This window comes from Nicotiana tomentosiformis, chromosome 12, assembly GCF_000390325.3.
Source record: "Nicotiana tomentosiformis chromosome 12, ASM39032v3, whole genome shotgun sequence".
Lineage (NCBI taxonomy): Eukaryota > Viridiplantae > Streptophyta > Magnoliopsida > Solanales > Solanaceae > Nicotiana > Nicotiana tomentosiformis.
The window spans coordinates 57,011,612-57,155,790 of NC_090823.1; the positions used below are offsets into that span (position 1 = coordinate 57,011,612).

Below are 144,179 nucleotides of genomic sequence, written 5' to 3' on the forward strand. Positions count from 1 at the left end.
GCTACACACACTCAGAAGCGTACGCTTTGAATATTGGCCAACCATTTCTTTCAGAGCGGAGGAATTCTATATAGAATGACTCCTGACTTGGGACTGTTGCAATTTGTCGATGCCATGGAGGCATCTAGGTTGCTCGAAGAGATACACACTGGAACCTGCGGACCTCACATGTACGGGTTCATCCTAGCCAAGAAGATATTAAGGGCGAGATATTTCTGGATGACTACGGAGACAGACTGCACCAAATATGTACAAAAGTGCTACCAAAGCCAGGTGCATGCTCATATCTTACGGGTGCCACCCAACGAACTCAATGCAACGAGTTCACCCTTGCCTTTCTCGGCCTGGGTCATGGATGTCATCGGACCAATTGAACCCACTGCTTCCAAAGGACACAAATTCATCTTGGTAGCCATAGAACAAGCACCAAAACTCTACAACATATAGGCCATAAATGAATGGATCTATGGAAGCCACCAACAACAATATCATGAAGATATTGAGGAAGATAGTGGACAACTACAAGCAATGGCATGAGAAGCTACCGTTTTCCCTGCTCGGGTACCGCACCATGATCCGCACATCTACTGGGTCAACCCCTATTTACTGGTCTATGGTACTGAAGCTGTCACACCTGCCGAAGTGGAGATTCCTTCCCTAAGGATCATACAGGACGCCGAACTCAGCTACGTGGAATGGACACAGAGCCAGTACGAGCAATTGGCTCTCATTGATGGTAAAAGGATGAATGCGGTATGTCATGGTCAACTCTAATAGAATAGAATGGCAAGGGCTTTCAACAAGAAGGTTAGACCGAGGCAATTCACACCGGGGCAATTGGTGTTGAAGCGGATCTTCCCGCATCAGGACGAAGCAAAAAGAAAATTCGCACCTAACTGGCAAGGCCCTTACATGGTTCACCGAGTACTGACATGATAAGCACTCATACTTGTAGATATAAACGGAGAAATATGGCCAAAATCTATCAACTCAGATGCCGTAAAGAGATATTACATTTGAGATTGTATTTGCACTTTCTTTTGATGTAACATGAACTACACTTGACCTAATTCCCGCTTAAGAGGGGATACCTAGGCAGCCCTGTGGGTTCGGTCACATCATAATAAAATCTTCATTCCCCTCTACGGTCAGGAACCAGGGCAAGATTCGAGTTTTCATCAACCTTATTATGTCAAGGATCTCCAAGAAGTGTATCGCCGGAAGTATACATTAAACTGGGGCATAATTTTGATGGGATCATCAAAATTCCGAGTTAAGAAGGTTGCAATGTCTAATGTCTCAAAGCATGTCACGGTCCATGATTCGACCGAACTGTTTACTTTTATTCATTATTTTTTAAAGCAATTGCATTACTTACAAATGATATACCATAAATGCATATTTTTGAAAAAAATGCAATTTTTGTAGTAGCCAGATGTTACCCAGGGTGACTCAAACAAGGAGTCAAGACAGGAGCAAAGGCGAAATGAGGAGTCGAGAGCACGAACCGACCTTTTCCCCAAAAACTCACGAAATGAGGAATAAATGCATACTTTTATTCATTATTTTTTAATGGACATAACAATCATGTCCTCAACAAACATATGTACAATAATACTACTATCCTCACGCCGACAGAAGTCGTCGAGCATAAACGCGTGAAGCTAAGGACCACTTTTTTCTCTCATATTTAATCGTTGTTTTTCCTGCATAGGGCTAAGTACTGCCTTCATTACTGCATAAGGCCAAACACTGCCTTTCTTTGCATGAGACTAAGCACTGTCTCCATTACATTACATGAGGCTAAGCACTTCCTCCATTATTGCATAAGGTTAAGAATTGTTTTCCTCTGCATAGGGCTAAACACTACCCTTAGTACATCGCATCAGACTAAGCAATGTCTCTATTACATTACATGAGGCTAAGCACTACCTCCATTATTACATAAGGCTAAATGCTGCCTTTCTTTGCATTAGACTAAGCATTGTCTCCATTACATTCCATGAGGCTAAGCACTGCCTCAACTATTGCATAAGGCTAAACACTGCCTTCCTCTACATAGGGCTAAGCACTTCCCTCATTACATTGCATGAGACTAAGTGTTGTCTCCATCATTTGCATAAGGCCAAGCATTGCCTTGTCTCGTTCTCGCATATGACTAAGCATTGCCTGTTTCATTTATCAAGCAATCAATATCAATGCATCCGCGCATTGAAAGGCATCATCCTTATAGCCCGAAGACATCATGCCATGGCCGGAGGATCTTTCAAAATGGCATATTATTATTTAAAGGTGTCATCATAAAGGGGCACCATCCTCATGGCCCGAGGACACCATTTCATGGCCTGGGAATCTTTTATCAAACGCTTCATGGCCCAGGACGTCATGGTCTAAGGACATCATTTTCATTCTCTGAAAGACAACTCTCATGGTCTGAAGGGAATTTTCACTCTCAAGATCAACCGCCCTCACTCACCCGACCCTCTTAAATTAACCACAACCCTAAAACCCTACCCATTTCTCTGAGACCGCCGCCTTAAAAACCTCTCATCCTCTCCTTCTCTCTGAGAAAAACCCTAGCCGCCTCACTCAAATCCCAGTCCTAATCCGATATCACATGGAAAATCTTCCATGTTTCCTTTTCTTTTTTTCACACACGGAGATTCTTATCATCTCTTCAGTGTTACAGTGTTTGGTACTCAGTTATTTATGGAAGTTAAATCAGTGGGTGTTTGTTCGACTCTGATTCTGTATTATCTTCATGTTCGTGACTAGATACATTCACTATCAGGCTATATGGGTCCGATTCAGTGAGATCTTTGACTATTTTTTGTTCTCCTTCTTGAACTAGGGTTTGCCCGATTTTTCTCCTAAATTCATTCTAAATCGATTTTCCATGCTGTTCTTTCCTTATTTGTGTTTGAATGATTGTGTTTCCTTGTTTGTTCATTCAATTGTGCTACAATAAAACCCCCTTTCCTGTTTCCCCTAACAGAGCTTAATCACTATTATTCTCTCACTCTCACTCTCACTCGTTTGGGGCTATTCTGAAATTTGAGCTCTTGGCCGGCTAAAAGACAAGGCCACCAGAATCTTCTATATCTACCTTCCTAGTGCGAGCACTGCTTGGGGCTCGTTCGAAGCTCCTGTGAACTCTTACGCACTAGGGTTTGTAGTTTTTCCTATTGCCCTTACTTTGCTACTGCAACATGGTGATTCTCCTCTATTTGTTATTAAATCTGCAAATTGGTAAGTGTTCAAACCCTCGCAATTATGTTTCTTACCTTTCCTTTAATCAAATCAATGCCAGAGAATACATCGAAAGCTAATTAGCGCGTAAGCAGCCTCTGTTTGTGTTCATGCTTCTGAACATCTGTGTTATGTGGACTTTTCTAAGCCAATATGATACAGTGTCGACCTTGCTTTGAATTTCTTTTGCAATCCTTCATCAGAACTTGTATAAGTTTGCATATGTTTATTTAGTGTAGTAAATTTGGAAGAATTTTGGGCTGTTATGCTTGTTTGAGGCTATCATGTTTATATATGCTTAAATTCCTATATAGACCGTTTAGTATTGAACCTTTTCTAATGCCTCACCTTGAACACTTGCATAGAAACTCCTATGGAAATAATGCCTGCCCAGAATTTGCTTTAATGAGTCTCTTTGTGCTGAATCCTTTATGTGTAATCTACTATTTCCCTACAAATTGATCCCTGACTATCCCATGTTACAACACTGTCTTAATATCTAGCGAAACATGTTTCTCTGCTATTTGTAACTCTGATGATTGTATTCCTCGACCTATTAATCCTGCACTCTTTAGCATTACCTAAGACTTCTAGGATAAATTTCAACGTTTAGCTTCTTCTCTTATGTATGGTCGACTCACATGAGTCATGATGTCTGCATGTCCTGTTAGCCTAGAGTTGATATGTTCTTTTACCTCCCATGAGTTCTTTAGAATCTTTGTGCTATAATCACTGCTCATCATGTTAAATTTCATGTTCAACTAAGTGATATATTTTCCAAATTGTGCCACTAGTATTTTGTTATGCTATTTGTAACCACATTCTAATTAGACTCTCGTGTTAGAACCCTCATGTGAAAATTGTACTCCACTTGCTTCTTGTCTATGATTCTGCTAGACTGCCATCTGAAGTTCTTAACGTTGGTTCTGAATCATGCTTTATTTTGAAACTCTATTTGGAGTGGTTTGCTAGCTCATGGTATTCAATCTTGTCACTTTAAACATTGTTATGGAAATACAAATATGAACTTGCCTCATATATGCCTTGTGTGCCTTCTAATTTAATGTAATCGTGTCTATGTGCCTTTGGCTTATAGCTGCTGATAGTTATAGTCTTCAGAATTAAGTGTGTGGATCTCAAGGGTTGTTTAATCGACCCAGTATGTAGTTTGTCCCTTGTATGGTTGGTTTGGCATCCAATTGGGTAAGTTAGGCATTCATTTGGGCCTCGCTTGTTGGGCCATACGTGTTGTTGGACTTAACTACTAGATTTAGGTGCATTTTAATCATCCTTATAAGCCTGGGAGTAGGGTCTATTGGGTATGCGAAGTTTAAGGCTAGTGAAGGCCTAGAAAGCATCATTGGGTTACTTTACTTTGTATTAGACCTGCAGCTGTTCTATTTGGAGTCTGTAACTGTCTATTTGGGCTTGTAATAACGAATGATGGGGAAAATTAGTAAAAAGGGGGTCGGGGTACTCTAATTCTTGCATGAATGAGTAGAAAACTTGTCTATAGGGTTTAAATGCTTTATTTGCTATCTGGTTTGACGTGATCTATTTTTATACACTAATAGAAAGCATGCCTATAGGAACCTAAGCACTTTACTTGCTCAACATGTCCTATTCCTGTACACTGTTAGAAGACATGCCTATAAGAATCTAAGTGTTTCACTTGTTCACATGCTCCATTTTCACACGCTATTAGATAGCATGTCTATAGGATTTAAAAATCATTGGTTATTTGCTCAACTTGCTCTATTGATATGTGATTGTTAGATATCATGCCTATAGGATCGTGCTAAGTAGTTAAAACTTGTTTCCATTGATATTTTCTCCAGCCAAGTGACTCATCTAAATATCATGTCTATAGGACCTTAATTGATTAACTTAACTATCGTTGTTGCTATTCTTATCACACTGCCCGTTTAGAAAACATGCCTATAGGGATGAATGAAACGAATTCATGTTCAAATACCAATTGTTTAGAGAACATGCTTATAGGATATTGCTACTCGCTTAGAGAGCATGCCTAAGGGATCAAAGACGAATAATTCTGAGTTTTCCATGGTTTCACTGCCCAAGCACAAATCACTTAGAGATCATGCCTATAGGCTTTTGTATCACGCCCCAACCACGGGAAGCGCGACCGGCGCTCAACCGAGTGAACCTGGCCGAGCAAGCCTGTTAGATACTTTCTACCCAATTCACCCATGATTAAGACAAGATGTGATTTCATTACTTATATAGTAGGAAGCTCATTCATACAATCCTAAATCTTTTCATTAGTCATTGCGCCTTTAAGTCTCAAAATACATATTTCTTATAGTTTGAGTGGAACAAGTGATCAAACACAATATAACTTGTTTAGCATTCCCAACACCCATATACAACCCACATAGTATCTACGGAGCCTCTAAAGATACAAAAGAGAGTAAAGATGGTATCGGTAACAAGGCCCCGGCTATACCTCAAAATGTGACCACAATATAAACAAATGGTGCAATACTTGACCCTGGAATGAAGTGGGGCTCACCGAGTCTACTGAGAAGAGGATGCAGCACTATCTGTGATCAACACTGTCTGTTATGTAACCACCTGCATCCATTTAAAGATGCAGTGCCCCCGGCAAAAGGGACGTTAGTAATGTCGAATAGCACTAGTATGTAAAGCTAAACACCAACTCAATAGAATAAATAATAATATAAGAGGAACAGTCAAAAATTCGATAAGGGCTTCAAATAATATTGAAACAACAATGTTAAGGATCATATACATTTTCAAGTCAATTTCCATATTATTAGGTTGGGTGAACTTTAGTACCGATATTCCAAAATTTACAATACCTCTGTATTCTTACACGATGTCCGATCTCGGCCCGATCGGCTAGGCCATCTCATTTGAGACATTACCACAATTTCATTATAATTTCCAGCACATTACCACCATGTGTGCGGCATGTCGTCCGATCACGGCTCGATCGGCTTGGCCATCTCATTTGAGACATCAACCATTTTCATAATTTCATCCACAATACAATCGTGTTCTTACACGGAGTTCGATCTCGGCCCGATAAGCTAGGCCATCTCATTTGAGACATTACCTTTTTCAGTCAATCATCTCACATCGTACTCCTTTCATATACTTTAAGTGCATTGGCACTAGTGATCACAATTACAAAGTCATTCTTGGCACTTGGCCGTATTTCATAGTTCCGGTCCCCTTTTCCACATTCAAATATCGTTATCATTATAAACATCAATAGGGCTTCCCATGCGAGACATTAATTCACATATGAGCAATTTGGGAAATCTTAGGCACATAGAGGCCGCACCCAAAGGCTCCATCCAACATGGATATGTATAGCAGTAGAGGTCTCCCAGACTCTGGTGGGACCAACACGAGGGCGGCTTGGACAAGTACTCCTTGATTTTGTCAAAAGCCTTTTGGCATTCTTCGGCAACTCGTCGCAATATCTTTCCTCAATATTTTGAAGATCGGCTCACATATTACCGTTGACTGTGTTATAAAATGGCTGATATAATTGAGGCAGCCCAGAAAACTCATCACGTCTTTCTTGCTCTTTGGCGGTGGCTGGTCCTAAATAGCTTTGATCTTTGGCGGGTCTATCTCAATGCCGTGATGACTGACGATGAAACCTAACAACTTTCCAGCAGGGACTTCAAAAGCACATTTTGCAGGATTCAACTTTAGATTATACTTTCGTAGCCGGTCGAAAAACTTTCTCAAGTCTATTATGTGATCCGAACTCCTCTTAGACTTGATAATGATGTCATCCTCGTATACCTCTATTTATTTTTGTATCATATCGTGAAAAAGAGTAGTCATGGCCCTCATGCAGGTCACCCCAGCGTTCTTTAAACCAAACGACATCATTTTGTAGCAGTATATTCCCTATGGCGTGATGAAGGCTATCTTTTCGGCATCCTCTTCGTCCATTCAAATTTGGTGATATCCTGCGAAGCAATCCACAAAGGATTGGAGTTCATGCTTGGTACAGTTGTAGATCAGTATGTGTATGGTGGGCAATGGAAAATCATCCTTAGGACTTTCTCTATTCAGATCTCGATAGTCAATGCACACCCTAACTTTCCCATCCTTCTTTAGAACCGGTACAATGTTGGCTAACCAAGTTGGGTACTCGACCACCCGAAGGATCTTGGCTTTGATTTTCTTGGTAACCTCTTCTTTTATCTTTAAACTCATATCTGGCTTGAATTTCCTGAGCTTCTACTTTACCGGCGAACACATAGAGTTGGTAGGTAGCTTGTGAGCCACTATGAATGTGCTTAACCCGGTCATGTCTTCGTAGGACCATGCAAAAATATGCTCATATTCCTTTAGAATTATGATGTAATCTTCCTTCTCTGATGGTGATAGATGAATGCTAATGTGAGTTTATTTGACTGTTTCAGAATCCCCTAAGTTAACTACCTCAGTTTCTTCCAGATTGGATTTTAGTTTGTTCTCAAAATTCTACTTCTTTGACAATTTTCTCAGGTATTACATCATCTTCCCATTCTTTCGAATCACTTTCCTTATGTTGCGTTGTCTCATTATATGTCACAGTCATAGGTTCATCAGGATATGTAATAATTATGCTGAAAAAGAATGTAGAAAGATAACGATATAAATAAATGAAAAGTAATGATGCATTAATTAAAACTTAAAATTGTCAAACAAGTACGACTCGATGTCTCGAGTAATTATTTCAAAACAAAACACCAAAAATGTCATAAATTCAAAAAACAATTTTAAAATGAATCATGCTAGTTTTGCCAAGGCTACCCAGGTGCTCGGCGAGCCCAGGATGGTGCAACAGTCCAGTTCCTAAGAACAAATCCAACTCCCACCGTCTGAATGGTAAGTTCTTCCTCCTCCTCCTCCTCATCCGAATAGGACTTCTGATGACTCTGAGCGGTTTTCAACCGCTCCTTTATGATCTTAACTTTTTCCATAGCTTGATGTACAAGGTCTGGCCCTATTAACTCTGCTTCCCTAATCTCGAACCATCCAATGGGAGATCTATATCTCCTACCATACAATGCATCAAATAGTGCCATCTGAATACTTGCACGAAAGCTGTTGTTATAAGCAAACTCTATGAGTGGCAAATGATCATCCCAGCTTCCCCTGAAATCAAGAACGCAAGCACGCAACATGTCCTCAAGCGTCTGAATAGTCCATTCTGCTTGCTCGCCGGTCTGTGGATGGAATGTTGTACTAAGATTCACCTGAGTACCCAAACCTTACTGAAATTTCTTCCAAAAATTGGCCGTGAACTGAGCCCCTCGATCGGAAATGATAGAAACTGGAGTACCATGTAGCCTGACTATTTCCTTGATATACAACTAGGCATATTGTTCTGCTGTGTCGGTAGATTTAACTGGCAAGAAATGAGCTGATTTCGTGAGCCGATCCACAATCACCCAAATTGAGTCAAACTTGCGCAAAGTGCAAGGTAATCCTACTACAAAGTCCATATTAATCATTTCCCACTTCCACATTGGAATTTCTATGTTTTGTGCCAACCCACCAGGCCGTTGATGTTCGACCTTCACTTGCTGACAATTCGGACACCTTGCCACAAAGTCCGCCACATTCCTTTTCATGTCAGTCCAGCAATAGACTTCCTTGAGGTCATGATACATCTTTGTAGAACCTGGATGCACTGAATACCTAGAAGCGTGAGCTTCAGTCATGATTCTTTCCCGGAGACCATCTACATTCGGAACACATAGTCGCCCTTGGTACCTTAGTGTACCATCATCCATGCCAAGAGCAAAAGCCGTAGTCTTATGTTTTTAAATCCCCTCCTTCAATTGCACCAAAGATGGATCGTTGTATTGCTTCTCTTTAACTTCCACAACAAGCGATGATTCGGCCCTATTTTGCACAATTACCCTTCCTTCACTAGAGCCCGCAAGACTAACTCCCAAACTAGCCAATCGATGGACTTCCTTGACCAATGGCCTTTGATATACCTCCAAGTGTGCTAAACTACCCATAGATTTCCGGCTAAGAGCATCCGCCAGAATATTGACTTTCCCCGGGTGATATAGAATATAGATGTCGTAATCCTTGAGTAACTCAAGCCATCTTCTCTGCCTCAGATTCAGCTCCTTTTGTTTGAAAATATATTGAAGACTCTTGTGGTCCGTGAATACATCCACTTGGACCCCATACAAATAGTGACGCCAAAGTTTTAATGCAAAAACCACCGCCGCAAGTTCTAAATCATGTGTTGGATAATTATTTTCATGATTCTTGAGTTGCCTAGAAGCATATGCTATAAGTTTGCCGTGTTGCATTAACACACACCCAAGCCCAATTCTTGAAGCATCACAATATACCACAAATTCATATGTACCCTCTGGCAAGGTCAACACCGGCGCTGTAGTCAATCTAAATTATAACTCCTGGAAGCTCCTTTCACAAGCATCAGACCATTAGAACTTAACTGCTTTCTGAGTCAATTTAGTCAACGGAGAGGCAAGAGTAGAGAACCCCTCCACAAACTTCCTATAATACCCTGCTAAGCCCAAGAAACTACGAATCTCGGCTGGCGTTATAGGTCTAGGCCAATTCTTTACTGCTTAAATCTTTTGAGGATCAACCTTAATTCTTTCTCTAGAGACAACATGACCCAAGAATGTGAAAGATTCGGGCCAAAATTCACACTTTGAAAATTTTGCATACAATTGGTGTTGATGAAGAGTCTGCAACACTGCCCTGAGATGATCGGCATGGTCCTCCCGACCTCATGAATACACAAGAATATCATCAATGAACACTATCACAAAGGAGTCAAGGAAAGGCTTGAAACCCCGATTCATAAGATCCATGAAAGCCGCTGGGGCATTTGTTAGCCCAAAAGACATCACCAGAAATTCAAAATGCCCATACTGGGTCCTAAAAGCTGTTTTCGGAATATCCTGCTCCCTGATCTTTAGTTGGTGATACCTGTATCGTAAATCAATTTTGGAGAAGTATCTAGCACACTGCAACTGCTCAAACAAATCATCTATTCTTGGTAGTGGGTATTTGTTTTTGATTGTGACATTGTTGAGCTGCCGGTAGTCAATACACATCCTCAGTGATCCATCTTTATTCCTCACAAAGAGAACCGGTGAGCCCCATGGTGACACACTCGGTTGGATGAAACCCTTTTCTAACAAATCCTTCGATTGTTCCTTTAGTTCCTTCAATTCTGCTGGTGCCATTCTGTAGGGAAGAATAGAGATAGGTTGCGTGCCTGGCATCACATCAACCCCAAAATCAATCTCCCTGTCTGGCGGAATCCCAGAGAGCTCATTAGGAAAGAGCTCTGGAAATTTATTCACAACTGGCGCTGACTCGAGTGTAGGTGCCTCAGCGTTGGTGTCCGTAACCCAGACCAAATGATAGATACATCCCTTGTTAATCATCTTCGTGGCCTTAAGGTAAGAAATAAACCTACCCTTCAGCACCACATTATCCCCCTTCCACTCAACAATTGGCTCATTAGGAAATTGAAACCTCGCAGTTCTAGTTCGGCAGTCGAGCTTAGCAAAACATGAATAAAGCCAATCTATTCCCATAATTATATCAAAATCAACCATCCCCAATTCAATGAGATTGTCCACGGTGTCCCGACCACGCACCGTGACAACACAACCCCTATAAACTCATACGACCATAATAGACTCGCCAACCAGAGTAGATACAGAGAACAGATCAGGAAGCTGTTCCGGTTCTATCTCAAATTCCATAGCAACATAAGGGGTAACATAGGACAAGGAGGAATCGCAATCAATAAGAGCATATACATCATGAGTTTGGACAGTCAATATACCTGTGATGACATCTGGAAAAGCCTCTACACTCTGGCGACCACTCATAGCATAAAAACGGCCGGGTCCTCTTGAACTCTGTGCACCACACCTAGCTGCACCATACCCTTCTGGTGTTGGAGTGCCTCGTGCTGGACGGGGTACTGAAGATGTAGCAGCTGCAGAACTGGATGGTTGTGTTGTGCCCCTGCCCGCACCCTAGTTGGATGAACGGCAGTCCCTCTGAATATGACCCCTCAATCTGCACCCGTAACATATAGGTAAGTCCATGTAGCAGATCCCCAAGTGCATCTTCCTACACCTGGGGCATGGGAGCTTCCGCTGCTGCGGGAATCTCCCTCCTGATCGGCCATGATGGTGGGGTCCCCTGCTGCCCTAATTGGGCCTGAAGTGACTCCCATACTGCTGATTGTGCCCCATTGGTAGTGCACTGGCTGAAGACTGAGCATAAGATTGGGATGGCCCTGATGACCCTCCCCTGAAAGCTGATCTTCCTTCACCAAATGACTCCCCAAAGTTGCCTGCGGACCGGGCCTTGCTGGTACCCTCTCGCTCCCTTTTGTTCTTCAACTTGTGTTCTCTGTAGCTTGAGAAAATGCTACCATCTTCCCATAGTTCATATCTGAATTCAAGGCAGCAATAGCGGCCTCATTGATTACCAAGGGGCTAAGGCCCTGCACAAACTGGTGCACTCTAGCCTCCATAGTAGGCAACATGTGAATAGCATATTTTGACAGGCGCACGAACTCCATGTGATACTCCCACACACTCCTACTCCCTTGCTTAAGATTCTCAAACTCTACGGCACGGGCTACCCTAGTCTTGGCAGGCAAGAAATGGTCTATAAAGGCATTCACAAACCCATTCCATCTCGCTGGAGGGCTCCCCTCCTCCCGAGAGTCCTCCCACAACTCAAACCAAGAATATGCCACCTCTTTCAGGCGGTAGGCGGCAAACTCCACTCCCTCCATCTCAATAGCGCGCATAACTCAGAGAGTCTTATGCATCTCATCAATGAAGTCCTGTGGGTCCTCCTCAGGATTAGCACCCGACACTAGAGGATCCAACTGGAGAAACCTATTCACCCTGGAACCACTAGAATCCCCTTGTTAGCTAGACGAAGTGGGTGCAACATTTGATCTATGGGCTTGAGAAGCCACTATCTGTGTTAGCATCTGAATAGCTCCCCTAAGATCCCCATCAGAAATACCAGAATCGGAAGCTGGGGCTGGAGGTGGAATCAGAATATCGGTTGGAGGAACCGATGTACCCTCAGTAGGTGCAGGAACTGGTATGGCCTGAACAGGTGTAGTTAAATCAGGTAGTGTAGCAGTCAGGGGATTATCCTCACCCCTCAGGTATTCACCCGCCTCTCCAAGTAAAGGGCCAACTGCCACTCCCAAGGCGGCATTGGCTCATTTGCCAGTTCTTCCTCTCTTCTTAAGTACCATATACTGGAAGTTAAAGGAATGTACGAGATAGAAGAGGAACAGTTGCACAATTAGTTTCATCGCACGATCCAGAATATCAAAGAAGGGTATTATTCCTAAATTTTCAAGTAGCCTCCAACTTATAGATGTGGTCGACAACACACTGATAAGAAGGACTCTACTAGACACTGCTCCGAGACATCTTAGGACACTTTAAAACCTTAGGCTCTGATACCAAGTTTGTCACACCCCAACCTCGACAAGTGCGACAAGTGTGACAGCGCTCAACCGAGTAAACCCGGCCGAGCAAGCATGTTAGATACTTTCTACCCAATTCACCCATGATCAAGACAAGACGTGATTTCATTACTTATATAGTAGGAAGCTCATTCATACAATCCTAAATCGTTTCATTAGTCATTGCGCCTGTAAGTCTCAAAATACAGATTTCTTATAATTCAAGTGGAACAAGTGATCAAACACAACATAACTTGTTTAGCATTCCCAACACCCATATACAACCCACATAGTGTCTACGGAGCCTCTAAAGATACAAAAGAGAGTAAAGATGGTGCCGGCAACAAGGCCCCGGCTATACCTCAAAATGTGATCACAAAATAAACAAAAGGTGCAATACTTGACCCCGGAATGAAGTGGGGCTCACCGAGTCCACTGAGAAGAGGATGCAGCACTATCTGTGATCAATATTGTCTGCTATGTAACCACCTGCATCCATTTAAAGATGCAACGCCCCCGGCAAAAGGAACGTTAGTAATGTCGACTAGCACTAGTATGTAAAGCTAAACAACAACTCAATAGAATAAATAATAATACAAGAGGAACTGTCAAGAATTCGATAAGGGCTTCAAATCATATAGAAACAACAATGTTAAGTATCATATACATTTTCAAGTCAATTTTCATATTATTAGGTTGGGTGACCTTTAGTACCGATATTCCACAATTTACAATGCCTCTGTATTCTTACATGGAGTCCGATCTCAGCCCGATCGGCTAGGCCATCACATTTGAGACATTACCACAATTTCATTATAATTTCCATCACACTACCACCATGTGTGCGGCATGGCATCCGATCACGGCCCGATCGGCTAGGCCATCTCATTTGAGACATCAACCATTTTCACAATTTCATCCATAATACTACCGTGTTCTTACAAGGAGTCCAATATCGGCCCGATCGACTAGGACATCTCATTTGAGACATTACCTTTTCAGTCAAGCATCTCACATCGTACTCCTTTCATACACTTTAAGTTCATTGGCACTAGTCATCACAATTACAAAGTCATTCTTGGCACTTTTCCGTATGTCATAGTTCCGGTCCCCTTTTCCACATTCAAATATCATTATCATTATCAACATCAATAGGGCTTCCCATGCGAGGCATTAATCCACATATGAGCAATTTGGGAAATCTTAGGCACATAGAGGCCTTTCATACAATTTGGCATAACAACCTTTATTTCGGTCTTGACATGAAGTTTTAACATTCCTAACACATATTCCACAATTTGAACATATTCTCAAATGGCAAGATGACATGATAAAGCATTTATAATAAATATTGAACAAACATCCTTCAACACAACCACATTAGGGAAAGCCAATTCAATAATGATCAAGGACTTACTCCAATTACATGAACAACGTGGGATTCGATTCTAAGAAGAAGGGGGTTTGTACAACATACCTCAATTGAGCTTCTCAATATCTAAAATGACCTGGAATTCTTAGCAACTTCAATCTATTTTAGAAATATAACAAGTTGGACCAAAATTAGGAAGATGAACATGGTTTTAGCTCATTTGAGTATTTTATCAAACACTGGGTGTACATTAAGGTTCTAAGGCTCTTTTGTGGAAGATTCCATCATTTCCCAACCCACTCTCTACCATTTTTAGCTCACAATCTTCCCACATACTTTAAGTATACATGCATACAAGACAACAACCCCCACACCCAATCATTGCCTCTCTAATTACCCTATTTTTACAAAATTTCGAAATTGAGAGCTAGGACATAGATTATTACCTTTAGGGTGAAGACTTCCTTTGTTAATCCTCAATTATTGAGCAAGAATTGATGGGTAATGGTTAAAGATTGCTCCCTCACTCTAAGAACTCTCCCTCTCACTCTAAAATATCATAAATGTGCTCAAAATGGTCTATGGGGGGTGTGTTTTAACGAAATTTGGTCGGGTTTGAAAACCCCAAAAATGAAGCTCCGGAACGGGTTCTGTGGTCACATATGCGACCGCATAATGGTTATGTGGTCCGCAAAATGACCGCAAAACTGGGTGCCAAAACTAGAAAAAAACTAACCTGGTCTGCAGTCACTATGCGGCCCGCAGAACCTCCCTCCAAAAATTTCCAATGCGGTATATGCGACAAGAATGCGGCCCGTGAAGCGGTTATGCGGCCGCATAATGGCCGCAAAATTGGGCATCAAAAATGCCCCAGAAATCTGCCCCACTCTGCGACCAGTCTGCGGTCCGCAGAGGGGTTATGCAGCCGCAGAATGGCCGCAAAAATGCCTACTTCTGCCCAACATTTTCCTTCAACTCCCTAGCGCATTGTTCAATCTAAAAAGTTCAAACAATATAACCTATACGCCTACTTTGGCATTACGGAAACCGGATTTTTAGGAAACCTTTTATGGGGCCTTACATTTTAATAATGAGTATAATCTGCAGCTTCGATAATTGGACTAGAAGTACTGTCTACGAGATTTTATTAAGTCCTTCAATCACATAGAAACCATGTCTATAGGTTCGAACAACTTTAATGCTTTCCAATTCCAAAACTGCCTATGACCCTTTATTGCATAATCTGGAACCTTGTTAGCATAAAATATGTGACTGTTTTATGTGCATTTGTGCTTATGTGTGGAGGCTAACTTGAGCCTTCAATTGCTATTATGGGTCATCCTACATGTTTTGAATGTGCACCTAGTTTTATCATTTTGAGCACCTTAAGTAAAGTCTAGAACCACCCAAGTAGTAGGTCCAAAGCCTCCTGGACCATAGGCATGGGACGGGTAATGCACGCTTAGGACGCAGTTTAAAATTGAACTAGAGCGCTTTAAGTAAACAACTTTAAGATAGTAATTGGGTAGCAGGAGATGATAGTTTCTGCCCGCTGAATAATATGAGCAACCCCTACTTAAGGGAGTTGCGAAGTATTATTTATGTTGCAGGGGTGATCCTTTAGGCTAAAAAACTTAGCCCCCCCCCCCCCCCAAATACGCTTACTACTTGCACCTTGGTTTGTTCGGACTTAGAACAAATTAGGTTGTACCTTGTATTCTCGAAGGACTTGTACCAAATCATTTATTAATGTATAGTCAATTTCCTTCATATGTGCACTCTTCTTTATATTTGTTTTCCATCGTAGTTAGATATTTAGATTCCCTATCTTTCTTTAATTTACATGATCACATAGGACAATTATAATCCAAATAATCCCACGTAGCGTAAAATTCGGTCGGGAACCACATTTGTGGACCTCGAAGACTGCCTAACCCCTTGTCTGTGAGGTAATTTGAGCCCTTATCTGATCTTTGATGACACAGACTAGTTAAAACAGAGTTATTTACAAATAGGTGCCCTAACGCACCTTAAAATTATTTGGTGGCGACTCTCCTTTTAATATCCATTTTAAAGAGTTATTACATTTGCCTCGCTTTTTGACTGTCTCCGATTCCACATGTCTCTCTATTATTCGATTAATTAATACAAATCAATTTTACCCTATACATCGGTATCAGCCATGCACCGACGATTTGTGATGTTGCAGATGGGCTACGAGGGGGCCATGGATGCTCGATCATTGTCTTAATGTGTTGTCTAGATTGAGGATGGGGATGTATTGATAGATCTTTTAGTTGTTAACATGTGGGGTACAACAGGTTCTGGTATCTGGTTGATATTGTACGAGCTTATGAAGGTTGGTATTGTGGATCATTGAATGTTAGGTCCTATGGCTTCGGGCTAAGTGGGGGAGTCTGCTATCGACGATCAGATTGCATGGTCATGTGTCATATCAGTTTTGGTCTGAGGTATATATGTGGTATTGAAGGGTTCCCCGAAATTGTATATGGCAAAATCTAAGACTTACATGGGATAGTGCTGAGATTGTGGAATATCAGAGAGGTTAGAGAAACAACTTCAGATTCACAGAAGGTCTCTTCAGAGTGGGTATCTTGATTACGGCATTATTGGGTGCTTCAAAGGAAACCCAATGGTTTATGGGCTTTCGAACGACGTGGTTCGTACTAAGATCTCTTGCGGTGAGCTTTGGTTTAGGATCATAGAGGACCGGTAAGGAGAAGTGTTAACTTGAAGGCAAGTCGAGGAGGATTCGAAGAAATGGGTCAACTTGGTGATGTTGGGTCAGGATAGTAATAAAGGTAATTAGTTCCTTTTGTGTGGTGATGCATTATCGAAATTTTGTTGCAATACTCTTGGGTTGGACGGCTTGCGTGACTTGTTTGAGTTGGGGAAATTCAGTTCGGATGGCTTGGTTATGTGAGGATAGGTTTCGAAGAGTTCTTGATAGTGTCGACCACTACTTCAGCCGGATGTCTGCTGCTGTCGTAAGGAACAAGTTGCGTGTTATGATCTTTTCTCATGTATAGGGACATGAGTTCTATATAGCAGGGATGATTTCAGATGCTTAGAAGGATTCTAGAATTATTTGATACCACCTGAGGAGGGTGCGCACATCAGAAGGCGCACTGTGTTTCGACTTGCGGATCCATGACTGGTTATCAACCACTGATGTTCAGATTTTGCTATGTGGCATGAAGGAATTATGGAAGCATTTCTCGTGGACTGATCGTGTAAATTAATGTGTGAGTCATTTGAATAATGTAGTAGGGATCGAATATGGAGATTATGGAATTCTAAGGATATGAAGACTAAGAAGATTCACAGAGGCAGCTTATTCCATGGTTGTGGATTGTGAAGGTATGCTAAGAGGTTAGCTCCTAGGGTGTTGAATGGTTGATTGTGCCTTGGTTATGGTCTTCTTGTTTGTGGTATATATATAGTGATATCCATTTTTCCAAGGTCCTAATCATATCCCATCAACTTATTTTAGATTTTAACATCAAAATCATGTGAATCGAAGTAGAAATTTATGAAACTTTATCATGTTTTTGAAAAATAAGAAATTGAGTTTTGAGAGTTGATTTGGACTCGGATTTTGAAACTAATCACATATATAAACTCGTAGGGTCATAGGTAGATGGAATCTACCATTGGACCTAGGTTTTAACCGGGCGAGCCCCGGGTTGACCTTATGGGAAAAGTGTAAAAATCTTAACTTTATCTATTGCAATTGAATTCCCTAGCATTGTTTGATGTTATTGAGTCAATTTTGGTTAGATTAGAGCTGTGTGGAGGTGGATTATAAGGGAAAAGCTATTTTCGATTATTGAATTGGCCCAATTGAGGTAAGTGTCTTGCCTAACATCGTGTGGGGGAACTACCCCTTAGGATTGGTATTGTTTGATTCAATTGTGCTAAGTGAAATCCGTGTACGCAAGGTGACGAGTGGGTATACAGGTTGTACATAGTATTTGACCGGTTTAGGCTACTTAGACTATTTTCATTCTTTAATTGAAATGCCATATTATGTTCTAGATTCACATAGTTAAATCATCCTTAATTGTGTTAGACTATCCTTAAATGCTTTAGTTGAATTATTTAGTAATTGCCCTATATCTTACACGCTAAATTGCTCCGATGCTTTAGTTGAACCTGTTGCCCCTTTATTGTCACATGTTATCTCTTCATTGTTGAATTAATTGTTCATGTTGCCCTTTTATTTGTTGACTTCCGTTATTTGATACTCATTGTTGAAGATGGTTTACTTTATTGTGAGTTAGTCTTTTCTAATATTGTGGTTACACGTTGTTTTTCCCATTGTTGAGTTATTTGATGTTGAGGTTGTGGAAGTTGTTAATACATTTAGGCAATGGTGGTTATTGTTGAAACATCTATCCTATTGAACATTTTCCATCCATTATTGTTGTTGATATTCTCGTATACGTTGTGTTGGAGACATGGGCTATTGTTGTGGAAATATTGCTATTGTTGTTGTTGGCAAGTTGTGATATATGGGCACTTGTGGTGCGATGTTGTTATTGTGATATGATGTTGATGTTCATGCGGCGGTATAAGGCTTGGGTTGATGTGCGGCAGTATAAGGTGAGACTTATGTGCGTGTTGCTCGTAGGGGAACTACGTGAAGCCACGCGGTATAAGGTGGGCTAAAGTGCATGTAGCTATTTCGGGAAAACTATTTTCAAAATCTATTTTCATATGTAAGGCTCACGCGGCAGCATAAGGAAGGATTGTGATTGAAATTGAGAAATGTGAATACGAGGCAGTACCTCGGTTGTTATTCTTGATTATACGAGGCAGTACCTCGGTTTGATTTCATTATACATGAGGCGGTACCCCGTTGTGCTTCTTGCAGTTATTTCATGTTGCAAAGTGTCGTGGAAGGAATATTTCTTGTTTCTCTATTCGTTATCATTTTAGTAGTTGTAGTTCGTACATGATCTTTGTATCACTTTAGTTGTTTATTTCATGCTATTTCTACTGTTGATTTTCCCAGTTTTAGATCATGTTAGTATCTTGTTCCGTATTAGTTGCTTTCTTACTTCCCATTTATATCTGTATTTCATTTTATACTGTCTATTTCATATCCCAGTAGGTGTCTAGGCCTGGCCTCGTCACTACTCTACTAAGGTTAGGCTTGATACTCGCTGGGTACCGTTGTGGTGTACTCATACTATGCTTCTGCACATATGTTTTGTGCAGATCCAGGTATATCTGCTCGTGCCGGTAGATAGAGATTATTGGTAGCTACTTTCACTAGAGACTTCAAGATATGCCTGCTCGGCATCCGCAGGCCTCAGAGTCACCTTCCCTTATTTTCATTATTGTTGTGTTTCCTTTTCGGGCAGTGATGTAGTAGCACTCTAGTAGCATTCTATAGAGCTTATGACTCAGTTCTACCGGTTTTAGGGTGTGAAATTGTGGGATCCTATTTATATACGGTTTTTATCTATTATTTAGACGTTTTCAGTATCTTGCACTTATATATCTATTTAGTAGTTACTATTTGTTAGGCTTACCCATTCGTAGAGACTAGGTGCCATCACGACATCCTTCGGAGGGAATTTGGGGTCGTGACAAGTTGGTATCAGAGCTCTAGGTTCATAGGTGTTACGAATCATAGCAGGTTTAGTAGAGTCTTGCAGATCGGTACGGAGACGTCTGTACTTATCTTCGAGAGGCTATGGAACTGTTAGGAAAACTTTACTTCTTTGAATCCTTATCGTGCTAATTGGTTTATTTCAAAAACTAAATCTTTGACTTTTTATTCTATCACAGATTGTGAGGACATGCACCGTGGAATCCGACGATCAGACACCCGTGCCCCCTGCTAGAGCCACGAGAGGCCGAGGATGGCCACGAGGTGCAGCCAGAGCACCTGCCCGAGCTGCGACAGAGGAGCCACTAGTAGCTTCAATCCAAGGTCAGACACCTGAGGCACCTATTTCCACCCCAGCACTTCAGGAGACCCTAGCACAATTCATGAGCATGTTCAGCACCTTAGTTCACGTAGGGTTGATCCCACTTGACCCAGCCACATCTCAAGCGGTGGGAAGAGCACAAACTCCCGCTGCCCGTACCCCAGAGTGGCGGGTCCAAGTTAATCAGGTCCCACAGGTCATACCAGTACAGCCTGTTGCTCCTGTTCAGCCCGTAGTTGGGCATCAACATCTGAGGAGGAGCAGCTTAGGCTCGAGAGGTTCAAGAAGTACCACCCTCCTACTTTAAGTGGTTTGGCTTCAGAGGACGCACATGGTTTCCTTGAGGAGTGTCATCGTTTTCTCCACACTATGGGCATTGTGGAGATGAGTGGGGTTGCCTTTACTACGTTCCAACTTAAGGGAGTGGCATATCAGCGGTGGTGGGCGTACGAGGTGGGTAGCCCAGCCAAGGTAGCTTCACTCATATGGAATCGGTTTTTAGAGTTCTTCTTGAGAGGATTTGATAATCAGACCCTTCGGGATGCTTGGCGCATGGAGTTTGAGCGGCTGCGCCAGGGTACAATATCAGTGTCAGAGTATGTTGTCCGATTCAGTTATTTGTCCAGGCATGCACCAGCCTTGGTTGCCATAGTCAGGGAACGAGTTCGTCGATTTATCGAGGGACTCAACTAGAGTATTAGATACAGCATGGCAAGGGAGTTGGAGTCAGACACTCCGTATCAGCAGGTGGTTGAGATTGCACGGAGGTTGGAGGGTATACGAGACCGTGATAGATAGGATAGGGAGACCAAGAGGCCTCGAGGCATAGGGGGTTTAGTGGTGGTCACACTGCAACTTCAGCCCGTCATAATAGGGGCTATATGATCTGCCCAGTTCATTCCGCACTTCCAGTTGCTACTGGTGCTCCGATTGTATCGAGGTCCCAGGTTGCACACTTTGCTTAGCCACTTTCTAGTACACCTCCTCTACGGGGGTGCCTTCAGCGGTCAGTCCAGCTGACCAGGCCTGAGCCAGTCCCAGCCGCCGCATCCTCCGAGAGCTTGTTTTGAGTGTGGTGATACCCACCATGTGGTCAGAGATTGCCCCAGACTCAGTAAGGGTGCACCTTCCCAAGCTACTCAAGCTTCATGGATTCAGTCGGGTCCGCAGACTTCTCAGGCCATGATTGCTGCCCCAATTGCCACTCCACCTACTCAGCTAGCTAGAGGTGGAGGTCGTGCAGGTAGAGGTCGCCCTAGAGGGGGAGGCCTGGCCAGATATTATGCTTTTCCTGCTAGCACAGAGGCAGTTGCTTCAGACTCAGTCATTACAGGTATTGTTCCTGGTATGTCATAGAGATGTATCAGTCTTATTTGATCTGGGCTCCACTTATTCCTATGTATCATCTTATTATACTCCATATTTGGGTATATCCTGTGATTCCTTGAGTTCTCCCATTTATGTGTCTATACTTGTGGGAGATTCTATTATCGTGGATCATATGTACCGGTCGTGTCTAGTTGTTATTGGTGGTTTTGAGACCAGAGTTGATCTGTTTCTACTTAGTATGGTAGACTTTGATGTTATCTTGGGCATGGACTGGTTGCCGCCCCATCATGCTATTCTTGATTGTCACGCCAAGATTGTGACGTTGGCTATGACAGGTTTACCATGGTTAGAGTGGAGGGGTGCGTTAGATTATGTTCCTAGCAGGGCTATATCATTTCTAAAGGCTCGCCTGATGGTTGAGAAAGGGTGTAATGCTTATCTAGCCTTTGTGCAGGATGTTAGTACTGATACTCCTACCGTTGAGTCAGTTTCGGTAGTGAGGTACTTTCCAGATATATTCCGAGCGAATCTTCCGGGCATGCCGCTTGACAGGGATATCGATTTTGGCATTGACTTATTGCCGGGCACTCATCCCATTAATATTCCACCATATCGTATGGCCCCAGCAGAGCTGAAGGAGTTAAAGGAGCAGTTACAGGAGTTGCTTGATAAGGGATTCATTCATCCTAGTGTGTCGCAGTGGGGTACTCCGGTCTTGTTTGTGAAGAAGAAGGATGGTTCTATGTGCGTGTGTATTGATTATCGTTAGTTGAACAAGGTTACAGTGAAGAACAGGTATCCATTGCCATGCATTGATGACCTATTTGATCAGCTGTAGGGTGCCAGAGTGCTCTCCAAAATTGATTTGTGGTCAGGTTATCATCAGTTGAAGATTCGGGATTCGTATATTCCGAAGACTGCCTTTAGGACTCGGTATGGTCATTACGAGTTCCTCGTGATGTCTTTCGGGCTGACCAACACCCCAGCAACATTTATGTTCCTGATGAACAGTGTATTCCATCCTTATCTTGATTCATTCGTCATTGTGTTTATTGACGACATCTCGGTGTACTCCCGCAATCGGGAATATCATGAGCAGCATTTGAGGATTGTGCTCCAAAACTTGAGAGAGAAGAATTTATATGCAAAGTTCTCAAAGTGTGAATTATGGCTTGATTCGGAGGCGTTTTTGGGTCATGTGGTGTCGACTGAGGGGATCAAGGTAGATCTGAAGAAGATTAAAGCAGTGCAGAGTTGGAATAGACCGTCTTCAACTACTGAGATCAGGAGTTTTCTTGGTTTGGTCAGGTATTACCGTCGATTCATAAAGGGTTTCTCATCTATTCCTGCACCTATGACCAGATTGACCCAGAAGGGTGCTCCGTTCAGGTGGACTGAGGAGTGTGAGGAGAGCTTTCAAAAGCTCTAGACTGCTTTGACCATAGCCCCAGTATTTGTGTTTCCTATGGGCTCGGGGTCTTATATTGTGTATTGTGATACGTCACATGTTGGCCTTGGCGCGGTGTTGATGCAAGACGGTAGGATGATTGCCTACGCGTCTCGACAGTTGATGACTCATGAGAAGAACTATCCAGTCCATGATTTGGAGTTGTCATCCATTGTTCATACATTGAAGATCTGGCGGCATTATGTTTATGGTGTTCCTTGTCTTTGCCGACCACTGGATTCTACAGCATCTGTTCAAATAGAAGGATCTTAACTTACGGCAGCGGAGATGGCTAGAGTTGCTTAACGACTATGATATCACCATTCTATATCATCCCGGAAAGGCCAATATGGTGGCTGATGCCTTGAGTCGAAAGGCGGAGAGTTTGGGTAGTCTAGCATATCTACCAATAGCAGAGAGGCCATTAGCATTGGAGGTTCAGGCCTTAGCCAGCTAGTTTGTTAGATTGGATGTTTTGGAGCCGAGTCGAGTTTTGGCTTGTGTGGTTTCTCGGTCTTTTCTATATGATCGCATCAGAGAGCGTCAGTATGACGACCCCCATCAGCTTGTCCTCAAGGACACGATTCAGCACGGCGATGATAAAGAGGTCACTATTGGGGATGACGGTGTGTTACGGATGGTTTTCGTGAGTTGATTCTCTAGGAGACTCACAGTTCACGATACTCAATTCATCCGGGTGCCGCCAAGATGTATCAGGACTTGAGGTAGCTTTATTGGTGGAGGAGAATGAAGAAGGACATAGTGGAGTATGTAGCTCGGTGCCTAAACTGTCAACAAGTGAAGTATGAGCATCAGCAGCCAGGTGGATTGCTTCAGAGGCTAGAGATTCTAGAGTGGAAATGGGAGAGGGTTACTATGGATTTTGTTGTTGGGCTCCCACGGACTAAGAGGAAGTTCGATGTAGTTTGGGTGATTGTGGATAGGTTGACCAAGTTGGCTCATTTCATTCCAATGGTGCCTACTTATTCTTCAGAGCAGCTGGCTCGGGTTTATATTCGCGAGATTATCAAACTTCATGGCATGCTGGTATCTATCATCTGTGACCAGGGTACGCAGTTTACATCACAATTCTGGAGGGTCGTACAGTGTGAATTAGGCATGCAGGTTGAGTTGAGTACAATATTTCACCCTCAGATGGACGGACGGTCTGAGCGCACTATTCAGATATTGGAGGATATGCTTCGTATGTGTGTGATGGAGTTTGGGGGTTCTTGGGATCAGTTCTTGCCGCTTGCGGAGTTTGCCTACAACAACAGCTACAGGTCAAGCATTCTGATGGCTCCATATGAGGCCTTGTATGGGAGACGGTGTCGGTCTCCGGTGGGTTAGTTTGAGCCGGGCGAGGCTAGGCTATAGGGTACAGACTTGGTTCAGGATGTTTTGGAAAAAGTTAAATTGATTCAAGATCGGCTTCGCACATCCCAATCTAGACAGAAGAGCTATGCGGATTAGAGGGTTCGCGACATTGCATTCATGGTTGGGGAGCGGGTCTTGCTCTGGGTTTCACCCATGAAGGGTGTTATGAGGTTCAGAAAGAAAGGCAAGCTGAGCCCTAGGTATATCGGACCTTTTGAGATTCTTGAGAGGATTGGTGAGGTGGCCTACAAGCTTGCACTGCCACCTAGTCTAGCTGCAGTTCATCTAGTATTCCATGTTTCTATGCTCCGAAAGTATCACGGTGATCCGTCTCATGTGTTAGACTTCAGTTCGGTCTAGTTAGACAAGGATTTGTCTTATATTGAGGAGCCGGTGGCCATCTTGGACAGGCAGGTCCGGAAGTTGAGGTCAAAGGATATCACTTCAGTGAAGGTTTAATGGAGGGTTCATCCGGTCGAGGATGCAACTTGGAAGACCGAGCAAGACATGCGGAGTAGTTATCCTGATCTCTTTACCACTTTGGATATGTCCGTATGCACGTTCGAGGACAAACGTTTGTTCTAATAGAGGGAGAATGTAACGACCCGATCGCTCATTTTGTGTAATTCCGCCCCGTTACCCCTTTTATTGCTTTGCATATGTGATTTTATGCTTTTATGACTTGCGAGGTTGATTAGTTTCGTTCTAGGAGGCTTTCGGGCTGATTTGGACCATTGATTCTAGACATAGAAGCTTTATTTTGAAAATATTCACCCAAACTTTGACTTTTGCAAAAACGGCCCCAGAACTGTGTTTTTATGACTCCGATAGCTTCGTATCATGATTTCAGACTTGGGAATATGTCTGAACCTGATTTTGGAAGTCCGTAGGTTGATTTGTGTTGATTTGCCGGACTTTGGCAATTTTAAGTTGAAACTTTTGACCATAGGTTGACTTTTAGCTATTGAGCTTGGAAATTGATTTTGGGACTTGTAATAGGTCCGTTATGGCATTTAGAACTTGTCTACAAAATTTTCCGTCATTCGGAGTTGAATTGATAGGAATCAGGCGCGTAGTTGTAATTTTAGAAGTTCTTGAAATTTTCTTTGAAAATCATGCGTTTAAGAGTCCAATTCGTAGTTTTAGTTTTTATTTTTATGTTTTGATCACGCGAGCGAGTTTGTATGATATTTTTAGACTTGTGTGAATGTTTTGTTTGGAGTCCCGAGGGCTTGGGTGAGTTTCGGACGCTTAGCGGAATGTTGATAGGATTGAAGTTTGCTGGATTTTTTTCTGCAGGCCTCTAATCTCGCATTTGAGAGATTTTGGTTCGCATTTGCGAAGTCAGGCCAAGCCTACTGTGTTTGCATTTGCGAACCCATTGTTCGCATTTGCAACAAAGGCTGGGAAGGGTCAGTTCGCATTTGCGATCCATTTTGTCTCCAAAGTTCGTAATTGAGAAATGTTCATCGCAATTGCGATGATAGTAGAGATGGGAAGGTCTTCGCATTTGCGAGTGATTCTTCTCATTTATGGGGTTCGAAATTACGAACCCCAAGTCACAAATGCAACATCAGCGACTGGACAAATAGCTGAGGGACGGGATTTTTGAGTTCATTCTCTCATTTTTGAACCTACACTCGGTAGGAGACGACTTGGAGAGCGTATTTTTACCTACAAACCTTGGGTAAGTGATCCTAATCTATTTCTAATCATATTCCATTAACTTATCTTATATTTTAACATCAAAATCATGTGAATCGAAGTAGAAATTTATGTAACTTTGTCAAGTTTTTGAAAAATAAGAAATTGAGTTTTGAGAGTCGATTTGGACTCGGATTTTGAAACTAATCACATATATGAACTCGTGGGGATCATGGGTAGACGGAATCTACCATTGGACCCGGGTTTTGACCGGACGAGCCCCGGGTTGACTTTTGTTGACTTTTTGGAAAAAGTGTAATAACCTTAACTTTATCTATTGCAATTGAATTCCCTAGCATTGTTTGATGTTATTAAGTCTATTTTGGTTAGATTTGAGTCGTGGAGAGACGGATATTAAGGGAAAAGCTATTTTCGAGTATTGAATTGGCCCAATTGAGGTAAGTTTCTTGCCTAACATCGTGCGGGGGAACTACCCCTTAGGTTTGGTATTGTTTGATTCAATTGTGCTAAGTGAAATCCGTGTATGCAAGGTGACGAGTAGGTACATGGATTGTACGTAGTACTTGACCGGTTTAGGCTACTTAGACTATTTCTATGCTTTAATTGAAATGCCATATTATGTTCTAGATTCTCATAGTTAAATCATCCTTAATTGTGTTAGACTATCCTTAAATACTTTAGTTGAATTTTTTACTAATTGCCCTACATCTTACTTGCTAAATTGCTCCCATGCTTTAGTTGAACCTGTTGCCCCTTTATTGTCAAATGTTATCTCTTCATTGTTAATTATCGTTGTTGAATTAATTGTTCATGGTTCCCTTTTATTTGTTGACTTTCGTTATTTGATACTCATGGTTGAAGATTGTTGCCTTTATTGTGAGTTAGTCTTATCTAATATTGTGGTTACACGTTGTTTTTCCCATTGTTGAGTTATTTGATGTTGAGGTTGTGGAAGTTGTTAATACATTTAGGCAATGTTGGTTATTGTTCAAGCATCTATCCTATTGAGCATTTTCCATCCATTATTGTTGTTGATATTCTCGTATACGTTGTGTTGGAGCCATGGGCTATTGTTGTGGAAATATTGCTATTGTTGTTGTTGGCAAGTTGTGATATGTGGGCACTTGTGGTGCGATGTTGTTATTGTGATATGATGTTGATGCGCATGCGGCGGTATAAGGCTTGGGTTGATGTATGTGCGGCGGTATAAGGTGAGACTTATGTGCGTGTTGCTCGTAGGGGAACTACATGAAGCCACGCGGTATAAGGTGGGCTAAAGTGCATATAGCTATTTCGGGAAAACTATTTTCAAAATCTATTTTCATATGTAAGGCTCACGCGGCAGCATAAGGAAGGATTGTGATTGAAATTGAGAAATGTGAATACGAGGCAGTACCTCGGTTGTTATTCTTGATTATACGAGGCAGTACCTCGGTTTGATTTCATTATACACGAGGCGGTACCCCGTTGTGCTTCTTGCAGTTATTTCATGTTGCAAAGTGTCGTGGAAGGAATATTTCTTGTTTCTCTATTCGTTATCATTTTAGTAGTTTTAGTTCGTACATGATCTTTGTATCACTTTAGTTGTTTCTTTCATGCTATTTCTACTATTGATTTTCCCAGTTTTAGATCATGTTAGTATCTTGTTCCGTATTAGTTGCTTTCTTACTTCCCATTTATATCTGTATTTCATTTTATACTGTCTATTTCATATCCCAGTAGGTGTCTTGGCCTGGCCTCGTCATTACTCTACTAAGGTTAGGATTGATACTCGCTGGGTACCGTTGTGGTATACTCATACTATACTTCTGCACATATGTTTTGTGCAGATCCAGGTACATCTGCTCGTGCCGGTAGATAGAGATTATTGGTAGCTACTTTCACCAGAGACTTCAAGATATGCCTGCTCGGCATCCGCAGGCCTCAGAGTCACCTTACCTTATTTTCATTATTGTTGTGTTTCCTTTTCGGGCAGTGATGTAGTAGCACTCTAGTAGCATTCTATAGAGCTTATGACTCAGTTCCACCGGTTTTGGGGTGTGAAATTGTAGGATCCTATTTATATACGGTTTTAATCTATTATTTAGACGTTTTCAGTATCTTGCACTTATATATCTATTTAGTAGTTACTATTTGTTAGGCTTACCCATTCGTAGAGACTAGGTGCCATCACGATATCCTTCGGAGGGAATTTGGGGTCGTGACAAGTTGGTATCAGAGCTCTAGGTTCATAGGTGTTACGAATCATAAGCAGGTTTAGTAGAGTCTTGCAGATCGGTATGGAGACGTCCGTACTTATCTTCGAGAGGCTACGGAACTGTTAGGAAAACTTCACTTCTTTGAATCCTTATCGTGCTAATTGGTTGATTTCAAAAACTAAATCTTTGACTTTCTATTCTATCACAGATTGTGAGGACATGCACCGTGGGATCCGACGATTAGACACCCGCGCCCCCTGCTAGAGACGCGAGAGGCCGAGGATGGGCACGAGGTGCAGCTAGAGCACCTGCCCGAGCTGCGACAGAGGAGCCACTAGTAGCTTCAATCCAGAGTCAGACACCTGAGGCACCTATTTCCACCCCAGCACTTCAGGAGACCCTAGCACAATTTATGAGCATGTTCAGCACCTTAGTTCACACAGGGTTGATCCCACTTGACCCAGCCACATCTCAAGCGGCGGGAAGAGCACAAAATCCTGTGGCCCGTACCCCAGAGCAGCGGGTCCAGGTTAATCAGGTCCCACAGGTCATACCAGTACAGCCTGTTGCTCCTGTTCATCCCATAGTTGGGCATCAACATCTGAGGAGGAGCAGCTTAGGCTCGAGAGGTTCAAGAAGTACCACCCTCCTACTTTAAGTAGTTTGGCTTCAGAGGACGCACATGGTTTCCTTGAGGGCCACAGCGGGCACCCGGTACCTTACTCAACTAAGTAACAACGTATCGTATCTTTTCGTATCATACTATTATAGGTAAATGTACCAGAAAGGCTGTCATGAGATGACTAGAATAAAGCATGAGGGAATACTCAATATAGGGTGACCCAATTTGATATACTGACTTATACATATGATGTACGGGCCTATAAGGCCGGCATGATCCTTAATATACTCAAAACATAGGCCGACAAGGCCATAAAAGTATCCGTACATATGACATCTATCTGCAAGTCTCTAAGAGTCCATAAATATCATAAAGATCGGGACAGTGCCCCGCCATACTAATCTATACATGTCCAAATCATACTGACCAAATAAGCAACTCCGGAGTAAATGGAGTGCACCAACATCTTCCGCTGAGCTGATATCCTACTTGGAGGACCCTCAACCTGTCTATCGGGACCTGCGGGCATGAAACATAGCATCCCCAGGCAAAAGGGATGTCAGTACAAATAATGTACCGAGTATGTAAGAAATGAAAATCAGTAAACAATAGACATGAGAGAAACATGGAGTAAAAAACTCAACATGTAAGTCTGAATAACTCTGTGAATCATTAATATTTACAATGCCGTGCATATGCATATAAATGTCATACCATGCATAGGTATATGCGTGCATAACATCATCAAGCCTCTGAGGGCATCCCATCATATCATCTCGGCCACTGTGGGCAAAATCATCAATGTATACCAACTGATCAGGTGGTGGTGCGTATATAACACCGTAACCTTTTCCCATATCCCATATACATATGATATACATGTATATAATTCTATCTGATAATGGGTCAATGTACATGTATAAATAAATGAAATGCATAAGAAGTACGTTTGTAAGATCTTTCGGTATGTCATAAAATCAATATGCCTTCGATTAATATCATGAAATAAACTTTATCAACTTAACGTATTTTCTGAGACCCATGAACAGATGATAGAATAATAGAACACATAGGGAATCAAGAACATAGGCACTTTTAGTACTTCTATGAATAGAGTCATTTATGAAAGTTGTGCATTTGCTCGTTTCATTTGTATCGTATGGATCATGCCAAAAGGAAATAAGGGGTAGCCTTAATATACCTAAGCCGATTCTCTTGACAATCCTTCCAACACCCGTCAAACGCGACAAAACATGTAACGACGGATCGATTGGACCGTACTTCCTTAGAATCGCAAGTCCTACGATGCTATAGTATTAAGTCGTCTCATAGGTATTTGATTGAAGCAATTTACATTGCCATAGCATATCCGTATGATATCTTTCTTAAATAAATTAGAAAGGTTCCTTATCATAGTGGTGTGGGCCCCACTTGATAAGGCTTACTTAGCCAAGCAATTTCCTTAATTATGCCACCTATCCTTTAGCCAAAAGAGTCACAATTTGGGCTTTGAGCCCTTCCTCACTTGCTGCCACGTTAAGGTTCAAGAGCTTATCCAAAAGATCTTAATTAATTATCCACCAATTTCTTAATTTACTTGTTAATCTCCCACTAACCAATAATTAACCAATTACCCACATAATTAGGAATTATCTCAAATTAGTTAAAATACTACTCTCTTTTAACACACTTTATACATCATACTGTCATGGTCATGTGGTACCTTGTATGGAACTAGTCCATAAATACTGGGTATTATAGCCTGGACCTTATTTTATCTCAAAATGTTAAATTTCAACGAAACTCATTTTCTTCGATTCGCTTACCCTCTTACCTTCATAAATTTACTTATCACTTGTTTGAAATAGCATAATACTTATAATCTCAAAACAATCACATTCTCGATCTTACGTCGATTAACTTATGATGAAATTTTAACGTATGAAAATACGGGATGTAACATCTCGTTTCCGAGCTTTCATCAATTTACTTATGGCGTACTTTCACATACGAAAACATGGGGTGTAACATCATTCCCCCCTTTGGAACATTCATCCTCAAATGTTGACTGATGCACTTATCATTTTCATAACCTACATCTTCCGAATACTTTAGTACTCTTCTTGCCATCTAGGCAACTGTTCTGTGAATAAATCCAAAGACCAGGGCATTCCCCCCTTTAGGCCTCTTTCTCAAACTATGACTTGTGGTCGGAATTCTTCCAATCTCTCAACTGTTGCTACCTTCTATCATGCAGTCTGTACGACTTTGTCCTTGTATGTGCGCCTATGCGACTCTTCTCTCATTTTTTCATCCAGCTTTTAGCTAATCTCTAGGCCTCACTTTGTGAACATATGCATAATTATAACAAGATGTCCCTCTGGGCGTCATTAGCTTTACTACATATAAATAGGCCATACTATGCCATAACTCTTACTTCGGTTTACTGTTACTAAGCTCTGCTACCAAACTCCAGGTTACTCTCGTTGCTTATCCCATATGTATAAATCTAAGTCCTTTAATGCTTTCTCATTACTGTTTGCCTTAAGAATGACGGCCTAATCTTATCTAATACTTTGTAACTTTTATCTATCCATTGTTGATTCACCTCAATGTTGATCTACAATCTACCACTAATAACTTGAAACCTCTTGCATAATCACTAGGGCTCACGTTGCATCGAGGAACATTTGAAGTGATTTTCCTGATCCACCTGGGGGTGATACCATACTTCCATAACCGTATTTCATAGCATCCCAATGTGATTCACCTTATGTGGGTATTTTAATCTTGTACAATTCATGAAATCCCCCTTTTTTTTTCTTCAAATCATTACTCAATCGAAGGCCCAAACATCATCCTTTATCTATCACAATTACACCCTTATTCTACTACCAGAGCAGTATTCCATCTCTTCTAAATGCTATTAGTCTTAGACTCCTTTGAGTTCATTCAGGCTATACTGAGCTTTCTATAACTTAGAGAAACCATTAGCTCTCTTGTTTTCATGGGCTTAATCTTGAGGACTTATCCATTCTCGTCACCTTCTCACTCGCCATTTCTTATCCTTACTCGTGTCTTCCTAAAACCTTGTCACTCTACCATACTTTGGCTTGCGAGCTACACATATCCATTTATACTACTTGCAACCTTCCTTCAACTTGCTTGCACCATAGATTTCCTTATGTTATTCTGGAATATCAAGCGAGACATTATATCATCTCTAACTCTTCTTTACTCTCTTAACTAGACCTCTCGGTACCTAGAAACCATAGGCTAGAGATATGTCACTGACGATGCCGCTATCATTCCTGGATACTGAATCCCAGTGCTTCTAGCCTTCTACCTGAAGTATGGACTATTCACAACCTTCTGCACCTGAGTATCTCGTACGTTGTTCATTTTTACCTTACTTACCTTAAAATATCGCATCACATCTTCTATCTATTTCATGACCTCCCTTCCACATAGGTATAATTCACATCCATGACTTGAAGCTCTATTATAATACTTGCTCCTCTAGTGCATACACAATCCGGTGGAAGCTTTATACTGACTTCTTATGAGGTTGGTACTCTTCTAACTGGCTTTATCATAGAGTTGTTATAGAATATGGTTGTTGTACTATCTCTCTTGTACCTCTGATACTAAGAGTGATTCTGCAATATTTTCAATCACGATTTCTATAATTTTCTGGGTCCAATAATCAGACTCCTGATTTACTTAGTTAATATAACTCTTTAGTTTCCTCTTCCCTCTGATCAACCTTTATGTAGGCTTAAGCTATCTTCCGATCTGCGGCTCATGGTATTAGTTATTACTTTAGCCTTTTATTGGCGCTATGGAATATCCATGATACAATCTTCTAACAATTCAATCCTTTGTCTATGACCTAGACTCAATTCTTTCTTCTAACTTATACCGGAGTCTTCTACGGCTGTATGATTGTCAACATATATGCTGCATGGATAATACTCCGAAATCTTAAGTGCATTCATAATGTAACTAACTCTGGATCATTGATCAAATAATTCCTTTCGTTCCTTCTCAACTTTCTATAAATGTAAGCAATTACTTTTCCTGGTCATTTTGCCCCTTGTTGCACGAATACTTGGCTTATCTTAGTGCCCACACATATTGGAATTCCATACAACCCATATGATCTTGAATATCACCTTTCGATTTTCTTCTTCTTCCCGTTCATTAGCCACGATAGCTGCCACTTTCTTATGGAGTGCATACATTGTTGTTGTGAGACTGTTGTTACAAGACCATTTCCTCTTTAGGTCACTATGCTTAGGTTGAAGCCTTCTTCCTTATTTCCTTAGCTAGTCTTTCATTGTAGTACTTAGGGAAGACCTTCTGACTCTTGTAAAGCTACGAGTTTATTGCATTGTATACTCAATGAAATTTTTGATGTCCTTCCTCGCCTATAATTATCCCTAGTTACTTGCTCTTGTGCTCGTAGGGTTGCTTCTGAACTGAAATTTTTGACTGTATCATGTTGTCTAGCCATAACTAGGCTCTTCCTGAATCAACTACTAACTACTCATTGGCCCATTCTCATATCAATATTCCGCGTAATCTTTCTTGGGTTATTTCCTTTGTCTTAACTTACGTCTCGCATTGGCTCCTTATCTATCAATAATATCTCGGGCAGGAACCCTTACTTTCTCTCCTTGACGTCCTATTTGCATAATGTTCTAGAATCGTAGCATATCTGTAGGATTTGAATAAGTGCAATCTCATCCCTTTCTTATTTTTATCGCATTCTTCTTTTATCATTCCATAGTTACTAGAACCACTTAACTCTGACTTAATGCCACATCACTTCATATTCCCCCCTTTAGGGGAGTACTAAGATTTAGTACTACGATGTTCTACGTATAGATGTTTTACCTCTTCATCTTTGTCATCTTTTCACATCATCGATGACCCTTACTTGCCTTGCGGAAATCCTTATGTACCAAGGATAACAAAATTCCTTACTCACGAGGGTGACACCTAGTGTAACTCGCACACACAGTCCCTTAAGCTTAACTTTGCTCACATTGCTTGCTTTAGGGAAGCATCTTCCTGAATGACCTTTAAAGGTTATTCTTTTGTCGCCCATTCTATTATTGCCGGAACGCAATCTCTTAAATTCTCATAATGTCGACTATTATCAAATCACTCAATCCCTAATTCATGTTTAGTTTACCTTGTTCACCAGCCCATACTGATTTGTATTACTCTGGGGTCTAACTTTTCCTTCTGGTAATCACGCTAGAGTCACGAACCTATTTCTCAAAATGAGGATATGACTTTATGGCCTATATTCTTTTGTTGTCTCAAGGCCTGTCACCTCTCTTTGTTTCCTTCACTTGACTATAGACTCTGTAATACTGTCATTTGTTTTTATCTACCATTGTCATCCATGTATCACATCTTACTCTTAATGCTTTATTAACTCTCTTCTTATTTCCCTGCTAACAATTCTGTCTATCACTTTATTTTGAAAACTTCAACAAGATATTCTTTTGCTTTTAGCTCCCCTTGCTCCATCCACTGGCTCTTCAGTTTACCTAACGTTCTCTCTCTACTAGGTACGGGAGTCATACTAAGATAATATTTATCCTTTCCAGGCTTCCAGTGCCTATCTTTGTAGTACTCATATCTAGTTGTACTATTTTAGAGTGCACCATCAGGGTGTCTCACAAGGAGATCTATCTACACATTATCCTTCGGAAATGCCAACTAACGCAAATAATCCATCCACTATTTTGGGTTACTCTAATCCCAGCGGATACTGATATCCCATCTTTCTCTTAAACCATATATGTTAGCTCCCATAGAGCATAACTGAGATGGGTGTGGCCGATTGTACATACATTTGTTATTGTTGAAGGTAACTCAAAAGACTTATATTTCTCTACCTGAATTGTAAATACTGATAATCTTCATTAACTGGGCGCCCCGTACCCTTCTTCACCTTGCTTCCTTTACTTGTTGAAACTTGTATCTACCTTCTAAATCTCTCATTTCTTTTCACCATATGGGTGGATAGATATTCTTTCCTTAAGGCTCCTTATCAAGAAGCTTACACGTCTTAGTACACACATGTTCTGCTGAAGACCTTACATTTACTCATCATAAGCATTATGCAAATTCGAGTTCCTCTGACTCAACTCTTCCACATCCACATTCAATCTTTTACCAATTGTCTTTCTGGATGTAGGTATCATTATATTATGAATAAAATAGAGTTTAAGAGTTTGAATTCTTATAACTGAGCTCTACCACACGATCTAGAGTAAGAAGAAAGAGTGACAATCCTAAATTCCCTGTATCCTCCTTCTTATAAGTGTGGTGCACAACACACCCATAAATAAGACTCTACTAGACACGACTTGTAAACTCCCTAGGACGAAACTGCTCTGATACCACTTTTGTCACGACCCAAACCGAAGGGCCGTGACGGACACCCGGTACCTTACTCAACCGAGTACCAACGTAACGTATATTTTCGTATCATAATATTATAGGTAAATGAACCAGAAAGGTTGTCATGAGATGAATAGAATAAAGCATGAGGGAATACTCAATATAGGGTGACCCAACTTGATATACCGACTTATACATATGACGTACGGGCCTATAAGGCCGGCATGATCCTTAATATACTCAAAACATAGGCCGACAAGGCCATACAAGTATCCGTATACATGACATCTGTCTACAAGCCTCTAAGAGTACATAAATATCATAAAGGTCGGGATAGTGCCCCGCCATACTAATCTATACATGTCCAAATCATACTGACCAAATAAGCAACTCCGGAGTAAATGGAGTGCACCAACATCTTCCGCTGAGCTGATATCCTACTTGGAGGACCCTCAACCTGTCTATCGGGACCTGCGGGCATGAAACATAGCATCCCCAGGCAAAAGGGATGTCAGTACAAATAATGTACCGAGTATGTAAGAAATGAAAATCAGTAAACAATAGACATGAGAGAAACATGGAGTAAAAGACTCAACATGTAAGTCTGAATAACTCTGTGAATGATTAATATTTACAATGCCATGCATATGCGTATAAATGTCATATCATGCATAGGTTTATGCGTACATAACATCATCAAGCCGCTGAGGGTATCCCATCATATCATCTCGGCCACTGTGGGCAAAATTATCAACGTATACTAGTTGATCAGGTGGTGGTACGTATATAACACCGTAACCTTTTCCCATATCCCATATACATATGATATACGTGTATATAACGCTATCTGGTCATGGGTCAATGTACATGTATAAATGAATGAAATGCATAAGAAGTACGTTTGTAAGATCTTTCGCTATATCATAAAATCAATATGCCTTCGATGAATATCATGAAATAAACTTTATCAACTTACGTATTTTCTGAGACACATGAACAGATGATAGAATAATAGAACACATGGGGAATCAAGAACATAGGCACTTCTAGTACTTTTATGAATAGTGTCATTTATGAAAGTTATGCATTTGCGCGTTTCATTTGTATCGTATGGATCATGCCAAAAGGAAAGAAGGGATAGCCTTAACATACCTGAGCCGATTCTCTTGACAATCCTTCCAACACCCGTCAAACGCGATAAAACATATAACGGCAGATCGAAGTAGGGAAAATCCGTATGATATTCTTAAGAAAGATTGCACCGTACTTCCTTAGAATCGCAAGTCCCACGGTGCTATAGTATTAAGTCATCTCGTAGGAATTTTGTTGAAGCAATTTACGTTTCCATAGCAGATCCGTATGATATCTTTCTTAAATGAATTAGAAAGGTTCCTTATCATAGTGGCGTGGGCCCCACTTGATAAGGCTTACTTAGCCAAGCAATTTCCCTAATTATGCCACCTATCCTTTAGACAAAAGAGTCACAATTTGGGCTTTTAGCTCTTCCTCACTTGCTGCCACGTTAAGGTTCAAGAGCTTATCCAAAAGATCTTAATTAATTATCCACCAATTTCTTAATTGACTTGTTAATCTTTCACTAACCAATAATTAACTAATTACCCACATAATTAGGAATTATCTCAAATTACTTAAAATACTACTCACTTTTAACACACTTTATACATCATACTATCATGGTCATGTAGTACCTTGCACAGAATTAGTCCATAAATACAGGGTATTATAGCTTGGACCGTATTTTATCTCAAAATGTCAAACTTCGACGAAACTCATTTTCTTCTATTAGCTTACCCTCTCACCTTCATGAATTTACTTATCACTTGTTTAAAATAGCATAATACTTATAATCTCAAAATAATCTCATTCTCGAGCTTACGTCGATTAACTTACGATGAAACTTTAACGTACGAAAATGCGGGATGTAAAATATCATTTCCGAGCTTTCATCAATTTACTTATGACGTACTGTTACGTACGAAAACATGGGGTATAACACTTTCACTGGAGACTTCAAGGTATGCTTGCTCGGCGTCCGCAGGCCTTGGAGTCACCTTTCCTTATTTTCATTACTGTTGTATTTCCTTTTTGGACAGTGATGTAGTAGCATTCTATAGAGCTTATGACTCAGTTCCACCAGTTTTGGGGTGTGAAATTGTGGGATCCTATTTACATACGGTTTTTATCTATTATTTAGACGCTTTCAATATCTTGCACTTATATATCTGTTTAGTGGTTACTATTTGTTAGGCTTACCTAGTCGTAGGTACTAGGTGCCATCACAACATCCTTCGGAGGGAATTTGGGATCGTGATAGTCCCGCATCACAGCGGGGTTTTTGTGGGATATGATCCTTTGTGCTCATTTAGTGTGTTTTGTTTCTCCTTTGTGAGATGGGTTCATAGCATTGCGCTTCATGGCGGTATTTATTGAACCACGAGGCGGTTCTCTCATTTGATTCTCTTTCCATTATTTGGGTACATTCGAGTTGTTGCTTGTTTGGTGCACGAATTACATGGTATGTGGATCTAAATAGGATCGATGTGCCATGTTGGTAGAACCGTTTGTACTATATGGTGTGAGGTTATTTGACCTGGAATGAGTGTTATCGAACTTGATTTTAGTATGTTGGAAGGATAGTGTCACTAGTTGGCTTAGATATTTGGCTATGGTTCTTGTCAGGCAAGAGAGCTCCACGACTCGTTGATCTGATGAGTGGTTATGAGTTTATGCATGTTTCCTTCATCATTGGCAGTATACGAAGGTCTAGAATAAGGTTTTATCTGATATGAGGTTTGTTACCGGTACCAGGCTTGTCATTGAGCAGCTATTATGGTCGAAAGCTACTACTCTGAGTATCTTAGGTATGTGGTATATCATGTGATTACATTGTGGGTTACGGGTATGGCTTGATTTGGTTTTTTCAGACTTATACAGTGTATAGATGTGAGAATCGGCTCTTCTAATGGATTTCGGATATTGGAAATTTGACTCTAAGGTTATGGGCTAAGGTTGAAGTAAAGATCTTCAGCTAGGTTGTGTTGTCAGACTTATATGGATTGGGGTGATGTGGGATCACCAATTGGTATGTGCACGAGGAGGTTATACGGTGATTTGATGGCTTTGGAATGACTCTTGGCACGTTCGAGGATGAACGTATGCTTATGTGGGGGAGAATGTAACGACCCGACCGGTCGTTTTGAGCTTTAGCATTCTATTCGGTGGTTTGAGAATTTGAGTAGCTTGATATTATGTGTTATGACTTGCGTGTATGGTTGGTTTCAGTTTTCGAGTGGTTTGGGATTGATTTAGAAGAATGATTCTTGTTTTAGAAGTTTTAAGTTGGAAGAGTTAACCAAGGTTTGACTTTTTGGAAAACAGACTCAAAATCGTATTTTGATTGTTCCGATAGGTTCGTATGATAATTTTGGACTTGTATGTATATTCGTATTTTGTTTCGGAGGTTCCTAGAAGAATTCGATACTATTTGTCGAAAGTTGGCAATTTGAAAAACTTAAGAGTACATAAGTTTGACCAAGAGTTGACTTTGATGTTATTGGACTCCAATTGGTTTTTCAAGACCTTGGAAAGGTCTATATAGTTGAATTGAACTTGTGTGCAAAGTTTGAAAGTAATCCGAAGTGTTTAAGTGTGATTCGGACATTCTTTTGAAAGAATGAATATTTAACAACTTTAGAGAAATTCTATTCGATTTGAGTCTCGATTCTTTGTTGTGATATTCTCGTGGATGTTTTTGAGGCTTTTGATAAATTTGGATAATGTATTTGTACTTGTTGGTATGATTGGATGGGGTCCCGAAGGGCTCGGGTGTATTTTGGATCATTGGTTGAGAAACTAGTTAAGGATTTGAAGTTTGACCGTGGTCAATATCGGATCAAGATGGCCTCTTTTCAGTATTTTGAGTGCGCGAGCAGGTTCGTAGCGTATTTTATGATTGAAATGCATATAGGGTTTATGTCTCGGAGGTTCCAAATGAGTTTTGGGTGCTAAAATAAAGAATTTCATATTGTTGGTTTTTTTCTGGTGTAGGTAATTACGAAAATACCATTTATGTCCCTAAAATTTTTAGATTTCTTTTAAAACTTCAAAACATCATATCTCCCTCATTTTAAGGCCAAATTCGGTGATTCAATAGGCTATCTTGGGTGTAATCTCGTAAGGATCATGTTGGGCTTATCAAACATGAGTTTTGAGATCATCTATGACCTGATTCGAGTTGGGACAACTGCTGCATTTTTTTTCTTGTTTCGAAATTTAGTTACTTTTTCTCACAAGGTTTTGGAGCTCGGTTTTGGACGATTTTGGAGGGAATTTTTACTACTTGGAATGGGGTAAGTACTTTTGGCTCTACTTTTTATTATTCATGATTTCAACATCGATTTTAGTGTTCGATTAATGATTTGAATTGGAGAAATTAGGAATTTGAGTAAAAACTTTCTTAAAACACAAAAATGATGATTTGAAGGTTAATTTGATGTCGGAATTGGATAATTTTGGTGTGGTTGGACTCGTATCGGAACGGGTGTTCGAATATTTTGAGTTTTGTCGAGTTTCGAGGTACAAGCTCGGGGTTGACTTTTTGGTTTTCACTAAAGATCAAAACTTTATTATCTGGACTATGGCTTTTATTTATGATATTAAGTTATTCTGGCTAGATTTGAGCCGTCCGGAGGTTGTTTCACACGGGAAGGTCTTTTTAGAGTATTGATTTAGTTTTTTTGAGGTAAGTATCTTGCCTAACTTTGTGTGAGGGAACTACCCCGTAGGATTTGGTTTAATTGCACTATTTGGTTTATGTGAAAGACGTGTACATGAGGTGACGAGTGTGTACATGGCCTTATATATGGGAATTGACCGGATTAGACTCTTAGGCTTCTTAACTGCATTTAATTGAATTTCTCATTATATGTTCTACATTCCTTTGTTATATTTATTTTTACATGCTTTAATTGAAATTGTTAGCACATGTTTTATCGTCACGTTACCTCTTTCATTATTAAATTATTATTATTTGAAGTTGCTATTACATGATATCCCTTTGTTTCCATGTTATTCTCATGTATTTAGACGTAGTTACTAGTTCGTGCCATCTCTTTCATTGTTAGCTTATGTCATACACTAGAAATTCAAAGTTATCATTTCATGAAAATACCTTCATTATTTAGTTTATTCTTAAGCTATTAATTGAAGTTGAAGTTATTGAAAGCCATTAACCTATTTTAGTTGAAGTTGTTGTTTAATAGTATTGTTCATTGTTGAGTTATTTTCCCCGTTACATTTTGTTGCTATTGAGAGTCTTGCAAACATCGTGGTTGAGCTGTGGGATATGTATTGTGGTGATATTGGTATTGTTGTTTTGGAAAGGTTGGGGCCTATGGGCACTTGTGGTAAGCGTTGATATGTCGTATTGTTGTAATGTTAGCACATGTGAATTTGTTGTGTGGATTGATTGTTGTTATGCGGAACATAAGGGTGGCATCTCATTGTTGTTGATTATGCAGAGTGATACGGGTGGCCATTGTGTTATGTCTGGGCGAGTGGTACGAATGGCTATTGTGTTTATTATCTGGACGGAGCGATAAGGATGGCTATTAAGCGGAGTGATACAAGTGGCTATTGTGATTTATTGTCTGGGCGGAGCGATAAAGGTGACTATTGTGCAGAGTGATACGGGTGGCTATTGTGATTTATTATCTGGGTGGAGCGATAAGGGTGGCTATTATGATGTTGTTAATACGGAGAGATAAAGGTGGCTATGTCAGGGATGATATGTATCGGCCTGGGGGCATATTGTTGATGATATTCATGTGATGGTGTGGTTGTTTCTTGTGTGTGTCGTGCTCCTTACGTGACTTGTTGTGTTGTTTCCAATGAGCTACTTGATATCTTTGATATTACTTGTTGACTTGGATTGTAATAGTACACTTGCACATGCATACACCATAGCATGCCACTTATACCAGTTTAGGAGTATGAAACTTGACATTCTTTGATCTCGAATATGTATTCTTGTATATCTGCTTTCATTGTGATGTTGAGCATGTGACCATGACGGGCAGATTGTGATAGTGAGCTTGTGACCATGCCGGACAGATTGAGGTATTGGCACGTGAGTCATCTGTGCGGTTGTGATTTATAATGTGGGTACGAGGTGCCACGAGCATATGATTGGTGATTTGGGACTAATGGCTTGTGATTATGAGGTGAGGTATCTCGGAGTAATTTTGTTATGAGGCTTGTGTTAGAACGGCTTGATTATTTGGTTATCATTTATTTTCCTTTTTTGGTTTCACTGGTACTTTAACGGTGTACTGATTACTTCACTATTTATATCACATGTTTATTCCTTGTTGCTAATTACTGCTTCTTATTTCCATTATTAGCTTTATACTTATATACTGTACAAGTTTTACGACTAGTAGGTGTCTTGACTTGTACCTCATCACTATTCCACTGAGGTTAGTCTTGATACTTACTGGGTACCGACCGTGGTGTACTCATACTACACTTCTGCATATTTTTGTGCAGATCCATGTATTAGAGATAACAGACTCAGGCATAGTTAGCTTCTTGATCGCGAGGATTCAAGGTAGAGCTGCTTGGTCATCGCAGTCCCTTGGAGTCCTTTTCTTTTGATTGTACTGTCAAATCTCTATTCGAACAGTATTATATTTTGAGTTATGTTATGTATTCAGTAGAATTCGTGATTCTGTATTACCTAGTCTTGGGAGGTTGTTGTGATTATTGCCGCGTAGGCGTGTTTCACCTTTATTTCGGTATTTATATTAAACTCTCCTATAAATATCATTGTTAAACTGGCTTAACTATTGTAAGTAATCGGCTTACCTAGTCTTAGAGACTAGGTGCCATCACGACTCCTAAGGTGGAATTTTGGGTCGTGACACTGGCGGGCATAAGAAGAGGAGGATTGATGTATCATCTCCTTCATTTGGGCAGTTTACTGAGACTATCACTGGGCCCGATGGTTCTTCCACAACTGCAGCAGGGCCATATGACCCCATTGCACCACTTCCTTTTGGACCTCCCACTATGCATCACCTTTCCAGTCAAATCTATGGTGTCGATGCACACATTCACCGACTTGTAGCTAGCCCTCTTTCTGGTCCATCCGAGGAGGGCACTTCTACTGGGACTGGTGAGAAGCTATCTTTGGGTGATGTTGTTAAGGATCAAAAAGCAATCAAAAGAGGATTGGAAGAAATGAGTCAAAGGCAAGAAAGGATTGAGAGGCAACTACTGAAGTTCAAGGAGCATGAGAAAAAGAAAAGTGAATTCCTGTCCAAAATGATGCACAAGCTGAGTTCATTTTGTGGCTCACATGAATCAGAGGACGGGGATGAGGAGGATTTGGAGCTAAAATTTCCCACCACCTCTAGCTCCGAGTGATATCGCTTCCAGGGAGCACCTCTCACCATTTTATCTTGTTTTGTTTAGTTGCATTACGGACAGTGCAACACTTTAGGTTGGGGGTGACTTATTTATATGTAATGATGTATGTGGAGTAGGACTATTTTGTAAACTTGTGTAGACTGGTTAACGTTTGTATTTTATTAGTGATATTTTGTAGTTTATTTATAGCATGTTAGCAATAGTTTTTATTTTCTTATTTTGTTACTTTCTTTACTTGTAGTAGTATTAATTAAACTCCTTAGTTTTTCTTTATGCGCGGTTCGTTTCCAAGGAAATAATTTATGTCGAACCAAGTAACTTTTCTCTATGATGGATGGCGTGACAACTTTCTGAAGGGATTAGTCTTGTTTAGTTTTCTCTTTTTAGGTAATTTTTTAGTTAGGTGTAGTAGTGAATTAATTGGTTATTGGTGTGATCTTTTTGCCCATAAACCAACGTGTGGTTTGTTTGGTACCAACATGATTTAAATTTGGCATATGAATTCTTGATCTTTAAAATAAAAAATAATTGAAGTGATAATCCTGGTTGTGACTTTTATGTTCTATTTTTGGCTCTTTGATTCATTAAATAGTCTTTTAGGCTATATGTGATTTTCTTTGAGTTCATTAGTTTTAAATGAATTTTGGATTTATATTTCACTCGAGTTTGCATTTGTCATGTGTGGTGAGATTTGTTGCGAGTTCTTTTGTATTATTTGTAGTCTAGAACTTGCCCGGAATGTGCTTCAAGGTAAAATCATAAACTAACTTGGTTTTAAAAATGATGTTAGGCCTTCCTTGGACCATTCTTGTGCCTTAAATTTCTTACCCTTGCATATTTTTCCTAGTCAACTCCTTTTGAGCCTTTAAACCTTTTCTTTGGCAACCATATTATAAGCTTAAATCCTTCGTTCTTTATTGATCTATCTTTTGGCATCCCACCTCCCTAAGTACTTTGAAAGTGTAAACATAGGCAAAAAACCTAAGTTTAGGGGTGAGGGTTGGAAAAGTTGTGATGTGAAAGTTGCTAAAAATTGTAAGGTTAAAAAGACAAAAAAAAAATATAGTGGAACCTTCCTTGATTTTTGAAGGAAAAAAACGAGTAAGAAAGAAGAAAAGGGAAGGAAAAATAAGGAGTTCTGAATAAAGGGAAGGTTAGGTGGTGGAATGAAAAGTGAAGAAAAGATGAAAAAGTTCTTGAAGGAAGTGTGCTTTAATTATTTTAAATTGTAGTGCTTAGGGAGGTTATGAGTCACTCTTCCCCAACTTGTGTCTTACCTTAACCAAAAACCTACATTACAACCCTTTAAGTCCTACTTGATTTCGAATCAAGTGTGTCTAGATTAGTGGAGAGATACATGAAGGGCAAGCCTATGACACTACTTATGTGCATTTGAATATCTTTGTGTGTATGTGTGTGTGTGTGTATGTGTGTATGTGTGTGTGTGTGTGTGTGTGTGTGTGTGTGTGAGAGAGAGAGAGAGAGAGAGAGAGAGAGAGAGAGAGAGAGAGAGAGAGCTAATTCTTTCCATTTGATATCGCATTTGTGTTTTAAATTGCAATTTATAAGTTGGGATTCTCTCTTAAGTTTGAGGGCACATGAAATTTTGGGCTGTGAATTTAATCCAATCTCCAATTGGAAGGTATGAACAAAAGAAAATTATTTGTGATAATGAGGCAAATTTTGAAGCTTTAGTTTCATGACTTGGCTGCTACTTTGATCTACGTGATGTTTGAGCACTTGAATTGAAATAAAATTTGTGAAAAGTTAGTGATTCATATGCTTTGGATGAATTGTTGGTACCAACCGACGTCACTAGATTGTGTTTAATTTGAACCATTTTGACTTGAAATGATGTTTGGTATGCCATTGAGCTTAATTGTTAATTTTATTGAAGGATGTTCTTAGTTGTTGAATTGCTTGAGGACAAGCAATAGTTTAAGTTTAGGGGTTTGATAAGTTGGTATTTTACCAACTTATCTCTTCTTGACACTTAGGCTTTTGTATGATTTTATTGAGAAACTAAGGCATTTGATGAGGTTTATTGGCATATTTCAGGTATCAAGTGATTTAGAGAAGATACAGAAGAAAACAATTCAAAGTGTGTTAAAAAAAAAAAGATTAACTGCTTCCAGTGAATGCTTTTCGCGATCGCGGAGAGAACAATGCTATCGTGGATGTTCAGAAGTTAAGCCATCACGAACGCGGTGGAAGTCATGCGAACGCAAAGAAGTAAAGCTGGTCAGCCATTGGTCAAACGTTCTACGCGAATGCATCTCTTGTTCAGCGATCGCGGTTCTTATTTCGCGATCGCATAGTTCATTAACTGGGAAGAATTCGGACAGAATGGGCATTTTACGTTTTTTACTCCCAAACCATTTAATACATGACCTAGCTGATTGAAAACATATCTTCGTGTTATTTTCAGTCTCTTTACTAAGTGAAACAAGTCTTGGAGTTAGGGTTCTTGCACACAAACTTGGGTCTTGAAGATTTGAAACTTTTGGTTGAGATTGTGTTACCCATTTTTACTCATTTCTTCATTTCCTTTCTTTGTATTGAATATCTAAGTGTGTAGTATTTATTCAAACTAAGGGTGGTAAGTGGGCCGGTCCAGGCCCGGGACCACGGGTCAAACGGGCCAAACGGGCTAAACGGGCCAGGACCGTTTGGCCCGGTTTTAGTGGGCCTGGGCCGGTCTCGTGGGCCGGTCCTATGATTTGGGCCCGTCAGGCCCGGGGCCGTTTAGCCCGTCAGGGACCGGCCCGGTCCCTTAGCGGGCCGAACGGTCCCAACGGCTATTTTTTTTAAAAAAAAAAAAAAAATTAAAAATATAACCGTTGGGCTGTAAAAAATAGCCGTTGGCTATTTATAAAATAGTCATTTAATAACCTCCCCCTCCCCCCCAAACTTTGTTTTAATCCCAAACTTTTTATAATTATACTTTTTTCCTATTTTCAACTATAAGTACCCCATCATTCTTTCATTTTTCCTTACAAAATAGCCATATTTTTTAATGATATAATAAAATTATAAGGCATATCTCTTTACAATATTTTTGTCTTTAGACTTAGATATTATTTTTACAATATATATACACATCTTATATATATACTATATATATATTTAATATATATACTATACTATATATACATCTTATATATAGTATATAAGATGTATATATAGCTTATCGAATATAGCTTATATATATATATATATATATATATATATATATATATATATATCTTATATATATATACTATATATATATATTTAATATATATACTATACTATATATACATCTTATATATAGTATATAAGATGTATATATAGCTTATCGAATATAGCTTATATATATATATATATATATATATATATATATATATACTATATATACATTTAATATATATACTATACTATATATATACATCTTATATACTATATATAAGATGTATATATAACTTATCGAATATAGCTTATATATATATATATACTATACTATATATACATTTATATATATATATATATATATATATATACTATATATACATCTTATATATATACTATACTATATATACATCTTATATACTATATATAAGATGTATATATATATCTTATCGAATATAGCTTATATATATATATATACTATATATACATTTAATATATATACTATACTATATATACATTTAATATATATACTATACTATATATACATCTTATATACTATATATATTCGAATATCTATACATCTTAGATATTTATTTTAACATCCTTGTCTCTAATATCTATTTATTTATTTATTTTTAAAAATATTGGGCCCACTTAGCCCGTTTAGCCCACGGCCCGGGACCAAACGGTCTCGGTCCCGGGCCGGTCCTTAGAAAAAGTCTGTTTAGGCCCGGGACCGTTTGGACCGGCCCACTTGACCCACTTGGCCCGTTTAGGCCCGGGACCGGCCCACTTGCCAGCCCTAATTCCAACACTTGAATGTTATTTATGGAAATATTCATTATTAAAGTGTTGATTAAATCACTTGTTGTGCTTATGTATTGAATGTTGTTCGATTCGGACAATATTTTTATTTTTATTCAGCGCTCGTGTCTAATCACTAATTCCGCTTCTGTTTCTCCAGAATCGATTACCATGTTTGCCCAAACGAACTTATACTTTTATAAAAGAGAAAATATATAGTCAACCATATATAGTCGATTGATGTTCATCAAAATATTGTTTCAAACTCTAGTTTTTAATTCATTCTTGCAGAGAGAAAAAGGCGCGAATCATCATACTGGAATACGGTTTTAAATTATGTACACAGTATAAAATAATTTAAAATTATCAATACAATCTAATATATTATAATAACTTTAGTTATTATTTATTTTAAGTTACCAACTAAATAAAGTTATTTACACGTACACTTTAAATGACCTAATGATATAAATATATTTTAAATCGTCGGTTAATAGAACTTAGATGTTGCTTATGATTTACGTACGATGACTATTTTCAGACTATTACTCCCTCCGTTTCAATTTAGATGAGGTATTTTGACTCGGCACGGAGTTTAAGAAAAAAAAAAAGACTTTTGAAACTTGGTGATCTTAAAAGCTTAAAGGATAAAAGTTTTGTGGGGCCATGACATTTGTGTGGTTCTAAAAATTTCTCATTAAGGGCAAAATGGGTAAAATGAAGAGTTTAAAGTTGAATTATTTCCAAATATAGAACTATGTCATTTATTTTGAAACAGACTAAAAAGGAATGTACCTCATCTAATTTGAAACGGAGGGAGTATCAGTTAGTGGCGGGTCAATCTAATTGTGGCCAACTGCCAAAACTTAAAAGAGGCCCTAGATTTCTTAGTAAAAATTTTATATATTTTATTTGATGTTTATTCTTATAGCTTCCTAAAATGTAAGGATTTTAATTATATTTGGGTAATTAATTTTTTTTACTTAACAATATGGTCAGTACGTACAAATCTTATGAGATATTGTTAGTCTTAAGTTAAATCTTATTGATTTTAGTTTACAACTTTTGTCAACTGAGTAGGGAACTATTAGAAAAAAAAAATTGAATAATTCTATAAGCAGTAGGAACATTTGAAAAAATATAATTAAGGCTTCGCATATGCAAATTAGAGTGTCATCTTTTATTTGTACAACTTTTAATATTACTTTCAATTTCAAAAATTGATAAAACCGTTAATTTTATAGATCATTATGATTTAAAAGATATTCAAGGTTAATACCTTTGTTTGTCAAATCTTCTCCAAGGGCAAAATGCTTTCTCCCCCAAAGTACTCTTTTTAAGAATAAGTTGATGTGTTTGACCAAGCTTTTAGGAGAAACAGACTATGAGACATCATATTTTCTCATCTAATCATTTAATAATCTAGTTAGCTTGAGCTTGAATATATTTAAAATGACATTCAAAGAATTGAAAAAAATCTTACAACGCCAAAGTTATAAGCAAGAATGATTTAAGTTCAAATGCATTAGACAAAATTAAGATAGGAAGTAACTATAAATTTAATTGCTTACTATTTTCAACCATAATTACATTAAATATTTTTGAATAGTACATAGTATAAACTCTGAAAATATGGACGTAGTAGTTGATTAAAATTAACAACATATGATTGCAAAAAATTATTTTTCACTAAAAATAAATATATAATTTTTTATATTATATATATGATTAATCTTGGGGCTTTAATTTGTTGGGGCCTAAAGCCACCGCTTTGATGGCTTTAGGGTTAAGCAGGCCCTCAATTTCAGTCAAAGTCAATGAAATCTAGACAAACCTAAATACATTCCCCTCTCTCCTCCTCCCCAAAGAAAATAAATACTCCCTCCGTTCACTTTTATTTGGCATGTTTTGACTTTTCACGCCCCTTAAAAAATAATAAATGAAGTGTATAATTTATTAATTGATACATATTTTATTGGATTTGAGAAAATAATTTGAAATGAGTAATAAATACTGTGGGTATAACAGGAAACCAAATTTGTCATTCTCTTGATATGCATAAAGTGACAAGTAAAAATAAAAATATATTTTTAGTATACATGTCAAATAAAAGTGAACAATAAAAATATATTTTTAGTATACATGACAAGTAAAAATGAACGGAGAAAGTAGTAACGAGGTAGAAGAATAAAAGCAACACGTTGGTGGAATGAATATAGTCCACAAATTTGGACTAACAACAGTTAGTAAGTTGCAACTTTCCCCATACATTGAATTCCTGGTAATTTTCCAGTTCACATTAGCTTCGTTATATTGAAAAACAAAAAGAAGAAGTTCCAAAAGAATATTTTAATACCATTGGGGTTGGTGGCTTCTTAGATAGTTTGACTGACTAATATTAATCTATGCTTCTAGAGATTTTCTTTCTTTAATTTCCTTAATCGATAATGGTGTTTTATCAGTTTCAACTTTCTCTCATAGGGCGGCTCCTTCGATTTTCTAGAAATGGTAATTTTAGAAAGAATTTAGATGAAATAACTTCAATCTTAAGATTGCTCGTACTAAGCAAACAATCGAACCAAGACAAAGAACAAGAAGTGAGCAGACAGTCAATAACAAGAAAATTTGACAACTTTTAACGAAATACTCAAAAAACATAATTTACTTTCGTATCAACACAAACGTCTAAATGGTGGGTCTAAAGTAATTTTTTGAGCTCCAGATTTTAGTTTTCTCTGTTAGAGATACTTTGGTTTTTAGACTTCTTTAAATTACTAATTTTGAACAGTATTAAACACTTTTGCTCCATTACTCAACCTCTTATTCTATAAAAAAATTTGCTTTATGTTTTTCTATATACTCCATGTATTAAAATTTTAGTTACTACTTTCATGCTAAATATCTTATTTCGTTGATGTACCATATTTTCAATGCAGCCTATAAATCATCTACGAGTTTTGCATTTAAACATTTAAATTCAGAGTTGCTATTCCACAGTTAAGTTCTAGACTTCTTGAATTTTCATTACTCCCATTCTTTTTCTTTTTTTGGCTAAACTTTATAGAACGTCACATTTTAGACTTAAAATAGTCTCTCGAGCACATGTGCTTTGACCGGGAAAAAGTTAAAGGACTAGAGATGGTTGGTAACTTTTGATCGGAAAAGATGTCATAAACTTTTGTACTCATGCATGCTCCCATCATACACGTGAATAATATACACTATCGTACAAGATTTATACTCAAAAGAAGAATAGTTCAACATAATTCTTTACAATTAGATTAGAATGAATAATACCTGACAAAAAATTATATTTTATTTTCAGATCTTCTCTGTGCAAAAATAAAAATCTCTTGGGAAATTTAATATATAATCAAAAAAAGAATATAATGGGCCATAAAACCAATTAACCCTGAAAAGGGAATGGTTCAACGCCCTTCATCACAGAACATGTGTATTGTCATGGGCGGCTTTTCAACCATGCCTAATGACCCCTTGGACGCGCCCCGTGGCGTCCTGGCCAGCCTCCCAACGCCCGTCGTCACGGTCGGCCCCGTGGTCTCGGCAGCTCCAAGTGACAAGCGCGCATGTGCCTCTGTCGCCCCACCGATAGCCATCGCCAGCGCCCAGCCATAGGCAGATGCCAACAGCGCCGCGCGCATAGACAATGCCGCGCGCGCAGACCCTAATGCTAAAGACAAAATTGCTGCCAACGGACTTGTTGCTGCTTTGTAGAAGACTAAGTCCTTTTCATTGTAAATATAGAGTAGTTTTGCTGCATTTTCTTTAAGTGTGATTTTTCAGCTTTTATAGATCTAGTCATGTAACTTTGGTTTTTTTTTTTTAACCATTATTAAGGGGGACCAAGCAATCAAAACTTTCAAGCAAGCAAATAATTCTCTGTACTGATGTCTCTCCCCCCCCGACACCGTCTTGTTTTCTGTAATAGCTTTCATTCAATGCAATCAAGCTTTCTTTCATTCTCAATTCTCTTTTCTGCTCTCTTTCAATTGCTCACGATATTGGTTTTTCCATACGGCACTGACAATCTAGTCTAGCATACGGAGGGAACCTCAGTTGGCGGACAGCAACCGTACTGACATTGGTTGCTTAGCCTTATGTTGCCCTTCCAAGGAACTTCAGGAAGGCGCCGCGTAACAGTTGGTATCAGAGCCTAGGCTCGACATCGGACGAGGGATTACATTGTAATTACCACCATTTCTGACCATGGTGAATTATGGGGATCGCATCGCGACCCTTGAGGGAACAATTAACGCATTATGGCCCATCATGGAAATGGTGCCCGATCTAAAGACCAGCCTAGTGCAAAGGTTGGACGACCTGGACCGCAGACTCATCCAGGCCGAAGTTGACATAGAAAACATCAGTCGCGACTCTGAAGGAGACCGGCAAACAGCAGCCACAGAGGCAGCTGAAATTTTTGGTAAATTTGAGGTCCTCCAATAGGAGCGTGCCGAGGATTTAGCCAACAGGGAACAAGAGGCAGACAGGGTGACTGCCATGCAACAAACTATAGACAACTTGACAGGCCAGCTCAATGTTGTCAATGCTGCTTTACAAGGCCTACTTCGAGGTGGCGGAAACCAATTTGGGGGTGGTGTGAACCTCGCCCCTATGGCCCAAAAGCTGAAAATTCCTGAGTCAAAGCCATACAGTGGAGCTCGGAATGCCAAAAAAGTAGAAAATTTCATTTTCAACATCGAGCAATACTTCGATGCCGTGGGAGGCCTAGAAGAAGCTAAGAAGGTAGCAATTGCTGCCATGTATCTTCAGGGTGATGCCAAACTCTGGTGGCGGGTGAAGTACGAAGCCATCAAGGCTGGTGAAGATGCCCTCGAGACATGGGCGGAACTGAAGGCAGCCATACGCCTACAGTTCTTCCCCGAAAATGTTGAGTACAATGCCAGGAGAAAGTTGCGGGAGCTCCGCCAGACCAAATCAGTGCGAGATTACGTGCGGGAATTCTCCGCGCTCATGCTGAACATCCGTGACATGGGGGACAAAGACAAACTCTTCACCTTCCTGGAAGGGTTGAAACCTTATGCCCGGATGGAGTTGCAGAGACAAAGGGTAGACACGTTGCCTAAGGCAATCCAAGCAGCAGAGTGCCTTGGGGATTACCAAGTGGAAGCCCGGAAGGATAGGCCTCAACAGCCTGTCCGAGGAGGATACAAAGGGGGCCAACCAAACACTGGTGGCCCTAGCAGAAGTGGAGGAGACCGGAGTGCACCCAAATCCAAGGCTCCCTCTTCCGGCAGTACTAGTGCTGCATCTAACAACAATGATCGGGGGAGGAAGCCCCCCTCAGGATGTCGTCATTGCAGCGGACCACATTGGAATAATGAATGCCCACATGCACAGATGAACGCCCATCAAGCTTTTGAGGATGGGACGGATGATGACGCCGATGATGCGGACCAGACCGAGCCAGTAGGTGCATTCAATGCAATTGTTGGCTCCATTTCTGAGCCCTCATCAGGAACCAGTGCCGGTATCCGCAAGAAGAAGGACCCCTGTCCAATTGTTAGGAAAGGAAATAAGAAGGCAAATTTGAGGACTCCTCCTTATCAAGAGAGGACCTTAATGTTCTTTGACATGAAGGTAAATGGCAGGCCCATTCGGGCAATGATAGACACGGGTGCCACCCACAACTACTTAGCCTCGACTCAGGTGGAGCGTCTTGGACTAGTTGTAGGAAAGGGCAAAGGTCGTGTGAAGGCTATCAACTCACCACCTCAACCAGTGGGTGGAATAGCCAAAGAAGTACCAGTGAAGCTTGGCCCTTATGAAGGAAAGTTCAACCTGCGCGTAGTGATCATAGATGACTTTGAGTTAATAGTGGGGTTGGAATTCCTGAGACAGACCAATACCATGCCCGCACCATATGCAGACATGCTACTGATGATGGGGGCAAATGGGGCCAAGCCCTGCATTATTCCGTGCATTCCCATGAAGATGGCAGCCGAGAACATCTCGGCCTTGCAGTTGAAGAAGGGGGTAAAAAGACATGAACCCATGTTCCTGGCTACCCTCTGCATGGAAGATATAGAACGCTCCTCGGGTCCCATTCCTGCACCCGTGAAGGAGTTGCTTCTGGAATTTGAAGACATCATGCCACAAGATATGCCAAAGCGCCTTCCGCCTAGGCGAACTGTGGACCATGAGATTGAGTTGGTGCCGGGTGTGAAGCCACCTGCTCGGGCGCTGTACAGAATGTCACAACCCGAACTCTCCGAGCTTCGGAGACAATTGACGGAAATGCTAGACACAGGGATCATTGTGCCCTCCAAGTCCCCATACGGGTCCCCTGTGCTATTCCAAAAGAAACATGATGGTAGTTTATGACTCTGTGTGGATTACCGGGCTCTAAACAAAATCACCGTGAAAAACAAGTATCCTATTCCGCTAATGGCAGACTTGTTTGATAGACTGGGTGGTGCGACGGTATTCACCAAAATAGACCTGAGGACAGGTTATTGGCAAGTTCGGATTGCAGATGGTGATGAGCACAAGATGACCTGTGTGACAAGATATGGGTCGTACGACTTCCTGGTTATGCCCTTTGGCTTGACTAACGCGCCAGCCACATTTTGCACCCTGATGAACCAAGTCTTCCGAGAATACATTGATGAATTCGTCGTGGTTTATTTGGATGACATTGTGGTATATAGCCAGACACTGGAAGAACACCTGGAGCATTTGCGGAAGGTCCTAGCCCGATTGCGGGAGCACGAATTATATGCGAAGCTTTCCAAGTGCTCCTTTGCTCAGAAACAAATTGACTTCCTCGGACATGTCATCGAGGAAGGGAGGATCAAGATGGACCAGCAGAAGATTCAGGCCATTACAGAATGGCCGCCTCCTAAGGATATACATGCCTTGAGGTCGTTCCTTGGTCTATGCAACTTCTATCGGCATTTTGTGAAAAGTTACTCCCTCATTGCAGTGCCGCTGACAGAACTTCTCAAGAAGGCCACCCCGTGGGATTGGGGCCCCAAGCGGGCAGAGGCCTTCGACGCATTGAAGATGGCTATGTCTAGTAGCCCAGTCTTGGCCCTCCCTGACTTGGCCAAGCCATTCGAAGTGCAAACGGATGCCTCCGACTATGCACTTGGTGGAGTATTGCTACAAGAAGGGCATCCCGTAGCGTACGAGAGCCGGAAACTGAAGGATGCAGAGCGGCGCTATGCCGCCCATGAGAAAGAATTATTGGCTGTCGTTCATTGCTTACGCCTTTGGAGGCATTATCTACTGGGAGCCCCATTCGTGGTCAAGACAGCCATTTCATGACCCAGCCAAAGCTGAATGGTCGACAGGCTAGGTGGCAGGAACTCCTAGCGGAATTTCACTTCAACCTGGAGTACCGAAGTGGAAAGACCAATCATGTTGCTGATGCACTCAGTCGGAGGGCTGATCTAGCATCGATGTGTGTACTCGCCGCCCTAAAGGGAAGCGAAGTAACCACCACCATAAAAGACCAGATACAGGATCTACTCATCAAGGATCCTGCTGCACAATATTTGGTTGATTTGGTAGGACAGGGCAAGACTCGCCAGTTCTACACCGAAGATGGTTTCCTAAAGGTGAAAGAGAACCGACTTTATGTTCCTAAAGGAGGAGATCTGCGACGGGCTCTTCTTGCAGAATGCCATGATACTTTGTGGGCCTGTCATCCCGGCGAGGAACGCACCATGGCATTACTTCGCCGTGCATATTATTGGCCTCAAATGGTCGATGACGTCGCTCAGTATGTGAAGACTTGTCTAGTATGCCAGAAAGATAAGTCAGACCGCTTGACGCAGGCAGGGCTCTTGGAACCACTAGCTGTACCAAAAAGACCTTGGGAAAGCGTTTCCCTGGACTTCATCACCGGATTGCCCAAGGTCGGAGATCTCACAACTATCTTGGTTGTGGTGGATCGGTTTTCCAAGTATGCTACCTTTATAGCAGCCCCACAATATATATCAGCAGAAGATACAGCTCGACTATTCTTCTCTCATGTCGTCAAATATTGGGGCTTACCTAAAGACATTGTTAGTGATCGCGACTCACGCTTTACTAGCAATTTTTGGACCCAACTCTTTAAGTGCCTCGGGTCAAAATTGAGTCATAGCTCAAGTTTTCATCCGCAATCTGATGGCCAGACAGAGCGATTCAATGGCATGCTAGAGGAATATCTCCGGCACTTTGTGACCGGATCGCAGAAGAATTGGGTGAAGCTTCTGGATGCTGCTCAACTGTGTTTCAATTCACAAAAGAGCTCAAGTACCAACAAAAGCGCTTTTGAAATTATTACCGGACAGCAACCGCTACTCCCACACACAGTGAACACACTAAATATGTCAAAATCTCCTCGGGCTGCTAGCTTCTCAAAAGAATGGAAGCAAAATTTGGAGATAGTGCGGAGCTATCTTGTCAAAGCCCAAAAGCGGATGAAGAGGCATGCTGATCAGAATCGCCGCTTTGTTGAATACCAGGTGGGAGACAAAGTGATGGTCAAAATCCCAAAGCGATACTTGTTTGCAGGGGTCCATGACCCTCGCCTATTGCAAAAATATATTGGACCCTTGTCCATTGAAAGGCGCATTGGGAAAGTTGCATACCGGGTGGATACCCTAGCTTGGTGGAAAATCTATCCTGTTTTCCATGTCAGTCTCCCGAAACCTTTTCGGGAAGATATGGAGGATCCTTCACGAAGCCAACTCACAATACCAAGTATTCGAGGCCCCAATTCAACCGGGAAAAGGCGTGCTGAAGCTATTCTTGATGATCGAGTGATTCACGCCTCAAGAAAAGATCACCAGGAGTTCTTGGTGAAATGGCAGGGATGTGATGCAGAGGAGAATACTTGGGAGAGGGGAACAAACCTCAAAGCCTACAAGAGCCTGATTGATGATTACCTTGCAAGGAAGGCGCCGAGGACGTCGCCAACTCAGGTGGGGGAGAATGTCATGGGCGGCTTTCCAACCATGCCCCATGACCCCTTGGACGCGCCCCGTGGCGTCCTGGCCAGCCTCCCAACGCCCGTCGCCACGGTCGGCCCCGTGGTCTCGGTAGCTCCAAGTGACAAGCGCGCATGTGCCTCTGTCGCCCCACCGATAGCTATCGCCAGCGCCCAGCCACAGGCAGATGCCAACAGCGCCACGCGCATAGACAATGCCGCGCGCGCAGACCCTGATGCTAAAGACAAAGTTGCTGCCAACGGACTTGTTGCTGCTTTGTAGAAGACTAAGTCCTTTTCATTGTAAATATAGAGTAGTTTTGCTGCATTTTCTTTAAGTGTGATTTTCCAGCTTTCATAGATCTAGTCATGTAACTTCGGTTTATTTTTTTTAAGCATTATTAAGGGGGACCAAGCAATCAAAACTTTCAAGCAAGCAAACAATTCTCTGTACTGGTGTCTCTCCCCCCCCCCGACACCGTCTTATTTTCTGTAATAGCTTTCATTCAATGCAATCAAGTATTCTTTCATTCTCAATTCTCTTTTCTGCTCTCTTTCAATTGCTCACGATATTGGTTTTCCCGTACGGCACTGACAATCTAGTCTAGCGTACGGAGGGAACCTCAGTTGGCGGACAGCAACCGTACTGACATCGGTTGCTTAGCCTTACGTCGCCCTTCCAAGAAACCTCAGGAAGGTGTCGCGTAACAGTATACATGCATGTATATATACATGCAACAAACATGCCAATTGTTTGAAGAATCTAAATGTAATAATCACCTCTTAAGCTTTAAAGATGGGAGCCACATTCATCGTTTGAGTGACCAAATAGAGAGCGTGCACTAGATTATACTTTCACACTTTATATTTCAAAATAAAATACTGTACTTTTGATCATAAATATCGATTACCGTAAGAGAGGAAAAATTTTGTAAATTATTACTCCATGTACTTCAATTTAGATGACGCACTTTCCTTATTATAATATGACTAGAAAAAATAACACATTTCTACAATTGGAAATAATTCAACTTTAAACTCTTCATTTTATCCATTTACCCTTAATGAGAAGTTTTTACAATCACACAAATGTTATGGCCCTATAAAGTTTTTAAGACCACAAGTTTCAAAAATCTTTTTTTTTCTTAAACTCCGTGACGAATCAAACTACCTCATCTAAATTGAAACAGAGAGAGTAAATATTTTGATAATCGCTACTTGGAAATTTTATTAACATATATAAAACGTTAAAAGAGAAATTTAAGTAAAGATCAGGATCAAAAAGGCAAAGACAAAAAGTAATGAATAACTTTAGGGTAGCTCCCGCTATCAGCGTGATACTTTGAATGTTCTACCTTCCTCTATCGTATAGAGATTATGCTAAAAGAATGAAATGGTATTAATTTCATTTTACACTAAAGATGACATTATTACGTGTCGTTTATGACATTAAAAAATACAATAAGATAAAATATGCTGAACCTAGCTAGCCGCCACACTAGTCCAAACTCTTTAATGATAAATTCGCCTTCAAAACAACGTACACCGCAGTTTCATTCCTCACAACTTCCTCCCTTAATTTATCACACAGTTCATTTACCTTGATGGAGAATTATCAACATATTTTTCCAAATTATTCTTCTTCGTCGTCTGATCAGTTGTCACTAATGAATATGATGAACAACAAATCTCATGCAAAAGAAGCTGAATTAACCCAAGACAATAAGAAATCGAGCGGGTTTTTGGGGCTAATGGCAAGCATGGAAGCTCCAAGCTCCAGTGGTGTTACTGATCACACAAATAGCATTCCGTATAACTCTAATGATCAGAACGAGATGAAATCGGGTAAGAAGAATAAAGGTGAGAAGAGGAATAAAAAACCGAGATATGCTTTTCAAACAAGGAGTCAAGTGGATATTCTGGATGATGGTTATAGATGGAGGAAATATGGACAGAAGGCTGTCAAGAACAACAGATTCCCAAGGTCAGTTTTTATCTACTAGTAACTTTTTGTTACTTACTTACTCTCTAGTCTACTACATAGTAATACTTTACCGACAAAAGAAGGTGGGGATTGTTTACCCTTAAAATTAGATAGCAATTAAACTTATAATATGGTTCTAAGAACTCATGATTTCACCTAATACCAATTGATAAATATGAGGATGAGTAAAAGAAATTAACAATAAAGTAAAGCAAACCAGCGTTAGAATGAAACTTAGCCCTTGAGTTTGGACACCCTTGGTTGATGCAAGAACTATGAAAGTATAACAAGCTGAATAACAATGGTAAAAACAATAAAGAGAATTATATTACTTTTTGTGTCTGTCAAAGCGTGCTCTACAAATGATTAGAACCCCCTTTATATAGTAGAGGAGTTCCACTTATGGTACAATTCTAATTACAAAAAGAAACCCCATGATTAGCTAATTAACCGTTTCTGATTTGATCCGTTCCGAGATTTACGCCATGATCCTCGACCAGTCACCGAGATTTACGCCATGATCCTCGGCCATCAACAGATTTCTTATCTTTCTGTTATTATGCTATCTTCGATCTTGTTCGATGTCTGTCTCATTTAGTTTCGATCGCTACTAGCTTCGATCTCGACAGGTACCTCGGTTCTGAGCTCGGTACCTTATCCTCGTGATATGGCCTATTCTGTTATGAGATCGTCCTTCGATGCAAACTTCCGGTCTCTGTCAAATAGTAAAATCAGGTAGGCCTGGTTTTAATTACCGTATATAGATAGTCCCCTCATTTTTTAGAGTGTAATGACAAGAAACGAATTGAGCCTTCGATTTTCTATCTCGACCTATCATGAAGTCATCCTTGTGACGTAAGCGACGGAAGTGACTAAAACGTCCCGTCTGTACAGTTACCAAGGCATTAAATGTGCGTCAGTCGATGGTTGGCCACCGCCAATATTGAACCGTCATTGTGAAATTTATAAATAGTCCCTCTCTCCACCATTTCGAACTTTTACTTTCAGATTTCTAATCTCCAAAGCTTTTTATACCTTCTAACTTCTTCATCTGCAAATCTACGATTTTCACTGCTACCATCTTCCCAAAACACTAAATCTTATCATCTCCATCTATTTTTAACTTCAAATCTATACAAAAATGGCAAAAACATCAAAAATTGTTCCTCAAATGGAAAACGCTTCTTCATCGCGGCCGGCCGGTGACAAAACACCGGTGGAGCCACGACCTGAAGAGTGTGTTCCTGGGGGGGGGGGGTGTTCTCACTTCTGACTTCAAGACCGAAAAAGCCTCGTCGATTCCTGGTCGATGTGAGCCAGTTTCGAGGTATATATGCTTGATAACCGAAGGGTACCTTAGGCATGTAAAAGAAAGACTGCAACTGGAAGGGCAAAGAAGTGGTGATCCCGACCCCGAAAGAAGACATTACCACCCATGTGGAAGGGTTTTTAAGTGTTTACACTTACCCTTTCACGCTGGGCCCCCTCGACCCCGTCGTCATTGATTTTTGTCGTCAGTATCAAATAACCCTAGGCCAAATCCATCCTTCTTTTTGGCGAATTATCATTCTGCTCCGATTCTTCGTGAGCAAAGTCGAGGGGATGCCTTTCACCCTCGACCACCTCATCAGGTTATACAACCCCCGCTTCTATCGAGGCGGGTTAATAAAACTCCAACGTCGGGCCACCAAAGTGCTATTCTCGAGCATAGACGAGGACAAGGACCGAGGCTGGATGGGCCGGTTCGTTTGAGTGAGGACTTTTGACCTAATCCCGACCGAGAAGATGCCATTTCCTGAGAAATGGAATATGAAGCGTAATTATAATCCCACTGTTAGTTCTTATTTATTGTTTTGCCCATTTGCTTCTTCTCATCGATATCCCGTTCCGTGATGTAGCGGTCGCTTGGATGCCCGGTGTAATTCCTAACCTCAAGGGCTGGGTTCGGGACCTAGCTTCGACCTCTTCGTATGCTGAGCGCTCATGGCGTGATTTATCAAAGGGCCGATGGGAGGACAAAACTCATGGTAAGCCCCTTTTCCATGTATTTGATGGTTTTGTTCAGGCATTTCTTACTTAATTTCTTTTCATATAGGCCTTGGCAAAGTTGTTGTTATGAGGCCCCTATCTGGTGAGGAGGAGACTTCGATCCCGGCACCGAAATCGGCAAAGGACAAAAAGAGGAAAAAGACCTCACCCTTTGAGGATCCAGAACCTAAGAATCCTGACCGAAGAGTCTGTTCGGCATCTAAGGGAGGAGGAGGAAGAAGAGGAAGAAGAAGACGACTCCAGGCTGGTGGCCCGAGCAGGAATGAGCACCGAGGCCCCAAAGGCCACTGAATCGATGAAGGCTGCAGAGACTTCATCTCGAGATAAGGGGGTCTCGGGAAAAGACTTGGGCGAAGTCCCCAAGTCATCGAGGATCGAAGATGCTTCCCACCACACCGAGCCAACGATGGGTACAGTTGTCGAGGCCCTTCGAGATAAGGAGAACGCCCCAAGTGATCCACTTGGGGTAATAGAAATTGGAGGCTTGCCGCTGCTCCCCTCATTTTCTGAGGAGATGATTCAAGAGGCTCGGGCCTTGAAGACCCTCTCCATCGAAGGAGCCCACGGAAGGGAGGATCCTTTCCGTGATTACTTTACTGGGGTCAAAGATACTACCGTCTTGAGTGATTTGGAAGTCTCGAGGAAGGACTCGGGGGAGGAATCGATCCTTTTCAACGAAGCACAGCAAGCTCTGAATCGGGTATGCCTTAGCTCCCCTTGTTGGTATTATCTTTGTGTTCGTTTTTCTCTTTTTGTCTAACTTTTTTTTTTGCGTAGGCCTCAGCGCTTCACCGAGAAGCATTTTATCGGTCTCGAGCCGACCTGAGTCGGTACGAGGCCGACATTCAAAGGCTTACCTAGGAGAGGAATGCCCTCAATCTTCTCGGAAAGCAAAAAGAAGAACAGATCAAGGACCTCCGAGCCGAATTGGCCACGTCTCACAAAGATCAGACCGACCTGATCGAGCAGGTAATAAAAATTTTAAAAGCTCATGGGCTCGATTCGCGAACGGTGGCTAATATTTCGATCTCACAGCTGCAGCAGAAGATCGAGAGGATCGAGCAGTTCCGCGAGGAGGTAGATACAATAAAGGCATAGTCCTTGGGGTGGAAAGAAGGTATGGACCGCTTTGCTGTAGAAAAAGAGACTGCTCGAGCCCAATTATCATCGGTCGAAAGTCAGCTTCAAGGTATGAAGGAGAAGAGCTTGAATCAAGCAAGGAAAATAGAGGAGCTCGAGGCTCGGTTGGCTTCTGAACTTGCCAAGGCCAAATCTGAAGCCGAAAAGGCAAAGGCCGAGGCAGATGCGATCGTGGTCATCTACCGGGCTGATGCTGAAGCCGCTTAAGTCCAAGCGAGAGAGGCAGCCGAGACTGCTCAAACTTGAGCATATTGGATTTCTGAACTTGCCAGATGCCAATCTCGGAGGGAAAGCCTCGAGGAAATCCACGCTCGATGTTTCGATCTTACTAACGAGATAGTAAAGGCTGGAGAGAATGAAGCCGAAGCTGGAGCGCTGGCCACTTCCAATGATGATGATGGCAGCAAGAGTGGGTCCGAGAATGGGGAGGACCTCGATGAAGAAGAAGCTGCCCCCGGAGAAGATCAGGAACCTTAGGATTTTTCACTTTTGGTCTTTTGTATAGGATCCTAATCGGACCTTGTAAATATTCTCATATATATAAAGATCTCTTTCCTTTCCGACTTGTCTTTATTTCATTTATGCCTTGTGAAAATTTTGTTTTATTTATGCCTTGTGAAAATTTTGTTTTATTTATGCCTTATGAAAATTTTGTTCATAAGTTAGAGGCTTAGGCAATTTGATCGAAGCCAAGCTAGTATAGTTTTTATAATCGAGTGAGTACTTGCTCGAACTCGGATCAGGGTGACCCTTAGGTTTTAATTGAGTGAGGATGATTTCTCAAAAATAAACTAGCCCTTTAGGCTCTTGAATTAGGCCGATACGACCATAGCAAAAAGAATGGCTTTCTCCCCCTTTTTCGGCTTGAAAAGTTTATTGTTTAATCATATAAATTTTGTTGTGCCTTAGCACAAAATAAAGGATTTGCTCGAGAGTTCGAACGGTTTCGTACCCATTAGGATTTTCAAGGGTCGATATTATCAAGACCCTTTGTTTCATAATGCCTTAGCATAAAATAAAGAATTTGTTCGAGAGTTCGAACGACTTTATACCCATTAGGGTTTTTGAGGGTCGATATTATCGAGACACTTAGAAATGTAGCCGATGGTATCTTTTTTAACCGGTTTGTGAAAATATTAGAAGGTATGTTTAATAACAAAAATCGGACGTCTCCGAACCGTGTTAATTTGGCCATAGCCTTTAACTTGGGATTTGCCTTTTGGGCTTGTTCCCCTGTTATACTTCGAACTTGTTCGAAGTATCAGTCCCCGAGTGGGGTGGCTGTGGCCTATAAAATCGAGGATTGCCTTTTTAAGGTCTTACGATTTCGAGGTTTAGTAATTCGATCATGTCGATGTTTTGGACGGCAGTCCCCAAGTATTGGGTAAATTGTTTGAACTTCAGTTGTGCTCAGCCCTTAAGCTAGTTTCCACAATAGATCATAAATATGAAATTTTAAAGTATAAATTTTTCTAAGGCATGGAACATCTGGTAAAGAAAAATACTTCTTTCATTAGATTATACATGCGTACATGTTTTGCCATTAGGGTTTGAGTAATCTACATGGACTGGTTCATTTGATCGTTTGGTCCTCTACAAAATTTACCTATCGAGACCTTGTCGGCACGAAGTATTTTCCTTGTAACTATCCGAGGGTAATGCCCCCCCAGTATTCGAGGTTGATTGTAAAGGAGCCTCGGATATTGTCGAATTTCTCTAAGTTAGCACGAAAAATGGTTGCCTCGTTAAAAACCTCGCCAGAAAAACCCAATTGGGACAAAAATCGGTCTAAGGGAAAAAGAGTACAACGCGTGCTTTCAGACCTAAGGACTCCGCGTTTGAATAATCCTTGATGTCTTTGATTAAACACCTGCAAATGGTTAGTATAAAATATAAATGAAAATGGAGAAGGCCGTACCTTAGCAGTAATATCGTTTGAGGAGTGATATGTTCCAATTGTTTGGTAATTGTTCGTCGTTTACCATGCCAAGTTTGTAGGATCCTTTTCCGATGATATCGAGGACCTGGTATGGTCCCTCCCAGTTCGGGCCAAGTTTTCCTTTGTTTGGGTCTCGAGTATTGAGGGTGACCTTCCTCAGAACCAAGTCCTCGATTTTGAAGTGTCAAAGATTGGCTCTTCGATTGTAGTACTTTTCGATCTGTTGTTTCTGTGCGGCAATTCGAACAAGGGCAGCTTCCTATTTTTCATCTAGAAATTCGAGGCTTGTATTCATAGCCTCGTGATTTGACTCTTCCGTTATATATCGAAACCTGACGTTGGGTTCCTCGACTTCAACCGGGATCAGAGCTTCAGCTCCATATACTAAAGAAAATGGTGTTGCCCCCGTACTGGATTTTGACGTCGTTCGATACGCCCAAAGGACTTCGGGCAATATTTCTCTCCATTTTCCCTTAGTGTCGCTCTATCTTTTCTTTAGATTTTGAATGATGGTTTTGTTTGTTGATTCGGCCTGTCCGTTCCCACTAGGATGATACGGCGTCAATAGGATCCTCTTTATTTTGTGATCTTCGAGAAATTTTGTTTTTTTGCTGCCGACAAATTGCTTTCCATTGTCGCATACGATCTCGGCAGGCATCCCGAATCGGCATATAATGTGATCCCAGATGAAGTCTATGACTTCTTTCTCTCTAATTTTCTCGAAAGCCTGTGCTTCAACTGGCTTAGAGAAATAGTCAGTCATAAACAAAATAAATTTAGCTTTACCTGGGGCCGATGGAAGAGGGCCGACAATATCCATTCCCCACTTTATGAATGGCCATAGGGATAAGACTGAGTGGAGTTGTTCTCTGGGCTGATGAATCATCGGCGCATACCTTTGACATTTGTCACACTTTCGAACAAACGCTTTTGTATCCTTTTCCATATCGGCCCAATAGTATCATAATCTGATGAATTTGTGAACTAATGATTCGACACCAGAATGATTTCCGCATGTGCCCTCATGGATTTCTCGTAGAACGTAGTCGGTATCTCCTGGTCTCAAACATATCGCCAATAGTCCATCGAACATCCTTCTATATAGTATTCCATCTTCGGCCAATGTGAATCGTGCAGCCTTCGTACGTAGAGTCCTTGATTTTTTAGGATCCGATGGAAGCTTCCCGTTCTTTAGGTACTCGATATATTTGTTCCTCCAATCCCAGGTCAGACTTGTGGAGTTGATTTCGGCGTGATCTTCTTCGATTACTGACCTTGAAAGTTGTACGACAGTCTCCGAGTTAATCTCGCCGTCTTCGACTGATGACCCCAAATTTGCAAGGGCATCGACCTCGCTATTTTGTTCTCGAGGTACATGTTATAAGGTCCATTTGTTAAACCGATGTAGAGTCACCTGTAATTTGTCCAAGTACCTCTGCATTCGATCTTCTAGGACCTCGAAAGTTCTGTTGACTTGATTTACCATGAGCAGGGAGTCACATTTGGCTTCGATAACTTCTGCTCCCAAACCTTTAGCTAGCTCAAGACCTGCAATCATGGCCTCATACTCGACCTCATTGTTAGTTAACTTGGAAGCTCTGATAGATTGTCTAATTGTATTACCCGTGTGTGGCTTCAAAACGATGCCTAGCCTAGACCCCTTCACCTTCGAAGTGCCGTCTGTGAAGAGGGTCCACACCCCTGATGATGTACTTGATTTTAATAACAGTTCCTTTTCGACCTCAGGTACGAGGGCGGGCGTAAAGTCGGCCACGAAGTCTGCTAAGATTTGAGTCCGCTAAGATTTGAGACTTGATGGCCGTTTGGGGTCGATACTCGATATCGTACCCACTGATCTCTATGGCCTATTTGGCCAATCGGCCCGAAAGTTCGGGTTTATGCAAAATATTGCGAAGGGGATAAGTAGTCACCACACAGATCGGGTGACACTGAAAATATGGTTTTAATTTCCTAGAAGCGCTTATTAAGGCAAATGCTAATTTTTCTAAGTGTGGGTACTGGATCTCGACCTCACCTAGAGTTCGACTAACATAATAAACAGGAAATTTCGTACCTTGCTCTTCTCGAACTAGGACCCCATTTACCGTAATTTTCGAGACTGCTAAGTACAAGTATAGTTGCTCGTCCGCTTTCGGAGTATGAAGCAGTGTCGGGCTTGAAAGGTACCGCTTAAGTTCTTCCAATGCTTGGTGGCATTCCGGGGTCCATGCAAAAATTTTGTTCTTTTTGAGCAGTGAGAAGAACCGGTGACTTCTATCTGAAGACCTCGAGATGAATCGGCCTAGGGCGGCTATGCGCCCTGTTAATCTTTGTACGACCTTAATATTATCCATGACTATGATGTCTTCGATCGCCTTGATCTTATCGGGGTTGATTTCGATACCCCAATTTGATATTATAAGGCTGAGGAACATGCCCGAGCCGACCCCGAATGCACATTTCTCCGGGTTGAATTTCATGTTGTATTTCCTTAGTATATCGAAGGTCTCATGAAAATGTGTCAAATGGTCCTCTGCTTGCAGGGACTTAACTAGCATATCGTCAATATAAACTTCCATTGACTTACCTATTTGTTCTTCGAACATTCAATTTACTAAGCGTTGATAGGTGGCACCAACATTTTTTTAGTCCAAACGGCATTACATTATAACAATAGGTGTCGTACTTAGTGATGAACGAAGTCTTTTCCTGATCCTCCGGGTTCATTTGTATTTGATTGTACCTGGAGTAGGCATCGAGGAAATTAAGGATCTCGTAGCCGGCCATGGCATCGATCATGCGATCGATATTCGGCAGAGGAAAAGAGTCTTTAGGACATGCTTTGTTTAAATCTTTATAGTCTACGCACATCCTAAGTTTATTTCCCTTTTTAGGGACTGCGACTACGTTTGCTAACCATTCGGGATATTTTACCTCCCGAATGTACCCTATTTTGAGAAGTTTGGTTACCTCGTCCTTGATGAATGCATGTTTTACCTTGGACTGGAGTCTTCTCTTTTATTTTACCGGGCGGAACTTTGGGTCCAAGCTTAGTCGATGTGTAGCAATTTCCGGCGGGATCCCTGTCATATCTAAATGGGACCAAGCAAAACAATCCATATTATCGATAAGAAATTTAATGAGTTTTTCCCTGAGCTCGGGGGTTAACCCCGTACCCAGGTATACCTTTCGATCGGGTAGATGCTCGATCAGTATGACTTGCTCCAGCTCCTCGACCGTTGATTTAGTGGCGTCAGAATCTTCGGGGATTATGAAGGATCAAGGGATCCAATAATTACCGTCCTCGTCCATTCCCTACTTCTCCGATTGAGTCGAGGCTGGTAGTTGTGGTTGTTATTTAGCTCCATGTTTTCCTTTGGACTCCGATCCTTTTGTTGACGTAAATGTCGATACCGGTATCACTTCGTCGATCGCGAACATCTCTTTGGCAGCATGTTATTCCCCATACACCATTTTTACTCCATCCGGTGCTGGGAACTTCAGCATTTGGTGAAGGGTTGAGGGGACCGCCCTCATATTATGAATCCAGGGTCTTCCGAGTAGTGCGTTGTATCTCATATCGCCTTCGATCACATGGAACTTTATTTTCTGAATAATTCTGGCTACATTTACTGGTAGGATGATTTCACCTTTAGTTGTTTCACTTGCCATGTTAAAGCCATTGAGAATTCGAGTTGCGGGTATGATCTGATCTTGTAGGCCGAGCTGCTCTACGACCCTCGATCGAATAATATTGGCCAAACTTCCCGGATCAATTAAAACACATTTAACCTGAATTTTATTCATAAGGATAGAGATTACCAAAGCGTCATTGTGGGGTTGTGAAATCCCTTCTGCTTCCTCATCATTGAATGATAAAGCGCCTTCTGGCACATAGTCTCGAGTTCGTTTTTCTCTGGTGATTGACACTTTAGTGTGTTTGAACACGGGCCCTTGTGGAATATCAACCCCACCAACGATCATGTGAATCACATGTTATGGTTCTTCCTGCTCGCTCTTCCTATTTGCGTCTCTGTCTCTGAAATGGTTTTTAGCGCGGTCGCTCAAGTTTTCTCGAAGGTCACCCTCGTTGAATAGACGGGCCACCTCCTCCCTTAGTTGTCTGCAGTCTTCAGTTTTATGACCATGTGTACCATGGTATTTGCATATTTGATTGGGGTTCCTTTGGGATGGATCGGTTTGTAGGGGTCTGGGCCATCTAGTATCTTTGATTCTCCCAATAGCTCACACAATACCTGATGTATCGATGCTTAAGTTGTATTCTGACAATTGTGGCACTTCTGTGGGATTTGCATGTTTATCGAAGCCACTTTTGCTCATGAGCACTCGAGAGATCTGTCTTCGATCATTCCTTCGATCATTTTGGATGGGATTGCGTCCTGGGCCACTGTTTCTACGATCTGCGTTGTATGGTAGATACCGATCTCTGCTCGACCGGGGTTCTCTGTCGATATCCCCTTGAGTACTGCCAACTGGCCTGTTTGGATAAGCGGAATCGGAAGGGGTCCCAAATTGATCATCCTCGACCTTGATCTTCGACTGGTACCGATTATGTACATCGGCCCAGGTTACCGCTGGATATTCAATTAAATTCTACTTTAGTTGTCGTGATGCCACCAAACTTCGTTCGTTCAAACCTTGAGTAAAGGCCTGAACAGCCCAATCGTCTGTGACATGGTGGTAGTTCCATGCGTTCCATCTGAAACCGAGATACGAATTCTCTCAACATTTTGTTGTCTTTTTGTTTCACCTTGAAGAAGTCCGATTTTCTAGTCGCGACCTTTATTGCTCCGGCATGTGCCTTTACGAAGGAGTCTGCAAGCATGGCGAAAGAATCGATGGAATTAGGCGGCAAATTATGGTACTATATCATTGCTCCTTTTGACAAGGTTTCTCCAAATTTCTTCAGTAGAACAGATTCAATCTCATCGTCTTCTAAGTCATTTCCCTTTATTGCACATGTATAAGAAGTGACATGCTCATTAGGGTCAGTGGTCCCGTTGTACTTAGGAATTTCTGGCACTCGAAATTTCTTCAGAATGGGTTTTGGTGCTGCACTCGAAGGGAAAGGCTTCTGTACAAATTTCTTTGAATCTATACCTTTTAAAATCGGTGGCGCCCCCGGTATTTGGTCAACGCGGGAGTTATATGTCTATACTTTCTTGTTATTTGCCTCGATTTTCTTTTCTCCTGATTCAATTCATTTAGTGAGCTCCTCAAACATTTTCATAATGGTGGGGTCAGTCCCCGAATTCCAACATTCGTTGGAATTCGACCTTTCCGGCACAGGCTCGGTCCTTTGAACAACTTCTGGTTCGATCCTACTCGGTGTTCGGTGTTGATTTTGTAGTTGTGCTATAGCGGCCTGTTGAGCCTGTAACATTTTGAATATCAATTGAAGGCTAACTCCACCATCTTCTCCGCCCTGTATATCTCGACCACTTGATCGAACTTCCCTGTGTATACTACTTTCGGGCTCAACGCCCAAATTTGCATTTAGGGCGACATGTGAACTGACATCGACGGGATTTGCAATTGGTGCTCCCTCGAGGTCGGCCTGAGGCACCTCGATTCCTGGGGCGGCTATGTTGTCGTTTTCCCCGTGAAGTCCAAGGCTGTTGTCACCATGTGTAGGTGCTGCTTGTGAGTTTGACATGTTTGTCCTGAAAATAAAGATTCTTACGAGAACAAGTGTAAAGTAGTGTATGTTATTGAAATTAGTATAAGCAATCACTATTATCCTTAGCCCCACGGTGGGCGCCAAACTGTTTACCCTTAAAATTGAATAATAATTAAACTTATAATATGGTTCTAAGGACACATGATTTCACCTAATACTAATTGATAAATTTGAGAATGAGTAATAAAAATTATTAATAAAGTAAAGTAAACCAGTGTTAGAATGAAACTCAGCCCTTGAGTTTGGACACCCTTTAACTGGTTGATGCAAGAACTATGAAGTATAACAAGCTGAATAACAATGGTGAGAACAATAAAGAGAATTATATTGCTTTTTGTGTCTGTCAAAACGTGCCCTACAAATGATTAGAACCCCGCTTTATATAGTAGAGAAGTTTCACTTATGGTACAATTCTAATTATAGAAAGAAACCTCATGATTGGCTAATTAACCGTTTCTGATTTGATCCGTTTCGAGATTTACGCCATGATCCTCGACCAGTTACCGAGATTTATGCCATGATCCTCGGCCAGCCACGGATATTTTGCCTTTCTGTTATTATGCTATCTTCGATCTTGTTCGATGTCTGTCTCATTTGGTTTCGATCACTACTAGCCTCGATCTCGACAGGTACCTCGGTTCTGAGCTCGGTACCTTATCCTCGTGATATGGCCTATTCCGTTACGAGACCGTCCTTCGATGCAAACTCCCGGTCTCGGTCAAACAGTAAAATCGGATGGGCCTGGTTTTAACCGTATTCAGGGATCAAAAGGTAACAAAGTATTTTCAACTAGGAAGGGAAATTTATCTTTTTGTTAAGCATTTAGGCGTATTTCTCAAGTCAATTTCCATACACCTAAAAATTTTCACAGCAACCTAGTCAAGATTAATTAAAATTAGTTTTATGATATTCACAAAAAAATGTTGTGACCCGACTCAAATAGACCTATACATTAAGGTTTAGAAGTGCTCTTTGTTTGCTGATTGGTTTCTACTTTTTAACAATAACTATTGCACCACTATAATTGTGGAGCTTCACATGCCTAGGAAAATTACTTATTTTACGTTAAATAGTGGATAAATTAAAAATCAAAACGTGCAAAGTAACTCAATTAGCCCTTTGATCACAAATAAGAGATTGACGTTTAAGGATTGATCCGGAAGCACCGAGGTTTGGTAGGACTAGTTGAACCCAAATTTAACTATTGGTATACATTTCAATGAGTATTATATTGTGATCAAAAGTATGGATACTGAAAGTTTTGGTGTGGAAACATGAAAAATGAAATGATAAGAAATTCTAGGAAATGTAATAAATTGGACTCTCTCACTTAACCATGATACAGCTGGGAGTCAATTCATATTTAACTACTACTACGAAACTGATCTGACTAGGTCGATCATAGATAAAGTAACATCCATGAGTAATGTCCTACTGATATCCTTCAGATAAGATACAGTAATTCAAACAATAAAAGGGAGCAGCACATAAGTCTAAAGAGAAGGAAAAAAAAAAGAGAAAAAAGCAAAAAGTTCACTAATTTAAATCGATAATTTGCTATTATTTCCCCAGGAGTACCAATTTCAACTACCTAAGGACTTAGATATGGGAAAAGTAAGGTGGAACTAATTAATCCAAATTCTGCTAAGTGTCAAGATGGCAGCTTCTTTCAAGCAGTGGAAAGAATACGAACTCGTTATAGCTGTCAAAGAGAGAGAAAAACCATTTGAGTCAGAGGTTGACCAAGATTTGAGCATGACGGGGCATCATTGTAAGCATGCCAATTACTAGTGATAAAATTTGACGTGTAACTCTATAAAAACATAATGAGTATGATAATTTATCAACAAAATATAAACTTTAAATTCTCTTTTTGGCTTTAAAACTCTTTGCAGAAAGCAAAAGTTTGATATCAAATTATTTTGCTATGTTAATATTTTCAAAAGAAAAAAAATTACTCAAAGAAAATTAAAATTTACTCAAATAAACTTACTGTTTCAACTGAAGAAGAGTCTCAAACTTAGTAGTCATTGCCAATTCGGACGGTCGGAGTCGAGCTCGAGCAAACGCTGAATAAAGTTAAAACAATAGTTTAAAAAGTTTTTTTTATTTTCTATTTTTGAGCAGGAGGATTTTACTTTTGTTTGAAAAAGATAGGTGAGAGTCAGAAGGATTACTTTTGTTTTTGAGCTTTAAAAGGGTTAAAACTATAGGTTGACTATTGTGCACAAGTATTAAAGAATTAAAAAAATAAAATACCTTAAAAACCTTCTAAATTTGGCACGTATTATTGATTACATTCTTGAACTATCCGCGTTATTAATTACCCCCTATACTTGGTTATTCAATAGCTATTACCCCCTTAGACGATCTCATCCTAGAAAAGTGGCATGCACTCACCTGCCACGTGGATTTTCCTGTCCATGTGGTATTTTTTGAAAAATAAAATATTTTTTATACCTTTTCAAGTGTGTTACTTTTTTCGATAATCCTTTTCTAATAATATTTATAATGAAACTTGGTTAGAACTACATTATTTAGGCTAATTATTTTTTATTTGGCTAAAAATAATAAAGTCGTAGTTATTGTTTTTGAATTAAACCTGAAAGTAAAGATTTATACAATTGAATTAAATAGTCAAGGCATCTAAAAAGATATAAAAATACATAGTTTGATTTTTATTATTTTGACTGTAATTTTTTATATAGCTCTAAATTATGGAGCTCTAAAAATATTATTTTTTTACAAATATTACCAGAAAAAGTAAAAATACACAGTTGAAATAAATAGTCATTGCATCAAAAAAAGAAATAAAAAGAGTGTACAATTGCAAGTTTATTATTTTCGCTATACCTTTTTTATTTGGTAAAAAATAATGGAGTTGTAGCCATTTTTTTTACTGATTTGACTCAAAAATATACATACAAAATTAAAACAAATAGATATTATATCTAAAGAAAACAAATAACAGAAAATACACAACTAGTACTCTATTATTTTTGCTAAAAATATTTTATTTGGCTAAAATGATGGAGTTCCAAGCAAACTTTTACAAATTTGGCCCCCAAAAAAAAATATGCAGTTGGAACAAATAGACATTATATCTATAGAAGAAATTAAAAAGAATAAAAGTTAGAGTAAAGTCCATATTATATGTTAAGATGAAGCAAGAAGAAATACATAGTTGTAACAAATAAATCATTATATATGACTATATGCAATTAAAAGTTAAAAAATAACCTACTTATAAGATGATTTTTTAATTTTTCTTCACTCCCACGCGCATAAAAGAGAGTGCACTCACACTCTTTGCTGCATTAGCGTCCAGGGAGGTAATGACTCTCCAATGTACATACAAATACATATAAAATATATTTACAGTATTTTTTCCGAGGCTAATGGGTACCCATGACCCCCTAACCCTAAAGTAGGTACGCCTCTGATTTGAGTGAATGGAACTTGATTATTTAAATATTTATATCCTTCTTTTCTACTTATTTATCCGTTATTTACTATATCGAGGATTAATTAAACGGCCTTCAGAAAGAACATAAAATAATTTATTTTTTTTACGTTTAAGCATGTTGATAAAATATCAATAAATTTAATAATGGGAAACTAATAAAAGAGAAATCATTTTGAGAGAAATATTAGCCTAATATCAATTTATTCGGTTCTCCGGAATCGAAATAGAAACAAAAACAAAAACCATTTTGTCATAGTGAGAATACCAGTTTCAATTCGAAGAGAATGTACGGAAATTCCTTCTTTAAATTATCTCTAATTATTGCTTGTGCTGCTTATCTCAGAAGCTACTACCGATGCACGCATCAAGGATGTAACGTGAAGAAACAAGTACAAAGGCTGTCAAAGGATGAAGGAGTAGTAGTAACTACTTATGAAGGCATGCATTCACATCCCATTGAGAAGTCCACAGATAACTTTGAGCACATTTTGACTCAGATGCAGATCTATGCTTCCTTTTGAAACGTCCATCACTTCAATGCCTAAGGTATGACAGTCAATTAGTCACTTGTAAAATAGTACTACAGTATATAATGCTTTTTGAACCTAGATGATATCTTTAGAAATAAAACGCAACTTCATTAGGGAATTTAATTTCATCATTGTAGAACTAAAAATAATGTTGCTATTTTTTGTTTTACGCAATTTGCACTGAATTCGGCTCACTTTGTATTTGCCGGAGGAAGTCTAACTCTTTTCTTTTAGAATTAACAAATCATTGCATGTGGGAGAAAGATACGTGCTAGTGTTGATGTGTTTTTCCTCTTTAGTTATGTCCTAAGTTGTTTTACTCAATTTTATCTGTTTGTTTGAGCCCCTACCTTACAGTTTGATTCAAAAATACCATAATTTGGATGGAATAATATGTGGCACCTCGGGATTTTTTTTTTTTCACTGCTGAAGAAAGATCATAAAGTTGGAGACGCAATCAGATGTCATGGCACCTAGGGATTAAAGTGACCTATCCTAAATTTTATTTACTCGGATCCATGCTAACCGACCCATGAACCGACCCACTTACCCCCACGTAAAATGCCCCACCAACAAATTAAACCCTGATAAAGGTTGAAAAGTGCGTCACTACAAGAAAGAAGGCATTTGATTTGCCATAAATCAAATGTTGTTGCTAAAAGTAGTTTTGGCAACAACAAAAATGTTGTTGCACGCAGTATTCGCAACAAGCAACAAAAATTATTGTTGCCTTAAAGTATATTTTATTGGTAACAAGTCATGTAAATGTGGCTTATGACTTATGAGAACATTTAACAACAAAAATTATTGTTGCAAAAAATTAGCATATTTACCAACAATATTTGTTGTGGTGAAAAAAATGGCGGAAAAGTTAGTTATTGATCTTGACACACCACTTTTTTCATCTTAACCCTCTTTAAAATGGATAAAAAGTAATTTTTAAAGCTCAAAAGGATTCGGTGTGCCATGTCACCATTTTTTTAAAAAAATAATTTTTCTTCAAAACACATTTGACTCTAAAACTGACTGCACTAGAGATTCTGAGTAAGGGAGTTCATTTGACTCGGGGAGAAGGTGTTAGGCATTCCCCGAGTCCCGTGAAGGTCACGGTTACATATTTGATCTAATTGGCTTTAAAGATTACTCAAACTGAGGCAAAAACGCACGAAAGAAAAATAAACACACAAAAGGCTCGAGGTTGTTCCCACCTAAATAAAAGAAAAATAAAACAAGAGGAAAGTACTAAAAGTCTATACTATGCTCATCCAAGATGTCCGTCACGGCCTCCAATTACATTCACTACGGGGCAAACCCCAAATAAAAATATATACAAAATTTGCAGGGCATTCCCCTGAAATAAACTAAAGGGGATGACCTCTCACCTCGAATGAAGTAAAGACAATACCTAAATTTTGCCTACCCTAGTGTTGACAGCCTAAGTATGCTCCTAACGTTAAGAAAACAATGAAAGCAAAACAATTAAACATTCACGGTCTGATTTTTCATATTTAACATCACCCCACGGCCCAATTCAAGCAATTTTCACTCTTTGTTCCTAATTTTCTCTTGTTTGCAATTTCTCGGAAACCATCAAGCACACAGAATCAGTCCATCATATAACTAAATAATAAGTAACAAAAGAAATGACTAAAGCAAGATAAAGGCCCATCTGTGACTATTAATTGTATTACTCTAACACTTAAATTAACTTACTATAGAGAAAACTAATTGAACACAGTGATGATTGAAAACGTAACACCTAAAGGAGGACATTGACTTTTAAATACTCCAAAATGAGGGAAAAGAGAAAGAAAAATAATAAAAACGAAAAACTAAACAGTAAGAATGCAAAGACTAAAGGAGTTTTTCAAACCATCTCAATAACTAACTAAAAAAAATCCAAAAATCTAAAGGAAAGACTACTGCCAATATGAACCAAAAGTACATCTACAAGATTAAATCCTCTTTCCATAAAGTGACGACCAAAAAAGAACTTCAAATCATGTTGGAAATAACCTACTGATATACTACTAAAAAGGAAGAATGCCAACAAAAGAAATTAAACTTTCAAAATATACTACTACAAAGTAGTATAAGAACTGTAAAATAATATATGCATATAAGAATAGAAATTCTAATACCTTTGGTTTAAGAGCTTTCAAGACTACCGTAATTTAACAACTAATCACATCTGAGCACTTATCTTGCTCTTAGATCATTCAACGTATAAGCAAGCACATAAGTAAGAACAGAGAAGAGAGGGACCTTTAAGTAGCTTTCCTCAATATATTTTCTGTTCGGAAGCAGCAATTACAGGAAAATCCAACGTCGAAACTAGAACATCAACCAGAATAATCAACAGGAATCCATGGACCAATCTCGAACGGAAACTCCAAATCGGACACCCACTTCAGCTTGACTCCATTTTCAAAACCAAATTTCCGAAATTGAAATGAAGAAACAGAAGTATATTTTTTTGTATTTTTTTTTTCTGATTTTGAAATCTAAATAAACAGATAGATCGGAAAGGAAAATTGAAGAAGATGGAATTTCTCAAAACCCTAGAACCCTTTCTTCTTTTTTTATCCAAATATTTTCTCCCCACAAATCCCCTAAAAATCCTAAAATGAACCCTTTATATAGGGAACCTAGAAGCTTCCATACTTTTCCCCCAAGAAAATCCAAAAACAAACTCCCTAAAAAATCTGAAATTCTGGAAATCACTCTCTAGAACCAATTCGGGACAGATGGAATGCGAGGATTGATTGTAAATCAATCAACGGTCTCCATTTATCCGAATTTGATCCTCAAAATCAAAGAAACGCGTGAGAGAAGGGATGGAATATTCTTGTGTCAGAGTTTGTTAGGGTTTGGGTGACGTGGAGAATGAGAGGGGGACCATGGGCGAGTGGGTTCGGGTGAACTCGTCCGAGTTTGGGCGGGATTGGGTGATAGACGGCGGTGAAAGGGGGAATAGATGGGGTGGTGCGGCTGGTTTGTTGTTATTTAGGGTTAGGGCTTCGTTATAATGAGCCTTTTATATGGGGTGTGGGAATTGATTGTGGCCATTGGATTAAATCCAATCAGTGGCTAGGATTAAATGAAGGGTCTGATGGGTTAATGGGTTTTGGGGCAGGTTGGCTGCCTGGCGGGTCGCGGATTTGGGCTGGAGAGAATTGTGGAATTTTGGCTATAGAGCTCAAGTGTTTTGGGCTGAAGATGGACTATTTTCGACTAAGAACCAAGAAAATGTCTAAAATTGACTTGCTTTTTCCTAAAAAATAAAATACTACTATTACTAATTCATGCTAATTAAATAAGATATTTCTAATTGCAAAATTCTAACAAACTATATATTAAGGTAACAGATATTATAATATAAGAATATTTTTTGGTATTTTTATATAAAAACATACTAAAAGTAGTGATAGAGAAAATATGTTAAACCTTAAGAAAACTAAAACAATAATAATGATACTAAATTATATAAAATAACATAAAGATGAAATTATTTTTATATTTTCGAAATTTTAGTTTTTTAAAGCTAAAATTAAAAATAGACTAAAATCCTATCAAAATAAAATAAGTAAATATTTTCAAATACTAATTTCTAAAAATCGTGCGGGTCAAAATTTACGTGCTTACAGCTGTCCCTCTTTGCTCTGAAACTCGAAGAGTTTTTGAGCAAAGAATTAAGTAAGCAATGTAATTGAATTCTGAACCAACACTTATTCAAAAGAAAATAAAGATGGATAAAAGAGTGTAACCGAGCCCTGGTATCTAAGCTGCCTATATATCCTTGGCTATAAAGGAATTAAGTCACGTGTAGTTCAGAAGAAGGAAAGATAGAGAAGGATATCGAGGTGGAGAGTCAAGTGAAGTGCCGTCGAGGTTCCGGTCCGCGGTTCCTGTCATTACATCTAAAATAAAATAAGAATTACAAAAAAACTATAAAATCCTATCTACTCTTCTATCTTTAATCTTCTTTTGGTCTTGTTGTGCATCTCGAAATATTGACTCGCATTCTTAAGGCGAGCTTTTGCTACTTCCAACTTGAATTGACCCTATTCTTTAGGGGGGCTCCTGATGCTTCTGACTTGAACTTGGAAATTGAAGATTGACCCTATTCTTCAGGCGGACTCCTTCTGTTTGGACTTGTAATAAACTTGAACTTGAAGTAGACTTGAGCTTGAAACCAATTTATAAACTGAATACCCTCATTCTCCAGGTGGGAGCCTGACTACTGACTTGAACCTTGAAACTTGAAATAAACTCTGAAATAAATGCCCTCGTTCTCCAAGTGGGCGCGTGCTACTAATGCTAAAACTCAAAATAAACTCTAAAATGAATTCCCTCGTTCTCCAAGTGGGCGCATGCTACTAACTTGAAATCAACTTTGAAATGAATTCTCTCATTCTCCAGGTGAGTACCTGCGATGATAACAAAACAGACAAAACAAAGAAAACTTTCTGCCCCAGTTTGTACCAGGAACATTTGTGGGTGTTAGTTAGATCCTATTATCCAGGAGGGTCCTGAAAATCTAAAACTAAATTCCCATTACCCAGGAGGGTCCTGAAAAGCTAAAACTAAATCCCACTATCCAGGAGGTCCTGAAAATTTGAAAACTAAAGCCAATGAATCCAGGAGGGTCCTGAAAACTTAAAACTAAATCCCATTATCCAGGAGGGTCCTGAAACTTAAAACTAAATTCTATTATCCAGGAGGGTCCTGAAAACTTAAAACTAAATCTCATTATCCAGGAGGGTCCTGAAAACCTAAAACTAAATCCCTTTATCCAAGGGGGTTCTGAAAACTTAAAACTAAATCCCATTATCCAGAAGGGTCCTGAAGAGTCAAAAATGAACTTACCTGAAACATGCTTTCCTCATGGAGAATCCCTGCAGAACGAACTAAATTTCTTGCCCTTGTTTGAAACAAAGAAAATCTTGTTAGTTTGAAACCATGGTGGTTAGTTTGTGGCGTCGTTGCTGAAGGTGTCTGCTTCTGCCACTGTCATGCTTCATTCTGATCAGTTGCTTCGGGCTAACAAGGAATTGTTTGACTTTCTGATCGAACCTCGACAACAAAAACCTCTAAATGACCCGAATCTCCTACATTCACTTGTTGCATTGTGTTTTCATTCTGACAGTTATCGAGCCTTTGTATTTTCTCAAAATTCAAGAAATACTTGATTACCTGAACTTTAGTTATCATCACATTGCTCCTTCTGAATCCTGTCACTTGCAATGTGCTTGGCCGAACTTTGCTTTGTGCAATTAAAAAGCTGGTAGTAGGCTTTGAAATCCTTTCTTGCTTGTTTAACAAAGACTAACTTCAAAGAGAATTAGAAAAATAGAACCAAAAGAACAAAGCGAAGTGACTTTGAGAATTAGGAATAAAAAAGGAAAATTTCAAATAGAGATGACTATTTGAAAAAGAGTGGAAAAGAGACTTATCTGAGTGAAGCAGCTGGCTCCAATGACCATGACATGTATTTCAGATTGATCAGCCTGATTCGTCCAACCAATCACACTTTCAGTTCGTGTCATGTCTTCATACTTCAAAACCGGGCCTCATGATCTAACTTCTCTGTAAAGTCCATGATCCTCATTCGACTTGTAGTGCTCTGAAGAGTTTTCACCCATCAAGCCTCTCTCATTTGTTCATATCTCAACTCATCATTGCCTTACAGTGCCCATGAGGGTTTTCACTAATAAGACTCTCTCATTTTAATTTTTCTCTCGACTCACCATCGCCTTACGGTGCCCGTGAGAGTTTTCACCAATAAGACTCTCTCATTTTATTCATTTTTCCTTGTGCCTATGAACAAAGTGTTACCCATGATGTAAATCATACCTGTATCTCGCTTGACTTAGCATCCTTAAAGATTGGTCGGAAGGTCTTTCTTTGGACCGTATTGTAGGCTTTTGGACAGGGTTAGAAAGAAAGGGTGGCATGAAGGCTTGAAACAACTTAAGACGAAAGGGTTCAAAATTACAACTTTTGGAATCAGATCTTTAGCAAAACTAAAACTTCTGCCCTAGTTTCTTTAAGTCTGGAGAATTTTGGATTTTTATTTTGGTGGGATCGAACCTCAGAGTAAGGATGCATACGTATCCTTAAAAGGAATCAGGTCGAACATAGTTCCAACTACAATTCATTTTGTTTTGTTCTTTTATTTTTCTTTTCTTTTTCTTTTTCTTCTTTTTTCTTTTTTTTTCTTTTTTCCTTTTCTTTTCTTTTCTAACTCTACTTCTGATTCCAAAAGAGGGGTATGAAAGAAAACAAACAAGGCTTAAAAGGGGTAACAAAGGATAAAAGTATTTGGATAGCAGAATAAAATGCCTTTGTCATTCCAACTTTGAACATGCCAAATACAAAAATGCAAATGAAGATAAGCAAAAAAATCATACATAATATCTCTTGACTGCATCAGAATTGATAGCAATATCTACACATCTGCCTTCTATGTCTGCTAAATACAAAGCACCATTGGGCAACACTCTTTTCACAATGAATGGCCTCTGCCAGTTTGGGGCGAACTTGCCTTTATCTTCAGTCTGATGTGGAAGGATGCGCTTCAATACTAGCTGGCCCACTTCAAATTTTCGGGGACATACCTTCTTGTTGTATGCTCTTGTCATTCTCTTCTGATACAATTGACCATGACACACCACTACCAATCTTTTCTCATCAATCAAACTCAGCTGCTCTAGCCAGTTTTGACCCACTCAACATTATCAATTTTAGCTTCTGCAACGATCCGAAGGGATGGAATCTCAACTTCCGCAGGTATGATTGCCTCAGTTCCATATACCAGCAAATAAGGAGTTGCACCTACTGAAGTGCGAAAAGTAGTGCAATAACCCAATGAAGAAAAAGGCAACTTTTCATGCTATTGCCTAGAACCTTGCACCATCTTACGAAGTATCTTCTTTATGTTCTTGTTAGTAGCTTCAACAGCTCCATTTTCCTTAGGATGATACGGAGTGGAGTTTCGATGCATAATCTTGAACTGTTGGCATACCTCTTTCATCAAATGACTAGTGAGATTAGCAGCATTGTCTATGATGATTACCTTGGGATTCTGAACCAGCAAATGATGTTTGAATGAACAAAATCTACCAATGCCTTCTTGGTCACAGGCTTAAAAGTTACAGCTTCGACCCACTTGGTAAAGTAATCAATGGACACCAGAATAAACTTATGCCCGTTCGATGCTACTGGCTTAATTGGTCCAATGACATCCATGCTCCAAGCAACAAAGGGCCAAGGTGCAGACATTGTGTGTAACTCAGATGGCGGAGAATGAATCAAATCACTGTGCACCTGGCATGATGACACTTGTGAACAAAGCTGATGCAATATCATTCCAAGGTGAGCCAATAATAACCTACTCGAAGTATCTTCTTTGCCAAGACATACCCATTCATATGTAGCCTGCAAACTCTGGAGTGAACTTCAGTCATGATAGTTGAAGCTTCTTTAGCATCTACGCACCTCAGTAGTCCTAGGCCTGGAGTCCTCTTGTACAAGATTCCCCCACTTAAGAAAAATCCACTAGCCAGACGTCGAAGGGATCTCTTTTGGTGACATGTGGCATGTACCGGATATACCCCGGACTTGATGTATTCCTTGATATCATGAAACCAAGGTTCACCATCAAGTTCCTCTTCAACCACATTGCAGTAAGCATGCTGATCACGAACTTGGATATGCAAAGGGTCAACGTAAGTCTTATCTGGATGGTGCAACATAGACGCCAGAGTAGCCAATGCATCATCAATCTCATTATAAACCTTGGGAATATGCCTGAATTCCACTGAGCTGAATCGCTGACAAAGATTATGCAAACACTGCCGATATGGTATGAGCTTCAGGTCCCGAGTTTCCCATTCTCCCTGAATCTGGTGAACCAACAAATCTGAATCTCTCAGAACCAGTATTTCTTGGAGTCCCATGTCTATAGATAACCTCAAACCCAGAATGCATGCTTCGTACTCAGCAATGTTGTTGGTGCAATAAAAATGAAGCTGGACTGTTACAGGGTAGCGTTGCCCTGTTTAAAAAATGAGTACAACTCCTATTCCGACACCTTTCATGTTAGCAGCTCCATCAAAGAAAAATTTCCAACCTGGCTTCTCATTAAGATCAACCTCATCAACATATAACACTTCTTCATCTGGAAAATAAGTCTTCAGTGGCTCATATTCTTCATCCACCGGATTCTCGGCCAAGTGGTCAGCCAAGGCTTGGGATTTCATTGCGGTCCTGGTCACATATATAATATCAAACTCTGTGAGTAAAATCTCTCACTTCGCAAGTCTTCCTGTGGGCATAGGCTTCTGAAAGATATACTTTAGAGGATCCATGCGAGAAATGAGGTAAGTAGTGTAGGACGATAGATAATGCTTCAACATTTGTGCCACCCAAGTTAGGGCGCAACATGTCCTTTCAAGAAGAGTATACTTAACCTCATAAAGAGTGAACTTCTTGCTGAGATAATAAATTGCTTGCTCTTTCTTGCCCGTGATGTCGTACCGACCCAATACGTAACCACAAGAATTATCCAGGACTGTCAAATACAATATTAAAGGTCTCCTAGGCTCTGGTGGGACCAACACAGGTGGGTTCGATAGGTACCTCTTGATCTTATCAAATGCTTCTTGACACTCGTCAGTCCACTTGACCGCACATTCTTCTTCAGCAACTTAAAGATAGGCTCACAGGTCATCGTGAGTTGAGCAATAAACCTGCTGATGTAATTTAACCTTCCGAGCAAGCTCATCAGCTCGATTTTATTCTTGGGTTGTGGTAACTCCTGGATGGCGTTGATCTTCGACGTATCTAACTCAATGCCGTGTCGACTAACCACGAATCCTAACAGCTTCTCGGACGGGACACCAAATGCACATTTTGCTGGATTGAGCTTGAGGTTATACCTGCAGAGCCTTTGGATAAACTTCCTCAAATCCTTAACATGGTCAAACTGCTTCTTTGACTTTATGATCACATCATCCATGTAGACCTCAATCTCCCTATGTATCATGTCATGAAATATGGTAGTCATTTCCCTCATATAAGTTGCCCCAGCTGTCACGCCCCATCCTCGGGAAGCACAACCGGTGCTCAACCGAGTGAACCCGGCCGAGCAAGCCTGTTAGATAATTTCTACCCAATTAACCCATAATCAAGAAAAGACATGATTTCATTAATTATACAGTAGAAATCTCATTCATATAATCCTAAATCATTTCATTAGCAATTGCACCTTTAAGTCTCAAAATAAACATTTCTTATAGTTCAAGTGGAACAAGTGATCAAGCACAACATAACTTGTTTAATATTCCCAACACACATATACAACCCATATAGTGTCTACGGAGCCTCTAAAGATACAAAAGAGAGTAAAGATGGTGCCGGCAACAAGGCCCCGACCATACCTCAAAAAGTTACCATAATATAAATAAAAGGTATAATACATGACCCCAGAATGAAATGGGACTCACCGAGTCTGCTAAGAAGAGGATGCAACACTATCTGTGATCAACACTGTCTGCTATGTAACTACCTACATCCATTTAAAGATGCAGCGCCCCCGGCAAAAGGGACGTTAGTACCGTCGAATAGCACTAGTATGTAAAGCTAAGGCTCTTTGTAGAAGATTCCATCATTTCCCAACCCACTCTCTACCATTATTAGCTCACAGTCTTCCCACATACTACAAGGATACATGCATGCAAGGTAAGCACTCCCATCCCCAGGAATTACCTTATTAATGGCCCATTCTAGTTACATTTTGAAATTAAGAGTTTGGGTGATAGAATCTTACCTCTTAGGAAGAAGACCTAGGTGCCTCTCTTGATAATCTTCAAGATTTAAGTGAGAATTGAAGAACAATTTGATGAAGATCACTTCTCCCTCTAGGACCCTCTCTCTCACTCTAAACATATCAGAAAATATGCTCAAAATGGTCCATGGGGTGTGTTTTAACGGAATAGGTTCGGGTTTAAAAATCCCAAAAAATGAAGCTCTGGAACGGGTTCTGTGGTAGCATATGCGACCACATAATGGTTATGCGGTCCGCATAATGACTGCAAAAATGGGGGGGCCAGAACTGGAAAAGAAATGATCTGGTCTGCGGTCACTATGCGGTCCGTAGACCTGTTCTGCGGTCGCATAATGCACCGCAGAACTGTTATGCGGTCACATAGTGCACCGCAGAACTTCCCTCCAAAAAATCCCAAGGTGGGATATGCGACAAGAATGCGGCCCGCAAAACGGTTATGCGATCGCATAATGGCCGTGAAATTTTGCATCAAAATGCCCAAAAAATCTGCCCCACTCTGCGACCAGTCTGTGGTCCACATAGTGATTCTGTGGCCGCAGAATGGCCGCAGAAATGCATACTTCTGCCCAACATTTTCCTTCAACTCCCAACGCACTGATCAATTCAAAAAGTCCGAAATTGGGTTTTTAGGAATTTGTTTTTTACGGGGCCTTACATCCTCCCCCACTTAAGATCATTCGTCCTCGAATAAGGATCAGAGTCCATTATTAGCACCTTGTGCAACTCAGTTAACATATCCTACACTAGCAACCCCAAATTAACTAACTCTCTAAATTCTCAAAAACTTCGCCAGAGTTTCATTTGTAACTAGGCATATCCACCTGTCAGAGAGCCCCAGAAACACATCTTACAAACATGTATAGAACCCAACGACATAGCATAACTCATAACCATACCAACCGTGGCCTCATGTAAACAACATATAATCAAAAGGAGCATCTTTACATTAACTGAAAAAGTGATACAAAATTCTTAGGCGACAGGTTCATAAAAGAAAGGATTACACAACTATTCCAACAAGTGAGGATACTTCTTCTTCATCTCTTCCTCGACCTCTCATGTGGCCTCTTCAACCTGCTGGTTTCGCCATAACACTTTCACGGAGGAAATTTCTTTATTCCTCAACTTTTGGACTTGCCTATCAAGAATGGCAACTGGAATCTCTTCATATGACAATTCTTCATTAACCTTAATGGTCTCAACCGGCACAATAGCTGACAGATCTCCAACTAACCTTTTCAACATAAACACATAGAATACCGGGTACACTAATGACATCTCGGGGGGTAGCTCAAGTTTGTACGCCACCAGATCGATCCTCTGGATGATTTTGTATGGCCCGACATACCTCGGACTCAATTATCCCTTTTTCCCAAACCTCATAATACCCTTCATGGGGGGAACCTTCAAGAATACCCAGTCATCTTATTTAAACTCTAAGCCTCTGTGACGAACATTCGAATATGATTTTTGCCGACTCTGTGTAGTTTTCAAGCGCTCCTTTATGATTTTAACTTTTTCCACAGCCTGATGCACAAGGTCTGGCCCTATCAACTCTGCTTCCCCAATCTCGAACCACCCAATGGGAGATCTACATCTCCTACCATATAATGCCTCAAATGGTGCCATCTGAATACTTGCATAAAAGCTGTTGTTATAAGCAAACTCTATGAGTGGCAGATGATCATCCCAGCTACCCTTGAGATCAAGAACACAAGCACGCAACATGTCTTCAAGCGTCTGAATAGTCCGCTCTGCTTGCCCGTCGGTCTGGGGATGGAAAGCTATACTAAGATTCACCTGAGTACCCAAACCTTGCTGAAATTTCTTCCAAAAATTGGCCGTGAACTGAGCCCTTAGTTCGGAAATGATAGAAACTGGAGTGCCATGTAGCCTAACTATTTCCTTGATGTACAACTGAACATACTGTTCCACTGTGTCAGTAAATTTAACTTGCAAGAAGTGTGCTGATTCCGTGAGTCGGTCCACGATCACCCAAATTGAGTCAAACTTGCGCGGAGTGTGAGGTAATCCTACCACAAATTCCATATTAATCACTTCCCATTTCCACACTGGAATTTCTATGTTCTGTGCCAACCCACCAAGTCATGATACATCTTCGTAGAACCTGGATGCACGGAATACCTAGAAGCGTGAGCCTCGGTCATGATTCTTTCCCGGAGACCATCTACATTCGGAACACATAGTCGCCCTTGGTACCTTAGTGCACCATCATCCATGCCAAGAATAAAACCGTAGTCTAATGTTTTTGAATCCCCTCCTTCAATTACACCAAAAATGGATCATTGTATTGCTTCTCTTTGACTTCCACAACAAGCGATGATTCAGCCCTATTTTGCACAACTACCCCTCCTTCACTAGAGTACGTAAAACGAACTCCCAAACTAGCCAATCGATGGACTTCCTTGGCCAATGGTCTTTGATATACCTCCAAGTGTGTTAAACTACCAATATATTTCCGGCTAAGAGCATCTGCCACGACATTGGCTTTCCCCGGGTGATATAGAATATCGATGTCGTAATCCTTGAACAACTCAAGCCATCTTCTTTGCCTCAGATTCAGCTCCTTTTGTTTGAAAATATATTGAAGACTCTTGTAGTCCGTGAATACCTCCACACGGACCCCATACAAATAGTGACGCCAAATTTTCAATGCAAAAACCACAGCCGCCAGTTCTAAGTCATGTGTTGGATATTTCTTTTTATGATTTTTGAGTTGCCTAGAAACATAGGCTATAAATTTGCCGTGTTGCATTAACACACACCCAACCCCAATTCTTGAAGCATCACAACATACCACAAATTCATCCGTACCCTCTGGCGAGGTCAACACCGGCGCTGTAGTCAATCTGGATTTCAACTCCTGGAAGCTCCTTTCACAAGCATCGGACCATTGGAACTTAACTGCTTTCTGAGTCAATTTAGTCAACGGAGTGGCAAGAGTAGAGAACCCCTCCACAAACTTCCTGTAATACCATGCTAAGCCTAAGAAACTGCGAATCTCGGTGGGCGTTGTAGGTCTAGGCCAATTCTTCACTGCTGAAATCTTTTGAGGATCAACCTCGATTCCTTCTCTAGAGACAACATGACCCAAGAATGTGACAGATTCGAGCCAAAATTCACACTTTGAAAACTTCGCATACAATTGGTGCTGATGAAGAGTCTTCAATAGTACCTTGAGATGATCGGCATGGTCCTCCCGACCTCGTGAATACACAAGAATATCATCAATGAACACTATCACAAAGGAGTCGAGGAAAGGCTTGAAAACTTGATTTTTAAGATCCATGAAAGCTGTTGGGGCATTTGTTAGCCCAAAAGACATTACCAGAAATTCAAAGTGCCTATACCGGGTTCTAAAAGCTATTTTCGGAATATCCTGTTCCCCAATCTTCAATTGGTGATACCCTGATCGTAAATCAATTTTGGAGAATTATCTAGCACCCTGTAACTAATCAAACAAATCATCTATTCATGGTAGTGGGTATTTGTTTTTGATTGTGACTTTATTGAGTTGCCGGTAGTCAATACATATCCTCAATGATCTATCTTTCTTTCTCACAAAGAGAACCGGTGCGCCCCATGGCGACACACTTGGTCGGATAAAACCTTTTTCTAACAAATCCTTCAATTGTTCCTTTAGTTCCTTCAATTCTACTGGTGCCATTCTGTAGGGCGGAATAGATATAGGCTGGGTGACTGGCATCACATCAATCCCAAAATCAATCTCACTGTTTGGCGGAACCCTAGGGAGCTCATCAGGAAAGACCTCCAGAAATTCATTCACAATGGCACTGACTCGAGTGTAGGTGCCTCAGTAGTGGTATCCGTAACTCGGACCAAATGGTAAATACACCCCTTGTTGATCATGTTTGTGGCCTTAAGGTAAGAAATAAACCTACCTTTTGGCATCACATTATCCCCCTTCCACTCAATAACCGGCTCATTAGGAAATTCAAACCTCACAGTTCTAGTTTGGCAGTCGAGCTTAGCAAAACATGAATAAAGCCAATCCATTCCCATAATTACATCAAAATCAACCATCCCCAATTCAATGAGATCGGCCACGGTATCCCGATTGCGCACCATGACAACACAACCCCTATAAACTCGTGCGGCCACAATAGACTCGCCAACCAGAGTAGATACAGAGAACGGCTCAGGAAGCTGTTTCGGTTCTATCCCAAATTCCATAGCAACATAAGGGGTAACATAGGACAAGGTGGAACCGGGATCAATAAGAGCATATACATCATGAGTTTGGACAGTTAATATACATGTGATGACATCTGGAGAAGCCTCTGCACTCTGGCTATCACTCATAGCATAGAAACGGCTGTGTCCTCTTGAACTCTGTGCACCACCCCTCGCTGCACCATGCACTGCTGGTGCCGGAGGGCCTCGAACTGGAGGGGTTGCTGAAGATGTAGCAGCTGTAGAACTGGATGGCTGTGCTGTGCCCCTGTCCGCACCCTGGCGGGATGAATGACACTCCCTTTGAATATGACCCCTCAATTCGCACCCGTAACATATAGGTAAGTCTATGTAGCAAATCCCCGAGTGCATCTTCCCACACCTGGGGCATGGGAGCCTCCACTGCTGCGGGAACCTCCCTCTTGATCGACCCTGATGATAGGGTCCCCTGCTGCCCTAATTAGGCCTGAAGTGACTCCCCTGCTACTGACGGTGCCTCGCTTGCGGTGCATTGGCTGAAGACAGAGCATGAGACTTGGTTGGCCCTGATGACCCTCCCCTGAAAGCTGATCTCCCCCCTACCAAATGACTCCCCAAAGTTGCCCACGGACCGAGCCTTGCTAGTACCCTCTGGCTCGCTCCTGTTCTTCAACTTGCGGTCCTCTGTAGCTTGAGCAAATGCTACCATTTTCCCATAGTTCATGTCTGAATTCAAGGCAGCTATAGCGGCCTCATTGATGACCAAGGGGCTAAGGCCCTGCACAAACTGGCGCACTCTAGCCTCCATAGTAGGCAACATGAGAATGGCATATTTTGACAGGCGCATGAACTCCATGTCATACTCCCACACACTCCTACTCCCTTGCTTAAGATTCTCAAACTCTGCGGCATGGGCTGCCCTAGTCTCGGCAGGCAAGAAATGGTCTATAAAGGCACCAGCAAACTCACTGCATCTCGCTGGAGGGCTCCCCTCCTTCCGAGAGTCCTCCCATAGCTCAAACCAAGAATAGGCCACCCCTTTCAGTTGGTAGGCCGCCATCTCCACTCCCCCCGTCTCAGTAGCGCATATAACCCGGAGAGTCATATGCATCTCATCAATGAAGTCCTGTGGGTCCTCCTTGAGATTAGCACCCGTGAACACCGGAGGATCCAACTGCAGAAACCTGTTCACCCTGGAACCACTAGAATCCCCTTGCTAGTTAGAGGATGTAGGTGCAACATTCGACCTTTAGGCCTGAGAAGCCACTATATGAGTCAGCATCTAAATAGCTCCCCTAAGATCCCCATCAGAAATACCAGAGCCGGAAGCTGGGGCTGGAGGTGGAATCGGAATATCAGGTCATGGAATCGTCACACCCTCAGTAGGTGTAGGAATTGGTGTGGCCTGGGCCGGTGTAATGGTATCAGGTAGTGTAGCAGTTGGGGGATTATCCTCACCCCTCGGGTGTTCACCTGCAATATCAAATAAAGGGTCAACTTCCTCTCCTAAGGCGGCGTTGGCTCCTTGGCTAGTTCTTGCTTCCTTCTTAGATGCCATATACTGAAAGTTAAAGGAATGCACGAGTTAGAGGGGGAACAGTTGCACATTTAGTTTCATCGCACGATCCAGAATATCAAAGAAGGGTATTGTTCCTAAATGTCCGAGCAGCCTCCAACTTATAGATGTGGTCGACAACACACCGTTAAGAAGGACTCTACTAGACACGGCTCCGAGACATCCTAGGACACTTTAAAACCTTAGGCTCTGATACCAAATTTATCGTGCCCCATCCTCGGGAAGCGCGACCGGCGCTCAACCGAGTGAATCTGGCCGAGCAAGCCTGTTAGATACTTTCTACCCAATTAATCTATGATCAAGAAAAGACGTGATTTCATTAATTATACAGTAGGAATCTCATTCATATAATCCTAAATCATTTCATTAGCCATTGCGCCTTTAAGTCTCAAAATACACATTTCTTATAGTTCAAGTGGAACAAGTGATCAAACACAACATAACTTGTTTAACATTCCCAACACCCATATACAACCCACATAGTGTCTACGGAGCCTCTAAAGATACAAAAGAGAGTAAAGATGGTGTCGGCAACAAGGCCACGGCTATAAATCACATAATATAAACAAAAGGTACAATACATGACCCCGGAATGAAATGGGACTCACCGAGTCCACTAAGAAGAGGATGCAACACTATCTGTGATCAACAATGTCTGCTATGTAACCACCTGCATCCATTTAAAGATGCAGCGCCCCCGGTAAAAGGGACGTTAGTACCATCGAATAGCACTAGTATGTAAAGCTAAGCACCAATTCAATAGAATGAATAATAATACAAGAGGAACAGTCAAGAATTCAATAAGCTCTTCAAATAATAGTAAAACAATAAGTTAAGGATCATGTGCGTTTTCAAGACAATTTCCATATTATTAGGTTGGGTGATCTTTAGCACCAATATTCGACAATTCACAATACCCCCGTATTCTTACACGGAGTCCGATCTTGGCCCGATCGGCTAGGCCATCTCATTTGAGACATTACCACAATTTGATTGTAATTTTTGGCACAGTACCACCATGTGTGCGGCATGGCATCCGATCACGGCCCGATCGACTAGGCCATCTCATTTGAGACATTTCAACAATTTCATTCACAATACCACCGTGTTCTTACACGGAGTCCGATCTCGGCCCGATCAGCTAGGCCATCTCATTTGAGACATTACCTTCTTCAGTCAATCATCTCACATCAAACTTCTTTCATATACTTTAAATTCATTGGCACTAGTGATTACGATTACAAAGTCATTCTTGGCACTTGGCCGTATTTCATAGTTCCAGCTCCCTTTTCCACCTTCAAATATCATTATCATTATCGTCATCAATAGGGCTTCCCATTCAAGACACTAATTCACATATGAGCAATTTGGGAAATCTCAGGCACATAGGGGCCTTTCATACAATTTGGCAAAACAACCTTTATTTCAATCTTGACATGAAGTCTTAACATTCCTAACACATATTCCACATTTTGAACATATTCTCAAATGGCAAGATGACATGATGAAGCATTTAGCATAAACATTTAACAAACATCCTTTAACACAACCACATTAGGAAAAGCCAATTCAATAATGATCAAGGACTTACTCCAATTACATGAACACCGTGGGATTCGATTCTAAGAAGAAGGGGGTTTAGCCAACATACCTCAATTGAGCCTCTTAAAACTCTAAGATGTTCTTGACTATTAGCAACTTCAATCTATTTTAACAATATAACAAAATTGAACCAAAATTAGGAAGATGAACATGGTTTTAGCTCATTTGAGCATACTATCAAACACTAGGTGTGCATAAATGTTTTAAGGCTCTTTTGTGGAAGATTCCATCATTTCCCAACCCACTCTCTACAATTATTAGCTCACAATCTTCCCACATACTACAAGGATACATGCATGCAAGGTAAGCACTCCTATCCCCATGAATTACCTTACTAATGGTCCATTCTAGTTACATTTTGAAATTAAGAGTTTGGGTGATAGAATTTTACCTCTTAGGAAGAAGACCTAGGAGCCTCTCTCTATAATCTTCAAGATTTAAGTGAGAATTGAAGAACAATTTGATGAAAATCACTTCTCCCTCTAGGACCCTCTCACTCACTCTAAACATATCAGAAAATATGCTCAAAATGGTCCATGGGGTGTGTTTTAACGGAATAGGGTCGGGTTTTAAAACCCCCAAAATAAAGCTACGGAACAGGTTCTGCGGTCGCATATGCCACCGCATAACGGTTATGCGGTCCGCATAATGACCCCGAAAATGGAGGGGGCTAGAATCGGAAAAGAACTGATCTGGTCTGCAGTCACTATGCGGCCTATAGACCTGTTCCGCGGTCGCATAATGCACCGCAAAACGGTTCTGCGGTCGCATAGTGCACCGCAGAACTTCCCTCCGAAAACTCCCAAGGCGGGATATGCGACAAGAATGTGGCCCGCAAAACGGTTATACGGTTGCATAATGGCCGCGAAATTGGGCATCAAAATGCCCCAGAAATCTGCCCCATTCTGCTACCAGTCTGTGGTCCACAGAGTGGTTCTGCGGCTGCAGAATGGCCGCAAAAATGCATACTTCTACCCAACATTTTCCTTCAACTCCCAGCGCACTAATCAATCAAAAAAGTCCAAACCCGGGTTTTTAGGAAAATATTTTTTATGTGGCCTTACATCCTCCCCCACTTAAGATCATTCATCCTCGAATGAGGATCAGAGTCCATTATTAGCACCTTGTGCAACTCAGTTAACATATCCTACACTAGCAACCCCAAATTAACTAACTCTCTAAATTTTCAAAAATTTCACCAGAGTTTCGTTTGTAACTAGGCCTATCCACCTGTCAGAGAGTCCCAGAAAACACATCTTACAAACATGTATAGAACCCAACGACATAGCATAACTCATAACCACACCAACCGTGGCCTCATATAAACAACATATAATCAAAAGGAGCATCTTTACATTAACTGAACAAGTGATACAAAATTCTTAAGCGATAGGTTCATAAAAGAAAGGATTACACAACTATTCAAACAAGTGAGGATACTTCTTCTTCATCTCTTCCTCGGCCTCCCACGTTGCCTCTTCAACCTGCTGGTTTTGCCATAACACTTTCACATAGGCAATTTCTTTATTCCTCAACTTTCGGACTTGCCTATCAAGAATGGCAACTAGAATCTCTTCATATGACAATTCTTCATTAACCTCAATGGTCTCAACCGGCACAATAGCTGACGGATCTCCAACTACCTTTTTCAACGTAGACACATAGAATACCAGGTGCACTAATGACATCTCGGGTGGTAGCTCAAGTTTGTACGCCACCAGACCGATCCTCTAGATGATTTTGTATGGCCCGACATACCTCGGATGGCCCGACATACCTATGACTCAATTTCCCTTTTTTCCCAAACCGCATAATACCCTTTATGGGGGGAACCTTCAAGAATACCCAGTCATCTTCTTTGAACTCTAAGTCTCTGCGACGAACATCTGAATATGATTTTTGATGACTCTGAGCAGTTTTCAACTGCTCCTTTATGATTTTAACTTTTTTCATAGCCTGATGCACAAGGTCTGGCCCTATCAACTCTGCTTCCCCAATCTCGAACCACCCAATGGGAGATCTACATATCCTACCATATAATGCCTCAAATGGTGCCATATGAATACTTGCATAAAAGCTGTTGTTATAAGCAAACTCTATGAGTGGCAGATGATCATCCCAGCTACCCTTGAAATCAAGAACTCAAGCTCGCAACATGTTCTCAAACGTCTGAATAGTCCGCTATGGCTGCCCATTGGTCTGGGGATGGAAAGTTGTACTAAGATTCACCTGAGTACCCAAACCTTTCTGAAATTTCTTCCAAAAATTGGCCATGAACTTAGCCCCTCGATCGGAAGTGATAGAAACTGGAGTGCCATGTAGCTTGACTATTTACTTGATGTACAACTAAGTATACTGATCTGCTGTGTCGGTAGATTTAACTAGCAAGAAGTGTGCTGATTTCGTGAGTCGATCCACAATCACCCAAATTGAGTCAAACTTGCGTGGAGTGTGAGGTAATCCTACCACAAAGTCCATATTAATTATTTCCCATATCCACATTGGAATTTCTATGTTCTGTGCCAATCTACCAGGTCGTTGATGTTCGGCCTTCACTTGTTGACAGTTCGGACAACTTGCCACAAAGTCTACCACATTCCTTTTCATGTCATTCCACCAATAGACTTCCTTGAGGTCGTGATATATCTTCGTAGAACCTGGATGCACCGAATACCTAGAAGCGTGAGCCTCGGTCATGATTCTTTCCCGGAGACCATCTACATTCAGAACACATAGACGCCCTTGGTACCTTAGTGTACCATCATCCATGCCAAGAGTAAAAACCGTAGTCTTATGTTTTTGAATCCCCTCCTTCAATTGTACCAAAAATGGATTGTTGTATTGCTTCTCTTTGACTTCCACAACAAGCGATGGTTCGACCCTATTTTGCACAACTATCCCTCCTTCATTAGAGTCCGTAAGACGAACTCCCAAACTAGCCAATCGATGGACTTCCTTGGCCAATGGTTTTTGATATACCTCCAAGTATGCTAAACTATCCATAGATTTCCGGCTAAGAGCATCTGCCACGACATTGGCTTTCCCCAGCTGATATAGAATATCGATGTCGTAATCCTTGAGCAACTCAAGCCATATTCTTCACCTCAGATTTAGCTTCTTTTGTTTGAAAATATATTGAAGACTCTTGTGGTCCGTGAAAACCTCCACATGGACCCCATACAAATAGTGACGCCAAATTTTCAATGCAAAAACCAGCACCGCCAATTCTAAGTCATGTGTTGAATAATTCTTTTCATGATTTTTGAGTTGCCTAGAAGCATAGGCTATAACATTGCCGTGTTGCATTAACATACACCCAAGCTCAATTATTGAAGCATCACAATATACCACAAATTCATCTGTACCCTCTGGCAAGGTCAACACCGGCGCTGTAGTCAATCTCGATTTCAACTCCTGGAAGCTCCTTTCACAAGCATTGAACCATTGGAACTTAACTTCTTTCTGAGTCAATTTAGTAAACGGAGAGGCAAGAGTAGAGAACCCCTCCACAAACTTCCTATAATACCCTGCTAAGCCCAAGAAACTACGAATCTCGGTGGGCGTTGTATGTCTAGGCCAATTCTTCACTGCTGAAATCTTTTGAGGATCAACCTTGATTCCTTCTCTAGAGAGAACATGATCCAAGAATGTGACAGATTCGAGCCAAAATTCAAACTTTGAAAACTTCGCATATAATTAGTGCTGATGAAGAGTCTACAACACTGTCTTGAGATAATCAGCATGGTCCTCCCGACCTCGTGAATACACAAGAATATCGTCAATGAACTCTATCACAAATGAGTCGAGGAAAGGGTTGAAAACTCGATTCATAAGATCCATGAAAGCTGTAGGGGCATTTGTTAGCCCAAAAGACATTACCAGAAATTCAAAGTTCCCATACTGGGTTCTAAAAGTTATTTTCGGAATATCCTGCTCCCTGATCTTCAATTGGTGATACCTGGATCGTAAATCAATTTTGGAGAAGTATCTAGCACCCTGTAACTGATCAAACAAATCATCTATTCTTGGTAGTGGGTATTTGCTTTTGATTGTGACTTTGTTGAGCTGCCGGTAGTCAATACATATCCTCAGTGATCCGTCTTTCTTCCTCACAAAGAGAACCGGTGCGCCCCATGGTGACACACTCGGTCGGATGAAACCCTTTTCTAACAAATCCTTCAACTCTTCCTTTAGTTCCTTCAATTCTGCTGGTGCCATTCTGTAGGGCGGAATAGATATAGGCTGCGTGACTGACATCACATCAATCCCAAAATCAATCTCCCTGTCTGGCGGAACCCCACGGAGCGCATCAGGAAAGACCTCCAAAAATTCATTCACAACTGGCACTAACTCGAGTGTAGGTGCCTCAGCAGTGGTGTCCGTAACTCGGACCAAATGGTAAATACACCCCTTGTTGATCATCTTTGTGTCCTTAAGGTAAGAAATAAACCTACCTTTTGGCATCACATTATCCCCTTTCCACTCAATAACCGGCTCATTAGGAAATTCAAACCTCACAGTTCTAGTTCGGCAGTCGAGCTTAGCAAAACATGAATAAAGCCAATCCATTCCCATAATTACATCAAAATCAACCATCCCCAATTCAATGAGATTGGTCACGGTGTCCCAACCACGTACCGTGACAACACAACCTCTATAAACTCGTGCGCCCACAATAGTCTCGCCAACCGGAGTAGATACAGAGAACGACTCAGGAAGCTATTCCGGTTCTAACCCAAATTCCATAGCAACATAAGGGGTAACATAGGACAAGGTGGAACCGGGATCAATAAGAGCATATACATCATGAGTTTGGACATTCAATATATGTCACGCCCCGAACCTGAGGGATGAGACCGGCACCCGGTGCCTCACCTATCCTTGCGTAGCAACTTGCGACTAAGGGAATCTGAACATATAATATCATACTTTGTCCATGGCCACATTGCAAGACAATTTTAAGTACTGACTAAACATCAATAGAATGCTGGGCCGACAAGACCGTCATAACTACTACAGCTGGCAAACCAACAAAATATACATAAAAGGCCTACAAGCCCAAAATACTGCACTAACTAACAGGATATATCTACAAGCCTCTACTGATGGATGTACTATGATCGGAACAGGGCCCCGACCTATCCATAACATATATATACATAAGATGTAGGTAAAACTCTAGACCCGACAACTCCGAAGGACGCGAAACTTACCGGCCAAGCTGAACTCGGGCAACACCTACTGAGGAGGTCTACTCGTCTGTCTGTCTAAACCTACATGCATAAAATGCAGTCCCCGACAAAAGGGACGTTAGTACAAAATAATGTACCGAGTATGTAAGGCAACAGAATAACTGAAAGCTAAAACTGAACTGATAATATAATAACTGAAAGTAACTGGGAGTCAAAGATAATCTGAAGATATGCTTCCCTGCTGATACTGACTCAACTCTCTCAATATAGTAAGAAAAATAAATGACCGGCCTTATAGGGCTCGGTATATATAACTGCTCCATTGTAGTAGGCTCGCTCATAGGCGCTCAGCCATACTAGGCTCTGTATCTCGGCTATGCTGGGCTCGCTCATAGGCGCTCGACCATAGTAGGCTCGGTATATAACTTACCATCTGATCAGAGGTTGCCCAATAGGGGCCTGCCCATCGATTATAGCTCGATGGTAATGAAAATACTGTAATACTGTATATATAGGCTCTCTGCTCTCTTGATTGGAAGAAGACAATACTCAATTAAATATGAAGTCCCAATAAGGAGAATACTGTAATTTATGAGACTAGGATAATGTACATAAATTCGGGAGTATGAACTTCTGTTTATGCTTCGTTATCAAACACATGTAATTACGAGATCATGCCAAAATAAAGGAAGGGCTTAGCCTTAACATACCTGAGCCGAATCTCTTGATAATCCCTTTAACACCCATTGACTGCGACAACACGTAATGGGTGGATCGAAGTAGGGGAAAATCTGTATGATATTCTTGAGAAATATTGCACCGTATTCCCTTAAAATTGCAAATCCCGTTACTATTACGTAGTATAACTTCGTATGAATTTCTTGGCTGGAGATCCATCACTTTGTAGATTAGATTAAGCACATCTCTTTTGTGAAGTAACTCACGTTACTAACATTTTATTTTGCTGAAGCAATGTATATTGCTATGGAGATCATTACTTGGAGATGGGAGGAGGTGAGCATCTCTTATTTTATGAATTTTTGATCAAAATCTTACATATCTTTTGTTGAATTTAAGAAGCCTTTTATGGCTTAGCTAAGAGGCCCTCTAAACGTGCCACCTAGCAATTCAATTCAAGAGTCACTAATTGAATAGTGGCTGCCATGTTTTGGGCCTTTTAGGCCTTATTCCTTAATCATAATTATTTACTAATCTTCTTGATTATCTTATTAATCTCCCACTGAACGATAATTACCCAATTATCCACATAATTAAGAATTCTCTCAAATTACTTAAAATGCTACTCATTTTTAACACACTTTATACACCTTGCTATCATAGTCATGTGGTACCTTGTATGGCACTAGTCCATAAATACTGGTTATTTTAGCTCGGGCCGTATTCTATCCCAAAATGTCAAACTTTGATGAAATTCATTTTTTTCGATTTGCTTACCCTCTCACCTTCATGAACTTACTCATAACTTGTTTGAAATAGCATAATACTTATAATCCCAAAATAATCTCATTCCCAAACTTACGTCGATTAACTTACAATGAAACTTTAACGTAAAAAAATGTGAAATGTAACATCTCATTTCTGAGCTTTCATCAATTTACTTATGGCGTACTTTCATGTATGGAAACATGGGGTGTAATATCATTCCCCCCTTTTGAACATTCGTCCTCGAATGTTGATTGATGCACTTATCATTATCATAGCCTATAGTCCTTGGGAATACTTTAGTACTCTCCTTGCCATCTTAGACAGTTGTTCTGTGAATAAATCTGAAATCTAGGGTATTACAACCTGTAGGTCTCTTTCTTACACCACGACCTGTGGTCAGGATTCTTCCAATCTCGCAACTCTTGCTACCTTCTGTCATGCAGCCTGTACGACTTTTTCCTTGTAAATATGCCTATGCGACTCTTCTTTCCTTTTTTCCTCCAGCTTTTACCCAATCTCTAGGCTTCACTTTGTAAACATATACAGAGCTTGATAAGATGTCCCTCTGGGCATCTATGGGTATATCGAAGTTCTTCGTTCGGCACTTTGTTGAACTCACAAATATTGCTATACCTTATTTCGTTTATCCTTCCGTATGACCTTACTGCACCTAGGTAGGTCATACTATACCGTAACTCTTACTTTGATTTATCCTTATTGAGGTCTGCTACCAAACTCCAGGTTACTTTCGTTGCTTATCCCATGTGTATAAATCCAAGTCTTTTAATGCTCCCTCATTACTGTTCATCTTAAGAATGACGGCCTAATCTTATGTCATACTTTGTGACTTTTGTACATCCATTATTGATTCACCTTAATATTGATCTACAATTTACCACTGATAACTTGAAACTTCTTACGTAATCACTAGGGCTCACGTTGCATCGAGGAACATTTGAAGTGATTTTTCTGACCCACCTGGGGGGCGATACTATACTTCCATAACCGTATTTCATAGCATTCCAATGTGATTCACCTTACATGGGTATTTTAATCCCATACAATTCATGAATCCCTTTCTTCAAATCATTACTCAATTGAAGGCCCAAATGTCATCCTTTATCTACCACAATTACACCCTTATTCTACTATTAGAGCAGCATTCCATCTCTTCTAAATGCTACTTATGATGAGTAACTCCTTTGAGTTCATTCAGGCTATACTGAGCTTTCTATAACTTAGAGAAATCATCAGCTCTCTTATTTTTACGGGCTTTTATCTGTTTCTCGTCACCTTCTCACTCGCCCTTTCTTATCCATACTCTTGTCTTCTTAAAACCTTGTCGCTTTACCATACTTTAGCTTGCGACCTACACATATATATTTATATATTTGACCACCTTCCTTCAACATGCTTGCACCATAGATTTCCTTATGTTATTCTGGAACATTAAGCGAGACATCACATTGTCTCAAACTCTTCTTTACTCTTTTAGCTAGACCTCTTGATATTTAAAAAAAAACATAGGTTGGAAGATATGCCACTGACGCTGCCGCTATCATTCCTGGATACTGAATCCCAGTGCTTCTAGCTTTATATCTGATGTATAGATTATTCATAACCTTCTGTACCTGAGTATCTCGTACGTTGTTCACCTTTGCTTAAAATCTCGCATCATATCTTCTATCTCTTTCATGACCTCCCTTCCATATAGATATAATTCACATCCACAACTTGAAGCTCTTATTATAACACTTGCACCTTTGGTGCATACACAATCCGGTGGGAGCTTCATTCTGACTTCTTATGAGGCTGGTACTCTTCTAACTGGCTTTATCGTAGAGCCGTTATAGAATATGGCTACTGCACTATCTCTCTTGTACCTTTGATATTTAAGAGTGATCCTGCAATGTTCTTAATCACGAGGTCTATAATTTTCTGGGTCCAATAATCAGACTCCTGATTTACTTGGTTAATGTAACTCTTTAGTTTCCTCTTCCCTTTGATCAGCCTTTATGTAGGCTTAAGCTATTTTCCAATTTATGGCTCTTGGTATTAGTTATTACTTTAGCCCTTCATGGACGCTATGGAATATCCATGATACTATCTCCTAACAATTCAATCCTTTGTCTATGACCTGGGCTCAATTCTTTCTTTTAACTTATACCGGAATCTTCTACGGCTATATGATTGTCAACATATATGCTGCATGGATAATACTCCAAATTCTTAAGTGCGTTCATAACGTAACTAACTCTAGATCATTGATTGAATAATTCTTTCTGTTCCTTCTCAGCTTCCTTTAAACGTAAGCTATTACTTTTTCTGGTCTTTCTGCCTCCTTGTTGCATGCCTACTTAGCTTATCTTAGTTCCCACGCATGCCGGAATTTTCGTGCAACTCATATGATCTCGAGTATTACTTCTGATTTTACTTCCCGTTCATTAGCCACAGTAGGTGCCATCTTCTCATGGAGTGCATATAATGTTGTTGTGAGACTGTTGTTACATGACCATTTCCTCTTTAGGTCACTGTGCTTAGGTTGAAGCCTTCTTCCTTATTTCCTCAACTAGTTTTTCATTGTAGTACTTAGGGGAGACCCTCTGACTCCTCCACACTCATGTGCTCGTACGGTTGCTTATGAAGTTTTGATTGTCTTCCTAGTGGGGCTTTCTTTTATTTCCATTACACTCATACGGTACCTTTAACTACCCCAACTCCTATCTGAATATTTCTCAAGTATTACAATGACATTACTGCGAGGCTTAATTCACTATATTGGGTTTTACTATGTTTATCTAGCACGATTTGCTGACTCGTTTGTAACCTCCTATTTAGCCATAACTAGGCTCTTCCTGAATCAATTACTAACTACTCATTGGCCCATTCTCATATCGATATTTCGCGTAATTTATCTTGGGTTATTTCCTTTGTCTTAACTTACATCTCACACTGGCTCCTTATCTATCAATAACATCTCGGGCAGGGACCCTTACTTCCTTTCCTTGACGTCGTGTTTGCATAATGTGCTGGAATCGTAGCATATCTGTAGGCTTTGAATAAGTGCAATCTCATCCCTTTTTCATTTTTTTTTGCATTCTTCCTTACCATTCCATAATTACTAGAATCACTTAATTCTGACTTAATACCACATCACTACATATTCCCCTATTTAGGGGAGTACTACGAGTTGGAGCTACGACGACCTACCTATAGATGTTTTACCTCTTCATCTTTGGCATCCTTTCACATCATCAAAGACCCTTACTCTCCTTGTCATAATCCTTCTGTACCAAGGATAACAAAATTCCTTACTTGCAATGGTGACACTTAGTGCCACTGGCTCATACAGTCCCTTAAGCTTAACTTTGCTCACATTGCTTGCTTTAGGGAGGCGTCTTCCTGAATGACCATTCTCTAAATTTCTCATGAATCTTCTTCTGTTGTCCATTCTATTATCGCCAGAATGCAATCTGAAATTCGCATGATGTAGACCATTATCAAATCATTCAGTCTCTAATTCATATTTAGTTTATCTTGTTCACTAGCCCATACTGATTTCTATTACTCTGGGGTCTAACTTTTCCTTCTGGTAGTCGCGTTGGAGTCACAAACTTATTTCTCGAAATGAGGATACGACTTTATAACCTATACTCTTTTGTCGTCTCAAGGCCTGTCACCTCTCGTCTTTTCCTTCACTTGACTATAGACTTTATAATACTATCATCGTTTTGATCTACCGTTGTCATCTATGTATCACATCTTACTCATAATGCTTCCTTATCTCTCTTCTTATTTCCTTGCTAATATTTCTGCCTATCCCTTTCTTTTGAAAACTTCAACAAGACATTCTTTTGCCTTTAACTCCCCTTGCTTCATTCATTGGCTCTTCGGTTTGCTCAACGTTCTCGCTCTACTAGGGACGAGAGCCATACTAAGGTAATATTTATCCCTTCCAGGCTTTCGGTGCCTGTCTTCTGAATTTTTTGATCATTCTAGTATTCACATCTAATTGTAATATTCTAGAGTGCACCATATGGGTGTCTCACAAGGAGGTCTATTAGCACCTTTGTAATATCCTTCGGAAATGCCAACTAACTCAAACAATCCATCCATCATTTTGGGTTACTCTAACCCCAGCCGTATCCTGATATCCTGTCCTTCTCTTAAACCATATCCGTTTTCTCCCATAGGGCATGACTGAGATGGATATGGCCTATTGTACATACATCTGTTGCTGTTGAAGATAACTCAAAATGCTTATATCTCTCTTCCCGAATTGTAGATAATGTTCATCCTTACTAACTGGGTACCTCGTACCCTTTTTCACCTCGCTTCTTGTACTTGTTGAAACTTGTACCTTTTGATTCTCTCGTTGCTTTTTACCACATGGGTGGATAGAAATTCATGCCTTAGAGCTTCTTATCAAGAAGCTTACACCTTTTAGTACACACATAATCTGCTGAAGAACTCACATTTACTCATCATAAGCATCATATAGAATCTCATTCCTCTAAGTCAGCTCTTCCGTAGCCACATGCAATCTTTTACCAACCGTCTTTCTAGATGTAGGCATAGTCGTATTATGAATAAGATATAGTTTAGGAAATTGAGTTCTTACAACTGAGCATTACCACACGATCTAGAGTAAGAAGAAAGAGTGACAGTCCTAAATGCCCTGTAGCCTCCTGCTTATAGTGTGGTGCACAACACACCCATAAACAAGACTCACCTAGACACGACTTATAGACTCCCTAGGACACAACTGCTCTAATACCACTTTTGTCACGCCCTGAACCTGGGGGGCGAGACCGGCACGCGGTGCCTCACCTATCCTTGCGTACCAACTTGCGATTAAGGGACTCTGAACATATAACGTCATACTTTGGCCATGGGCCACATTGCAAGACAATTGTAAATGCTGACTAAACATCAATATAATGCTGGGCCGACAAGGCCGTCATAACTACTACAGCTGGTAAACCAACAAAGTATATATAAAAGGCCTACAAGCCCAAAATACTGCACTAACTGACAGGATATGTCTACAAGCCTCAATTGATGGATGTACTATGATCAGAATAGGGCCCCGACCTATCTATAACATATATATATATACATAAGATGTACGTAAAACTCTAGACCGGCAACTCCGAAGGACGCAGAGCTTACCGACCAAGTTGAACTCGGGCAACACCTACTAAGGAGGTCTACTCGTCTGTCTATCTGAACCTGCATGCATGAAATGCAGTGTCCCCGGCAAAAGGGACGTCAGTACAAAATAATGTACCGAGTATGTAAGGCAACAAAATAACTGAAAGCTGAAACTGAACTGATAATATAATAACTGAAAGTAACTGGGAGTCAAAGATAATCTGAAGATATGCTTACCTACTGATACTTACTCAACTCTCTCAATATAGTAAGTAAAATAGATGTCCGTCCTTATAGGGCTCGGTATATATAACTGCTCTGCCGTAGTAGGCTCGCTCATAGGTGCTCGGCCATACTAGGCTATGTATCTCGGCCATGCTGGGCTCGCTCATAGGCGCTCCGCCACAGTAGGCTCGGTATATAAGTTACCATCAGATCAGAGGTTGCCCAATAGGGGCCTGGCCATCGATTATAGCTCGATGGTAATGAAAATACTGTAATACTGTATATATAGGCTCTCTGTTCTCTTGACTGGAAGAAGACAATACTTAATTAAATAGGAAGTCTCGATAAGGAGAATACTGTAATTTATGAGACTAGGATAATGTATATAAATTCGGGAGTATGAACTTCTCTTTAAGCCTCGTTATCAAACACATGTAATTACGAGATCATGCCAAAATGAAGGAAGGGCTTAGCCTTAACATACCTGAGCCGATTCTCTTGACAATCCCTTTAACACCCGTTGATTGCGATAACACGTAGTGGCGAATCAAAGTAGGGGAAATCCGTATGATATTCTTGAGAAATATTGTACCGTATTCCCTTAAAATTTCAAATCCCGTTGCTATTACGTAGTATAACTTCTTATGAATTTCTTGGCTGGAGATCCGTCACTTCGTAGATTAAATTAAGCAACTCTCTTTTGTGAAGTAACTCACGTTACTAACATTTTGTTTTGCTGAAGAAATGTATATTGCTATGGATATCATTACTATGAGATGGGAAGAGGTGAGCATCTCTTATTTTGTGAATTTTTAATCAAAATCTTACATATCTTTTGTTGAATTTAAGAAGCCTTTTATGTCTTAGCTAAGAGGCCCTCTAAACGTGCCACCTAGCAATTCAATTCAAGAGTCACTAATTGAATAGTGGCTGACACGTATTGGGCCTTTTAGGCCTTATCCCATAATCATAATTATTTACTAATCTTCTTGATTATCTTATTAATCTCCCACTGACCGATAATTACCCAATTATCCACATAATTAAGAATTCTCTAAATTACTTAAAATGCTACTCATTTTTAACACACTTTATACACCTTGCTATCATGGTCATGTGGTACCTTATATGGCACTAGTCCATAAATACCAGGTATTTTAGCTCGGGCCGTATTTTATCCCAAAATGTCAAACTTCGACAAAATTTATTTTCTTCGATTTGCTTACCCTCTTACCTTAACGAACTTACTCATAACTTGTTTAAAATAGCATAATACTTATAATCCCAAAATAATCTCATTCCCGAACTTACGTCGATTAACTTACGATGAAACTTTAACGTACAAAAATGTGAAATGTAACATCTCATTTCCAAGCTTTCATCAATTTACTTATGGCGTACTTACACGTACGAAAACATGGGGTGTAACAATATACCTGTGACGACATTTGGAGAAGCCTCTGCACTCTGGCGACCACTCATAGCATAGAAACGGTTGGGTCCTCCTGAACTCTGTGCACCACCCCTCGCTGCACCATTCCCTGCTGGTGCCGGAGGGCCTCGAGCTGGAGGGGGTGCTGAATATGTCACAGCTACAGAACTGGATGGCTGTGCTGTGCCCCTGCCCACACCCTGGTAGGATGAACAACACTCCATTTGAATATGACCCCTCGATCCACACCCGTAACATATAGGTAAGTCAATGTAGTAAATCCCCGAGTGCATCTTCCCACACCTGGGGCGTGGGGGCCTCCGCTGCTGCGGGAGCCTCCCTCCTGATCGGCCTTGATGGTGGGGTCCCCTGCTACCTTGATTGGGCCTGAAGCGACTCCCCTACTGCTGACTGTGCCACACTGTCGGTGTACTGGCTGAAGACTGAGCATGAGACTGGGTTGGCCCTGATGACCCTCCCCTGAAAGCTAATCTCCCCCCACCAAATGATTCCCCAAAGTTGCCCGCGGACCGAGCCTTGCTGGTACCCTCTCGCTCCCTCCTGTTCTTCAACTTGCGGTCCTCTGTAGCTTGAGAAAATGCTACCATTTCCGCATAGTTCATGTCTGAATTCAAGGCAACTGTAGCGGCCTCATTGATAACCAAAGGGCTAAGGCCCTGCACAAACCGGCGCATTCTAGCCTCCATAGTAGGCAACATGATAATGGCATATTTTGACAGGCGCGCGAACTCCATGTGATACTCCCACACACTCCTACTCCCTTGCTTAAAATTCTCAAACTCTGCGGCACGGGCTGCCCTAGTCTCGGCAGTCAAGAAATGGTCTATAAAGGCACTAGCAAACTCACTACATCTCGCTGGAGGGCTCCCCTCCTCCCGAAAGTCCTCCCACAGCTTAAACCAAGAATAGGCCACCCCTTTCAGGTGGTAGGCGGCCAACTCCACTCCGTCCATCTCAGTAGCGTGCATAACTCGGAGAGTCTTATGCATCACATCAATGAAGTCCTGTGGGTATTCCTCGGGATTAGCACTCGTGAACACCGGAGGATCCAACTGAAGAAACCTGTTCACCCTGGAACCACTAGAATCCCCTTGATGGCTAGAGGATGTAGGTGCAACATTCGACCTTTGGGTTTGAGAAGCCACTATCTGAGTCAGCATCTGAATAGCTCCCCTAAGATCCCCATCAAAAATACCAGAGCCGGAAGCTGGGGCAGGAGGTGGAATCGGAATATCAGGTGGAGGAACCGTCGCACCCTCAGTAGGTGCAGGAACTGGTATGGCCTGGGCTGGTGTAGTGGAATCAGGTAGTGTAGCAGTTAGTGGATTATCCTCACCCCTCGAGTGTTCACCTGCATCATCAAATAAAGGGTCAACTGCCACTTCTAAGGCAGCGTTGGCTCCTTGGCTAGTTCTTGCTCTCTTCTTAGGTGCCATATACTGAAAGTTAAAGGAATGCATGAGTTAGAAGGGGAACAGTTGCACATTTAGTTTCATCGCACGATTCAGAATATCAAAGAAGGGTATTGTTACTAAATGTCCGAGTAGCCTTCAACTTATAGATGTGGTCGACAACACACCGATAAGAAGGACTCTACTAGACACGGCTCCGAGACATCCTAGGATACTTTAAAACCTCAGGCATGAGCATGATTTCATTAATTATACTGTAGGCATGAGCGTGATTCCATACATGTTAGATACTTTCTACCCAATTAACCCATGATCAAGAAAAGATATGATTTCATTAATTATACAGTAGGAATCTCATTCATACAATCCTAAATCATTTCATTAGCCATTGCGCTTTTAAGTCTCAAAATACACATTTCTTATAGTTCAAGTGGAACAAGTGATCAAACACAACATAACTTGTTTAACATTCCCAATACCCATATACAACCCACATAGTATGTATGGAGCCTCTAAAGATAAAAAAGAGAGTAAAGATGGTGCCGGCAATAAGGCCCCGGCTATACATAAAAAAGTGACCATAATATAAACAAAAGGTATAACACATGACCCCAGAATGAAATGGGGCTCATCGAGTCCGCTGAGAAGAGGATGCAGCAGTATCTATGATCAACACTGTCTGCTATGTAACCACCTGCATCCATTTAAATATGCAGTGCCCTCAGCAAAAGGGACTTTAGCACTGTCGAATAGCACTAGTATGTAAAGCTAAGCACCAACTCAATAGAATGAATAATAATACAAGAGGAACAGTCAAGAATTCAATAAGGGCTTCAAATAATAGTAAAACAACAAGTTAAGGATCATGTGCGTTTTCAAGACAATTTCCATATTATTAGGTTGGGTGATCTTTAGCACCAATATTCCACAATTCACAATACCCCCGTATTCTTACACGGAGTTCGATCTCGGCCCGATCGGCTAGGCCATCTCATTTGAGATATTACCACAATTTCATTATAATTTCCGGCACAATACCACCATGTGTGTGGCATGGCATCCGATCACGGCCCGATCGGCTAGGCTATCTCATTTGAGACATTTCCATGATTTCATTCACAATACCACCGTGTTCTTACACTGAGTCTGATCTCAGCCCGATCGGCTAGGCCATCTCATTTAAGACATTACTTCTTCAGCCAATCATCTCACATTGAACTTCTTTCATACACTTTCAATTCATTGGCACTAGTTATTACGATTACAAAGTCATTCTTGGCACTTGGCCGTATTTCATAGTTCCAGTTCCCTTTTCCACCTTCAAATATCATCATCATTATCATCATCAATAGGTCTTCCCATTCAAGACATTAATTCAGATATGAGCAATTTGGGAAATCTCAGGCACATAGGGGCCTTTCATACAATTTGGCAAAACAACCTTATTTCAATCTTGACATGAAGTCTTAACATTCCTTACACATATTCCATATTTTGAATATATTTTCAAATGGTAAGATGACATGATGAAGAATTTAGCATAAATATTGAACAAACATCCTTTACCACAACCACATTAGGAAAAGCCAAATCAATTATTATCAAGGAATTACTCCAATTACATGAACACAGTGGGATTCGATTCTAAGAAGAAGGGTGTTTAGCCAACATACCTCAGTTGAGCCTCTTAAAACTCTAAGATGTTCCAGACTATTAGCAACTTCAATCTATTTTAGCAATATAACAAAATTGAACTAAAATTAGGAAGATGAACATGGTTTTAGCTCATTTGAGCATACTATCAAACACTAGGTGTGCATCAATATTTTAAGGCTCTTTTGTGGAAGATTCCATCATTTCCCAACCCACTCTCTACCATTATTAGCTCACAATCTTCCCACATACTACAAGGATACATGTAAGCAAGGTAAGCACTCCCATCCCCATGAATTACCTTATTAATGGCCCATTTTAGTTACATTTTTAAATTAAGAGTTTGGGTGATAGAATCTTACCTCTTAGGAAGAAGACCTAGGTGCCTCTCTCTATAATCTTCAAGATTTAAGTGAGAATTGAAGAACAATTTGATGAAGATCACTTCTCCCTCTAGGACCCTCTCTCTTACTCTAAACATATCAGAAAATATGCTCAAAATGGTCTATGGGGTATGTTTTAACGGAATAGGGTTGGGTTTAAAAACCCCAAAAATGAAGCTCTGGAACGGGTTTCTGCGATCGTATATGCGACCGCATAATTGTTATGCGGTCCGCATAATGACCGCGAAAATGGGGGGCCAGAATTGGAAAAGAACTGATCTAGTATGTAGTCACTATGCGGCCCGCAGACCTATTCCGCGGTCGCATAATACACCGCAGAATGGTTCTGCGGCCGCATAGTGCACCGCACAATTTCCCTCCGAAAAATCCCAAGGAGGGATATGCGACAAGAATGCGTCCCGCAAAACGGTTATGCGTCGCATAATGGCCGCGAAATTGGGCATCAAAATGTCCCAGAAATCTGCCCCACTCTGCGGTCTGTAGAGCAGTTCTGCGGCCCTAGAATGGCCGCAGAAATGCATACTTCTTCCCAACATTTTCCTTCAACTCCTAGCGCACTGATCAATCCAAAAAGTCTGAACTCGGGTTTTTAGGAAATTTTTTTTTGCTGGGCCTTACAACCTCCCCCACATAAGATCATTCGTCCTCGAATGAGGAATAGAGTCCATTATTAGCACCTTGTGAAACTCAGTTAACATATCCTACACTAGCAACCCCGAATTAACTAACTCTCTAAATTCTCAAAAATTTCGCCAGAGTATCATTTTTAACTAGGTCTATCCACCTGTGAGAGAGCCCCAGAAACACATCTTACAAACATGTATAGAACCCAACGACATAGCATAATTCATAACCACACCAACCGTGGCCTCATTGAAACAACATATAATCAAAAAGAGCATCTTTACATTAACTGAACAAGTGATACAAAATTCTTAGGCGACAGGTTCATAAAAGAAAGGATTACACAACTATTCAAACAAGTGAGGATACGTTTTCTTCATCTCTTCCTCGGCCTCCCACGTGGCCTCTTCAACCTGCTGGTTTTGCTATAACACTTTCACGGAGGCAATTTCTTTATTCCTCAACTTTCGGACTTGCCTATCTAGAATTGCAACTGGAATCGCTTCATATGAAAATTCTTCATTAACCTCAATGGTCTCAACCGGCACAATAGCTGATGGTTCTCCAACTACCTTTTTCAACATGGACACATGGAATACCGGATGCACTAATGATATCTCGGGTGGTAGCTCAAGTTTGTATGCCACTAGACCGATCCTCTCGTTGACGGATCAATCCAAAAAGTCCGAACCGCGGCGAGCAATTTCTTCTATTATTAACCTCTACGCCTACTTTGGCATCATGGAACCCGAGTTCTTAGGAAAAATAATTTTACGGGGCCTTATACCAGTATTCTTCAAACCAAATGGCATTACCCGGTAGCAATATGTCCCCCATGGTGTGATGAATGCTATCTTTTCTGCGTCTTCCTTATCCATCAGGATCTGGTGGTATCCCGCGTAGCAATCCACAAAAGACTCGATCTCATGCTTGGCATAATTATCAATCAGAATGTGGATGTTCGGCAATAGAAAATCATCCTTTGGGATTACCTTGTTAAGATCACGATAATCAACACATACTCTGGTCTTACCATTTTTCTTTGGTACTGGCACAACGTTAGCTAACCAAGTGGGATATTGAGTGACCCGAACGACCTTTGCCCCAAGTTGATTTGTGATTTCTTCTTTGATCTTCACACTCATATTAGTCTTGAACTTTCTTAACTTTTGCTTGACAGGAGGGAATGCAGGATCAGTTGGCAATTTATGAACTACCAAATCAGTACTTAATCCTGGCATATCGTCATATGACCATGCAAAGACATCTTTGTACTCAAACAATATTTTGATTATTTCTTCCTTAACTTGTATTTCCAGATGCACACTTATCTTAGTCTCCCTGACATTGTCTTAATCTCCTAAATTGATTGCTTCAGTTTCATTCAAATTAGGCTTTGGTTTCTCTTCAAAATGTTTTAGCTCTTTACTTATTTCCTCAAATGCCGCTTCTTCATCATATTCTGCTTCTTCATCATATTCTACTTCTTGGATCATTATTTCGAGATTAGACTGCCTTTTAAGACTTGGCTGAAAATTCCTCATATATGTCATGTCATTAGAACCAGCATAAAAAGAACTGTATAAAAGAAACACAAAATGAAGCACTATTAGGAATAACGGAAAATGGAATATTGCATTTCATTGAAAATAAAAGGATAGAAGGGTCTGAACATCAAAACAAGCAAAAATAAAAATCTAGATTACAACCCTGGAATAACCCAGATAACAAAAAGGAAAACGAAGCAAATTACCAAAACTCCTTCTGGGTGGGGAGATGAGTAACTTACCAATTGCTAAGCTTCACATTTGACCCAACGAGTTGCACATCTGCGTTACTAGAATGTTCTCCAATTTCCACCATATTAACTTTATCAAATAGACTCTGGAACCTCTTGATCAGCTCTTCATCAACATCGACTACAGGTTTCGGGACTGATGATATTGGACGCTTTGCGACCCCTGGCTTGACAAAAGACTTGGAGATGTGTGGAACAATCTTGGGAAGCGACCATACCTTATGTTTCTGCCTTTTAGCCCTTTTTACGTCCTTCTCTGTGGACGTGAATCCCAAACAAAATGTACCTAAATTTTCACATGGGCATACAGGATGCACAATACCTTGTAGAGTTGAACCCAGACCTTTACCCGGCACAAAACCATTCTTCAATATTTCATTTTCTACCATGACGGACGCGGAGGGTAGCCTCGGACCTAGAATGCATTCTCCCTCAGGAATTTTCTCAACAGACACTGTTTTAAAAGTTTGGTAAACCCAAGGTCCTTTATCATCTTCAGCTTCAATAAATGGAATAGACGGGTCATTATAAGTAGATATGTCCTCATCACCGTGCACAATTATTTCCTGCCTGTCCCATTCAAACTTTACCATTTGATGCAGAGATGACGGGACTGCCTTAGCCACGTGTATCCAAGGCCTGCCCAACAACAGATTGTAAGAGACTGCCACATCTAACACTTGAAATTCCATAGTTAACTCAACTGGCCATATCGACAATTCGAGCGTTATATCACCAACAAAATCTTTCCCTCCCCCATCAAAGCCTCGAACACATGCACTGTTCATGTAGATTCTTTTAGTGCCAATCTTCAACTTTTGTAAAGTAGACAAAGGGAAAATATTTTCACTAGAGCCGTTATTAACCAGTACCCTTGAGACAACAGAATACTAGCACTTCACCGTGAGATAAAGAGCTCGATTGTGTTCTGTACCCTCCATAGGAAGTTCATTATCTGAGAAAGTGATCCTATTTGCTTCGAAGATCTTGTTAGCAATATTTTCCAAGTGATTCACTATATCTTGTCAGGAACATGTGCCTCATTCAAAATCTTCATCAGGGCTTTGCGGTGTTCATATGAATGATTTAGTAAAGACAAAAGAGAAATCTGAGCCGGTGTTTTCCTTAATTGATCCACAATGGAATAGTCTTGCACTTTCATCTTTTTCAGGAACTCTTCAGCCTCTTCTTCGGTGACCGGCTTCTTTACTGGCATTTGGCTATCCTTGAACGGCTTGGTCTTCCTCAATTCTTCTGGGGTAAAACACCTCCCAGAACGAGTTAGTCCTCCGATTTCATTGACTTCTTCCTCCACTTCTTTCCCTTTATATATCACTATCACTTGTTTGTAATTCCACAGGACAACCTTTGTATTAACCACTGGAATATGGGTCACTGGCTTAATAACAACAGGGGTGATAAGAGCCCCTTTCACAACTATGACAGGCTTGCTCGGGATCCCTTGCACAACCACTTTTGGCTTATCCTGACTTCCCCCAATATCCTTCGAAGGCCCTTTCACGACCAATACAGGTAGCTTCAAATTGAGCATGCTTAGTTTCTCTGTCACCCCTTCAACTGTCAAGGGAATTGCTTTTGTAGAGTCTAGAGCCTTAACCGAATTACCTTCACTACCACGAATCATCATGAAGGACTTGGAAAAATTCCCGGACCCCCCATCCTTATGAACTATTTCAATCATGTGTGTCTCTGCATGGGCTGACAAAGGATTTTGGTTGATGTTTGGTGCATTCGGGCTCTGGACTACAATTTGATTTGTATCAATAAGCTCTTGTATTGCTCTTTTCAAATGCCAACATTACTCTATATCGTGCCCCGGGGCATCAGAATAATATGCGCACCTCAAAGAATAATCAAGGTGCTTTGGGGGTGGATTTCATATCTTTGCCTCAATCGGCCTCAACAAGTCCAATTGCCTCAACATTTGAAACAAACTGGCATAGGACTCTCCCAGAGGGGTGAAGGCCTCTTCCCGTTGTTGCCTTTCTCTTTTATACTCAGGCCCAGGTTGAAAGTTCGGACCAATAGGGTTTCGGTAGGGTTGTGGGTGGGGATAAGAGTTTTGTGGAGCTAGTGCATGCCATTGCGGGTAAGGAGGGGGTTGAGTATATGATTGTGCATGGTGAACATGGTATTGGGGGTGGTCTGACTGAATATTGAGGGTCTTATGGTGGGAAATAATGCTAGGATGGATTATATGGATCTTGGGTGTAGGCTCGAGGTTGGGGCTGAGGCTGAGTGTACTGGTGAGGCAGACCCCTTGGGCCACGCCATGGTTCACAAACAACCATAGCAACATCATCCTTCTGTTTCTTGCCTAAAAAACTTCCTGTACCGTTCTGGATTGCCTGCGTGGTTGCTTTTATAGCGGAGTAGCTCATGATCTTGCTTGACTTGAGCCCCTCTTCCACCATTTCTCTCATCTTTACCACATCGTTAAAAGGCTTACCTATGGCAGAGATCAAATGGCCAAAGTAAGTAGGCTCTAGGGCTTCAAGAAAGTACTCGACCATCTCGTCTTCTTCCATTGGAGGATTGACCCGGGAAGCTTGTTCTATCCATCGGAACCCGTATTCCCTAAAGCTTTCATTAGGCTTCTTTTCTATCTTGGTCAGTGATAGGTGATCTGGGACAATGTCTATATTGTACTAAAAGTGCCGGGAAAAGGCCTGAGCCATATCGTCCCATGTATACCACCTGCTAGCATCTCGGCGGGTGTACCATTCCAAGGCTGTCCCACTCAAACTCTGACTGAAATAGGCCATCAAGAGCTCGTCCTTCCCACCGACACCTCTTATCTTACTGCAATAACCTCTCAAATGGGCCACAGGATCTCCATGTCCATCATACAGATCAAACTTTGGCATCTTGAACCCGGCAGGCAGTTCGACGTCATGGAACAAGCACAAGTCCTTGTAAGACACACTCACTTGGTTTCCTATCCCTTGCATGTTCCTTAAAGATTGCTCTAAATTCTTCACCTTCATGAATATCTCATCTTGCTTCACATTCTTAGCGGGTTTCTCAGTTTCAACGGGAGGCTCAAAGTGAGGGGTATAACAATAGGGATCCGGGATACAAGGTTGTTTTGGCTGGTGAAGCATGAAAAGGTTGGGACGAGGTACTAGGGTAGTTGTGGTAAGGGGTAAAGCCTGGTGCATGTTGAGGGGAAATATCAACAGTAGTGGGAATCTAGGCTTGCGATAGTGGTGGGATGGAGGTAGGGTTTTCTGGGTAGTTAGTGGGGAATGAGGGTGGAGGATGCTCCCTGATCCATACCTGATACATCTCTGCCATCTACTATTTCAACCTTTGGACCTCTTCTTTCAACTTAGATTCCGGTTCCACATTCTCTCCCGATGGGTCAACAACACATGTGTTCAATTCTTTGCTAGTCATGACTGCCTTGCGCTTTGACATAGTGTTGTATGGATGACTCGCCAGAGTGCCACAAACTAACCACCTTCCTATTTTATAATAATAAAGATAACAAAGAGGAGCAAAACAAAGCCAACATTTTAGCGTTAGGGCATTTATCAGATAATAATATCACATTACATGCAATGCACCTAGCAATGATTAACGGTTCTAGAATGACTTTGAGGGTCGCAAGGTTATATGGCATCATCCCAATTTGCTCGTTCCAACCTTCCTCTTTTAATTTCTCTTTAACGCTCCTTGGCTTACATCATCTCCTTCCCACTCTTTTCTTTCTGCTTATCATTCTTTCCTTTTCTCTCATTTTTCACATCCCACAATTCATCTTTTCTTTTTATTTTTCCTTTTTTTTATTTTAAAAAAATGATTCGATCGAACCCGATGCAGGTTGCCTACATATCATGTTTCACTTAAATCAGACCAAGCGTAGTTCTGGAAAAGTGACGAACAAAATAAGCTAAACAAAAAAAAAATCTTTTTTGATTTTTCATTTAATTTTTTTTGGTTTTCGAATACAGAATCGGAAGTATGATAACAAAAGACTCGACAAGCTCGACTAGACTACGATAGACTCTGACACCACCTAAAGGACTCAATACTACCGGACAAGACTAGAAAGTAAAAGACAACACAACACCTAAACATATAAATAAAAAGCTTCCTCAAGCAGCTCTTGAATGTGATGGTCCTGGCTGGGACGGGTCTGATGAGGATCCAGAGGGCCCCGTCAATCCTGTCGAATCTAAACTCTGTATTATACCCTGCAAGGACGCCTCGAAGCTAGGAATAAGAAGAAAGGAATGTGCGCCTACATCTGGAAGACTGACTCTGGTGAGGTACTCACTATGTTGTCCCATGTTCTCTACCAACCCTGCCAACTGTGATCTCAAAGACTGAAATGTAGCTCGAACCCCGATCTTCTGCGCTGCATGGGCCTCCTCTGCCTGGGTAAATCGGTCCATCAACTGTCTAAGCAATATCTGGGAAGTGGCCTCCTCATCAAATACTCTTCTAACACGTCGGGGTAATGGTCTGCTAACTCCACGCTTATTAGACTGTAGCCATATGAAATACTCATGGGTATACCTAGGTAAATGTGGGTATTTTCTAAAGTATCTCTACCTATCTTCACTGCATGGCGCCAATAGGTCTGAATGTCAACCTCCCTATGAGCCATTGTGTCAATCTCCCTAATGAAGTCACGAGAATTAGGGATGTAGGGGACCTCTTGTCGCCTTCCTAACTGACGCATCACTCTAGCAGGGGTATATGGTCTAGTACACCAAAGTCCAATCAATACCAAGAAATCTTGCACGTGGGACCCTACTAAGATCACGTCGAAATCAATCCAAACGTATGACAACAATATCTTCTCTTCAGTCAAAGATCCCAAGTAATCAATCCAAGCCTGAACTCCGAGTGGCAAGGCAAACTTATCGAACGTCATCCTATGCTCGATGCACTTCACTCGATTTCTCAAGCAACGATCAGTCACATCTTTCTCAAACAGAGTGGAGGGATATAGATGCTCTATCAACCACAGTTGCAACAACAAGTTGCTGACCTCAAAGAACCTCTCACCTTCTCGAAACTTGGTCAAAACACGGTAAATTTCTGCTAAAATTGTCGAAACCAGGGTGACTTTACTACCGTGTTCTTTATGGAAAAGTGCAAAGGCCACTGACCCCAGACACGTGCTAATGTGTCTACCCTCCAAAGGGAATACTAAAAGACCCAACAGTGCCATAGCAAATAACATAGGACGCCTCTTCTTATAAGAGTCATATGATATGGAAAACTCATCTATGAAAGTCTCATACCCAGTCGGACGAGCAAACCTCCCAAACAAAAAGTCCAAAGGAACCCAAGATTGATCTAAACATCCCATATGACTATCTAAGTCCATCCCTATGATCTTAAGGAACCTTGTGCTTGAATGAGCCCTTGTGTAAATCAACTCCATGTCTAGATATAGCAGGCGAGTCAACCCCGCTATCTCAGCTAAAGCGGGTGTCATCTCAAGATCCCCAAACTTAAATACCATCTCTTGTGGGTCCCAAAATTTTAACATTGCCTCTACCAGGTCGGGACGTGGGGTAATGTCCATCAAAGAAATAAGAGTCCTTAATATATCCATCAGGTCATGTTCCTCGAGTAATGTGAACATGTTCCACCATTTTACTAGCCTCCTAGGGACTTTGACCACCATTGACACTCTAGCCCGGGTAAGTGGATCCATACCTGTTGAAAAGAATAAGGCCAAATAGAGTTAGTGACTCAAATACTATGTGATGTTGACATTTCCTATCTGACGCACGCAAGACATGACTGAGGCTGTTGTTGAAAAATGACCTACGTGGTCGAAGGCGACCGGAAGTGATAACTCAATTAGGCTGACCTCTAAGACGTGAAAAACACCTCACGAGGGCCTACGTAGCCCCAACCTCTTAGGAATTAGGGTCTTTAAATTTACTTTGCAAAAATGGCCCCACTTTACAAAAACGATCGATATGGCCAAGAGTGGTTAGACACGCAAATTTAGCTGGAATGTACCTTAAGATGAGAGGATACCTTGTTGTGGACTTAGGACTCTAAGATATGGATTGACAAGCCACTTTGATAAAATAGCCCTATTTTGCAAAATGATCGATGTGGCCAAACGTGGCTAGACATGCAAATTCAGCAGGAATGGACCTTAAGATGAGAGGATACCTTGTTGTGAACTTAGGACTCTAAGACATGGATTAACAAGCCACTTTGAGAAAATAATCCTATTTTGCAAAAATGACCGATATGGCCAAGCGTGGCTAGACCTGCAAGATTTGGCTACGACCCCCGAAGCCAAGAGCTTGAGACTCTCTAGGAAGACCGGACCCTATGTGGGTTGCCTATGTATCCCGCCCCGAAAGAAGAGAATCAGGTATGCGTAGTTCGTGAAGATTGGATATGGGAGAGAATTTGAAAAAAAAACAACTGATTTGGAGAAAACATATTTTTTTAATCTTTTTTTGGAAAAAGAACTAAATCAGGTATTCATTTTTTTTTTGGGTCTTTTCTTGAAAAAGTTATAAAAGAAAAATATAATTGGGTCCTACTTGCTTCATTTTTATTCTTCACCCTCTTTTCTTTCTCATTTGCCCTCAACCATCATTGGTCTACCGAATGACCCTTTTACCCTTAAAGAATGCAGCATGTAGCACATAGGGATGATTAAATACCTTTCTGGGCCACGGGCCCACTTTGACATAATTTGGATAGATCTCCTACAAAGGGACACGGTGCCTAGGACCGAGCCCTGCTAGGTCTAAATGACATGATGCAAATAAGAATGACCTAAAGGCTAACCTAAGTTTAGGGTTCACTAGACAAGGCAATTCGGGGCGACACGTGGTCGATGGCAGCTGCTCTAGCTATCCGCCCACTCCACGCTCCCACGCCACCCCCTAAAGATACGGGTGACTCATGAAAAAGCCGTGTACGCTCAAACGTACTCCGGAAGACTTGTTGCAGAAAGAAGACCCATGGTTATGCAAATAATGACAGTATATAAAGCAGTAAACACATAAGGAAAAGCGATAAACAAATAAATAATAAAAAATAGGAAATAAAATGAACAAACCAAATAAACAAAGAAAATAAAGAAAACAAACACCTCAATCGAATATTCTAAAAAGCCAACAAGATCAAGTACCAGCTCGAACCTGCAACTCCCCAGCAGAGTCGCCAAAGCTGTCACACTCCTTTTTCACCTTAACCCTCTTTAAAATGGATAAAAAGTGATTTTTAAAGCTTAAAAGGGTTTTTCAATTTGAAAAGTGACAAAAGATTATGTTTCAAAGGATTTTTCAGAGTCGCCACCTGGCATTTGGTTTCAGTGTGCCAGGTCACCATTTATTTATTTTTTTAAATAACAATTTTCCTTCAAAACACATTTGACTCGAAAACTGACTGCACCAAAGATTCTAAGTAAGAGGGTTCATTTTACTCGAGGAGAAGGTGTTAGGCATTCCCCAAGTCCCGTGAAGGTCACGGTTGTATACATGATCTAATTGGCATTAAAGAATACTCAAACTGAGGCAAAAACGCACGAAAGAAAACTAAACACACAAGAGGCTCGAGGTTGTCCCCAACTAAATAAAAGAAAAATAAAACAAGAGGAAAATACTAAAAGTCTATACTATGCTCATCCACGATGTCCGTCAAGGTCTTCAATTGCATTCACTACGGGGTAAACCCCGAATAAAAATATATAAAAAATCTCCGGGCATTCCCAGGAGATAAACTAAAGGGGTTGACCTCTCACCTCGAATGAAATAAAGACAATACCTAAAATTTTCCTACCCGAGTGTTGACGGCCTAAGTATGCTCCAATGTTAAGAATACAATGAAAGCAAAACAATTAAACATTTACAATCTGATTTTTTTATATTTAACATCACCCCATGACCCAATTCAAGAATTTTTCACTCTTTGTTCATAATTTTCTCTTGTTTGCAATTTCTCGGAAACCATCAAGCACACAGAATCAGTCTATCATATAAGTGAACTAAATAAAAAGTTCGTACGATGTTTTAGGACTTGTTGGTATGTTTGGTTGAGGTCCCCAGGGCCTCGGGTGAGTTTCGTATGGTTAACAGATCATTTTTTGACTTAGAGGAATAACTGATGCTGGGTTGGTTCTGGTGTCATCGCACCTGTGGAAGGGTTGGGCGCAGGTGCAGTCTCGCATAAGTGAGCTTTGAGTCGTAGATGCGGGGATGAGGAGGATGGCTAATGGTCACAGATGCAACAGGAAGACCGCAGAAGCGAAGCCGCTTTTGCGGAAGAGTGATCGTAGAAGCGAAGTGAGTGAGGGTGCTGGGGAGGCTAAGGCTTCTGCAGAAGCGGACGAGGGGCAGCAGAAGCGCATCTACAGATGCGGAGATTTACGCGCAGGTGCGGAACCTGGGGGTTTATGTGAACTCTACAGATGCGGAGATTTCACCACAGAAGCAGTACCACAAAAGTAGATTTTGGACCACAAAAGCGAAAATACTGGACAGAACACTTAAAAGCAAGGGTTCGTGATTTTTATCATTATTGGATATTTTGAGCTCGGGTTTGGCAATTTTTAAGAGTATTTTTGAGGGATTTTTGGAGGTAAGTCTCTTGTACTTATTTTATATCAATAGCCTTGTTTCCCCATTGATTTTCCCACCTAGTTAGGGTGTATTTAAGGTGGAATTTGGGAGTTTGAGGCTAGGGATTTGAAGAGTTTGTTTTGAGGATTTGAGTGGCGACTTGGTATCGGATTTTGGTAATTTTGGTATGGGTGAACTTGCTATCGAATGGGTTTTCGTATTTTATGACTTTACCCAATTTCGAGACGTGGGATCGAGTCGACGTTTTGGGATGATTTTTCGATTCGTTGCTAAAGTCGTAGATTTATGATTTAAATTAGTTTCTTGTAGCTTTATTCATGATATTTAATTGTTTTTTGCTAGATTTGGGCCATTCGGAGTCAGAAAATCGAGAGAAAGGCATTCTTACCGATTGATTGAGCGAGATTTGAGGTTTGTGACTTGTCTAACATTATGTGGGGGAAATCCCCTTAGGATTTGGTATTGTTGTAACCATATGTGATACGTGAGCGCCATGTACGCGAGGTGACGAGTGCGTAGATGGGCTAATATTGGAAATTTTCGGTTCTTGCTAAGTTGTCTTCTTTTAAATTCCTTAACTCAGTTGCCTTAGCATATGTAGTGATAGTGTTTAGCCTAGTATCACATGTCTACGTGCCTTAACCCTTACTCGCAATTTATGAAACATGCTTAGTTGAATTACCTGTTTCCCTTGATTTTAATTAAATATTTAACCGTAAGATTTCATGATGTAAATTCGTTGTTCCTTCGGTTATCTACTGCATATTTACTTTGGGACTAAGAGACTTTTACTCGAGAGATCCCCATGTACTATATATTTACTTTGGGACTACGAGGCATTTACTCAGGAGATCCCACTGTACTGCATATTTACTTTGGGACTACGAGGCGTTTACTCGGGATATCCCCATGTACTGCATATTTACTTTGGGACTACGAGGAGGTACCTTGGGAGATCCCCCCTGTACTGCATATTTACTTTGGGACTACTAGGAGGTGCCTCAGTAGATCCCCCCGTCGTGCATATTTACATTTGGGACTACGAGGTGGTACCTTGGGAGTTCCCCTGTTGTTTACCTCGAGTTGTTGTGCTGTTATTTTCTGAAACTTCTCGTTGTTTTAAATTCGCAGTCATTTCAAAATATTATTATATCTTCTGCTTTATTTTTCTTTTAAACAAGTAGGGCCCTGACCTGACCTCATCACTACTCTACCGAGGTTAGGCTTGGCATTTACTGGGCACCGTTATGGCGTACTCATACTACATTCTACACATCTTTTTGTGCAGATCCAGGTTCTTCCTACCAAGCCATATACTAGTGAGTTGGACTGTACATGGAGACTTCAAGGTATATCTGCCAGCGTCCGCAGACCTCAGAGTCCCCCTCTATCTTTACTGTGTTGTTTTTCCTTATTCTCCTTAGACGCTGATGTATAGAGACATTTAGTATTTGCTCTTAGTAGCTTGTGACTTATTCCACCGAGTTTTGAGAGTTTTAATTATTGATTTGCTGTTTAATATTTATTTCGTGTGTTGAGAATTTAACTTCAGCTTTATATTATGACATTCCGCAAATTGTTAGGCTTACCTAGTCTTAGAGACTAGGTGCCATCACGACATCCTACGGAGGGTGAATTGGGGCCATGACAAGTTGCTATCAGAGCTCTAGGTTCATAGGTGTTATCAGTCACAAGCAGGATTAGTAGAGTCTCGCGGATCGGTACAGAGATATTTGTACTTATCTTCGGGAGGCTATAGAACTATTAAGAAAAGCTTCACTTCTTTGATTCTTTATCGTGCGAGATTTTGACTTCAGATTCTAAACTTCTGTCTTTCTGTTCGCTCATATATGGAGAGGACACGTACAGCTGGATCAGATGACCAGACATGGGGTAGAGGCCGAGGACGTCCACATGGTGCAGCCAGAGCACCCGCACGAGCTACTACAGAGGAGCCACCAGTAGCTCCAGTTGGAGGACAGGCACCTGAGACGCCTGTCACTGCACCAGCCCTCCAGGATACTCTAGCCTAGTTCCTGAGCATGTTCAATACCTTGGCTTAGGAAGGATTGATACCACTTGCTCCTTCCACATCTCAAGCCGGGGGAAGAGCACAGACTCCTGTCGCCGGTACCCCAGAGCAGCGGGTTCAGGTAGACCAGGATCTAGAGATCATACCGATATAGCCGGTAGCTCCAGTTTAGCCCAAGGTTAGGGCAGCAGCTTCTGAGGCAGAGCAACTGAGGCTCGAGAGGTACAAAAAGTACCACCCTCCTAATTTTAGTGGCTTGGTATCAGAGGATGCCCAGGGTTTTCTTGAGGAGTGCCACCGTATTCTCCTTACTATGGGTGGTGTAGAGACTAGTGGGGTTTCTTTCACTGCGTTCTAGCTTAGAGGAGCGCCCTATCAGTGGTGGCACACATACGAGTTGGATAGTCCGGCTGAGGCAGCCTCACTCACTTGGACTCAGTTCTCAGATATGTTTTTGAGAGAGTATGTTCCCAGAGTCTCAGAGATGCTTGGCGCGCCAAGTTTGAGTAGTTGCGCCAGGGTTCTATGACCGTGTCAGAGTATGCAGTCCGATTCAGTGATTTGGCAAGGCATGTACCAGCCATGGTTGCTACCGTTCGAGAGCGGGTTCGTCGATTTATTGAGGGGCTCAACCCTAGCATCAGATTGAGCATGGCCCGAGAGTTGGAGATGGATATTGTGTATCAACAGGTAGTGGGGATTTCTAGGAGGTTAGAGGGCATGCTGACTTGGGATAGAGAGGAGAGAGAGGCCAAGAGGTCTCGAGAGAGAGGATATAGTGGTACTCGTGCCCCAGCTATAGCTCTATTACACCCCATGTTTTTGTACGTGGAAGTACGCCATAAGTAAATTGATATAAGCTCAGAAATGAGATATTACATTCTGTATTTTCGTACGTTAAAGTTTCATCGTAAGCTAATCAACGTAAGTTCGGGAATGAGATTATTTTGAGATTATAAACATTAAGCTATTTCAAACAAGTGATACGTAAATTTGTGAAAGTGAGAGGGTAAGTGAATAGAAAAAAAATAAGTTTCGTCAAAGTTTGACAATTTGGGATAAAATACGGTCCGAGCTATAATACCCGATATTTATGGACTAGTGCCATACAAGGTACCACATGACCATGATGGTATGATGTATAAAGTGTGTTAAAAATGAGTAGTATTTTAAGTAATTTGAGATAATTCTTAATTATATGGGTAATTGGTTAATTATTAGTTTAATGGGAGATTAAACATTTAATTAACGATTTGTGGATAATTAATAGGTGGGGACAAATTCCCCCACGTGGCAGCCAAGAAGCTTTAGCTAAAAATGACTCTTAAGTCATGTACTTAGTGTCACAACTAGAAGATCTTATGGCCAAGTCATCCTAAAGTGGGGGCCACTCTCTTTAATAAAGATTCCAATATAAGTCATCAAAATACATATGTTGCATTTACAATTCTAAGAGAATTACAATTCTAGGCAACGGATGGAGCTCACATATTTAAAGATCTCTTTAATTCATAAAGAGAGATGCATATTCATGAGTAACGTGAGAATTTTCATCTTCAACAATTCAACAAAATCTCACAAGCATCTTCAAAAATTCAAACGAGAATTCTTAGTATCTTAGCAACGTGAGATTTTGCGATTTTAAGGGCGTACGGTGCAATCTTTCTCAAGAATATCATACGGATTTTCTCCTACTTCGATCCGCCGTTACGTGTTGTCGCAATCAACAGGTGCTAAAGGGATTGTCAAGAGAATAGGTTCAAGTATGTTAAGGCTAATACCTTCCTTTATTTTGGCATGATATCGTAACTACATGTGTTTGATAACGAGGCATAAAGAGAAGTTCATACTCCCAAATTTATATACATTATCCTAGTCTCATAAGTTATAGTATTCTCCTTTATCGGGACTTTATATTCAATTGAGTATTGTCTTCTTCCAGTCAAGAGAGCAGAGTGTCTATATATATACAGTATTACAGTATTTTTACCACCATCAAGCTATAATCGGTGGGCAGGCCCCTATTGGGCAACCTCTGATAAGATGGTAAGTTATATACCGAGCCTACTGTGACCGAGCACCTATGAGCGAGCCCAGATGGCCGAGATACAGAGCCAAGTATGGCCGAGCGCCTATGAGCGAGCCTACTACAGCATAGCAGTTATATATACCGAGCCTTATAATGCCGGAGAAGGGTGACACCTAGCGTAACTGGCACATATAGTCCCTTAAGCTTAACTTTGCTCCCATTGCTTTCTTTAGGGAAGCGTCCTCCTGAATGACCTTTAAGGGTTATTCTTTTGTTTTTCATTCTATTATCGTCAAAACGCAATCTCTGAAATTCTCATGATGCCGACCATTATCAGATTACTCAGTCCCTAATTCATGTTTAGCTTGTCTTGTTCACCAGCCCAGACTGATTTCTATTACTTTGGGGTCTAACTTTTCCTTCTGGTAGTCGCGTTGGAGTCACGAACTTATTTCTCAAAATGAGGATACAACTTTATGACCTACACTCCTTTATTGTCTCCGAGCCTGGCACCTCTCATCTTTTCCTTCCTTTGATTATAAACTATGTAATACTTTCATATGTTTGATCTACCATTGTCATCCATGTATCACATCTTACTCATAATACTTCCTTATCTCTCTTCTTATTTCCCTGCTAATATTTCTGCCTATCACTTTCTTTTGAAAACTTCAACAAGACATTCTTTTGCTATTAGCTCCCCTTGCTTCATTCATTGGCTCTTCGGGTTGCCTTACATTCTCGTTCTACTAGGGACCGGATCCATACTAAGATAATATTTATCCTTTCCAGGCTTCCAGTGCCCATCTTTGTAGTACTCATATCTAGCTGTACTATTTTAGAGTGCACCATCTGGGTGTCTCACAAGGAGATCTATTAGCATATTTGCACTATCCTTCAGAAATGTCAACTAACGCAAACAATCCATTCACCATTTTGGGTTACTCTAACCCCAGCCAGATCCTGATATCCCGTCCTTCTCTGTAAGTAAGGAATTTCATTATCCTTGGTGCAGAAGGATTACCGCAAGGCGAGTAAGGGTCATCGATTATGTGAAAAGAAGCCAAAGTTGAAGAGGTAAAACATCTATAGGTGGATCATCGTAGCTCTAAATCTTAGTACTTCCCCAAAGAGGGGAATATGGAGTGATGTGGCATTAAGTCAAAATTAAGTGGTTCTAGTAATTATGGAATGGTAAAGGAAGAATGCGACAAAAATAAAAAGGGATGAGATTGCATTTATTCAAAGCCTATAGTTAGGCTACGATTCCAGAACATTATGCAAACACGACATCAAGGAGAGGAAGTAAGGGTTCCTACACAAAATGTTATTGATAGATAAGGAGCCAGTGCGAGGCGTAAGTGAAGACAAAGGAAATAACCCAAGAAAAATTATGCGGAATATCTATATGAGAAGGGGCCAACGAGAAATTATTAGTTGATTCAGGAAGAGCCTAGTTATGGCTAGATAAGAGGTTACAGACAAATCAACAAATCGTGCAAGGTAAACATAGTAAAACCCAGTATAGTGAATTTAGCCTTGCAGTTATGACATTGTAATACTTGAGATATATCTAGATAAGAGTTGGGGTAGTTAAAGGTATCATATGAGTATTACAGAAATAAAAGAGAGTGCCACTAGGAGGACAGTCAAAAATATTAGTTCAGAAGCAACCCTACAAGCACAAGGGCGTGGAAGTAAGTAACTAAGAATAATTATAGGTGAGTACAGACATCAAAAATTCTGTTGGGTAAACGATATAACCAGCTTGTAACTTTACAAGAGCCAGAAGGTCTCCCTAAGTAGTACAATGAAAGACTAGATGAGGAAATAAGGAAGAAGGCTTCAACCTAAACATGGTAATTTGAAGGAGAAATGGTCATGTAAAAACAGTCTCCCTACAAAATTGTATGCACTCCAAAAGAAAGTGGCACCTACCATGGCTAATGAATGGGGAGTGAAATCAGAAGTGATATTCAAGATCATATGAGTTGTATGGAATTCCAATATGTGTGGGCACTAAGATAAGCTAAGTATGCATGCAACAAAGGGGGCAGAAAGACCAGGAAAAGTAATAGCTTACGTTTAAAGAAAGCTGAGAAGGAACGAAAGGAATTATTCGATCAATGATCCAGAGTTACTTACGTTATGAACACACTTAAGAGTTCTTAGTATTATCCATGTAGCATATATGTTGACAATTATACAGCCATAGAAGATTACGGTATAAGTTAAAAGAAAGAATTGAGCCTAGGTCATAGATAAAGGATTGTATTGTGAAAGGATTGTATCATGGATATTCCATAGCGCCCATGAAAGGCTAAAAGTAATAACTAATACCATGAGCCGCAGATCGGAAGATAGCTTAAGCCTACACAATGGTTGATGTGAGTAAAGAGGAAACTAAAGGGTTACACCAACTAAGTAAATCAGGAGTTGGATTATTAAACCTAGAAAATTATGGACATAGTGATTGAGAACATTGCAGGACCACTCTTAATATCAGAGGTACAAGAGAGACAATACATTAGCCATATTTTTATAACGGCTCTGCGATAAAGCCAGTTAGAAGTGTAGCAGCCTCATAAGAAGTCAGTATGAAGCTCTCATCGAATTATGTAAAGAGGTGCAAGTATTATAATAGAAGTTCAAGTTGTGGAGGTGAATTATACCTATGTGGAAGAGAGGTCATGAAAGAGATAGAAGATGTGATGTGAGATTTTAAGGTAAGTAAGGTAAAGGTAAACAACGCACAATATACTCAAATATAAAAGTTTGTGAATAGTCCGTACTATGGAAAGAAGGCTAGAAGCACGAGAATTTAGTATCCGGGAATGATAGCGACGTCGTTAGTGGCATATCTTCCCGTCGATGATTTCTAGGTATCGAGAGGTCCAGTTAAGAGAGTAAAAAAGAATTAGAGATGATGTGATGTCTCGCTTGATGTTCTAAAATAACACAAGAAATCTGTGATGCAAGTAAGTTGAAGGAAGGTTGCGAGAAGTATAAATAGATATGTATAGGTCGCAAGCTAAGTATGGTAAAGCGACAAGGTTTTAGAAAGACATGAGTAAGAGTTATGGTATAGTATGACCTACCTAGATGCAGTAAAGTCATACGGATGGATAAACAGATCTATGAAATGAGATACAACAATATTCGTAAGTTTAACAAAGTACCGAGCGAAGAACTTCAGTATACCTATAGATGCCCAGAGGGACATCTTGTCAAGCTCTGTATATGTTTACAAAGTGAGGCTTAGAGATTGGCTAAAAACTGGAAGAAAAAGCTGAAGGGAAGAGTTGCATAGGCACACATACAAGGAAAAAGTGGTACAGGATGCATGACAGAAGGTAGCAAGAATTACGAGATTGGAAGGATTCCGACCACAAGTCATGGTGTGAGAAAGAGGCCTAAAGGGGGGAATGCCTTGGCCTTTGGATTTATTCACAGAACAGTTGCCTAGAGGGCAAGGAGAGTACTAAACTATTCAGAAGACATAGGTTATGAAAACGACAAGTGCATCAGTCAACATTCGAGGACCAATGTTCCAAAAGGGGGAATGATGTTACACCCCATATTTTTCTACGTGGAAGTACGTCATATGTAAATTGATATAAGCTCGGAAATGAGATGTTACATTTCGCATTTTTGTACGTTAAAGTTTCGTCGTAAGCTAATCGACGTAAGTTCGGGAATGGGATTATTTTGAGATTATAAGCATTATGCTATTTCAAACAAGTGATAAGTAAATTTGTGAAAGTGAGAGGGTAAGCGAATCGAAGAAAATAAGTTTCGTCGAAATTTGACAATTTGGGATAAAATACGATTTGAGCTATAATACCCGGTATTTATGGACTAGTGCCATACAAGGTATCACATGACCATGATGGTATGATGTATAAAGTGTGTTAAAAATAATTAGTATTTTAAGTAATTTGAGATAATTCTTAATTATGTGGGTAATTGGTTAATTATTGGTTTAATGGGAGATTAACCATGTAATTAAGGATTTGTGGATAATTAATAGGTGGGGACAAATTCCCCCACGTGGCAGCCAAGAAGCTTTAGCTAAAAATGACTCTTAAGTCATGTAATTGGTGTCACAACTAGAAGATCTTATGGCCACGTCATCCTAAAGTGGGGCCCACTCTCTTTAATAAATATTCCAACATAAGTCATCAAAATACATATGTTGCATTTACAATTCTAAGAGAATTGCAATTCTAGGCAACGGATGGAGCTCACACATTTAAAGATCTCTTTACTTCATAAAGAGAGATGCATATTCATGAGTAACGTGAGAATTTTCATCATCAACGATTCAACAAAATCTCACAAGCGTCTTCAAAAATTCAAACGAGAATTCTTAGTATCTTAGCAACGTGAGATTTTGCGATTCTAAGGGAGTACGGTACAATCTTTCTCAAAAATATCATACAGATTTTCCCCTACTTCGATCCACCGTTACGTGTTGTCGCAATCAACGGGTGTTAAAGGCATTGTTAAGAGAATCAGTTCAGGTATATTAAATCTAAGCCCTTCCTTCATTTTGATATGATCTCATAACTACATGTGTTTAATAACGAGGCATAAAGAGAAGTTCATACTCTTGGATTTATATACATTATCCTAGTCTCATAAGTTACAGTATTCTCCCTTATCAAGACTTTATATTCAATTGAGTATTGTCTTATTCTAGTCAAGAGAGCAGAGGGTCTATATATATACAGTATTACAGTATTTTCACCACCATCGAGCTATAATTAGTGGGCAGGCCCCTATTGGGCAACCTCTGATCAGATGGTAAGTTATATACCGAGCCAACTATGGCCGAGCGCCTATGAGCGAGCCCAGATGGCCGAGATACAGAGCCTAGTATGGCCGAGCACATATGAGTGAGCCTACTACGGCAGAGCAGTTATATATACCGAGCCTTATAAGGTCGTACAACTATTTTACTTACTATATTGAGAGAGTTGAGTCAGTATCAGCAGGTGATCATATTTTCAGATTATCTTTGACTCCCAGTTACTTTCAGTTATTATATTATCAATTCAGTTTCAGCTTTCAATCTATTGCCTTACATACTCAGTACATTATTTCATACTGACGTCCCTTGACTGGGGGAGCTGCATTTCATGTGTGCAGGTTCAGACAGACAGACGGGTAGACCTTCTCATTAGGTGTTGCCCGAGTTCAGCTTGATCGGTAAGCTCCATGCCCTTCGGAGTTGCCAGGTCTAGAGCTTTATGTACATCTTGTGTATATATGTATATATGTTATGAGTAGGTCATGGCCCTATTCCGATCACAATACATCCATCAGTAGAGGCTTGTAGACATATCCTATCAGTTTGTGCAGTATGTTGGGCTTGTAGGCCTTATATGTATATTTTGTTGGTTTGCCAGCTGTAGTAGTTATGACGACCTTGTAGGCCCAACTTTATATTGATGTTTAGTCAGCGTTCGCAAATTGTCTTGCAATGTGGCCCATGGCCAAAGTATGACATTATATGTTCAGAATCCCTTAGTCGTAAGTTGGTACGCAAGGATAGGTGAGGCACCGGGTGCCGGTCTTGCCCCCCCCCCAGGTTCGGGGCGTGACAAGCTCGTTAGGGCAGAGGTTATATGGGTCGCCCTGTTCATTCAGCACTTCCATCCGCCAGCGGTGCTCCGGCCACTCCCAGGCCCCAGGATCCTTATTATGCACCGCCAGTGTCTAGTGTGCCACCTGTACGGGGTGCTTCCAGTGGGCAGTCTAGTCGATCAGGCTCGAGCCAGTCGCAGCAGCCACGTCCTCCGAGAGCTTGTTTTGAGTGTGGCGACACCCGTCATTTGGTGAGGGATTTTCCCAGATTTAGGAGGGGTGCACCCCCACAGATTTCTCAGGCACCGCGTGCTCCACTGGGTCCTCATGCTATGATTACAGCACCAACTACCACCCCACCTGCATAGCCAGCTAGAGGTGGAGGTCAGATAGGTAGAGGTCGCCCTAGAGGGGGAGGCCAGGTCAAATATTATGCCCTTCCTGCTAGGACAGAGGCAGTTGCATCAAATTCGGTTATCACAGGTGCAAGGTCCCGTAAAATTTCGTAAAGGAATTTAAGTTTTCATGGTCCCAAACTAAGATCACGGGTTTGAGGATTGTAGAAGCTCGCCGCGGCTAGGACTTTTTGGGTTGAACAATGCACTAGTGAGTAAAGGAAAATTTTGGGTAGAAAAATGCATTTCTGCGGCCCACTATGCGGCCGCATAATCACTCTGCGGACCGCAGAGTGAAGCAGCTTAGGCAAGTTTGGAGATCAGGTTTGCGGCGCATTATGCGACCACAGACCAGTTCTGTGATGCATTATGCGACGCAGAACAGGTCTGCGAGCTGCATAATAACCGCAGACTGAGTCAGTTTTGCCCTGTTCTGGAGGGCAATTATGCGGTCCATTTCGCGGACCGCAGATGCATTATGTCGTCGCATATGCGACCGCAGATCCTGTTCCGGAGCTTCATTTTTGGGTTTTTATAACCCGACCCTACTTCCTTTAATAGACAATATGTAGAATCTTTTGAGCAAAAACCTGATATTTTGAGAGAAAGAAAGTGCTCTAGAGAGGGAGAGAGTTCCTCAACCATTTGTTCCTCAATTCTTACTCAAATCTGGGAAGATTATCAAGGAAAGCACACTAGGTCTTCATCCTAGAGGTAAAATTCTACACCCTAAACCTCAAATTCGAAATTTAACTAGGAATGGGTAATTGGTAAGATAAATTTTGGGTATGGGAGTTGTTTATTTTGCATGCATGTATTATCAAGGGAGGTAGGGAGATTGTTGAGCTAAAATGGTAAAGAATGGGTTATGGGATGAGGGGATCCTCCATAAAAGGGCCTTGAAACCTTAATGCATATCTAGTATTTGATAAAATGCTCAAAGGAGCTAGAACCATGAGTATCTTCCTAATTTTGATTAAATTTGTTACATTTTTACAATAGATTGAAGTTGCTAAGACTTCCGGAACATTTTAGAGTTTAAGGAAGCCAAAGCAAGGTATGTTGGCTAAACTCTTCTCTTAGAATTGAACCTCGCAATGTCCTTGTAAGTCTCGTGATGCCCTTTATAAATTGAATTTCTGTCAAATAAGGAAGTAGGGTCGGGTAATAAAAACCCAAAAATGAACAACTCCCATTCCCGCAGAGTGAAGCAGCTTAGGCAAGTTTGGAGATCAGGTTTGCGGCGCATTATGCGACCACAGACCAGTTCTGTGATGCATTATGCGACGCAGAACAGGTCTGTGAGCTGCATAATAACCGCAGACTGAGTCAGTTTTGCCCTGTTCCGGAGGGCAATTATGCGGTCCATTTCACGGACCGCAAATGCATTATGTCGTTGCATATGCGACCGTAGATCCTGTTCCGGAGCTTCATTTTTGGGTTTTTATAACCCGACCCTACTTCCTTTAATAGACGATATGCAGAATCTTTTGAGCAAAAACCTGATATTTTAAGAGAAAGAAAGTGCTCTAGAGAGGGAGAGAGTTCCTCAACCATTTGTTCCTCAATTCTTACTCAAATCTGAGAAGATTATCAAGGAAAGCACACTAGGTCTTTATCCTAGAGGTAAAATTCTACACCCTAAACCTCAAATTCAAAATTTAACTAGGAATGGGTAATTGGTAAGATAAATTTTGGGTATGGGAGTTGTTTATTTTGCATGCATGTATTATCAAGGGAGGTAGGGAGATTGTTGAGCTAAAATGATAAAGAATGGGTTGTGGGATGAGGGGATCCTCCATAAAAGGGCCTTGAAACCTTAATGCATATCTAGTATTTGATAAAATGCTCAAAGGAGCTAGAACCATGAGTATCTTCCTTATTTTGATTAAATTTGTTACATTTTTACAATAGATTGAAGTTGATAAGACTTCCGGAACATTTTAGAGTTTAAGGAAGCCAAAGCAAGGTATGTTGGCTAAACTCTTCTCTTAGAATTGAACCCCGCAATGTCCTTGTAAGTCTCGTGATGCCCTTTATAAATTGAATTTCTGTCAAATAAGCCTTGTGTTGAAATAATTATGTGTTCAATATGTATTCCAAAGATTATTGTTATGTTAAGTTAATGTTTGAGGATGTGGTTTAGGTATGGGTTGTGTGTGTTACTATGTTATGATTTAAAAGCGTGAATTCTTATGAAAGCTACCATGTCAATTGTGTAAGAAGTCATATGTGCCTAAGACCCTAATTTGCTCAAGTATGTGATTAAAGCCTTAATGTTGAAAGGCCTTGTTGTTGATTATTCATGATAACGATTAAAAATGGAATAATGAGCTGAATTATGAAGTACGACCAATGTGCCAAGAATGATATTGCCTTATGGACAATGATGTCAATAAAATGAATGACATGTAAAGGAATATGTATTGAGTGGTAAATACTTTTAATAACAAATGCTTTGGGAGTTTCGATTAGTCATCGAGGAAGGGTAGGTCGGAATAACCTAACCCCGAAACTACACGTGTTGGTATAGGAGTGATTGAGGGGTAAATCCTCGTGTTAATATGATAAGACTGTTTCCCCTTACATGGGATGAGATTGGTATGTTGAGATGTTTTTCCCCTTAAATGGGATGAGATTATTGCTAGCTAGATGTGATGTAATGTCGACCCACACGACATTGTGGTGAGACGACTTACCCAATCGTGCTGAGATCGGACGCCATGCCGCGCACATGGTGGTATTGTGAGTATATGTCTCAGGGTGAAACGTCTTAGCCGGTCGGGCTGAGATCGGACTCCGTGCTAAAACACGGTGGTATATCGGTGCTAAAGATCTCCCAACTTAAATTACCGAAACCTACTTGAAATTTACGTTTCCCTTAATGTGACACTTTGATACTGTTTGAGTCTCTTATTGATCTCATATTTTATTTTCCATTTACTGTTGTTCATTCTATTGAGAGGGTGCTTAGTTTTGCATACTAGTACTATTCCATATGTACTAACGTCCCTTTTACCGGGGGAGATGCATCTTTAATGGATGCAGGTGGTTCCATAGCAGGTGGTATTGATCAGTGATAGCAGCACACCCTTTCCTCAACTGGTTTGGTGAGCCCCACTTTATTTCGGGGTCATGTATCTTCTATACTTTGTACATAGCATTTTGAGGGATAGCCGGGGCCTTATTGCCGGTACTGTCATAGTACTCCTCTGTTCCTATTAGAGGCTCCGTAGACATAGTTGTGGATTGTATCTGTTTTTGGAAAAGTTAAACTAAAAATGTTGTAATGGTATCATATGTTCCACTTTAACTATGATTGTACAACATACTATTTTGAAGACTTGTTAGTGACGTAACTAATGAAAATGAACCAGTGTTATTCATATGACTTCTTATTGACTTATTAATGAAATGTATTCTTCTCTTTATTTGTGGGTGAGTTGGGTAGATGGCACCGTGCAGGCTTGCTCGACCGAGATAACTCTGTTGAGCGCCGGTCGCGCTCCTTGAGGTCGGGGCGTGACAACAGGTATTGTTCCGGGCTGTCATAGAGATACATTATTCTTATTTGATTCAGGTGCCACTTATTCCTATGTGTCATCTTATTTTTCCCCGCATTTGGGTGTATCCCGCGATTTTTTGAGTTTACCTGTTTATGTATCTACACCCGTGGGTGGTTCTATTATTGTTGACCGTGAATGTCGGTCGTGTTTGATTGTTCTTAGTAGTTTTGAGACAAGAACCGATTTATTATTGCTCAGTAAGGTGGATTTAGATATTATTTTGGGCTTGGACTGGTTGTTGCCCTATCACGCTATCCTTGATTATCATTCCAAGACGGTGACGTTGGATATGCCAGGTCTACCACGGCTAGAGTGGAGAGGTACCTTAGATCGTGTTCCTAGCAGTGTTGTCTCATTTCTTAAAGCTCAGCGAATGGTTGAGAATGGGTGTGATGCATATCTGGCCTATGTGAGAGATGTTAGTGTTGATACTCCTACGGTTGACTCCGTTCCGGTAGTGAGGGATTTTGCAGACGTATTTCCAGCAGATCTTCCAGGCATGCCGCCCGATAGGAATATTGACTTTGGCATTGATTTGTTACCGGGCACTCAGCCCATTTCTATTCCACCTTATCAGATGGCTGTATCAGAGTTGAAAGAGTTAAAGAAACAGTTTCAAGAGTTTCTCGATAAGGGCTTCATTCGGCCCAGTGTATCGCCTTGGGGTGCTCCTATCTTGTTTGTGAAGAAGAAGGATGGTTCTATGCGAATGTATATTGATTATCGCCAGTTGAACAAGGTTACAGTGAAGAACAAGTATCCATTTCCACGCATTGATGACCTATTTGATCAACTTCAGGGTGCCAGAGTGTTCTCTAAGATTGACTTGCATTCGGGCTATTATCAGTTGAAGATTTGGGAGCCAGATATCCCAAAGGCTGCTTTCAGGACTCGGTATGGTCTTTACAAGTTGCTTGTGATGTCTTTTAGGCTGACCAACGCCCCAGCAGCATTCATGCACTTGATGAACAGTGTATTTCAGCCCTATCTTGAATCTTTCATCATTGTGTTTATTGACGACATTCTGGTGTACTCCCTGAGGACTGTGCTTCAGACCTTGAGAGAGAAGAAGTTATATGCAAAATTTGTGAAGTGTGAGTTCTGGCTAGACTTAGTGGCATTTTTGGGTCATGTAGTATCGAGTGAGGGGATCAAGGTAGACCCAAAGAAGATTGAAGCAGTACAGAGTTGGCCCAGACCATCCTCAGCTACGAAGATTCTAAATTTTCTTGGCTTGGCGGGGTATTACCGTCGATTTGTAGAGGGTTCTCATCTATTGCATCACCTATGACCAGATTGACCCAGAAGGGTGCTCCATTCAGATGGACCGAGGATTATGAGGAGAGCTTTCAAAAGCTCAAGACTGCTTTGACTACAACTCCAGTGTTGGTGTTGCCTATTGGTTCGGGGTCCTATACGGTATATTGTGATGCTTCGCGCATTGGTCTCGGTGCGGTGTTGATGCAAGACGGTAGGGTGATTGCCTACACATCTAGATAGTTGAAGGTACATGAGAAGAACTATCTTGTCCATGAACTCGAGTTAGCAGCTATTGTTCATGCCTTGAAGATCAGGCGGCACTATTTGTATGGTGTTCCTTGTGAGGTGTTCACTGACCACCAGAGTCTACAGCATCTGGTTAATCAGAAGGATCTTAACTTGCGGCAGCGAAGATGGTTGGAGTTGCTTAAGGATTATGACATCACCACTCTCTATCATTCCGGGAAGGCCAATGTGGTGGCCAATGCCTTGAGTCGCAAGGCGGAGAGTTTGAGCAGTTTAGCATGTCTACCAGTAGCAGAGAGGCCTTTGGCCTTGGATGTTCATGCCTTGGCCAACCAGTTTGTTAGATTGGATGTTTCTGAGCCGACCCGAGTTTTAGTTTGTGTGGTTTCTCATTCTTCTCTTTATGATCGTATCAAAGAGTGTCAGTATGATAACCCCCATCTGTTTATCTTTAAGGACACGGTTCAGCACGGTGATGCCAAGGAGGTCACTATTGGAGTTGACGGTGTATTATGGATGCAGGGCAGGCTATGTGTGCCTAATGTAGATGGGTTGTGTGAGTTGATTCTCCAGGAGGCTCACAGTTCCCGATACTCCATTTATCCAGGTGCCACGAAGATGTATCAGGATTTGAGGCAGCACTATTGGTGGAGGCGGATGAAGAAGGACATAGTGGAATATGTCACTCGTTGCCTAAATTGTCAGCAGGTGAAGTATAAGCATCAGCGACCGGGTGGATTTCTTTAGAAGTTAGAGATTCACAGTGGAAATAGGAGCGGATCACTATGGATTTTGTTGTTGGGCTCCCACGGACTCAGCGGAAGTTCGATACAGTTTGGGTGATTGTGGACAGATTGACCAAGTCAGCTTATTTCATTCCTGTGGTTACTACTTATTCTTCAGAGCAGCTGGCTTAGGTTTACATCCGCGAGATTGTCAGACTTCATGGCGTACCAGTATTTATCATCTCTGACTGGGGTACGCAGTTTACATCACGGTTCTGGAGAGCCGTACATCGTGAGTTGGGTACTTGTGTGGAGTTGAGTACAACATTTCACCCTCAGACGGACGGACAGTCTAAGCGCACTATTCATATATTGGAGGATATGCTTCGTGCGTGTGTGATTGATTTTGGGGGTGCTTGGATCAGTTCTTGCCACTTGCGGAGTTTGCCTACAATAACAGTTATCAGTCGAGCATTCAGATGGCTCCATATGAGGCTTTGTATAGTAGACAATGCCGCTCTCCAGTGGGTTGATCTGAGCCGGGTGAGGCTAGACTATTGGGTACAGATTTGGTTTAAGATGCCTTGGATAAAGTTAAATTGATTTAGGATCGACTTCGTACATCCCAGTCCAGACAGAAGAGTTATGCGGATCGGAAGGTTTGTGACATTGCATTCATGGTTGGGGAACGGGTCTTGCTCCGGGTTTTGCCCATGAAGGGTGTTATGAGGTTTGGAAAGAAGGGAAAGTTGAGCCCTAGGTATATCAGGCCTTTTGAGATTCTTGAGAGGGTTGGAGAGGTGGCTTACAGACTTGCACTACCACCTAGTCTCTCTACAGTTCATCCAGTATTCTATGTTTCCATGCTCCGAAAGTATCACAGAGTTCCGTCTCATATGTTAGACTTCAGCTCAGTCCAGTTGGACAAGGATCTATCCTACGTTATGGAGCCAGTGGCCATTTTGGACAGGCAAGTTCGAAAGTTGAGGTCAAAGAACATCACTTCTGTGAAGGTTCAGTGGAGGGATCATCCGGTCGAGGAGGCGACTTGGGAGATCGAGCATGATATGCGCAGCAGTTACCCTCATCTTTTCACCACTTCAGGTTTGTCTCTATACTCATTTGAGGACGAACGTTGTTATAAGAGGGGGAGGATGTAATGACCCGATCAGTCGTTTTGAGAGTATTAGCCCTGAACCCCTAATTATTTCTCCCTCTATTTCATTTTTGGGTTTTATGATTTGCCGGGAGGATTTGTTTTTGATTTCGGAGTGTAATAGGACACATAGTCCCTAAAATGAAAGTTTAAGTCGTAGGAATCGACCGTAGTTGGAATTGTGTGAAGACAACTCCGGAATGGAGTTTTGACGGTTCCTATAGCTCCGTAGGGTGATTTTGGTCTTAACAGCATGTTCGGATGTTGAATTGGAGGTCCGTAGGTCATTTTAGCGTCAATTGGCGAAAGTTGGAAAATGGGATGATTTTTGAAAAGTTTGACCGGGAGTGGACTTTTTGATACCGAAGTCGGATTCCGATTCTGGAAGTTGGACTAGGTCCGTAATGTCAATTATGACTTGTGTACATAATTTGAGGTCAATCGAACTTGATTTGATAGGTTTTGGCGTCGGATATAGAAGCTTGAAGTTCTAAAGTTCATTAGGCTTGAATTGATGCGCAATTCGTGTTTTAGCGTTGTTTGATGTGATTTAAAGGTTCGACTAAGTCCGTATGATGTTTTAGAACTTGTTGGTATGTCTGATTGAGGTACCGGGGGCCTCGGGTGAGTTTCGGATGGTTAACAGATCATTTGTGGACTTAGAGGAATAGCTGGTGCTGGGCTGGTTCTGGTGTCATCGCACCAGCGGAAGGGTTGACCGCAGGTGCGGTCTCGCATAAGCAAGCTTTGAGTCACAGATGCTGGGGCGAGGAGGATGGACAGTGGTCGCAGATGTGACAGGAAGACCACAGAAGCGAAGCCGCTTCTGCGGAAGAGTGATCGCAGAAGCAGAGTGAGTGAGGGTGCTGGGGAGGCCAAGGCTTCCGCAGAAGCGGATGAGGGACCCAGAAGCGCATCCGTAGATGCAGAGATTTGCGCGCAAGTGCGGAACCCGGGGGTTTATGTGAACTCCGTAGATGCAGAGACTTCACCGTAGAAGCGGATTTTGGACCGCAAAAGCGGAAATGCTTGACAGAACACTTAAAAGCAAGGGTTCGTGATTTTTATCATTATTGGACATTTTGAACTCGAGTTTGGCGATTTTGAGAGTAGTTTTGAGGGATTTCTTGAGGTAAGTCTCTTGTACTTATTTTTGATCAATAACCTTATTTTCTCATTGATTTTCCCACCTAGTTAGTGTATATTTAAGGTGGAATTTGGGAGTTTGAGGCTAGGGGTTTGAAGAGTTTGATTTGAGGATTGAGTGGCAACTTGGTGTTGGATTTTGGTAATTGTGGTATGGGTGAACTCGCTATCGAATGGGTATTCGTATTTTATGACATTACCCGATTCCAAGACGTGGGCCCAGTTCGACATTTTGGGGAAATTTTTTCGATTCGTTGCTAAAGTTGTAGATTTATGATTTAAATTAGTTTCTTGTAGCTTTATTCATGATATGTAATTGATTTTGGCTAGATTTGGGCCATTCCGAGTCGAAAAATTAAGGGAAAGGCATTCTTACTGATTGATTGAGCGAGATTTGAGGTAAGTGACTTGTTTAACTTTGTGTGGGGGAATCTTCTTAGGATTTGGTACTGTTGTAACCATTTGTGATACATGAGCACCGTGTACGCGAGGTGACAAGTGCATACATGGGCTAATTGTGGAAATTTTCGTTTCTTGCTGAGTTGTCTTCTTTTAAATTCATTAACTGAGTTGCCTTAGCATATGTAGTGATCATGTTTAGCTTAGTATTGCATATCTAAGTGCCTTAACTCTTACTTGCAATTTGTGCAACATGCTTAGTTGAATTACCCGTTTCCCTTGATTTGAATTAAATCTTTAACTGTAAGATTTCTTGCTGTAAATTCGTTGTTCCTTTGGTTATCTACTGCATATTTACTTTGTGACTACGAGGCGTTTACTCGGGAGATCCCCTGTACTGCATATTTATTTTAGGACTACGAGGCGTTTACTCGGGAGATCCCCCTGTACTGCATACTTATTTTAGGATTACGAGGCGTTTACTCGGGAGATCCCCCTGTACTGCATATTTACTTTGGGACTATGAGAAGGTACCTCGGGAGATCCCCCTGTACTGCATATTTACTTTGGGACTACGAGGCGGTACCTCGGGAGATCCCCCCTGTCGTGCATATTTATATTTGGGACTACGAGGTGGTACCTCGGGAGTGCCCTTGTTATTTACCTCTAGTTGTTGTGCTGTTATTTTCTGAAACTTCTCGTTGTTTTAAATTCACAGTCATTTCAAAATATTATTATATCTTCTACCTTATTTTTCTTTTAAACCAGTATGACCCTGACCTGACCTCGTCACTACTCTACCGAGGTTAGGCTTGGCACTTACTGGGTACCATTGTGGCTTACTCATACTACACTCTGCACATCTTTTTGTGCAGATCCAGGTTCTTCCTACCAGGCCAGATACTAGTGAGATGGATTGTACGTGAAGATTTCAAGGTATATCTACCAGCGTCCGCAGACCTCGGAGTCCCCCTCTATCTTTACTATGTGTTTTTTCCTTATTCTCCTTAGACGTTGATGTATAGAGACACTTAGTATTTGCTCTTAGTAGCTTGTGACTTATTTTCACTGGGTTTTGGGAGTTGTAATTATTGATTTGCAGTTTTATATGTATTTCGTGTGTTGAGAATTCGACTTCAGCTTTATATTATGATATTCTACAAATTGTTAGGCTTACCTAGTCTTAGAGACTAGGTTCCATCGCGACATCCTACCGAGGGTGAATTGGGGTCGTGATATTTTTCCTAAAAATTAAAATACTATTATTACTAATTCATGCTAATTAAATAAGATATTTCTAATTGCACAATTCTACCAAACTATATATTAAGGTAACAGATATTATAATATAAGAATATTTTTTGGTATTTTTATATAAAAACATACTAAAAGTAGTGATAGAGAAAATATGTTAAACCTTAAGAAAACTAAAACAATAATAATGATCCCAAATTATATAAAATATCATAAAGATGAAACTATTTTTGTATTTTCGAAATTTTATTTTTTTAAAGCTAAAATTAAAAATAGACTAAAATCCTATTAAAATAAAATAAGCAAATATTTTCAAATACTAATATTTAAAAGTCGTGCGGGTCAAAAAATTACGTGCTTACAGATCTATTATCAAGGCTTTTAGCAACATTTGCTATTGTGTTTATGAATTACCTTTTGCCAACAATAATTTCACAAATGTGTATATATATATATATATAATTGATACACAAGTATTTACTCTCTTTCAAAAACTAAATCTCCTAAAATGTATGCTTTTACTTACAAAAAGAACAAAAGCATCATATACCAAGGTCATTAAATTCTAATTTAATTCATCCAAAAATAAATCTTCTTCCAACAACTTGTTGCACTGCATGAACCATATTTCCAGCAATGATGATTTAAGCATGTCCATCCTACTAAAGAAGATAAGTATAATTATATTTTGATAAAAGGAAGTTGTAAAGTACAAAACTACAATTACCAAAGAAAAAAGGGGAATTAGATGTGCCTATTGTCCACTTACTAAACATATTGCAATTACTTCATCACTGAAAATATTACATATTACAGAATTGTTGAATAGAAACATTCAGCTAAAAGAAAACTGAATATAAGTTGCAAAATTATCAGATCAAGAGAACTACTCCAAATAGAATTGAATAAATAAGTTGTAAATTGTCACGACCCAAAATTCTTGAAAGGTCGTGATGCCGCCTGACACTACTGTCAGGCAAGCCAAACCCAATAATTAGTAAATTCTCATTTTAATATTTTTGAAATTACAGTTTTTCCCCTCAATTAAATAGTAGAAGATGGAGTTTACAAAATACATAATAATATCTTTAAAAATTCCAATACAGTGCAACCCATAATCATCCCAAAACCCGGTGTCACAAGTGCATGAGCATTAACTAGGAATATAAAATAAAATACAACAGCTGTCCGGAATACAAATTGGACAGGAAAAGTATAAGTACTCTGAAGGAGACTCTATTGGCTGCGGAGCGTCGTATAGAATGCATCACTTAAGTCCTCGCCATAATCCCGCCTCTGCGCCCACAAGGCCGCTAAACATATGTGTACCTGCACAAAAATATGCAGCAAGTGTAGCATGAGTACGAAAATAATGCGTACTCAGTAGTATCCCGCCTAACCTCGAAGAAGTAGTGACGGGGGGTCGACTCAGACACTTACTATAGGATATAATTAATATACCAATGATATGATGAATTATGAATTTTATGAGACAACGGTAAACACAATAACATGAGGCAGGTAAATAATTCTCTTGTTAATAGGGGATTTCCAAATTTATTTTCATCTTTTAACAATTTATATCTCTGGCCAATGAGGCCATATCAATTATCAGTAATTCCAAAACAATCAATTAAGTCATGCGCAAATCATGCCGGGGTCGTACGACCCGATCCAATAAATATTTAAATTGTGCACTGCCAGAGGGTCGAATGGCGCGAATCATAGATGCATCTATCTAATCTACCGAGGCGTTCGTCCCGTTCCACAAAGATAAACACATTCAAACAGTCAATCGATAATTCATCAAGGGGGAATTATCCAAGGAAATGGCAATTGCTCTTTTAACAGTCAAGAAATGATGTTTAGCTTTTTAGAAAATTTATTTACCAAGTTCAATATGATTTAAGCATTTTAAATTGACAACAAGGTTGCAAATATTACAAGTAGAACATTCTTTGGGATCCTAGACTACCCAGACTTAAGCATAATAGTAGCTATGCACGGACTCTGGTCACCTCGTGCGTACGTAGCCCCCACAAATAAGAGCTCATATTGATTTATTTCACCTATGAGGTAAATTCTCTCTTACAAGGTTAGAAAGGAGACTTATCTCGCTCCGAATAACCGGCTCCCAAGCCATTAAAAATCAACTCAAATAAATGTCCAACGCTCCATAACTAGTCAAATAAGATGCAACCCAATCAAAATATGCTCTAATACTCAAAAGTAATCAATTTACAACAATTTCCAACTCCGCTCGAAAAGTCGATAAAGCACCATCGGGCCCACGTGCCCGGATTCTAAATTTTTTTGAAGATAACCAATACTCATAACCTCACGAACTCAAATGTATGATTTATTTCTAATTCCATGCCCAAATTCGTGGTCAAAAATCCAAGAATACGAATTTCTACGTTTTTCTTAAAAAAATCAAATTTTCTACTAATTTTCTTGTTTAAATCCATATATAAACCAAGTATTTAACTTGCAATAGGTGGGAATCACTTACCTTGACATAGATGATGAAAATCTCTCCTTGAAGCTCTCCAAAAATCGTCCATCCCAGTGAAAAATGAGAGAGAATGAGCCAAATCCTGTATTAAATCCAATCTGCCCAGACTCGTTCTTCTTCGCGTTCGCGTGACCAGTGTCGCGTTCACAAAGGCCTGACCATGCACAACATCGTGTTCGCGTTCAAGCTCTCGCGTTCGCGGTAGCCAACTGCCCTCCTTCTTCGCGTTTGCAGTCTAAGATTCGCATTCGCGAAGGCTTAATGGCTCAGGGTCCCGGTTCCCCTTCCTTCTTCGCGTTCGTGACCACTGCGTCGCGTTCGCGAAGGCCAAATCCAGCACCCCAAAATTTTTTCTTTGAGAACGCGGGATTTCCTTTGCGTTCGTGAAGAAGGAAACCAGACACCAGAAACAACAGTCCAAAACAGCTCCAACTTGGTCCGAAACCACCCGAAATACACCCGAGACCCCCGGGACCCCGTCCAATCACACAAACCAGTCCCATAACATAACATGGACCTACTCGAGGCCTCAAATCACATCAAGCAACATCAAAATCATGAATCACGCCCAATTCGAGCTTAATGAACTTTAGAACTTCAAACTTCTACCTTCGATACCGAAACCTATCAAATCACGTCCGATTGACCTCAAATTTTGCACACAAGTCACATTCGACATTATGGACCTATTCCAACTTTCGGAATCAGAATCCGACCCTGATATCAAAAAGTCCACTCCCGGTCAAACTTCTCAAAAATCTTCCAATCTCTAACTTCCGCCAAATGATCCCAAAATGACCTACGGACCTCCGAATCCACTTCTGGACGCATTTCCAATACCAGAATCACCATACGGAGCTATTCCTAGGCTCAGAATCCCAAACAGACATTGATAACATTGAAATGCACTTCAACTCAAATTTAAGAAATCTTTCTAAAAATGCCAACTTCTATAATAGGTGTCAAAACGTTCCCGGATCATCTAAAATTTGACCCGAATATACGCCCAAGTCCAAAATTATCATACGAACCTGTTGGAATCTTCAAATCCCGATTCCGAGGTCGTTTGCTCAAAAATCCAACCTTAGTCAATTCTTCCAACTTAAAGCTTCCGAAATAAGAATTTTCTTTCCAAATCAACTCTGAACTTCCGAAATTTTAATTCCGACCATGCGTACAAGTCATAATACCTGAAGTGAAGCTACTCATGGTCTCAAACTGCTGAATGACGCGCTAGAGCTCAAAACGACCGGTCGGGTCGTTACATAAATCTTTCAAAAAACCACATCAAAGCTGAATACTTTCCCAAACAAAGTTGCTGCACCAAAACCTACTAAATATTCCCAAAAATACAATATTATAGTCAAAATCAAATACAATACAAAGATTGATTCAAGTAAATAGACTCTTTTGTACATACATCCAAGATATTTACTTTTTTCATGAAAGATTAAGTTACTTAGCATGACTTGTAGACTTGCCTCGTCCTCTTCTTCCAAAATATAACACTATAAGATCAACAAGTATAAATAATAGCAAGAATGTGAAGGCTGTAAAACAAAGTAGAGGAAACGAAACATACAATTCACTATATGACATGGTTCCATCAATTTTAATCTCCTTCATAGTTTTTCCAATTCATTGACAAAATCAAGAATCCTCAAATAAACTTACCTGGTTGTGCGTTTGGAATTACACAGCAGGTACAACTCTACTAGAAACATGTATGACAGTCATGCCATAATCATAATTATAGGGTGCAAGAAATATTGGACCATCATAAGGGAAAAAGTGATGCAATCAGTAATGGATAGTGTTAGAACAAAAACAATAGCCTTCTTCCTTGGGTTTCCTCCTAGGCTGCTTAACATAAAGAAGGATAAAGGTAGGACATGATTTGAAATATTTAATTAATACTTATATGTGATTAGAGAACAATCCACTCAAGCTGCAACAGAAAGAACCAAGTTCTCTATATATGAAATTTGTAAAGAGTAATATCTTTCTTTATGCTAAGTTAAATTTTTTTTCTCAAAATAAGTCCGGGTGATTACAATGAGAATTGCAAATGACTAAGTGATATTTAGTACTATGAGTTGTTGCATTTGGTACCACTTTCTCTTTGCATATCAAAGGTTTCATTTTTTATTGGTCAAATCATGAATATTTCTTTCCATGTGTTTAAATCCCTACTGTATATTAAACAATAAAGGTTTCTATTAAAGCAGAGAATTACCTCTTTTTCTCCATCTCATGTTTCACTGTATTAGCAATTGTTTTTCTCTCCGTACTTAGCGATATCATGGGAAAAAAGGAGGCAAGTATAATTGGTAGTACAGATAATTCAAGAGCAATTATATACAAATATACAAGTAGAACTACTAACCGGCACTAGCAGCTTATAAAAAAGTAGTGAATGAATGATAATTGGTAGTACAAATAAGGCTTTATGGATGCATGACACAAATATTTATTCTTGAAATCCCTGTAATATTGGAAATTGTTTCTTCTTCTGGTGTTTTGCTCACTTTTAATTACTACAGCGCTTTGACCAAAAAAAAAATATTACATCACTTAGTGCTAGCTTTATAATACAATTGCTTTTATCTAGAAAAAGGATTTACTTTTTGAACCTCAAAATTATTTTGTGCAAGACACTAAGATTAAACAATAAAACTACGGAACAGAAAGGTCACTATAGTTTTAATTTTAACAAGGCAACTAATCCTCTTAAGGTCCTAATTGAAATCACAATTATTATTAGACTTCATCGAATTTTCTCAAAGAACAGATAACACCTAATCTCACAATACATTCAATCCCTTGGAACCCAAAATGTCCATTGAAACTAGAGATACGGATATAACATCTTCCTCAAGATTCACGATAGTAATACTCACATCATTAAGTGTAACTATTTCCACTTTGAGTTTCCATCACTAATAAGGATAAAATCAGTACAATTGAAATGTATTAAGTCAATTTTCAAACATAGATGCTAAAGAAACGAATATAGACAAAGCAGAAACAAACTTACAGTGAGATGTCGGAATCAAAGTAACACAGCCAAAGAGAGACTTGCATCCGCAATGCCAGAAATAACCTATTCTTTAAGAGCATTACAACGCAAAAAATATAGACAAAGCAGATGCCAAAATCTACATCTATCCCAATTCCAAAAGGCATAAATATACCTAAAAAAAATTATAGTCACGATCTGCTTGTGAATCTACAATCAATAGAAAGGAACGTAATATTTAAAAAAAAAAAGTTATAATAGAAATACTAACCGAATAAGACATGGGACCATTGATTAGAACTGAAATGGAGCTATAAATACTGATGTGGATGAACCACACTATCTTTATTTAGAACCTGCAAGAAAATAGTTTATTTGATGCCCATGTTTTTGCTTTGAGAAAGAGTCGACCCTGGTTAGGACCTCCTAACTAAAAACCTAAATCGAAGCATTCAAGGAATTGAAACCCTAAAGTAGAAATAACTAGAACTAGAGATGAAGGAGCATACAATTTCAAGCCATAACCGCAGCACTGGAAGATAAGGTTGTCGCTCATTTGAACCTCGTAACTCAAAGCACGAGTCGAAGGGTTGAATGAATTGGAGAAGGTGAAAGCCAAAATGAAAATAAAAGGGGGAGGGATTCGGGGGGGAAAAGGGGGAGGAAAGTTTGCCGCGTTTGTTTTTGCTGAAAATTGAGAAAGAACTAAATATTCTTTAGGCCACAAGTCAAGCAAAATGTTGAGAAAAATAAGTATTTTACCAACAAGAAAATACTTTTGGCAACACTAACAATTTATTGTTGTCAATTTATTTATATTTTAAAATTATTATATTACCCAAAAAGTTATGGCAGCAAAATTAAAACGTTAGCCAACAAGAATTTTTTTGTGGGTAAAAGTTCTATGATATAGCAACAACTAAATAGAGTTGTTGCCATTTATTTATTTTTAGCAACGATATCATTGTTGTTGCTAGAAAGTTGTTGTAAATTATATACTTTCTTCTAGTGTGTGTCTATGTATTAATTCTTGTGTGAGTTACGAGAGTTCACACCGTTTTTGAAGTGAAAATATGCTCATTACATATTTCTTATATGTAGGAACAAACTTGCGCGGAAAAGGATCAAATGGAAGAAACATTAGTGAAAAAAGAGTTGAATAGAAAAGTCCCGGACAGCGAAGCGAGGTTCACTTCGCCAGACCGGGACCGGAGCAGAAGAAACCAAAATAGTTCCGGACAGCGAAGTGAGGTTCACTTCGCCAGACTGGGACCATAGCAGAAGAAACCAGAAAAGTCCCGGACAGCAAAG

The 144,179-nt window shown here is 40.5% G+C and overlaps 3 protein-coding genes and 4 long non-coding RNA genes across 14 annotated transcripts; 3 read left to right on the forward strand and 4 right to left on the reverse strand.

The window, feature by feature from the left end:
• Window positions 1-16,443: 16,443 nt before the first annotated feature.
• On the forward strand, window positions 16,444-20,794 carry LOC138902684 (uncharacterized). Its single transcript, XM_070190573.1, has 3 exons — window positions 16,444-16,497; window positions 19,959-20,103; window positions 20,331-20,794. The coding sequence occupies exons 1-3, from the start codon at window positions 16,444-16,446 to the stop codon at window positions 20,792-20,794; spliced, it is 663 nt and encodes a 220-aa protein (XP_070046674.1).
• A 36,283-nt stretch (window positions 20,795-57,077) lies between these two features.
• LOC138891337 (probable WRKY transcription factor 75) lies at window positions 57,078-119,062 on the forward strand. 3 transcript variants are annotated; one of them, XR_011413147.1, is made up of 4 exons: window positions 57,078-57,529; window positions 72,168-72,370; window positions 117,880-117,948; window positions 118,826-119,062. XR_011413147.1 is itself a non-coding variant. In XM_070192309.1 (3 exons), exons 1-2 carry the CDS (start codon window positions 57,150-57,152, stop codon window positions 72,343-72,345), a joined length of 558 nt encoding a protein of 185 aa, XP_070048410.1. In that variant the 5' UTR covers window positions 57,078-57,149; the 3' UTR covers window positions 72,346-72,370; window positions 118,826-119,062. The 3 variants fall into 3 exon arrangements, 2 of the variants coding, with proteins under 2 accessions (XP_070048410.1, XP_009615508.1); XM_070192309.1 differs by lacking the exon at window positions 117,880-117,948; XM_009617213.4 differs by lacking the exons at window positions 117,880-117,948; window positions 118,826-119,062 and having other exon boundaries at window positions 57,079-57,529; window positions 72,168-72,621.
• Window positions 57,536-61,350, forward strand: LOC104108230 (uncharacterized). Its single transcript, XR_001971628.3, has 4 exons — window positions 57,536-59,345; window positions 59,428-60,278; window positions 60,356-60,547; window positions 60,614-61,350. It is a non-coding gene; the product is annotated as an uncharacterized lncRNA (long non-coding RNA).
• LOC108947202 (uncharacterized) lies at window positions 69,666-70,431 on the reverse strand. Its single transcript, XR_001971630.3, has 2 exons — window positions 70,352-70,431; window positions 69,666-70,060 (listed from the first exon to the last, which is right to left on the reverse strand). It is a non-coding gene; the product is annotated as an uncharacterized lncRNA (long non-coding RNA).
• On the reverse strand, window positions 71,995-75,513 carry LOC138891414 (uncharacterized). Its single transcript, XR_001971631.3, has 2 exons — window positions 74,620-75,513; window positions 71,995-72,365 (listed from the first exon to the last, which is right to left on the reverse strand). It is a non-coding gene; the product is annotated as an uncharacterized lncRNA (long non-coding RNA).
• LOC138902685 (uncharacterized) lies at window positions 77,558-80,315 on the reverse strand. Its single transcript, XM_070190574.1, has 5 exons — window positions 79,752-80,315; window positions 79,486-79,683; window positions 79,382-79,441; window positions 78,768-79,004; window positions 77,558-77,686 (listed from the first exon to the last, which is right to left on the reverse strand). The coding sequence occupies exons 1-5, from the start codon at window positions 80,313-80,315 to the stop codon at window positions 77,558-77,560; spliced, it is 1,188 nt and encodes a 395-aa protein (XP_070046675.1).
• An 18,730-nt stretch (window positions 119,063-137,792) lies between the features above and the next one.
• Window positions 137,793-143,817, reverse strand: LOC104108229 (uncharacterized). Of its 6 annotated transcripts, XR_011412773.1 has the most exons (5): window positions 143,378-143,817; window positions 143,140-143,224; window positions 142,887-143,043; window positions 139,847-141,182; window positions 138,086-138,663 (listed from the first exon to the last, which is right to left on the reverse strand). It is a non-coding gene; the product is annotated as an uncharacterized lncRNA (long non-coding RNA). The 6 variants fall into 6 exon arrangements; XR_011412772.1 differs by lacking the exons at window positions 138,086-138,663; window positions 139,847-141,182 and adding an exon at window positions 137,793-137,993 and having other exon boundaries at window positions 142,086-143,043; window positions 143,378-143,812; XR_011412769.1 differs by lacking the exon at window positions 139,847-141,182 and having other exon boundaries at window positions 138,394-138,663; window positions 143,378-143,754.
• Between the last annotated feature and the right edge of the window lie 362 nt (window positions 143,818-144,179).

What these genes read in the sequence shown, in the direction of transcription:
- LOC138902685 (XM_070190574.1), bottom strand. Translation starts at nt 80,315, where the DNA reads ATGGGACTCCAAGAAATACTGGTTCTGAGAGATTCAGATTTGTTGGTT. An exon ending in CTAGTCATTTGATGAAAGAG is followed by an intron (nt 79,005 to 79,381) that starts GTATGCCAACAG and finishes CAATTGTATCAG; the next exon opens with AAGAGAATGACAAGAGCATA. An exon ending in ATGCAGTCAAGAGATATTAT is followed by an intron (nt 77,687 to 78,767) that starts GTATGATTTTTT and finishes TTCTCTTTGAAG; the next exon opens with TTAGTCTTTGTTAAACAAGC.
- LOC138902684 (XM_070190573.1), top strand. Translation starts at nt 16,444, where the DNA reads ATGTGGGGTACAACAGGTTCTGGTATCTGGTTGATATTGTACGAGCTT. An exon ending in TATTGTACGAGCTTATGAAG is followed by an intron (nt 16,498 to 19,958) that starts GTTGGTATTGTG and finishes ATTCTATCACAG; the next exon opens with ATTGTGAGGACATGCACCGT. An exon ending in ACTAGTAGCTTCAATCCAAG is followed by an intron (nt 20,104 to 20,330) that starts GTCAGACACCTG and finishes GCTCCTGTTCAG; the next exon opens with CCCGTAGTTGGGCATCAACA.
- LOC138891337 (XM_070192309.1), top strand. Translation starts at nt 57,150, where the DNA reads ATGGAGAATTATCAACATATTTTTCCAAATTATTCTTCTTCGTCGTCT. An exon ending in AAGAACAACAGATTCCCAAG is followed by an intron (nt 57,530 to 72,167) that starts GTCAGTTTTTAT and finishes TGCTTATCTCAG; the next exon opens with AAGCTACTACCGATGCACGC.